Here is a 124,415-nt window from a genome sequence, read left to right as displayed (position 1 = left end):
CTACTGAAACATGACAACCGGCCGAAGGTAGGCTACCTGCTGCCTAGTGGGTTAGGCCTACTGAAACATGACAACCGGCCGAAGGTAGGCTACCTGTTGCCTAGTGGGTTAGGCTTACTGAAACATGACAACCGGCCGAAGGTAGGCTACCTGTTGCCTAGTGGGTTAGGCCTACTGAAACATGACAACCAGCCCAGGGTAGGCTACCTGTTGCCCTAGTGGGTTAGGCTTACTGAAACATGACAACCAGCCCAGGGTAGGCTACCTGTTGCCTAGTGGGTTAGGCTTACTGAAACATGACAACCAGCCCAGGGTAGGCTACCTGTTGCCTAGTGGGTTAGGCCTACTGAAACATGACAACCGGCCGAAGGTAGGCTACCTGTTGCCTAGTGGGTTAGGCCTGCTGAAACATGACAACCAGCCGAAGGTAGGCTACCTGTGGCCTAGTGGGTTAGGCCTACTGAAACATGACAACCGGCCGAAGGTAGGCTACCTGTTGCCTAGTGGGTTAGGCCTACTGAAACATGACAACCAGCCCAGGGTAGGCTACCTGTTGCCTAGTGGGTTAGGCCTACTGAAACATGACAAGCGGCCGAAGGTAGGCTACCTGTTGCCTAGTGGGTTAGGCCTACTGAAACATGACAACCAGCCCAGGGTAGGCTACCTGTTGCCCTAGTGGGTTAGGCTTACTGAAACATGACAACCAGCCCAGGGTAGGCTACCTGTTGCCTAGTGGGTTAGGCTTACTGAAAAATGACAACCGGCCGAAGGTAGGCTACCTGTTGCCTAGTGGGTTAGGCCTACTGAAACATGACAACCAGCCGAAGGTAGGCTACCTGTGGCCTAGTGGGTTAGGCCTACTGAAACATGACAACCAGCCGAAGGTAGGCTACCTGTTGCCTAGTGGGTTAGGCTTACTGAAACATGACAACCAGCCCAGGGTAGGCTACCTGTTGCCCTAGTGGGTTAGGCTTACTGAAACATGACAACCGGCCGAAGGTAGGCTACCTGTTGCCTAGTGGGTTAGGCTTACTGAAACATGACAACCGGCCGAAGGTAGGCTACCTGTTGCCTAGTGGGTTAGGCCTACTGAAACATGACAACCGGCCGAAGGTAGGCTACCTGTTGCCTAGTGGGTTAGGCTTACTGAAACATGACAACCGGCCGAAGGTAGGCTACCTGTTGCCTAGTGGGTTAGGCCTACTGAAACATGACAACCGGCCGAAGGTAGGCTACCTGTTGCCTAGTGGGTTAGGCCTACTGAAACATGACAACCGGCCGAAGGTAGGCTACCTGTTGCCTAATGGGTTAGGCCTACTGAAACATGACAACCGGCGGAAGGTAGGCTACCTGTTGCCTAGTGGGTTAGGCCTACTGAAACATGACAACCGGCCGAAGGTAGGCTACCTGTTGCCTAGTGGGTTAGGCTTACTGAAACATGACAACCGGCCGAAGGTAGGCTACCTGTTGCCTAGTGGGTTAGGCCTACTGAAACATGACAACCAGCCCAGGGTAGGCTACCTGTTGCCCTAGTGGGTTAGGCTTACTGAAACATGACAACCAGCCCAGGGTAGACTACCTGTTGCCTAGTGGGTTAGGCCGACTGAAACATGACAACCGGCCGAAGGTAGGCTACCTGTTGCCTAGTGGGTTAGGCTTACTGAAACATGACAACCGGCCGAAGGTAGGCTACCTGTTGCCTAGTGGGTTAGGCCTACTGAAACATGACAACCAGCCCAGGGTAGGCTACCTGTTGCCCTAGTGGGTTAGGCTTACTGAAACATGACAACCAGCCGAAGGTAGGCTACCTGTGGCCTAGTGGGTTAGGCCTACTGAAACATGACAACCAGCCGAAGGTAGGCTACCTGTTGCCTAGTGGGTTAGGCTTACTGAAACATGACAACCGGCCGAAGGTAGGCTACCTGTTGCCTAGTGGGTTAGGCTTACTGAAACATGACAACCGGCCGAAGGTAGGCTACCTGTTACCTAGTGGGTTAGGCCTACTGAAACATGACAACCAGCCGAAGGTAGGCTACCTTTTGCCTAGTGGGTTAGGCTTTCTGAAACATGACAACCAGCCCAGGGTAGGCTAACTGTTGCCCTAGTGGGTTAGGCTTACTGAAACATGACAACCAGCCGAAGGTAGGCTACCTGTTGCCTAGTGGGTTAGGCCTACTGAAACATGACAACCAGCCCAGGGTAGGCTACCTGTTGCCCTAGTGGGTTAGGCTTACTGAAACATGACAACCAGCCCAGGGTAGGCTACCTGTTGCCTAGTGGGTTAGGCTTACTGAAACATGACAACCGGCCGAAGGTAGGCTACCTGTTGCCTAGTGGGTTAGGCCTACTGAAACATGACAACCAGCCAAAGGTAGGCTACCTGTGGCCTAGTGGGTTAGGCCTACTGAAACATGACAACCAGCCGAAGGTAGGCTACCTGTTGCCTAGTGGGTTAGGCCTACTGAAACATGACAACCGGCCGAAGGTAGGCTACATGTTGCCTAGTGGGTTAGGCCTACTGAAACATGATAACCAGCCCAGGGTAGGCTACCTGTTGCCTAGTGGGTTAGGCCTACTGAAACATGACAACCGGCCGAAGGTAGGCTACCTGTTGCCTAGTGGGTTAGGACTACTGAAACATGACAACCAGCCCAGGGTAGGCTACCTGTTGCCCTAGTGGGTTAGGCTTACTGAAACATGACAACCAGCCCAGGGTAGGCTACCTGTTGCCTAGTGGGTTAGGCTTACTGAAACATGACAACCAGCCCAGGGTAGGCTACCTGTTGCCTAGTGGGTTAGGCCTACTGAAACATGACAACCGGCCGAAGGTAGGCTACCTGTTGCCTAGTGGGTTAGGCCTGCTGAAACATGACAACCAGCCAAAGGTAGGCTACCTGTGGCCTAGTGGGTTAGGCCTACTGAAACATGACAACCAGCCGAAGGTAGGCTACCTGTTGCCTAGTGGGTTAGGCCTACTGAAACATGACAACCGGCCGAAGGTAGGCTACATGTTGCCTAGTGGGTTAGGCCTACTGAAACATGACAACCAGCCGAAGGTAGGCTACCTGTTGCCTAGTGGGTTAGGTCTACTGAAACATGACAACTTGCCGAAGGTAGGCTACCTGTTGCCTAGTGGGTTAGACCTACTGAAACATGACAACCGGCCGAAGGTAGGCTACCTGTTGCCTAGTGGGTTAGGTCTACTGAAACATGACAACCGGCCGAAGGTAGTCTACCTGTTGCCTAGTGGGTTAGGCCTACTGAAACATGACAACCGGCCGAAGGTAGGCTACCTGCTGCCTAGTGGGTTAGGCCTACTGAAACATGACAACCGGCCGAAGGTAGGCTACCTGTTGCCTAGTGGGTTAGGCTTACTGAAACATGACAACCGGCCGAAGGTAGGCTACCTGTTGCCTAGTGGGTTAGGCCTACTGAAACATGACAACCAGCCCAGGGTAGGCTACCTGTTGCCCTAGTGGGTTAGGCTTACTGAAACATGACAACCAGCCCAGGGTAGGCTACCTGTTGCCCTAGTGGTTTAGGCTTACTGAAACATGACAACCAGCCCAGGGTAGGCTACCTGTTGCCTAGTGGGTTAGGCCTACTGAAACATGACAACCGGCCGAAGGTAGGCTACCTGTTGCCTAGTGGGTTAGGCCTGCTGAAACATGACAACCAGCCGAAGGTAGGCTACCTGTGGCCTAGTGGGTTAGGCCTACTGAAACATGACAACCGGCCGAAGGTAGGCTACCTGTTGCCTAGTGGGTTAGGCCTACTGAAACATGACAACCAGCCCAGGGTAGGCTACCTGTTGCCTAGTGGGTTAGGCCTACTGAAACATGACAAGCGGCCGAAGGTAGGCTACCTGTTGCCTAGTGGGTTAGGCCTACTGAAACATGACAACCAGCCCAGGGTAGGCTACCTGTTGCCCTAGTGGGTTAGGCTTACTGAAACATGACAACCAGCCCAGGGTAGGCTACCTGTTGCCTAGTGGGTTAGGCTTACTGAAAAATGACAACCGGCCGAAGGTAGGCTACCTGTTGCCTAGTGGGTTAGGCTTACTGAAAAATGACAACCGGCCGAAGGTAGGCTACCTGTTGCCTAGTGGGTTAGGCCTACTGAAACATGACAACCAGCCGAAGGTAGGCTACCTGTGGCCTAGTGGGTTAGGCCTACTGAAACATGACAACCAGCCGAAGGTAGGCTACCTGTTGCCTAGTGGGTTAGGCTTACTGAAACATGACAACCAGCCCAGGGTAGGCTACCTGTTGCCCTAGTGGGTTAGGCTTACTGAAACATGACAACCGGCCGAAGGTAGGCTACCTGTTGCCTAGTGGGTTAGGCTTACTGAAACATGACAACCGGCCGAAGGTAGGCTACCTGTTGCCTAGTGGGTTAGGCCTACTGAAACATGACAACCGGCCGAAGGTAGGCTACCTGTTATCTAGTGGGTTAGGCCTACTGAAACATGACAACCAGCCCAGGGTAGGCTACCTGTTGCCCTAGTGGGTTAGGCCTACTGAAACATGACAACCGGCCGAAGGTAGGCTACCTGTTGCCTAGTGGGTTAGGCTTACTGAAACATGACAACCAGCCCAGGGTAGGCTACATGTTGCCTAGTGGGTTAGGCCTACTGAAACATGACAACCGGCCGAAGGTAGGCTACCTGTTGCCTAGTGGGTTAGGCTTACTGAAACATGACAACCGGCCGAAGGTAGTCTACCTGTTGCCTAGTGGGTTAGGCCTACTGAAACATGACAACCGGCCGAAGGTAGGCTACCTGTTGCCTAGTGGGTTAGGCTTACTGAAACATGACAACCAGCCGAAGGTAGGCTACCTGTTGCCTAGTGGGTTAGGCCTACTGAAACATGACAACCGGCCGAAGGTAGGCTACCTGTTGCCTAGTGGGTTAGGCTTACTGAAACATGACAACCGGCCGAAGGTAGTCTACCTGTTGCCTAGTGGGTTAGGCCTACTGAAACATGACAACCGGCCGAAGGTAGGCTACCTGTTGCCTAGTGGGTTAGGCCTGCTGAAACATGACAACCGGCCGAAGGTAGGCTACCTGTTACCTAGTGGGTTAGGCCTGCTGAAACATGACAACCGGACGAAGGTAGGCTACCTGTGGCCTAGTGGGTTAGGCTTACTGAAACATGACAACCGGCCGAAGGTAGGCTACCTGTTACCTAGTGGGTTAGGCCTACTGAAACATGACAACCGGCCGAAGGTAGGCTACCTGTTGCCTAGTGGGTTAGGCCTACTGAAACATGACAACCGGCCGAAGGTAGCCTACCTGTTGCCTAGTGGGTTAGTCCTACTGAAACATGACAACCGGCCGAATGTAGGCTACCTGTTGCCTAGTGGGTTAGGCCTACTGAAACATGACAACCGGCCGAAGGTAGGCTACCTGTGGCCTAGTGGGTTAGGCCTACTGAAACATGACAACCAGCCGAAGGTAAGCTACCTGTTGCCTAGTGGGTTAGGCCTACTGAAACATGACAACCAGCAGAAAGTAGGTCCGTAAATTTTTAAAACAAGAATATTAAGCCGTCTGCTTTGCTTAATATAAGGAACTTTAAGTCATTTATAGTTTTACTTTTGATACTTTAACCAAATACTTTTAGACTTTTACTCCAGTACTATTTTACTGGCTGACTTTTACTTGAGTAACTCTCTATCAAGGAATCTATACGTTTACTTAACTTTCACAATTGGGTACTTTTTCCACCACTGCTAGTAGGCCAGTCCGAGGAGTTTTTCTCGGCAGAGACCATGATGTGTTTTCTAAGATGAGACCGTAGCAGCTAGCATTCACACCTTAAGACTGAAGACAGTCAGTAGCCTTCTGAATGTGTACTGTATGTACAAGGTAGACTACTCTCCTTGATTAGGTATTGAGTTAGACAGCTAATGAGTTGTTTTTTTAAACTAACATCCGCTGATCGATCTGTCCCTGCTTTTCATATGTTTCATTCCATGAATGTTTTGATGGTTCTCCGTAATACTAGCCAACTGGCAATTTTATGAAGTTGGCTTTAGCTAGCCAGCTACACACCAACAGTCTCAAACAATCACAATCACACACACACACACACACACACACACACACACACACACACACACACACACACACACACAGACTCAGACTCAGACTCAGACTCAGACTCAGACTCAGACTCACCGACGATCTCACTGGACTCCTTGTTGTATAGCTTCTTGTTCCAGTAGAGCAGACGGAGGAAAGGGAAGGAGGTGAGGAGGACCAGACAGATCCCCAGGAACATGTAGCCTGTGAAACTAGCAAAATCTATCCCCTGGAACACACAGACACACACAGAGGTTAGAATAGGATACTTCATTAGAGTTACTTTATTATATGCATTAAATACTTCATTATATTTATTAGAGCTACTTCATTCTATGTATTAGAGCTACTTCATTCTATGTATTAGAGCTACTTTATTATATGTAATAAATACTTCATTCTATGTATTAGAGCTACTTCATTCTATGTATTAGAGCTACTTCATTCTATGTATTAGAGCCAGACTACTTCATTCTATGTATTAGAGCTACTTCATTCTATGTATCAGAGCTACTTCATTCTATGTATCAGAGCTACTTCATTCTATGTATTAGAGCTACTTTATTATATGTAATAAATACTTCATTCTATGTATCAGAGCTACTTCATTCTATGTATTAGAGCCAGACTACTTCATTCTATGTATTAGAGCTACTTCATTCTATGTATTAGAGCTACTTCATTCTATGTATCAGAGCTACTTCATTCTATGTATCAGAGCTACTTCATTCTATGTATTAGAGCTACTTCATTCTGTGTATTAGAGCTACTTCATTCTGTGTATTAGAGCCAGACTACTTCATTCTATGTATTAGAGCTACTTCATTCTGTGTATTACAGCCAGACTTCTTTATTCTATGTATTAGAGCTAGACTACTTCATTCTATGTATTAGAGCCAGACTACTTCATTCTGTGTATTAGAGCTACTTCATTCTATGTATTAGAGCTACTTCATTCTGTGTATTAGAGCTACTTCATTCTGTGTATTAGAGCCAGACTACTTCATTCTATGTATTAGAGCTACTTCATTCTGTGTATTACAGCCAGACTTCTTTATTCTATGTATTAGAGCTAGACTACTTCATTCTATGTATTAGAGCTACTTCATTCTGTGTATTACAGCCAGACTTCTTTATTCTATATATTAGAGCCAGACTACTTCATTCTGTGTATTAGAGCTACTTCATTCTATGTATTAGAGCTACTTCATTCGGTGTATCAGAGCTACTTCATTCTATGTATTAGAGCTACTTCATTCTATATATTAGAGCTACTTCATTCTATGTATTAGAGCTACTTCATTCGGTGTATCAGAGCTACTTCATTCTATGTATTAGAGCTACTTCATTCTATATATTAGAGCTACTTCATTCTATGTATTAGAGCTACTTCATTCTACTGTGGTCTCGTGTGGCTCAGTTGGTAGAGCATGGTGCTTGCAACGCCAGGGTTGTGGGTTCAATTCCCACGGGGGGACCAGGGTTCAATACCCACGGGGGGACCAGGATGAATATGTATGAACTTTCCAATTTGTAAGTCGCTCTGGATAAGAGCGTCTGCTAAATGACTTAAAATGTAAATGTAAAAAATGTAGGGGATATGATCTCTATGTAGGGGATATGATCTCTATGTAGGGGGTATGATCTCTATGTAGGGGGTATGATCTCTATGTAGGGGATATGATCTCTATGTAGGGGATATGATCTCTATGTAGGGGGTATGATCTCTATGTAGGGGATATGATCTCTATGTAGGGGATATGATCTCTATGTAGGGGATATGATCTCTATGTAGGGGGTATGATCTCTATGTAGGGGATATGATCTCTATGTAGGGGATATGATCTCTATGTAGGGGATAATATCTCTATGTAGGGGGTATGATCTCTATGTAGGGGATATGATCTCTATGTAGGGGATATGATCTCTATGTAGGGGGTATGATCTATATGTAGGGGATATGATCTCTATGTAGGGGGTATGATCTCTATGTAGGGGATATGATCTCTATGTAGGGGGTATGATCTATATGTAGGGGATATGATCTCTATGTAGGGGGTATGATCTCTATGTAGGGGATGTGATCTCTATGTAGAGGATATGATCTCTATGTACGGGGTATGATCTATATGTAGGGGATATGATCTCTATGTAGGGGGTATGATCTCTATGTAGGGGATGTGATCTCTATGTAGAGGATATGATCTCTATGTAGGGGGTATGATCTCTATGTAGGGGATATGATCTCTATTTAGGGGATATGATCTCTATGTAGGGGGTATGATCTCTATGTAGGGGGTATGATCTCTATGTAGGGGGTATGATCTCTATGTAGGGGATATGATCTCTATGTAGGGGATATGATCTCTATGTAGGGGATATGATCTCTATGTAGGGGGTATGATCTCTATGTAGGGGATATGATCTCTATGTAGGGGGTATGATCTCTATGTACGGGGTATGTGCTTCTTCTAGGGGATGTTTGGCTCTATGTAGGGGATGTGAGCTCTATATAGGGGTACGGTCTCTTTATAAGGGATATGGGAATAGGGTTCCATTTGGGACTCATCCACTCTCTCCTTTTATAAAGTCTCCCCTTAAGAGTAGTTCTGACTGTGTGGTATCCTAAAACACATGTTGTGTGTGCGTGTGTGTGTGTGTGTGCGTGCGTGCGTGCGTGCGTGTTTTAGGGTGATGCAGATAACACCCTGTAAATGAGGAGATCTCATTCTCTCATCATTTGTTCATGCCCCACTTTACTGTCAGCAAGACGCTGCAAAACAAGTCACCCAACTAAAAAAACTAAGAGTGCACAGTAGAGAGAATAGATGGCCGTTTGGGACGCACCCTAGGTGTAGGTGGTCTAGTCTGTGCCTGTCTTAAGACTACAAGGTGCTGTTTGTCTGTCTACATTCAGCAGCCTAAGGTGTGATATGCTGTGATTGGTTGCAGGCCAGGTAGAGCCCGGGGCGTGAGGCACTCTGATTGGTTTACAGGGTGTCTGGAAGCCCTATGGCGGTCCAGCAGCTGCTAATGCCAGAGCTGTCACCACGGGTTACCAGCTCCAGGAGATGACACCCAATTACCAGGGAAATCTGTGGATGCCACCTGTAGTGTACACGCACACTCAAGCATGCACATACACACGGGCACACACGGGCACACACTGGCACACATGGGCACACACTGGCACACACACAGTGCATTCGGAAAGTATTCAGACCCCTTGACTTTTCCCACATTTTGTTACGTTACATTCTTATTCTAAATAAAAAATATATATAAAAAATCCTCAGCAATCTACACACAATACCACATACTGAAAAAGCGAAAACAGGTTTATATAACGTTTGTAAATGTTTTAAAAAATAAAAAACTGAAATACCTTACTTACATAAGTATTCAGACCGTTTGCTATGAGACTCAAAATTTAGCTCAGGTGTATCCTGCCTTGTTACCTGGTTTCACATATCTATATCACTGCCTTGTAATCTGGTTTCACATATCTCTACCACTGCCTTGTAATCTGGTTTCACATATCTCTATCACTGCCTTGTAATCTGGTTTCACATATCTATACCACTGCCTTGTAATCTGGTTTCACATATCTCTACCACTGCCTTGTAATCTGGTTTCACATATCTCTACCACTGCCTTGTAATCTGGTTTCACATATCTCTACCACTGCCTTGTAATCTGGTTTCACATATCTCTACCACTGCCTTGTAACCTGGCTTCACATATCTCTAACACTGCCTTGTAATCTGGTTTCACATATCTCTACCACTGCCTTGTAGTCTGGTTTCACATATCTCTACCACTGCCTTGTTACCTGGTTTCACATATCTCTACCACTGCCTTGTAATCTGGTTTCACATATCTCTACCACTGCCTTGTAACCTGGCTTCACATATCTCTACCACTGCCTTGTAATCTGGTTTCACATATCTATACCACTGCCTTGTAATCTGGTTTCACATATCTCTACCACTGCCTTGTAATCTGGTCTCACATATCTATATCACTGCCTTGTAACCTGGCTTCACATATCTATATCACTGCCTTGTAATCTGGTTTCACATATCTCTACCACTGCCTTGTAATCTGGTTTCACATATCTCTACCACTGCCTTGTAATCTGGTTTCACATATCTCTACCACTGCCTTGTAATCTGGTTTCACATATCTCTACCACTGCCTTGTAACCTGGCTTCACATATCTCTACCACTGCCTTGTAATATGGTTTCACATATCTATACCACTGCCTTGTAATCTGGTTTCACATATCTCTACCACTGCCTTGTAATCTGGTTTCACATATCTCTACCACTGCCTTGTAATCTGGTTTCACATATCTCTACCACTGCCTTGTAATCTGGTTTCACATATCTCTACCACTGCCTTGTAATCTGGTTTCACATATCTCTACCACTGCCTTGTAATCTGGTTTCACATATCTCTACCACTGCCTTGTAATCTGGTTTCACATATCTCTACCACTGCCTTGTAATCTGGTTTCACATATCTCTACCACTGCCTTGTAACCTGGTTTCACATATCTCTACCACTGCCTTGTAACCTGGTTTCACATATCTCTACCACTGCCTTGTAATCTGGTTTCACATATCTCTACCACTGCCTTGTAACCTGGCTTCACATATCTCTACCACTGCCTTGTAACCTGGTTTCACATATCTCTACCACTGCCTTGTAATCTGGTTTCACATATCTCTACCACTGCCTTGTAATCTGGTTTCACATATCTCTACCACTGCCTTGTAATCTGGTTTCACATATCTCTACCACTGCCTTGTAATCTGGTTTCACATATCTCTACCACTGCCTTGTAATCTGGTTTCACATATCTCTACCACTGCCTTGTAATCTGGTTTCACATATCTCTACCACTGCCTTGTAATCTGGTTTCACATATCTCTACCACTGCCTTGTAATCTGGTTTCACATATCTCTACCACTGCCTTGTAATCTGGTTTCACATATCTCTACCACTGCCTTGTAATCTGGTTTCACATATCTCTACCACTGCCTTGTAATCTGGTTTCACATATCTCTACCACTGCCTTGTAATCTGGTTTCACATATCTCTACCACTGCCTTGTAACCTGGCTTCACATATCTCTAACACTGCCTTGTAATCTGGTTTCACATATCTCTACCACTGCCTTGTAACCTGGCTTCACATATCTCTACCACTGCCTTGTAACCTGGTTTCACATATCTCTACCACTGCCTTGTAATCTGGTTTCACATATCTCTACCACTGCCTTGTAATCTGGTTTCACATATCTCTACCACTGCCTTGTAATCTGGTTTCACATATCTCTACCACTGCCTTGTAATCTGGTTTCACATATCTCTACCACTGCCTTGTAATCTGGTTTCACATATCTCTACCACTGCCTTGTAATCTGGTTTCACATATCTCTACCACTGCCTTGTAATCTGGTTTCACATATCTCTACCACTGCCTTGTAATCTGGTTTCACATATCTCTACCACTGCCTTGTAATCTGGTTTCACATATCTCTACCACTGCCTTGTAATCTGGTTTCACATATCTCTACCACTGCCTTGTAATCTGGTTTCACATATCTCTACCACTGCCTTGTAATCTGGTTTCACATATCTCTACCACTGCCTTGTAATCTGGTTTCACATATCTCTACCACTGCCTTGTAATCTGGTTTCACATATCTCTACCACTGCCTTGTAATCTGGTTTCACATATCTCTACCACTGCCTTGTAATCTGGTTTCACATATCTCTACCACTGCCTTGTAATCTGGTTTCACATATCTCTACCACTGCCTTGTAATCTGGTTTCACATATCTCTACCACTGCCTTGTAATCTGGTTTCACATATCTCTACCACTGCCTTGTAATCTGGTTTCACATATCTCTACCACTGCCTTGTAATCTGGTTTCACATATCTCTACCACTGCCTTGTAATCTGGTTTCACATATCTCTACCACTGCCTTGTAATCTGGTTTCACATATCTCTACCACTGCCTTGTAATCTGGTTTCACATATCTCTACCACTGCCTTGTAATCTGGTTTCACATATCTCTACCACTGCCTTGTAATCTGGTTTCACATATCTCTACCACTGCCTTGTAATCTGGTTTCACATATCTCTACCACTGCCTTGTAACCTGGTTTCACATATCTCTACCACTGCCTTGTAATCTGGTTTCACATATCTCTACCACTGCCTTGTAATCTGGTTTCACATATCTCTACCACTGCCTTGTAATCTGGTTTCACATATCTATATCACTGCCTTTTAATCTGGTTTCACATATCTATAGTACCAGTCAAATTTTTGGACACACCTACTCATTCAAGGGTTTTTCTTAATTTTTTACTATTTTCTACATTGTAGAATAATAGTGAAGACATCACAACTATGAAATAACACATATGGAATCATGTAGTAACCAAAAAAGTGTTAAACAAAACAAATGCCAAGAATGTGCAAAGCCTCATCATGGTAAAAGGTGGCTACTTTGAAGAATCTCAAATATAAAATATATTTTGATTTGTTTAACACTTTTTTGGTTACTACATGATTCCATATGTGTTATTTCATAGTTTTGATGTCTTTACTATTATTCTACAATGTAGAAAATAGTACAAATAAAGGAAAAACCCTTGAATGAGTAGGTGTGTCATAACTTTTGACTGGTACTGTGTGTTTTTCCAGCAGCAGAATATGATCGATGATGTCAAAAGCTGCACTGAAGTCTAACAAAACAGCTCCCACAATCTTTTTATCATCAATTTCTCTCAGCCAATCATCAGTCATTTGTGTAAGTCCTTCTTGACCGTCCTTCCTTATAAGCGTGCTGAAAGTCTGAGCTGGGCTTGGGTCGTTGATAAGTCAATGTCTCAACACAGCCTTATAATGCTGGGCGGCAGGTAGCCTAGTGGTTAGAGCTTAGGACTTGTAACCGAAAGTTTGCAAGATCGAATCCCCCGATCTGACAAGGTAAACATCTATCATTCTGCCCCTGAACAAGGCAGTTAAGCGACTTTCTTGGCCATCATTGTAAATAAGAATTTGTTCTCAACTTGCCGAGTTAAATGAAGGTCAAATAAATATATATTAAAACGCTGTGAAACGATCCAGGAACCCAAATGACTTAGCTGGTTGCAGCTCTCAAGACAATCCCTTGCTAGATTGCAGTTCCGTGTAATTACAGACCGGTTGTACTGAAGACAATGAGGTGGTATTACAGATACAGATGTACTTGTCTGAGGTAAGAGCCTGGGGAATATAGGACACTTTATAATGAAGTGCTGGTCAGAGAACAGAGGAGAACGTGACATCTATCTTCCTGGGACAACATACGTGTCCATCACTCCAGTCACTCCACTCCAGTCACTCCAGTCACTCCACTCCAGTCACTCCACTCCAGTCACTCCAGTCACTCCACTCCAGTCACTCCAGTCACTCCACTCCAGTCACTCCACTCCAGTCACTCCAGTCACTCCACTACAGTCACTCCAGTCACTCCACTCCAGTCACTCCACTCCAGTCACTCCAGTCACTCCACTCCAGTCACTCCAGTCACTCCACTCCAGTCACTCCAGTCACTCCACTCCAGTCACTCCACTCGTCACTCCAGTCACTCCAGTCACTCCACATGTCACTCGTCACTCCACATGTCACTCCAGTCACTCCAGTCACTCCAGTCACTCCAGTCACTCCAGTCACTCCAGTCACCCAGACCAGAGAAAACTTGCGATTCAAGTCTCTAAACTGTCGATACTGTATATCTTCTATATGTTATGAAGCTCATCATAGTCAAGGTCTCAGACCAATGACTGTACGTCCCCATTCACCAGGTGTCTATCTTATAGTTCACAACCAGTCTGTAGTATTATTGTATGATTACCAGTTCAAGGCCCGACCCAGTGACCCACACCCTGACTTAAACCTTGAGTTCACAGTAAGTCTGTGTCCCGAACATTCCCTATATCAGAATCAGTATATCTACAGACCCTGGTCAACAATAGTGCACTATATAGGGAATAGGGTGCAGGCCCTGGTCAACTATAGTGCTTTACATAGGGAATAGGGTGCAGGCCCTGGTCAACTATAGTGCACTACATCCCTAGGGAATAGGGTGCAGGCCCTGGTCAACTATAGTGCTCTACATAGGGGATAGGGTGCAGGCCCTGGTCAACTATAGTGCTCTATATAGGGAATAGGGTGCAGGCCCTGGTCAACTATAGTGCTCTACATAGGGAATAGGGTGCAGGCCCTGGTCATCTATAGTGCTCTACATAGGGAATAGGGTGCAGGCCCTGGTCAACACTAGTGCTCTACATAGGGAATAGGGTGCAGGCCCTGGTAAACTATAGTGCTCTACATAGGGAATAGGGTGCAGGCCCTGGTCAACTATAGTGCTCTACATAGGGAGGCCCTGGTCAACTATAGTGCTCTACATAGGGAATAGGGTGCAGGCCCTGGTCAACTATAGTGCACTACATAGGGAATAGGGTGCAGGCCCTGGTCAACTATAGTGCTCTACATAGGGAATAGGGTGCAGGCCCTGGTCAACTATAGTGCTCTACATAGGGAATAGGGTGCAGGCCCTGGTCAACACTAGTGCCCTATATAGGGAATAGGGTGCAGGCCCTGGTCAACACTAGTGATCTACATAGGGAATAGGGTGCAGGCCCTGGTCAACTATAGTGCTCTACATAGGGAATAGGGTGCAGGCCCTGGTCAACTATAGTGCTCTACATAGGGAATAGGGTGCAGGCCCTGGTCAACTATAGTGCACTATATAGGGAATAGGGTGCAGGCCCTGGTCAACTATAGTGCTCTACATAGGGAGGCCCTGGTCAACTATAGTGCTCTACATAGGGAATAGGGTGCAGGCCCTGGTCAACTATAGTGCACTACATAGGGAATAGGGTGCAGGCCCTGGTCAACTATAGTGCTCTACATAGGGAATAGGGTGCAGGCCCTGGTCAACTATAGTGCTCTACATAGGGAATAGGGTGCAGGCCCTGGTCAACACTAGTGCCCTATATAGGGAATAGGGTGCAGGCCCTGGTCAACACTAGTGCTCTACATAGGGAATAGGGTGCAGGCCCTGGTCAACTATAGTGCTCTACATAGGGAATAGGGTGCAGGCCCTGGTCAACTATAGTGCTCTACATAGGGAATAGGGTGCAGGCCCTGGTCAACTATAGTGCACTATATAGGGAATAGGGTGCAGACCCTGGTCAACTATAGTGCTCTATATAGGGAATAGGGTGCAGGCCCTGGTCAACTATAGTGCTCTACATAGGGAATAGGGTGCAGGCCCTGGTCAACTATAGTGCACTATATAGGGAATAGGGTGCAGGCCCTGGTCAACTATAGTGCACTACATAGGGAATAGGGTGCAGGCCCTGGTCAACTATAGTGCACTATATAGGGAATAGGGTGCAGACCCTGGTCAACTATAGTGCTCTATATAGGGAATAGGGTGCAGGCCCTGGTCAACACTAGTGCTCTACATAGGGAATAGGGTGCAGGCCCTGGTCAACTATAGTCCTCTACATAGGGAATAGGGTGCAGGCCCTGGTCAACTATAGTGCACTACATAGGGAATAGGGTGCAGGCCCTGGTCAACTATAGTGCTCTACATAGGGAATAGGGTGCAGGCCCTGGTCAACTATAGTGCTATATATAGGGAATAGGGTGCAGGCCCTGGTCAACTATAGTGCTCTACATAGGGAATAGGGTGCAGGCCCTGGTCAACTATAGTGCTCTATATAGGGAATAGGGTGCAGGCCCTGGTCAACTATAGTGCACTATATAGGGAATAGGGTGCAGGCCCTGGTCAACACTAGTGCTCTACATAGGGAATAGGGTGCAGGCCCTGGTCAACACTAGTGCTCTACATAGGGAATAGGGTGCAGGCCCTGGTCAACTATAGTGCTCTATATAGGGAATAGGGTGCAGGCCCTGGTCAACTATAGTGCTCTATATAGGGAATAGGGTGCAGGCCCTGGTCAACTATAGTGCTCTATATAGGGAATAGGGTGCAGGCCCTGGTCAACTATAGTGCACTATATAGGGAATAGGGTGCAGGCCCTGGTCAACTATAGTGCACTATATAGGGAATAGGGTGCAGGCCCTGGTCAACACTAGTGCTCTACATAGGGAATAGGGTGCAGGCCCTGGTCAACACTAGTGCTCTACATAGGGAATAGGGTGCAGGCCCTGGTCAACTATAGTGCTCTATATAGGGAATAGGGTGCAGGCCCTGGTCAACTATAGTGCTCTATATAGGGAATAGGGTGCAGGCCCTGGTCAACTATAGTGCACTACATAGGGAATAGGGTGCAGGCCCTGGTCAACTATAGTGCACTATATAGGGAATAGGGTGCAGGCCCTGGTCAACTATAGTGCTCTATATAGGGAATAGGGTGCAGGCCCTGGTCAACTATAGTGCACTACATAGGGAATAGGGTGCAGGCCCTGGTCAATACTAGTGCTCTACATAGGGAATAGGGTGCAGGCCCTGGTCAACACTAGTGCTCTACATAGGGAATAGGGTGCAGGCCCTGGTCAACACTAGTGCTCTACATAGGGAATAGGGTGCAGGCCCTGGTCAACTATAGTGCACTACATAGGGAATAGGGTGCAGGCCCTGGTCAACACTAGTGCTCTACATAGGGAATAGGGTGCAGGCCCTGGTCAACTATAGTGCTCTATATAGGGAATAGGGTGCAGGCCCTGGTCAACTATAGTGCACTACATAGGGAATAAGGTGCAGGCCCTGGTCAACACTAGTGCTCTACATAGGGAATAGGGTGCAGGCCCTGGTCAACTATAGTGCTCTATATAGGGAATAGGGTGCAGGCCCTGGTCAACTATAGTGCACTATATAGGGAATAGGGTGCAGGCCCTGGTCAACTATAGTGCTCTATATAGGGAATAGGGTGCAGGCCCTGGTCAACTATAGTGCTCTACATAGGGAATAGGGTGCAGGCCCTGGTCAACTATAGTGCACTATATAGGGAATAGGGTGCAGACCCTGGTCAACTATAGTGCTCTATATAGGGAATAGGGTGCAGGCCCTGGTCAACTATAGTGCTCTACATAGGGAATAGGGTGCAGGCCCTGGTCAACTATAGTGCTCTATATAGGGAATAGGGTGCAGGCCCTGGTCAACTATAGTGCACTACATAGGGAATAGGGTGCAGGCCCTGGTCAACTATAGTGCACTATATAGGGAATAGGGTGCAGACCCTGGTCAACTATAGTGCTCTATATAGGGAATAGGGTGCAGGCCCTGGTCAACTATCGTGCACTACATAGGGAATAGGGTGCAGGCCCTGGTCAACTATAGTGCACTATATAGGGAATAGGGTGCAGACCCTGGTCAACTATAGTGCTCTACATAGGGAATAGGGTGCAGGCCCTGGTCAACTATAGTGCTCTATATAGGGAATAGGGTGCAGACCCTGGTCAACTATAGTGCACTATATAGGGAATAGGGTGCAGACCCTGGTCAACTATAGTGCTCTACATAGGGAATAGGGTGCAGGCCCTGGTCAACACTAGTGCTCTATATAGGGAATAGGGTGCAGGCCCTGGTCAACACTAGTGCTCTACATAGGGAATAGGGTGCAGGCCCTGGTCAACTATAGTCCTCTACATAGGGAATAGGGTGCAGGCCCTGGTCAACTATAGTGCACTACATAGGGAATAGGGTGCAGGCCCTGGTCAACTATAGTGCTCTACATAGGGAATAGGGTGCAGGCCCTGGTCAACTATAGTGCTCTACATAGGGAATAGGGTGCAGGCCCTGGTCAACTATAGTGCTATATATAGGGAATAGGGTGCAGGCCCTGGTCAACTATAGTGCTCTACATAGGGAATAGGGTGCAGGCCCTGGTCAACTATAGTGCTCTATATAGGGAATAGGGTGCAGGCCCTGGTCAACTATAGTGCACTATATAGGGAATAGGGTGCAGGCCCTGGTCAACACTAGTGCTCTACATAGGGAATAGGGTGCAGGCCCTGGTCAACTATAGTGCTCTATATAGGGAATAGGGTGCAGGCCCTGGTCAACTATAGTGCTCTATATAGGGAATAGGGTGCAGGCCCTGGTCAACTATAGTGCTCTATATAGGGAATAGGGTGCAGGCCCTGGTCAACTATAGTGCACTATATAGGGAATAGGGTGCAGGCCCTGGTCAACTATAGTGCACTACATAGGGAATAGGGTGCAGGCCCTGGTCAATACTAGTGCTCTACATAGGGAATAGGGTGCAGGCCCTGGTCAACTATAGTGCTCTACATAGGGAATAGGGTGCATGCCCTGGTCAACTATAGTGCACTACATAGGGAATAGGGTGCAGGCCCTGGTCAACACTAGTGCTCTACATAGGGAATAGGGTGCAGGCCCTGGTCAACACTAGTGCTCTATATAGGGAATAGGGTGCAGGCCCTGGTCAACTATAGTGCTCTATATAGGGAATAGGGTGCAGGCCCTGGTCAACTATAGTGCACTACATAGGGAAGAAGGTGCAGGCCCTGGTCAACACTAGTGCTCTACATAGGGAATAGGGTGCAGGCCCTGGTCAACTATAGTGCTCTATATAGGGAATAGGGTGCAGGCCCTGGTCAACTATAGTGCTCTATATAGGGAATAGGGTGCAGGCCCTGGTCAACAATAGTCAACTATAGTGCACTATATAAGGAATAGGTTGCAGGCCCTGGTCAACTATAGTGCTCTATATAGGGAATAGGGTGCAGGCCCTGGTCAACTATAGTGCACTATATAGGGAATAGGGTGCAGGCCCTGGTCAACTATAGTGCACTACATAGGGAATAGGGTGCAGGCCCTGGTCAACTATAGTGCTCTACATAGGGAATAGGGTGCAGGCCCTGGTCAACTATAGTGCACTATATAGGGAATAGGGTGCAGGCCCTGGTCAACTATAGTGCTCTATATAGGGAATAGGGTGCAGGCCCTGGTCAACTATAGTGCTCTATATAGGGAATAGGGTGCAGGCCCTGGTCAACTATAGTGCTCTATATAGGGAATAGGGTGCCATTAGTGACTCAGCCTAAGACGTGATAACAGTGTCCTACACTTTTCCGGAGGTCCTGGTTGGAGACGATGATGACGTTGGGTGGATCCCCGACTGCTGTCGCCGCTCCTCCGATGTTGGTGAAGATCACCTCAGCTATCAGGACGTGTCTGGGGTCAAGGTTCAGGACCTCACATAACCTACAGGAACCAGAGGGAAAGAGAGAGAGAAACATTTAGACAGCACAAACATGGTAATTACAGCCTATATTTACAACCAATTTATTTTCCCCCTTCGTACTTTGTACTGCTGGCAAATTGTTACAACCCTGTACATAATCAATAATATATTACATTTGAAATGTCTATATTCTATTAAAACTTTTGTAAGTGTAATGTTTACTAATGTTTACCTTGTTTATTTCTGAGCAATTAATAAAATGGCCACCGGACTATTTATAATGACCCCCCCCCCCCCCCCTTTTGTACACTGCTGCTACTCTCTGTTTATTATCTATACATAGTCACTTTACCCCTACCTACATGTACACTGCTGCTACTCTCTGTTTATTATCTATACATAGTCACTTTACCCCTACCTACATGTACACTGCTGCTACTCTCTGTTTATTATCTATACATAGTCACTTTACCCCTACCTACATGTACACTGCTGCTACTCTCTGTTTAGTATCTATACATAGTCACTTTACCCCTACCTACATGTACACTGCTGCTACTCGCTGTTTATTATCTATGCATAGTCACTTTACCTACATGTACACTGCTGCTACTCGCTGTTTATTATCTATACATAGTCACTTCACCCCCACCTACATGTACAGATTACCTCAACTAGCCTGTACCCTCACACACTGACTCAGTACCGGTACCTCCTGTATATAGCCTCCACATTGACTCTGTACCGGTACCCCCTGTATATAGCCTCCACATTGACTCTGTACCGGTACCCCCTGTATATAGCCTCCACATTGACTCTGTACCGGTACCCCCTGTATATAGCCTCCACATTGACTCTGTACCGGTACCCCCTGTATATAGCCTCCACACTGACTCTGTACCGGTACACCCTGTATATAGCCTCCACATTGACTCTGTACCGGTACCCCCTGTATATAGCCTCCACATTAACTCTGTATAGGTACCCCCTGTATATAGCCTCCACATTGACTCTGTACAGGTACCCCCTGTATATAGCCTCCACATTGACTCTGTACCGGTACCCCCCTGTATATAGCCTCCACATTGACTCTGTACCGGTACCCCCTGTATATAGCCTCCACATTGACTCTGTACCAGTACTCCCCTGTATATAGCCTCCACATTGACTCTGTACCGGTACCCCCTGTATATAGCCTCCACATTGACTCTGTACCGTAATACCCTGTATATAGCCTCCACATTGACTCTGTACCGTAATACCCTGTATATAGCCTCCACATTGACTCGGTACCGTAACACCCTGTATATAGCCTCCACATTGACTCTGTACCGTAATACCCTGTATATAGCCTCCACATTGACTCGGTACCGTAACACCCTGTATATAGCCTCCACATTGACTCTGTACCGTAACACCCTGTATATAGCCTCCACATTGTCTCTGTATCGGTACCCCCTGTGTATAGCCTCCACATTGACTCTGTACCGTAACACCCTGTATATAGCCTCCACACTGACTCTGTACCGGTACCTCCTGTATATAGCCTCCACATTGACTCTGTACCGGTACCCCCTGTATATAGCCTCCACATTGACTCTGTACCGGTACACCCTGTATATAGCCTCCACACTGACTCTGTACCGGTACCCCCTGTATATAGCCTCCACATTGACTCTGTACCGTAACACCCTGTATATAGCCTCCACATTGTCTCTGTACCGGTACCCCGTGTGTATAGCCTCCACATTGACTCTGTACCGTAAAACACTGTGTATATAGCCTCCACATTGACTCTGTACCGTAATACCCTGTATATAGCCTCCACATTGACTCTGTACCGGTACCCCCTCTATATAGCCTCCACATTGACTCTGTACTGGTACCCCCTGTATATAGCCTCGTTATGTTATTCTTATTGTGTTACTTTTTAGTATTATGTTATATTTTTGTCTATTTGGTAAATATTTTCTTAACTCTTGATGAACTGCACTGTTGGTTAAGGGCTTGTAAGTAAGCGTTTCACTGTAAGGTCACCAATTGTTGTATTCGGTTCACGTGACTAATGAAGTTTGATGTGATTTATTTCCCTTTTGTTTATTGTCTATTCCATTTGCTTTGACAATGAAAACATTTGTTTCCCATCCCAAAAAAATAACTTTGAATTGAATTGAAAAAGAAAGAGAAGAGGGGAAAGGGAGAGAGGGGATGGGGAGAGAGGGGAGGTAGAGAGGGGAAGGGGAGAGAGGGGAGGTAGAGAGGGGAAAGGGAGAGAGGGGAAAGGGAGAGAGGGGAAAGGGAGAGAGGGGAGGTAGAGAGGGGAGGTAGAGAGGGGAAAGGGAGAGAGGGGAGGTAGAGAGGGGAAAGGGAGAGAGGGGAGGGAGAGAGGGGAAAGGGAGAGAGGGGAGGTAGAGAGGGGAAAGGGAGAGAGGGGAAGGGGAGAGAGGGGAGGTAGAGAGGGGAAAGGGAGAGAGGGGAGTTAGAGAGGGGAGGTAGAGAGGGGAAAGGGAGAGAGGGGAGTTAGAGAGGGGAGGTAGAGAGGGGAAAGGGAGAGAGGGGAGTTAGAGAGGGGGGGTAGAGAGGGGAAAGGGAGAGAGGGGAAAGGGAGAGAGGGTAAAGGGAGAGAGGGGAAAGGGAGAGAGGGGAGGTAGAGAGGGGAAGGGAGAGAGGGGAGGTAGAGAGGGGAAAGGGAGAGAGGGGAGGGAGAGAGGGGAAAGGGAGAAAGGGGAGGTAGAGAGGGGAGGTAGAGAGGGGAAAGGGAGAGAGGGGAGGTAGAGAGGGGAGGTAGAGAGGGGAAGGGGAGAGAGGGGAGGTAGAGAGGGGAAAGGGAGAGAGGTGAGGTAGAGAGGGGAAAGGGAGAGAGGGGAGGTAGAGAGGGGAAAGGGAGAGAGGGGAGGTAGAGAGGGGAAAGGGAGAGAGGGGAGGTAGAGAGGGGAGGTAGAGAGGGGAGGGAGAGAGGGGAAAGGGAGAGAGGGGAAAGGGAGAAAGAGGAGTTAGAGAGGGGAGGTAGAGAGGGGAAAGGGAGAGAGGGGAAAGGGAGAGAGGGGAGGTAGAGAGGGGAAAGGGAGAGAGGGGAAGGGGAGAGAGGGGAGGTAGAGAGGGGAAAGGGAGAGAGGGGAGGCAGAGAGGGGGGGTGGAGAGGGGAAAGGGAGAGAGGGGAAAGGGAGAGAGGGTAAAGGGAGAGAGGGGAAAGGGAGAGAGGGGAGGTAGAGAGGGGAAGGGAGAGAGGGGAGGTAGAGAGGGGAAAGGGAGAGAGGGGAGGGAGAGAGGGGAAAGGGAGAAAGGGGAGGTAGAGAGGGGAGGTAGAGAGGGGAAAGGGAGAGAGGGGAGTTAGAGAGGGGGGGGTAGAGAGGGGAAAGGGAGAGAGGGGAAAGGGAGAGAGGGTAAAGGGAGAGAGGGGAAAGGGAGAGAGGGGAGGTAGAGAGGGGAAGGGAGAGAGGGGAGGTAGAGAGGGGAAAGGGAGAGAGGGGAGGGAGAGAGGGAGAAAGGGGAGAGAGAGGGGAGGTAGAGAGGGGAAAGGGAGAGAGGGGAGGTAGAGAGGGGAGGTAGAGAGGGGAAGGGGAGAGAGGGGAGGTAGAGAGGGGAAAGGGAGAGAGGTGAGGTAGAGAGGGGAGGTAGAGAGGGGAAAGGGAGAGAGGGGAGGTAGAGAGGGGAAAGGGAGAGAGGGGAGGTAGAGAGGGGAAAGGGAGAGAGGGGAGGTAGAGAGGGGAAAGGGAGAGAGGGGAGGTAGAGAGGGGAAAGGGAGAGAGGGGAGGGAGAGAGGGGAAAGGGAGAGAGGGGAGGTAGAGAGGGGAAAGGGAGAGAGGGGAGGTAGAGAGGGGAAGTAGAGAGGGGAGGGAGAGAGGGGAAAGGGAGAGAGGGGAGGTAGAGAGGGGAAAGGGAGAGAGGGGAGGTAGAGAGGGGAAAGGGAGAGATGGGAAAGGGAGAGAGGGGAAAGGGAGAGAGGGGAGGTAGAGAGGGGAAAGGGAGAGAGGGAAAGGGAGAGAGGGGAAAGGGAGAGAGGAGGCAGAGAGGGGAAAGGGAGAGAGGGGAAAGGGAGAGAGGGAAAGGGAGAGAGGGGAAAGGGAGAGAGGGGAGGTAGAGAGGAGAAAGGGAGAGAGGGAAAGGGAGAGAGGGGAAGGGGAGAGAGCGGAGGCAGAGAGGGGAAGGGGAGAGAGGGGAGGTAGCGAGGGGAAGGGGAGAGAGGGGAGGCAGAGAGGGGAAGGGGAGAGAGGTGAGGTAGAGAGGGGAGGTAGAGAGGGGAAAGGGAGAGAGGGGAGGTAGAGAGGGGAAAGGGAGAGAGGGGAGGTAGAGAGGGGAAAGGGAGAGAGGGGAGGTAGAGAGGGGAGGGAGAGGGGAAAGGGAGAGAGGGGAAAGGGAGAAAGGGGAGGTAGAGAGGGGAGGTAGAGAGGGGAAAGGGAGAGAGGGGAAAGGGAGAGAGGGGAGGTAGAGAGGGGAAAGGGAGAGAGGGGAAGGGGAGAGAGGGGAAAGGGAGAGAGGGGAGTTAGAGAGGGGAGGTAGAGAGGGGAAAGGGAGAGAGGGGAGTTAGAGAGGGGGGGTAGAGAGGGGAAAGGGAGAGAGGGGAAAGGGAGAGAGGGTAAAGGGAGAGAGGGGAAAGGGAGAGAGGGGAGGTAGAGAGGGGAAGGGAGAGAGGGGAGGTAGAGAGGGGAAAGGGAGAGAGGGGAGGGAGAGAGGGGAAAGGGAGAAAGGGGAGGTAGAGAGGGGAGGTAGAGAGGGGAAAGGGAGAGAGGGGAGGTAGAGAGGGGAGGTAGAGAGGGGAAGGGGAGAGAGGGGAGGTAGAGAGGGGAAAGGGAGAGAGGTGAGGTAGAGAGGGGAGGTAGAGAGGGGAATGGGAGAGAGGGGAGGTAGAGAGGGGAAAGGGAGAGAGGGGAGGTAGAGAGGGGAAAGGGAGAGAGGGGAGGTAGAGAGGGGAAAGGGAGAGAGGGGAGGGAGAGAGGGGAAAGGGAGAGAGGGGAGGTAGAGAGGGGAAAGGGAGAGAGGGGAGGTAGAGAGGGGAGGTAGAGAGGGGAGGGAGAGAGGGGAAAGGGAGAGAGGGGAGGTAGAGAGGGGAAAGGGAGAGAGGGGAGGTAGAGAGGGGAAAGGGAGAGAGGGGAAAGGGAGAGAGGGGAAAGGGAGAGAGGGGAGGTAGAGAGGGGAAAGGGAGAGAGGGAAAGGGAGAGAGGGGAAGGGGAGAGAGCGGAGGCAGAGAGGGGAAGGGGAGAGAGGGGAGGTAGCGAGGGGAAGGGGAGAGAGGGGAGGAAGAGAGAGGAAGGGGAGAGAGGGGAGGCAGAGGGGGGAAAAGGAGAGAGGGGAGGTAGAGAGGGGAAAGGGAGAGAGGGGAAAGGGAGAGAGGGGACCTGGTGGTTATTACACTGTACCTGGTGGTAACAGCTGTACCTGATGGTTATAACACTGTACCTGATGGTTATTACACTGTACCTGATGGTTATTACACTGTACCTGATGGTTATTACACTGTACCTGATGGTAACAGCTGTACCTGGTGGTTATTACACTGTACCTGATGGTTATTACACTGTACCTGATGGTTATTACACTGTACCTGATGGTAACAGCTGTACCTGGTGGTTATTACACTGTACCTGGTGGTTAAAACACTGTACCTGGTGGTTTTTACACTGTACCTGGTGGTTATTACACTGTACCAGGTGGTTATTACACTGTACCTGGTGGTTATAACACTGTACCTGGTGGTTATTACACTGTACCTGGTGGTTATTACACTGTACCTGGTGGTTATAACACTGTACCTGATGGTTATTACACTGTACCTGATGGTTATTACACTGTACCTGGTGGTTATTACACTGTACCTGGTGGTTATTACACTGTACCTGGTGGTTATTACACTGTACCTGGTGGTTATAACACTGTACCTGGTGGTTATAACACTGTACCTGATGGTTATAACACTGTACCTGATGTTATAACACTGTACCTGGTGGTTATTACACTGTACCTGGTGGTTATAACACTGTACCTGGTGGTTATTACACTGTACCTGATGGTTATAACACTGTACCTGATGGTTATTACACGGTACCTGGTGGTTATTACACTGTACCTGGTGGTTATAACACTGTACCTGATGGTTATAACACTGTACCTGATGGTAACAGCTGTACCTGGTGGTTATTACACTGTACCTGGTGGTTATTACACTGTACCTGGTGGTTATAACACTGTACCTGATGGTTATAACACTGTACCTGATGGTAACAGCTGCACCTGGTGGTTATTACACTGTACCTGGTGGTTATAACAGCTGTACCTGATGGTTATAACACTGTACCTGATGGTTATTACACTGTACCTGATGGTTATAACAGCTGTACCTGATGGTTATAACACTGTACCTGGTGGTTATTACACTGTACCTGGTGGTTATTACACTGTACCTGGTGGTTATAACACTGTACCTGATGGTTATAACACTGTACCTGGTGGTTATTACACTGTACCTGGTGGTTATTACACTGTACCTGGTGGTTATTACACTGTACCTGGTGGTTATTACACTGTACCTGGTGGTTATAACAGCTGTACCTGGTGGTTATTACACTGTACCTGGTGGTTATTACACTGTACCTGATGGTTATTACACTGTACCTGGTGGTTATTACACTGATGGTTAATACACTGTACCTGATGGTTATAACACTGTACCTGGTGGTTATAACACTGTACCTGATGGTTATTACACTGTACCTGATGGTTAATACACTGTACCTGATGGTTATAACACTGTACCTGGTGGTTATAACACTGTACCTGGTGGTTATAACACTGTACCTGATGGTTATAACACTGTACCTGATGGTTATAACACTGTACCTGATGGTAACAGCTGTACCTGATGGTTATAACACTGTACCTGGTGGTTATTACACTGTACCTGATGGTTATTACACTGTACCTGATGGTAACAGCTGTACCTGGTGGTTATTACACTGTACCTGATGGTTATTACACTGTACCTGGCGGTTATAACACTGTACCTGGCGGTTATAACACTGTACCTGATGGTTATAACACTGTACCTGATGGTAACAGCTGTACCTGGTGGTTATAACACTGTACCTGGTGGTTATAACACTGTACCTGGTGGTTATTACACTGTACCTGGTGGTTATTACACTGTACCTGGTGGTTATTACACTGTACCTGATGGTAACAGCTGTACCTGGTGGTTATAACACTGTACCTGATGGTTATAACACTGTACCTGATGGTTATAACACTGTACCTGTTGGTTATAACACTGTACCTGGTGGTTATAACACTGTAGCTGGTGGTTATTACACTGTACCTGATGGTAACAGCTGTACCTGGTGGTTATAACACTGTACCTGATGGTTATTACACTGTACCTGATGGTTATTACACTGTACCTGATGGTTATTCCACTGTACCTGGTGGTTATAACACTGTACCTGGTGGTTATTACACTGTACCTGGTGGTTATTACACTGTACCTGATGGTTATTACACTGTACCTGATGGTTATTACACTGTACCTGATGGTTATTACACTGTACCTGATGGTAACAGCTGTACCTGATGGTTATAACACTGTACCTGATGGTAACAGCTGTACCTGGTGGTTATAACACTGTACCTGATGGTTATTACACTGTACCTGATGGTTATTACACTGTACCTGGTGGTTATTACACTGTACCCGATGTTATTACACTGTACCTGGTGGTTATAACACTGTACCTGATGGTTATTACACTGTACCTGGTGGTTATTACACTGTACCTGGTGGTTATTACACTGTACCTGATGGTTATTACACTGTACCTGATGGTTATAACACTGTACCTGATGGTTATTACACTGTACCTGGAGGTTATTACACTGTACCTGATGGTTATAACACTGTACCTGATGGTTATTACACTGTACCTGATGGTTATAACACTGTACCTGGTGGTTATTACACTGTACCTGATAGTTATAACACTGTACCTGATGGTTATTACACTGTACCTGATGGTTATAACAGCTGTACCTGATGGTTATTACACTGTACCTGATGGTTATTACACTGTACCTGATGGTTATAACAGCTGTACCTGATGGTTATAACACTGTACCTGATGGTTATTACACTGTACCTGGTGGTTATTACACTGTACCTGATGGTTATAACAGCTGTACCTGCTGGTTATAACACTGTACCTGATGGTTATAGCACTGTACCTGATGGTTATAGCACTGTACCTGATGGTTATAACACTGTACCTGGTGGTTATAACACTGTACCTGGTGGTTATAACACTGTACCTGATGGTTATAACACTGTACCTGATGGTTATTGCACTGTACCTGGTGGTTATAGCACTGTACCTGGTTGTTATTGCACTGTACCTGGTGGTTATTACACTGTACCTGATGGTAACAGCTGTACCTGGTGGTTATAACACTGTACCTGATGGTTATTACACTGTACCTGATGGTTATTACACTGTACCTTATGGTAACAGCTGTACCTGATGGTTATAACACTGTACCTGATGGTAACAGCTGTACCTGGTGGTTATAACACTGTACCTGATGGTTATTACTCTGTACCTGATGGTTATAACACTGTACCTGATGGTAACAGCTGTACCTGGTGGTTATTACACTGCACCTGATGGTTATTACACTGTACCTGATGGTTATTACACTGTACCTGATTGTAACAGCTGTACCTGATGGTTATAATACTGTACCTGGTGGTTATTACACTGTACCTGATGGTTATAACACTGTACCTGGTGGTTATTACACTGTACCTGATGGTTATTACACTGTACCTGGTGGTTATTACACTGGTGGTTATTACACTGTACCCGATGTTATTACACTGTACCTGGTGGTTATAACACTGTACCTGATGGTTATAACACTGTACCTGGTGGTTATAACACTGTACCTGATGGTTATTACACTGTACCTGATGGTTATAACACTGTACCTGATGGTTATTACACTGTACCTGATGGTTATAACACTGTACCTGGTGGTTATAACACTGTACCTGATGGTTATAACACTGTACCTGATGGTTATTACACTGTACCTGATGGTTATACCAGCTGTACCTGATGGTTATAACAGCTGTACCTGATGGTTATAACACTGTACCTGATGGCAACAGCTGTACCTGGTGGTTATAACACTGTACCTGATGGTTATTACACTGTACCTGATGGTTATTACACTGTACCTGATGGTAACAGCTGTACCTGATGGTTATAACACTGTACCTGATGGTAACAGCTGTACCTGGTGGTTATAACACTGTACCTGATGGTTATTACACTGTACCTGATGGTTATAACACTGTACCTGATGGTAACAGCTGTACCTGGTGGTTATTACACTGTACCTGATGGTTATTACACTGTACCTGGTGGTTATTACACTGGTGGTTATTACACTGTACCCGATGTCATTACACTGTACCTGGTGGTTATAACACTGTACCTGGTGGTTATAACACTGTACCTGGTGGTTATTACACTGTACCTGGTGGTTATTACACTGTACCTGGTGGTTATTACACTGTACCTGATGGTAACAGCTGTACCTGGTGGTTATAACACTGTACCTGATGGTTATAACACTGTACCTGATGGTTATAACACTGTACCTGTTGGTTATAACACTGTACCTGGTGGTTATAACACTGTAGCTGGTGGTTATTACACTGTACCTGATGGTAACAGCTGTACCTGGGGGTTATAACACTGTACCTGATGGTTATTACACTGTACCTGATGGTTATTACACTGTACCTGATGGTTATTCCACTGTACCTGGTGGTTATAACACTGTACCTGGTGGTTATTACACTGTACCTGGTGGTTATTACACTGTACCTGATGGTTATTACACTGTACCTGATGGTTATTACACTGTACCTGATGGTTATTACACTGTACCTGATGGTAACAGCTGTACCTGATGGTTATAACACTGTACCTGATGGTAACAGCTGTACCTGGTGGTTATAACACTGTACCTGATGGTTATTACACTGTACCTGATGGTTATTACACTGTACCTGGTGGTTATTACACTGTACCCGATGTTATTACACTGTACCTGGTGGTTATAACACTGTACCTGATGGTTATTACACTGTACCTGGTGGTTATTACACTGTACCTGGTGGTTATTACACTGTACCTGATGGTTATTACACTGTACCTGATGGTTATAACACTGTACCTGATGGTTATTACACTGTACCTGGAGGTTATTACACTGTACCTGATGGTTATAACACTGTACCTGATGGTTATTACACTGTACCTGATGGTTATAACACTGTACCTGGTGGTTATTACACTGTACCTGATAGTTATAACACTGTACCTGATGGTTATTACACTGTACCTGATGGTTATAACAGCTGTACCTGATGGTTATTACACTGTACCTGATGGTTATTACACTGTACCTGATGGTTATAACAGCTGTACCTGATGGTTATAACACTGTACCTGATGGTTATTACACTGTACCTGGTGGTTATTACACTGTACCTGATGGTTATAACAGCTGTACCTGCTGGTTATAACACTGTACCTGATGGTTATAGCACTGTACCTGATGGTTATAGCACTGTACCTGATGGTTATAACACTGTACCTGGTGGTTATAACACTGTACCTGGTGGTTATAACACTGTACCTGATGGTTATAACACTGTACCTGATGGTTATTGCACTGTACCTGGTGGTTATAGCACTGTACCTGGTTGTTATTGCACTGTACCTGGTGGTTATTACACTGTACCTGATGGTAACAGCTGTACCTGGTGGTTATAACACTGTACCTGATGGTTATTACACTGTACCTGATGGTTATTACACTGTACCTTATGGTAACAGCTGTACCTGATGGTTATAACACTGTACCTGATGGTAACAGCTGTACCTGGTGGTTATAACACTGTACCTGATGGTTATTACACTGTACCTGATGGTTATAACACTGTACCTGATGGTAACAGCTGTACCTGGTGGTTATTACACTGCACCTGATGGTTATTACACTGTACCTGATGGTTATTACACTGTACCTGATTGTAACAGCTGTACCTGATGGTTATAATACTGTACCTGGTGGTTATTACACTGTACCTGATGGTTATAACACTGTACCTGGTGGTTATTACACTGTACCTGATGGTTATTACACTGTACCTGGTGGTTATTACACTGGTGGTTATTACACTGTACCCGATGTTATTACACTGTACCTGGTGGTTATAACACTGTACCTGATGGTTATAACACTGTACCTGGTGGTTATAACACTGTACCTGATGGTTATTACACTGTACCTGATGGTTATAACACTGTACCTGATGGTTATTACACTGTACCTGATGGTTATAACACTGTACCTGGTGGTTATAACACTGTACCTGATGGTTATAACACTGTACCTGATGGTTATTACACTGTACCTGATGGTTATACCAGCTGTACCTGATGGTTATAACAGCTGTACCTGATGGTTATAACACTGTACCTGATGGTAACAGCTGTACCTGGTGGTTATAACACTGTACCTGATGGTTATTACACTGTACCTGATGGTTATTACACTGTACCTGATGGTAACAGCTGTACCTGATGGTTATAACACTGTACCTGATGGTAACAGCTGTACCTGGTGGTTATAACACTGTACCTGATGGTTATTACACTGTACCTGATGGTTATAACACTGTACCTGATGGTAACAGCTGTACCTGGTGGTTATTACACTGTACCTGATGGTTATTACACTGTACCTGGTGGTTATTACACTGGTGGTTATTACACTGTACCCGATGTCATTACACTGTACCTGGTGGTTATAACACTGTACCTGATGGTTATAACACTGTACCTGGTGGTTATTACACTGTACCTGATGGTTATTACACTGTACCTGATGGTTATAACACTGTACCTGAAGGTTATTACACTGTACCTGATGGTAACAGCTGTACCTGATGGTTATAACACTGTACCTGATGGTAACAGCTGTACCTGGTGGTTATAACACTGTACCTGATGGTTATTACACTGTACCTGATGGTTATAACACTGTACCTGATGGTTATAACACTGTACCCGATGTTATTACACTGTACCTGGTGGTTATAACACTGTACCTGATGGTTATTATACTGTACCTGGTGGTAACAGCTGTACCTGATGGTTATAACACTGTACCTGGTGGTTATTACACTGTACCTGATGGTTATAACACTGTACCTGGTGGTTATTACACTGTACCTGGTGGTTATTACACTGGTGGTTATTACACTGTACCCGATGTTATTACACTGTACCTGGTGGTTATAACACTGTACCTGATGGTTATTACACTGTACCTGATGGTTATAACACTGTACCTGATGGTTATTACACTGTACCTGATGGTTATTACACTGTACCTGATGGTTATTACACTGTACCTGATGGTTATAACACTGTACCTGGTGGTTATAACACTGTACCTGATGGTTATAACACTGTACCTGATGGTTATAACAGCTGTACCTGATGGTTATAACACCTGTACCTGATGGTTATTACACTGTACCTGATGGTTATTACACTGTACCTGGTGGTTATAACACTGTACCTGATGGTTATAACAGCTGTACCTGATGGTTATAACACTGTACCTGATGGTTATTACACTGTACCTGATGGTTATAGCACTGTACCTGATGGTTATTACACTGTACCTGATGGTTATAACACTGTACCTGGTGGTTATAACACTGTACCTGATGGTTATAACACTGTACCTGAAGGTTATTACACTGTACCTGATGGTAACAGCTGTACCTGATGGTTATAACACTGTACCTGATGGTAACAGCTGTACCTGGTGGTTATTACACTGTACCTGATGGTTATTACACTGTACCTGGCGGTTATAACACTGTACCTGGCGGTTATAACACTGTACCTGATGGTTATAACACTGTACCTGATGGTAACAGCTGTACCTGGTGGTTATAACACTGTACCTGGTGGTTATTACACTGGTGGTTATTACACTGTACCCGATGTTATTACACTGTACCTGGTGGTTATAACACTGTACCTGATGGTTATAACACTGTACCTGGTGGTTATAACACTGTACCTGATGGTTATTACACTGTACCTGATGGTTATAACACTGTACCTGATGGTTATTACACTGTACCTGATGGTTATAACACTGTACCTGGTGGTTATAACACTGTACCTGATGGTTATAACACTGTACCTGATGGTTATTACACTGTACCTGATGGTTATACCAGCTGTACCTGATGGTTATAACAGCTGTACCTGATGGTTATAACACTGTACCTGATGGTAACAGCTGTACCTGGTGGTTATAACACTGTACCTGATGGTTAATACACTGTACCTGATGGTTATTACACTGTACCTGATGGTAACAGCTGTACCTGATGGTTATAACACTGTACCTGATGGTAACAGCTGTACCTGGTGGTTATAACACTGTACCTGATGGTTATTACACTGTACCTGATGGTTATAACACTGTACCTGATGGTAACAGCTGTACCTGGTGGTTATTACACTGTACCTGATGGTTATTACACTGTACCTGGTGGTTATTACACTGGTGGTTATTACACTGTACCCGATGTCATTACACTGTACCTGGTGGTTATAACACTGTACCTGATGGTTATAACACTGTACCTGGTGGTTATTACACTGTACCTGATGGTTATTACACTGTACCTGATGGTTATAACACTGTACCTGAAGGTTATTACACTGTACCTGATGGTAACAGCTGTACCTGATGGTTATAACACTGTACCTGATGGTAACAGCTGTACCTGGTGGTTATAACACTGTACCTGATGGTTATTACACTGTACCTGATGGTTATAACACTGTACCTGATGGTTATAACACTGTACCTGATGGTTATAACACTGTACCTGATGGTAACAGCTGTACCTGGTGGTTATTACACTGTACCTGGTGGTAACAGCTGTACCTGATGGTTATAACACTGTACCTGGTGGTTATTACACTGTACCTGATGGTTATAACACTGTACCTGATGGTTATAACACTGTACCTGGTGGTTATTACACTGTACCTGGTGGTTATTACACTGGTGGTTATTACACTGTACCCGATGTTATTACACTGTACCTGGTGGTTATAACACTGTACCTGATGGTTATTACACTGTACCTGATGGTTATAACACTGTACCTGATGGTTATTACACTGTACCTGATGGTTATTACACTGTACCTGATGGTTATAACACTGTACCTGGTGGTTATAACACTGTACCTGATGGTTATAACACTGTACCTGATGGTTATTACACTGTACCTGATGGTTATAACAGCTGTACCTGATGGTTATAACAGCTGTACCTGATGGTTATTACACTGTACCTGATGGTTATTACACTGTACCTGGTGGTTATAACACTGTACCTGATGGTTATAACAGCTGTACCTGATGGTTATAACACTGTACCTGATGGTTATTACACTGTACCTGATGGTTATAGCACTGTACCTGATGGTTATTACACTGTACCTGATGGTTATAACACTGTACCTGGTGGTTATAACACTGTACCTGATGGTTATAACACTGTACCTGATGGTTATTGCACTGTACCTGATGGTTATTGCACTGTACCTGGTGGTTATAGCACTGTACCTGATGGTTATTACACTGTACCTGATGGTTATAGCACTGTACCTGATGGTTATTACACTGTACCTGGTGGTTAATACACTGTACCTGATGGTAACAGGAGTAAAGAGCATCATAGTAGTCACATTGTCCAGGAAGGCAGACAGGATGGCTGCTATGAGACACAGGATGATGATCATGGGCCAGACCTTGCCTCTGGACAGCTGGTAGGCCTGGAGGTGGGACAGGAGAGATGTTAAAGATTCACTAAATATCATTTAATCTAAAATATTCACTAAATATGATTTAACCTTAAATATTCCCTAAATATGATTTAACCTTAAATATTCACTAAATATGATTTAACCAAAAATATTTACTAAATATGATTTCATCTAAAATATTCACTAAATATGATTTCATCTAAAATATTCACTAAATATGATTTAACCTAAAATATTTACTAAATATGATTTAATCTTAAATATTCACTAAATATGATTTAACCTTAAATATTCACTAAATATGATTTAACCTTAAATATTCACTAAATATGATTTAACCTTAAATATTCACTAAATATGATTTAACCTTAAATATTCACTACATGAGGGTGGAGAGAGGATGAGGGTTGAGAGAGGATGAGGGTGGGGCGAAGATGAGAGGATGAGGGCGGAGAGAGAATGAGAGGATGAGGGTGGAGAGAGGATGAGAGGATGAGAGTGGAGAGAGGATGAGAGGATGAGAGAGGATGAGAGGATGAGGGTGGAGAGAGGATGAGCGTGGAGAGAGGATGAGAGGATGAGGGTGGAGAGAGGATGAGAGGATGAGGGTGGAGAGAGGATGAGCGTGGAGAGAGGATGAGAGGATGAGAGTGGAGAGAGGATGAGAGTGAAGGGAGGATGAGGGTGGAGAGAGGATGAGCGTGGAGAGAGGATGTGAGTGAAGGGAGGATGAGGGTGGAGAGAGGATGAGAGGATGAGGGTGGAGAGAGGATGAGGGTGGAGAGAGGATGAGAGGATGAGCGTGGAGAGAGAATGAGAGTGGAGAGAGGATGAGAGGATGAGGGTGGAGAGAGGATGAGAGGATGAGGGTGGAGAGAGGATGAGCGTGGAGAGAGGATGAGAGGATGAGCGTGGAGAGAGAATGAGAGTGAAGGGAGGATGAGGGTGGAGAGAGGATGAGAGGATGAGGGTGGAGAGAGGATGTGGCTAGGATAATAGCACAGAGCCTGCTTACCAAATGGCACCTAATTCCCTATATAGAGCATTGACCCACAGGGTTCTGGTCAAAAGCAATGCAATATATAGGAAATAGGAGGTAATTTGTGACAGGAATGTGAGGCCACCAGCTGAAATGGAGGTCTACTGAGTTGAGCCTTTAATTTGAAGCTCCTGCCTTTGCTATTGATCTCAGATCTCTCTACCTCCCCCTGATCTCAGACCTCTCTACCTCCCCCTGATCTCAGACATCTCTACCTCCCCCTGACCTCAGACCTCTCTACCTCCCCCTGATCTCAGACCTCTCTACCTCCCCCTAATCTCAGACCTCTCTACCTCCCCCTAATCTCAGACCTCTCTACCTCCCCCTAATCTCAGACCTCTCTACCTCCCCCTAATCTCAGACCTCTCTACCTCCCCCTAATCTCAGACCTCTCTACCTCCCCCTAATCTCAGACCTCTCTACCTCCCCCTGACCTCAGACCTGTTCTGAAGAGTTCTGTTTAAACACTGTCACTGTGTGTAGGAGTTCACTGTGTACATGAACTGGTCTATTCACTGTGTGTGTAGGAGTTCACTGTGTACATTAACTGGTCTATAGATATGCATAGTATTCTGCTAGACACTATGAGCCAGTTTAATGAATTTCTTTATTAGACACTGCAAAAGAGAGTACGATTACATCTGTTACACCAGGAAAAAAATTCATTGGCTAATTTTATTTCACAGCGTTATAAAGGGGCCTCAGTATCCAACCATACATTCTAGAACAAATCATTTTTACACATCCTGTCTGCCAGTAGGACCTGACTGATGGTAGCCCCCCCTGGTGGAATTCTACCTTCCACCCAAAGCATTAAACTGGACAGGGGTTAGACCTACTGGAAAGCTACATTTAGAGTCACTCAGGACAGGGGTTAGACCTACTGGAAAAGCTACATTTAGAGTCACTCAGGACAGGGGTTTGACCTACTGGAAAAGCTACATTTAGAGTCACTCAGGACAGGGGTTAGACCTATTGGAATGCTACATTTAGAGTCACTCAGGACAGGGGTTAGACCTACTGGAAAGCTACATTTAGAGTCACTCAGGACAGGGGTTAGACCTACTGGAAAAGCTACATTTAGAGTCACTCAGGACAGGGGTTAGACCTACTGGAAAAGCTACATTTAGAGTCACTCAGGACAGGGGTTAAACCTACTGGAAAAGCTACATTTAGAGTCACTCAGGACAGGGGTTAGACCTACTGGAAAAGCTACATTTCGAGTCACTCGGGACAGGGGTTAGACCTACTGGAAAAGCTACATTTAGAGTCACTCGGGACAGGGGTTAGACCTACTGGAAAAGCTACATTTAGAGTCACTCAGGACAGGGGTTAGACCTACTGGTAAAGCTACATTTAGAGTCACTCAGGACAGGGGTTAGACCTACTGGAAAAGCTACATTTAGAGTCACTCAGGACAGGGGTTAGACCTACTGGAAAAGCTACATTTAGAGTCACTCAGGACAGGGGTTAGACCTACTGGTAAAGCTACATTTAGAGTCACTCAGGACAGGGGTTAGACCTACTGGAAAAGCTACATTTAGAGTCACTCAGGACAGGGGTTAGACCTACTGGAAAAGCTACATTTAGAGTCACTCAGGACAGGGGTTAGACCTACTGGAAAAGCTACATTTAGAGTGACTCAGGACAGGGGTTAGACCTACTGGAAAAGCTACATTTAGAGTCACTCAGGACAGGGGTTTGACCTACTGGAAAAGCTACATTTAGAGTCACTCAGGACAGGGGTTAGACCTATTGGAATGCTACATTTAGAGTCACTCAGGACAGGGGTTAGACCTACTGGAAAGCTACATTTAGAGTCACTCAGGACAGGGGTTAGACCTACTGGAAAAGCTACATTTAGAGTCACTCAGGACAGGGGTTAGACCTACTGGAAAAGCTACATTTAGAGTCACTCAGGACAGGGGTTAAACCTACTGGAAAAGCTACATTTAGAGTCACTCAGGACAGGGGTTAGACCTACTGGAAAAGCTACATTTCGAGTCACTCGGGACAGGGGTTAGACCTACTGGAAAAGCTACATTTAGAGTCACTCGGGACAGGGGTTAGACCTACTGGAAAAGCTACATTTAGAGTCACTCAGGACAGGGGTTAGACCTACTGGTAAAGCTACATTTAGAGTCACTCAGGACAGGGGTTAGACCTACTGGAAAAGCTACATTTAGAGTCACTCAGGACAGGGGTTAGACCTACTGGAAAAGCTACATTTAGAGTCACTCAGGACAGGGGTTAGACCTACTGGTAAAGCTACATTTAGAGTCACTCAGGACAGGGGTTAGACCTACTGGAAAAGCTACATTTAGAGTCACTCAGGACAGGGGTTAGACCTACTGGAAAAGCTACATTTAGAGTCACTCAGGACAGGGGTTAGACCTACTGGAAAAGCTACATTTAGAGTGACTCAGGACAGGGGTTAGACCTACTGGAAAAGCTACATTTAGAGTCACTCAGGACAGTGTCACTGTTGACCAACCTTCACAGCACAGTAGTTAAAGAAGCCAGTTGACCAACTCACCTTCACAGCACAGTAGTCAAAGAAGCCAGTCTCTGAGAAGATGGCTACTAGAATCATCTGTAAGGGAAAGAGGAAACCTGTTATAATACAGATAACTAGAACCATCTGTAATCACAATACAGAGAACTAGAACCATCTGTAATCACAATACAGGGAACTAGAACCATCTGTAATCACAATACAGAGAACTAGAACCATCTGTAATCACAATACAGGGAACTAGAACCATCTGTAATCACAATACAGAGAACTAGAACCATCTGTAATCACAATACAGAGAACTAGAACCATCTGTAATCACAATACAGGGAACTAGAACCATCTGTAATCACAATACAGAGAACTAGAACCATCTGTAATCACAGTACAGAGAACTAGAACCATCTGTAATCACAATACAGAGAACTAGAACCATCTGTAATTACAATACAGAGAACTAGAACCATATAGGGTATAGGATGCCATTTGACCAGGGCCCATAGGGTATAGGATGCCATTTGACCAGGGCCCATAGGGTATGGGGTATAGGGTGCCATTTGACCAGGGCCCATAGGGTATGGGGTATAGGGTGCCATTTTACCAGGGCCCATAGGGTATAGGGTACCATTTGACCAGGGCCCATAGGGTATAGGGTGCCATTTGACCAGGGCCCATAGGGTATGGGGTATAGGGTGCCATTTGACCAGGGCCCATAGGGTATGGGGTATAGGGTGCCATTTGACCAGGGCCCATAGGGTATAGGGTGCCATTTGACCAGGGCCCATAGGGTATGGGGTATAGGGTGCCATTTGACCAGGGCCCATAGGGTTTAGGATGCCATTTGACCAGGGCCCATAGGGTATAGGGTGCCATTTGACCAGGGCCCATAGGGTATAGGGTGCCATTTGACCAGGGCCCATAGGGTATGGGGTATAGGGTGCCATTTGACCAGGGCCCATAGGGTATAGGGTGCCATTTGACCAGGGCCCATAGGGTATAGGGTGCCATTTGACCAGGGACCATAGAGTATAGGATGCCATTTGACCAGGGCCCATAGGGTATAGGGTGCCATTTGACCAGGGACCATAGGGTATAGGGTATAGGGTGCCATTTGACCAGGGCCCATAGAGTATAGGGTGCCATTTGACCAGGGACCATAGGGTATAGGATGCCATTTGACCAGGGCCCGTAGGATATAGGGTGCCATTTGACCAGGGCCCATAGGGAATAGGGTGCCATTTGACCAGGGCCCATAGGGTATGGGGTATAGGGTGCCATTTGACCAGGGCCCATAGGGAATAGGGTGCCATTTGACCAGGGCCCATAGGGTATAGGATCCCATTTGACCAGGGCCCATAGGGTATAGGATGCCATTTGACCAGGGCCCATAGGGTATGGGGTATAGGGTGCCATTTGACCAGGGCCCATAGGGTATGGGGTATAGGATGCCATTTGACCAGGGCCCGTAGGATATAGGGTGCCATTTGACCAGGGCCCATAGGGAATAGGGTGCCATTTGACCAGGGTCCATAGGGTATAGGGTACCATTTGACCAGGGCCCATAGGGTATGGGGTATAGGGTGCCATTTGACCAGGGCCCATAGAGTATAGGGTGCCATTTGACCAGGGCCCATAGGGTATAGGGTGCCATTTGACCAGGGTCCATAGGATATAGGGTGCCATTTGACCAGGGCCCATAGGGTATAGGATGCCATTTGACCAGGGCCCATAGGGTATAGGGTGCCATTTGACCGGAGCCCATAGGGTATAGGGTGCCATTTGACCAGGGCCCATAGGGTATGGGGTATAGGGTGCCATTTGACCAGGGTCCATAGGGTATGGGGTATAGGGTGCCATTTGACCAGGGCCCATAGGGTATAGGGTGCCATTTGACCGGAGCCCATAGGGTATAGGGTGCCATTTGGCCAGGGCCCATAGGGTATGGGGTATAGGGTGCCATTTGACCAGGGCCCATAGGGTATGGGGTATAGGGTGCCATTTGACCAGGGCCCATAGGGTATAGGGTACCATTTGACCAGGGCCCATAGGGTATAGGGTATAGGGTGCCATTTGACCAGGGTCCATAGGGTATAGGGTGCCATTTGACCAGGGCCCATAGGGTATAGGATGCCATTTGACCAGGGCCCATAGGGTATGGGGTATAGGGTACCATTTGACCAGGGCCCATAGGGTATAGGGTGCCATTTGACCAGGGTCCATAGGGTATAGGGTATAGGGTGCCATTTGACCAGGACCCATAGGGTATGGGGTATAGGGTGCCATTTGACCAGTGTCCATAGGGTGCCATTTGACCAGGGTCCATAGGGTATAGGGTGCCATTTGACCAGGGCCCATAGGGAATAGGGTGCCATTTGACCAGGACCCATAGGGTATAGGGTGCCATTTGACCGGAGCCCATAGGGTATAGGGTGCCATTTGACCGGAGCCCATAGGGTATAGGTACCACTTGACCAGGGCCCGTAGGATATAGGTACCACTTGACCAGGGCCCGTAGGGTATAGGGTACCATTTGACCAGGGCCCATAGGGAATAGGGTGCCATTTGACCAGGGTCCATAGGGTATGGGGTATAGGGTGCCATTTGACCAGGGCCCATAGGGTATAGGGTGCCATTTGACCAGGGCCCGTAGGGTATAGGGTACCATTTGACCAGGGCCCATAGGGAATAGGGTGCCATTTGACCAGGGCCCATAGGGTATGGGGTATAGGGTGCCATTTGACCAGGGTCCATAGGGAATAGGGTGCCATTTGACCAGGGTCCATAGGGTATGGGGTATAGGGTGCCATTTGACCAGGGCCCATAGGGTATGGGGTATAGGGTGCCATTTGACCAGGGTCCATAGAGTATAGGGTACCATTTGACCAGGGCCCATAGGGAATGGGGTATAGGGTGCCATTTGACCAGGGCCCATAGGGTATAGGGTACCATTTGACCAGGGCCCATAGGGAATGGGGTACCATTTGACCAGGGCCCATAGGGTATAGGGTGCCATTTGACCAGGGCCCATAGGGTATAGGGTGCCATTTGAGACTCAGCCAATGCGTGACTGACTTACCATGCCAAACAGAAGAGCCAGAGTTTCATAGTCGATCCATTCCACCACAGTGCTCAGACTGGGACGCTGGAAGACAGACAGAGAGACACAGAGAGAATGAGGAACTAAATGATACCTAGCCAATAGACAGAGGAACTAAATTATAGCTAGCCGATATACAGAGGAACTAAATGATAGCTAGCCGATATACAGAGGAACTAAATGATAGCTAGCCAATATACAAAGGAACTAAAAGATAGCTAGCCAATATAAGGAGGAACTAAAAGATAGCTAGCCAATATACAGATTAACTAAATGATAGCTAGCCAATAGACAGGGGAACTAAATGATACCACTAGCCAATAGACAGAGGAACTAAATGATAGCTAGCCAATAGGCAGATGAACTAAATGATACTGCTAGCCAATAGACAGAGGAACTAAATGTTAGCTAGCCAATATACAGAGGAACTAAATGATAGCTAGCCGATATACATAGGAACTAAATGATAGCTAGCCAATAGAAAGATGAACTAAATGATATTTAACCAATAGACAGAGGAACTAAATGATAGCTAGCCAATATACCGAGGAACTAAATGATAGCTAGCCAATAGACAGAGGAACTAAATGATACCACTAGCCAATAGGCAGAGGAACTAAATGATAGCTAGCCAATAGACAGAGGAACTAAATGATACTGCTAGCCAATAGACAGAGGAACTAAATGATAGCTAGCCGATAGGCAGAGGAACTAAATGATAGCTAGCCAATAGGCAGAGGTAACTAAATGATTCCGCTAGCAAATAGACAGAGGAACTAAATGATAGCTAGCCAATAGACAGGGGAACTAAATGATACCGCTAGCCAATAGGCAGAGGAACTAAATGATAGCTAGCCAATAGACAGAGGAAGTAAATGCTTTCTCTGTTGATATAAAGTATGTATCATTAGAAAATATACCTCTGTTGACAGTCTGTCACTAACATTGATTATGATGTTAACACAGTAAAAAAGGGAAGGCTTACATCTCCGATCATGGCCAGAGCAGCCAGGGCAGCCAGGGAACCCAACATGGCCGCCAGAGTACGGTGGACAATCTGACAACACAGAGAAAAGTCAATTTGTTAGTTACCAGATAATTCAATATCTGCCAACACAACAGTCCCCATGATTTAATTTCAGATAAAGTTTCAGAGAGAATGTAATGTTAATTTCTGATTGTTTATTGTCTATTATTAGAGAGAGAAAGAAAAAGCAAGAAATAGAGTGAGAAAAAAGCGAGAGAGTGAGAACGAGAGAGAGAGCGAGAAGGAGAGAGAGAGAGCGAGAGAGCGATAGCGATCGAGAGAGAGAGCGAGAGAGCAGGAGAGATAGAGTGAAAGAGAGAGAGAATTTAAGTGAATTGAATTGAGAGAGAGAGAGAGAGCAAGAAATGGAGAGGGTGAGAGAAGAAGTGGCTAAGCTCTGGTGCCCAAACACTAGGCATGGCCTTGAGCTGTTGTCAGAGGACAGACAAGGGTCGACCAGCCACATCATAACTCACATGGGCACAACTGACCTGAGGGCCCAGCAGGAAAGGGTGGCCACAGCACTCAAGGGAGTGATTGAAAAAGCTTATTCCACTTTCCCCAAAGCACAAGGGGTTATCTCTACCCTGCTACCAAGAAAATACTTTCACCCTGCCACCATACAGCAGGTGAATGCAAGCATTTAAACCTAATGTCTACCTGGCCCACCACTCCACCCTGGACTAATGTCTACCTGGCCCACCACTCCACCCTGGACTAATGTCTACCTGGCCCACCACTCCACCCTGGACTAATGTCTACCTGACCCACCACTCCACCCTGGACTAATATCTACCTGGCCCACCACTCCACCCTGGACTAATGTCTACCTGGCCCACCACTTCACCCTGGATTAATGTCTACCTGGCCCACCACTCCACCCTGGTCTAATGTCTACCTGGCCCACCACTCCACCCTGGTCTAATGTCTACCTGGCCCACCACTCCACCCTGAACTTGAACAGCCTTTACGACCAGGTCCACCTCTACAAGGCAGCAGTCCCAACTTTTACCAGGACCCTGAAGAACGTCATCCTCAACCGTAGCCCCAGCACCTTACGCAGGAGCAACAGAGCAACGGACACCCTGCCAGACCTGCAAGACCCCCTCCTGAAGGACCTGCACCGAGAGAACCCACACCAAGAGAGGACCTACACCCAGACCACAGCATCACCAGCCACACCCCAACCAGCTGAGACCACCCCAAACAAACCCAGACCACAACATCCCCAGCCACACCCCAACCAGCTGAGACCACCCCCCAAACAAACCCTGACTACACCCTATAAAGGCCCTCCCATATCAGACCTATGCCCCTTCTGCCCACCCCATGCCCCTCGCCCCTGGTGCAAGGACCTCAACATGACAGCAGGACATATGCCCAGGCTGTGATCAGAGCAACAGACCCAACTCCCACTATTACACCCACCCAAGCCCCATCCTGCAACAGGCCTAACCCCCACTATTACACCCGCCCAAGCTCCATCCCCCACCCTCCACCCAAGGACCTCAACCGCACATATGCCCAGGTCGTGAGCAGAGCAATGGGCCAACCCCCACTAACGCAGAGTGCGGTTAAAATTGGCAAAAAAAACACACGCATTTCTTTTCACCGGGCCGTGGGGTGAGACAGGGCCGTGGGGTGAGACAGGGCCGGGGGGTGAGACAGGGCTGGGGTGAGACAGGGCTGGGGTGTGAGACAGGGCTGGGGTGTGAGACAGGGCCGTGGGGTGAGACAGGGCCGGGGGGTGAGACAGGGCCGGGGGGTGAGACAGGGCCGTGGGGTAAGACAGGGCCATGGGGTGAGACAGGGCCGTGGGGTGAGACAGGGATGCAGCTTAAGCCCCACCCTCTTCAACATATATATCAACGAATTGGCGAGGGCACTAGAACAGTCTGCAACACCCGGCCAGAATCTGAAGTCAAATGTCTGCTGTTTTCTCATGATCTGGTGCTTCTGTCCACAACCAAGGAGGGCCTACAGCCGCACCTAGATCTTCTGCATGCATTCTGACCTGGGCCCTGACTGTAAACCTCAGTAAGACTAAAATAATGGTGTTCCAAAAAAGGTCCAGTTGCCAGGACCACGAATACAAATTCCATCTAGACACCGTTGCCCTAGAGCACACAAAACACTACACATACCTCGGCCTAAACATCAGCGCCACAGGTAACTTCCACAAAGCTGTGAACGATCTGAGAGACAAGGCAAGAAGGGCCTTCTATGCCATCAAAACAAACATAAAATTCAACATACCAATTAGGACACGGCTAAAAATACTTGAATCAGTTATAGAACCCATTGCCCTTTATGGTTGTGAGGTCTGGGGTCTGCTCACCAACCAAGAATTCACAAAATGGGATAAACATCAAATTGAGACTCTGCATGCAGAATTCTGCAAAACATCCTCTGTGTACAACGTGAAACACCAAATTATGCATGCAGAGCAGAATTAGGCCGATACCCGCAAATTGTCAAAATCCAGAAAAGAGCTGTTAAATTCTACAACCACCTAAATGGAAGCAATTCCCAAACCTTCCATAACAAAGCCATCACCTACAGAGAGATGAACCTGGAGAAGAGTCCCCTAAGCAAGCTGGTTCTGGGGCTCTGTTCACAAACACAAACACACCCCACAGAGCCCCAGGACAACAGCACAAGTAGACCCAACCAAATCATGAGAAAACAAAAAGATAATTACTTGACACATTGGAAAGAATTAACAAAAACACAGAGCAAACTAGAATGCTTTTTGGCCCTAAACAGAGAGAACACAGTGGCAGAATACCTGACCACTGTGACTGACCCAAACTTAAGGAAAGCTTTGACTATGTACAGACTCAGTGAGCATAGCCTTGCTATTGAGAAAGGCCTCCGTAGGCAGACATGGCTCTCAAGAGAAGACAGGCTATGTGCTCACTGCCCACAAAATGAGGTGGAAACTGAGCTGCACTTCCTAACCTCCTGCCCAATGTATGACCATATTAGAGAGACATATTTCCCTAAGATTACACAGATCCACAAAGAATTCGAAAACAAATCCAATTTTGATAAACTCCCATATCTACTGGGTGAAATTCCACAGTGTGCATCACAGCAGCAAGATTTGTGACCTGTTGCCACAAGAAAAGGGCAACCAGTGAAGAACAAACACCATTGTAAATACAACCCATATTTATGCTTATTTATTTTAACTTGTGTGCTTTAACCATTTGTACATTGTTACAACACTGTATATATATAATATGACATTTGTAATGTCTTTATTGTTTTGAAACTTCTGTATGTGTAATGTTTACTGTTAATTTGTATTGTTTATTTCACTTTTGTATATTATCTACCTCACTTGCTTTGGCAATGTTAACACATGTTTCCCATGCCAATAAAGCCCCTTGAATTGAATTGAATTGAATTGAGAGAGAGAGAGAGAGAGAGAGAGAGAGACAGAGAGAGAGAGGAGAGAGAGAGAGAGAGAGACAGAGAGAGACAGAGAGAGACAGAGAGAGAGAAACAGAGAGAGAGAGACAGAGAGAGCGAGAGAGAGAGAGAGAGAGAGAGAGAGAGGGAGAGACACAGAGAGAGAGGGAGAGACAGAGAGAGAGACACAGAGAGAGAGAGAGAGAGAGAGAGAGAGAGAGAGAGAGAGAGAGAGAGAGAGAGAGAGAGAGAGAGAGAGAGAGAGAGAGAGAGAGAGAGAGAGAGAGAGAGAGAGAGAGAGAGAGAGAGAGAGAGAGAGAGAGAGAGAGAGAGAGACAGAGAGAGAGAGAGAGAGAGACAGAGAGAGAGAGAGAGAGAGAGAGAGAGAGAGAGAGGTATGGTATAGATCCCCGTTATCATATGGAGTCAGAGAGGTTTTGGAGTGGAACAGGTAGATTTGACAGTATGTGCTGGTACAGCCTACAGGACAGAGGAACCAGCTGGTGTCGCTTGACCTGTCTGCTCAACATTATGCAGCCAGTCACATGTTGTATACATTAAACTGCACTCCGCTAGGCCTCGGACTTGCTAATTAGACCGGGACATTATGCATCATTCTTCCTGGAACTCATGTGTTTCTTCCCAGAACAGTAGTCAACAAAAAGTACTATCTGGCTTTAACAGACTGACGTGAGAAGTTCCCAGAATCCTCTTCTCTCATGGGAGTAGAACCTGAATTCAAAGAAAAATATATGACCTTATCTTCATGAGCCATTTTGGGACATATAAATTAATGATATACACCCATGTAACCCTGTTTGTGTTGGCGCCCCCCCTTGGGTTGTGCCGTGGCGGAGATCTTTGTGGGCTATACTCGGCCTTGTCTCGGGATGGTAAGTTGGTGGTTGAAGACATCCCTCTAGTGGTGTGGGGGCTGTGCTTTGGCAAAGTGGGTGGGGTTATATCCTGCCTGTTTGGCCCTGTCTGGGGGTATTGTCGGATGGGGCCACAGCGTCTCCCGACCCCTCCTGTCTCAGCCTCCAGTATTTACGCTGCAGTAGTTTATGTGTCGGGGGCTAGGTTCAGTCTGTTATATCTGGAGTACTTCTCCTGTCTTATCCGGTGTCCTGTGTGAATTTAAGTATGCTCTCTCTAATTCTCTCTTTCTTTCTCTCTCTCGGAGGACCTGAGCCCTAGGACCATGCCTCAAGACTACCTGGCATGATGACTACTTTCTGTCCCCAGTCCACCTGGTCGTGCTGCTGCTCCAGTTACAACTGTTCTGCCTGTGGCTATGGAACCCTGACCTGTTCACTGGACGTGCTACCTGTCCCAGACCTGCTGTTTTCAACTCTCTAGAGACAGCAGGAGCGATAGAGATACTCTGAATGATCGGCTATGAAAAGCCAACTGACATTTACTCCTGAGGTGCTGACCTGTTGCACCCTCGACAACTACTGTGATTATTATTATTTGACCATGCTGGTCATTTATGAACATTTGAACATCTTGGCCATGTTCTGTTATAATCTCCACCCGGCACAGCCAGAAGAGGACTGGCCACCCCTCATTGCCTGGTTCCTCTCTAGGTTTCTTCCTAGATTTTGGCCTTTCTAGGGAGTTTTTCCTAGCCACCGTGGTTCTAGACCTGCATTGCTTGCTGTTTGGGGTTTTAGGCTGGATTTCTGCACAGCACTTTGAGATATCAGCTGATGTAAGAAGGGCTTTATAAATACATTTGATTTGATTTGATTTAATGATATTCACCCATGTAATGATATTCACCCATGTAATGATATTCACCCATGTAATGATATTCACCCATGTAATGATATTCACCCATGTAATGATATTCACCCATGTAATGATATTCACCCATGTAATGATATTCACCCATGTAATGATATTCACCCATGTAATGATATTCACCCATGTAATGATATTCACCCATGTAATGATATTCACCCATGTAATGATATTCACCCGTGTTTTCTTAAAGAATAACTTAGAAACGCTTCATGAACTTAGTTCAACTGTCGTACCCCATCAGAATCCCATCAGAACCCCATCAGAACCCCATCAGAATCCCATCGTACCCCATCAGAATCCCATCATACCCCATCAGAATCCCATCATACCCCATCAGAATCCCATCGTACCCCATCAGAATCCCATCGTACCCCATCAGAATCCCATCGTACCCCATCAGAATCCCATCGTACCCCATCAGAATCCCATCGTACCCCATCGTACCCCATCAGAATCCCATCATACCCCATCAGAATCCCATCGTACCCCATCAGAATCCCATCGTACCCCATCGTACCCCATCGTACCCCATCGTACCCCATCAGAACCCCATCAGAATCCCATCGTACCCCATCAGAATCCCATCGTACCCCATCGTACCCCATCGTACCCCATCAGAATCCCACATTTAGGCTTGTTACACTCCACTGTTTGTAAACTTTGTAATTGTAAACAAACACTGTATAGCCTGATAACATAGTTAAAACTATAACTTACAGATCATGGATGGTCAGTCCTTGCATCCATAGCTCCGTTTAAGAATTAAAGAGTAGTTACCTTTCTCCAGCCCCATCCCTCAACTTTTTACTGAAACAGTGTTGGGGGAAACGCTTTGTTATTGTTTCAACTACGGATTTCCCCTTTTAAAGATTCATAAACAAATAACAAACCACATGTTTTAACTATTTATAGATGGGAAATGACATTTAAAGCCAGTGTGTTTTTGCCTTGCCGTTACATTGATCTTTGACCTTACCTGGAGAAGAGGGTTAAGAACATATACAGGAATTACAATCTGATTGTATCTCTGTGGTTTAGAGGAGGAGAGGTAGAGCCAAAAGTAGTGCACTACATAGAGAATAGGGTGCATTACATAGGGAATAGGGTGCATTACATAGGGATAAGTGTGCATTACATAGGGAATAGGGTGCATTACATAGGGATAAGTGTGCATTACATAGGGAATAGGGTGCATTACATAGGGAATAGGGTGCATTACATAGGGAATAGGGTGCATTACTTAGGGAATAGGGTGCATTATTTAGGGAATAGGGTGCATTACATAGGGAATAGGGTGCATTACATAGGGAATAGGGTGCATTACTTAGGGGATATGCTGCCATTTGGGACGTAGTCTATAGTGATTTCATTTGGAGGTTAGGATAAGGTAAATGTTTTATTATATTAAACCTTTAATTCATATTTTACAATTCACTAGGTATCCTCCTTTCCCTTTATTTAACTAGGCAAATCAGTTAAGAACAAATTATTATTTACAATCACGGCCTACATAGCAGGTATACGTTTCCCAGTGTCCTCTGCTGTGATCCCTCCATATCATCCATTATTAAACAGGATCAGCATACAGGGGTGATCAGGAAGCACTCTACTCCCACCGCTCAAATGCATCTTTATTTCATTATAATAAATGCCATGGAAACTAGGTCATTGAATACCATTGTCAGTATTGTATAGTACCAGTCAAAAGTTTGGACACACCTACTCATTCAAGGGCTTTTCATTATTTTTTACTATTTTCTACATTGTAGAATAATAGTGAAGACATCAAAACTATGAAATAACACATATGGAATCATGTAGTAACCAAAAAAAGTGTTAAGCAAATCAAAATGTATTTTAGATTTTAGATTCTTCTAAGTAGCCACTTTGCCTTAATGACAGTTTTGCATTCTCTCAAACAACTTCAGTCACATGGAATGCTTTTCCAACAGTCTTGAAGGAGTTCCCTCATATGCTGAGCACTTGTTGGCTGCTTTTCCTTCACTCTGCAGTCCAACTCATCCCAAACCATCTCAATTGGGTTGAGGTCGGGGGATTGTGGAGGCCAGGTCATCTGATGCCACACTCCATCACTCTCCTTCTTGGTGAAATAGTCCTTACACAGCCTGGAGGTGTGTTTTAAGTCATTGTCCTGATGAAAAACATGATGGTCCCACTAAGCGCAAACCAGATGGGATGGCGTATCGCTGCAGAATGCTGTGGTAGCCATGCTGGTTAACATTTACATTACATTTAAGTCATTTAGCAGACGCTCTTATCCAGAGCGACTTACAAATTGGTGCATTCACCTAATGACATCCAGTGGAACAGCCACTTTACAATAGTGCATCTAAATATTTTAAGGGGGGGGGGGGGGAGAAGGATTGCTTTATCCTATCCTAGGTATTCCTTAAAGAGGTGGGGTTTCAGGTGTCTCCGGAAGGTGGTGATTGACTCCGCTGTCCTGGCGTCGTGAGGGAGTTTGTTCCACCATTGGGGTGCCAGAGCAGCGAACAGTTTTGACTGGGCTGAGCGGGAACTGTACTTCCTCAGTGGTAGGGAGGCGAGCAGGCCAGAGGTGGATGAACGCAGTGCCCTTGTTTGGGTGTAGGGCCTGATCAAGGTTAAGTGTGCCTTGAATTCTAAATTAATCACAGTCATCACACCTCCTCCTCCATGCTTCACGGTGGGAACCCCACACCGTCACACCTCCTCCTCCATGCTTCACGGTGGGAACCACACATTCGGAGATCATCCGTTCACCTACTCTGTGTCTCACAAAGACACTGCGGTTGGAACCAAACATCTGAAATTTGGATTCATCAGACCAAATGACAGATTTCCACCGGTCTAATGTCCATTACTCATGTTTCTTGGCCCAAGCAAGTCTCTTATTATTGGTGTCCTTTAGTAGTGGTTTCTTTGTAGCAATCCGAAGGCCTGATTCAAGGAGTTTCCTCTGAACAGTTGATGTTGAGAGGTGTTTGCTACTTGAACTCTGTAAAGCAATTATTTGGGCTGCAATCTGAGGTGCAGTTAACTCTAATGAACTTGTCCTCTGCAGCAGAGGTAACTCTGGGTCTTCCTTTGCTGTGGCGGTCCTCATGAGAGCCAGTTTCATCATAGAGCTTGATGGTTTTAGAAACTGCATTGAATAAACTTTAAAAGTTCTTTAAAATGTTCCGTATTGACTGACCTTCATGTCTTAAAGTAATGATGGACTGACCTTCATGTCTTAAAGTAATGATGGACTGACCTTCATGCCTTAAAGTAATGATGGACTGACCTTCATGTCTTAAAGTAATGATGGACTGACCGTCATGTCTTAAAGTAATGCTGGACTGACCTTCATGCCTTAAAGTAATGATGGACTGACCTTCATGTCTTAAAGTAATGATGGACTGACCTTCATGTCTTAAAGTAATGATGGACTGACCTGCATGTCTTAAAGTAATGATGGACTGACCTTCATGTCTTAAAGTAATGATGGACTGACCTTCATGTCTTAAAGTAATGATGGACTGACCTTCATGTCTTAAAGTAATGATGGACTGACCTTCATGTCTTAAAGTAATGATGGACTGACCTTCATGTCTTAAAGTACTGCTGGACTGTTTCTGTTTGCTTATTGGAGCTGTTCTTGCCATAATATGGACTTGGTATTTTACCAAATAGGGCTATCTTCTGTATAAAACCCCTACCTTGTCACGACACAACTGACAGGCCCCCGTCACTGGGCAGCTCGCGGCCGGGTTTCCCTTTGTAGTCCGTGATAGTTTTCAAGGCCTGCCACATCCGACGACCGTCAGAGCCGGTGTAGTAGGATTCAATCTTAGTCCTGTATTGATGCTTTGCCTGTTTGATGGTTCGTCGGAGGGTGTAGTGGGATTTCTCACCTAGCTATCTTAAGATGAATATACTAACTACTGTGATATGTGGTTGTCCCACCTAGCTATCTGAATATACTAACTACTGTGATATGTGGTTGTCCAGCCTAGCTATCTGAATATACTAACTACTGTGATATGTGGTTGTCTCACCTAGCTATCTGAATATACTAACTACTGTGATATGTGGTTGTCCCACCTAGCTATCTGAATATACTAACTACTGTGATATGTGGTTGTCTCACCTAGCTATCTGAATATACTAACTACTGTGATATGTGGTTGTCCCAGCTAGCTATCTTAATATACTAACTACTGTGATATGTGGTTGTCCCACCTAGCTATCTGAATATACTAACTACTGTGATATGTGGTTGTCCCACCTAGCTATCTGAATATACTAACTACTGTGATATGTGGTTGTCCCACCTAGCTATCTAAATATACTACCTACTGTAATATGTGGTTGTCTCACATAGCTATCTGAATATACTAACTACTGTGATATGTGGTTGTCCCACCTAGCTATCTGAATATACTAACTACTGTGATATGTGGTTGTCTCACCTAGCTATCTGAATATACTAACTACTGTGATATGTGGTTGTCCCACCTAGCTATCTGAATATACTAACTACTGTGATATGTGGTTGTCCCACCTAGCTATCTGAATATACTAACTACTGTGATATGTGGTTGTCCAGCCTAGCTATCTGAATATACTAACTACTGTGATATGTGGTTGTCTCACCTAGCTATCTGAATATACTAACTACTGTGATATGTGGTTGTCCCACCTAGCTATCTGAATATACTAACTACTGTGATATGTGGTTGTCTCACCTAGCTATCTGAATATACTAACTACTGTGATATGTGATTGTCCCACCTAGCTATCTGAATATACTAACTACTGTGATATGTGGTTGTCCCACCTAGCTATCTGAATATGAATATACTAACTACCGTAATACGTGGTTGTCTCACCTAGCTATCTGAATATACTAACTACTGTGATATGTGGTTGTCTCACCTAGCTATCTGAATATACTAACTACTGTGATATGTGGTTGTCCCACCTAGCTATCTGAATATACTAACTACTGTGATATGTGGTTGTCTCACCTAGCTATCTGAATATACTAACTACTGTGATATGTGGTTGTCCCACCTAGCTATCTGAATATACTAACTACTGTGATATGTGGTTGTCTCACCTAGCTATCTAAATATACTACCTACTGTAATATGTGGTTGTCCCACCTAGCTATCTGAATATACTAACTACTGTGATATGGGGTTGTCCCACCTAGCTATCTGAATATACTAACTACTGTGATATGTGGTTGTCCCACCTAGCTATCTGAATATACTAACTACTGTAATATGTGGTTGTCCCACCTAGCTATCTGAATATACTAACTACTGTGATATGTGGTTGTCTCACCTAGCTATCTGAATATACTAACTACTGTGATATGTGGTTGTCCCACCTAGCTATCTGAATATACTAACTACTGTGATATGTGGTTGTCCAGCCTAGCTATCTGAATATACTAACTACTGTGATATGTGGTTGTCCCACCTAGCTATCTGAATATACTAACTACTGTGATATGTGGTTGTCCCACCTAGCTATCTGAATATACTAACTACTGTGATATGTGGTTGTCCCACCTAGCTATCTGAATATACTAACTACTGTGATATGTGGTTGTCTCACCTAGCTATCTGAATATACTAACTACTGTGATATGTGGATGTCCCACCTAGCTATCTGAATATACTAACTACTGTGATATGTGGTTGTCCCACCTAGCTATCTGAATATACTAACTACTGTGATATGTGGTTGTCTCACCTAGCTATCTGAATATACTAACTACTGTGATATGTGGTTGTCCCACCTAGCTATCTGAATATACTAACTACTGTGATATGTGGTTGTCTCACCTAGCTATCTGAATATACTAACTACTGTGATATGTGGATGTCCCACCTAGCTATCTGAATATACTAACTACTGTGATATGTGGTAGTCCCACCTAGCTATCTGAATATACTAACTACTGTAATATGTGGTTGTCCCACCTAGCTATCTGAATATACTAACTACTGTGATATGTGGATGTCCCACCTAGCTATCTGAATATACTAACTACTGTGATATGTGGTTGTCCCACCTAGCTATCTGAATATACTAACTACTGTGATATGTGGTTGTCTCACCTAGCTATCTGAATATACTAACTACTGTGATATGTGGTTGTCCCACCTAGCTATCTGAATATACTAACTACTGTGATATGTGGTTGTCCCACCTAGCTATCTGAATATACTAACTACTGTGATATGTGGTTGTCTCACCTAGCTATCTGAATATACTAACTACTGTGATATGTGGTAGTCCCACCTAGCTATCTGAATATACTAACTACTGTAATATGTGGTTGTCCCAGCTAGCTATCTGAATATACTAACTACTGTGATATGTGGTTGTCTCACCTAGCTATCTGAATATACTAACTACTGTGATATGTGGTTGTCTCACCTAGCTATCTGAATATACTAACTACTGTGATATGTGGTTGTCCCACCTAGCTATCTGAATATACTAACTACTGTAATATGTGGTTGTCCCACCTAGCTATCTGAATATACTAACTACTGTAATATGTGGTTGTCCCACCTAGCTATCTGAATATACTAACTACTGTGATATGTGGTTGTCCCACCTAGCTATCTGAATATACTAACTACTGTGATATGTGGTTGTCCACCTAGCTATCTTAAGATGAATTAACTAACTGTAAGTGGCTCTGGATAAGAATGTCTGCTAAATTATTAACACGTACATAGTATACTACGTTTGAGCAGGGCCCTATGGGGAACAAGATGTCTCCTCTGTCTCTAAATGACTGCTGTGAACCACAGAGAGAATGCCCCGGTACAGTAGTTGTGCTTTTCACTGAGGCATCTGAAATAGCCTCTCCTTAAAAAATAAGACTTGTGTAATTTAATACGAGTCACGATGGATTTAACTGCTAATGAGGCAACCGTATAATTAAAAACAATCTGAGGAGAGAAAAAATATTTTTAAGTTCTGGTGAATCTTTAGTGGACTATACTATACAGTGATTGTCTGTATAGTAATGTTTGACGGCGATTGTCTGTATAGTAATGTTGGACGGTGATTGTCTGTATAGTAATGTTGGACGGTGATTGTCTGTATAGTAATGTTGGACGGTGATTGTCTGTATAGTAATGTTGGACGGTGATTGTCTGTATAGTAATGTTGGACGGTGATTGTCTGTATAGTAATGTTGGACGGTGATTGTCTGTATAGTAATGTTGGACGGTGATTGTCTGTATAGTAATGTTTGACGGTGATTGTCTGTATAGTAATGTTGGACGGTGATTGTCTGTATAGTAATGTTGGACGGCGATTGTCTGTATAGTAATGTTGGACGGTGATTGTCTGTATAGTAATGTTGGACGGTGATTGTCTGTATAGTAATGTTGGACGGCGATTGTCTGTATAGTAATGTTTGACGGCGATTGTCTGTATAGTAATGTTGGACGGTGATTGTCTGTATAGTAATGTTTGACGGTGATTGTCTGTATAGTAATGTTGGACGGTGATTGTCTGTATAGTAATGTTGGACGGTGATTGTCTGTATAGTAATGTTTGACGGTGATTGTCTGTATAGTAATGTTGGACGGCGATTGTCTGTATAGTAATGTTGGACGGTGATTGTCTGTATAGTAATGTTGGACGGTGATTGTCTGTATAGTAATGTTTTAACATGGAGCTATTGTGCTGTTGAGGACACTATCCCTCCCTCAAGGACACTCATCATGGTGGCTGTGGATGCGTCCTAGCGTCCTAGCGTCCTAGTTGGCACACTGTTTCCTACATAGTGCACTATTTTTGACAAGAGTTGTTTTGTACCCTATGGGCTCTGGTCAAAAGTAGTGCACACTACTGCTTTGTTGTCTGAAAGCTGTACTCAGATTATTGCACGGTTTGCTTTTTCCGTAAAGCTTTTTTGAAATCTGACACAGCGGTTGCATTAAGGAGAAGTGTATCTATATTTCCATGTCTAACGATTGTATTTTCATCGACATTTATAATGAGTATTTCTGTAAAATGATGTGGCTTTCTGCAATATCACCGGATGTTTTTGGAACTAGTGAACGTAACGTGCCAATGCATACTGAGATGTTTTGATATAAATATACACTTTATCGAACAAAACATACATGTATTGTGTAACATGAAGTCCTATGAGTGTCATCTAAAGAAGATCATCAAAAGTTAGTGATTCATTTTATCTCTATTTCTGCTTTTTGTGACTCCTCTCTTTGGCTGGAAAAATGGCTGTGTTTTTCTGTGGCTTGGATCTGACCTAACATAATTGTTTGTGGTGCTTTCGCTGTAAAGCCTTTTTGAAATCGGACACTGTGGTGGGATTAAGAACAAGATTACCTTTAAAATGGTATAAGATACATGTATGTTTGAGGAATTTTAATTATGAGATTTCTGTTGTTTGAATTTGGTGCCCTGCACTTTCACTGGCTGTTGTCATATCGATCCCGTTAACGGGATTGCAGCCGTATAAGAAATCCCACGATGCCCTCAGACGAACCATCAAACAGGCAAAGCGTCAATACAGGACCAAGATTGAATCCTACTACACCGGCTCTGATGCTCATCGGATGTGGCAGGGCTTGCAAACTATTACGGACTACAAAGCACAAAGGAAACCCAGCCGCGAGCTGCCCACTGACGCGAGCCCACCAGACGAGCTAAATACCTTATATGCTCGCTTTGAGGCAAGCAACACTGAAGTATGCATAAGAACACCAGCTGTTCCGGACGACTGTGTGATCACACTCTCCGTAGCTGATGTGAGCAAGACCTATAAGCAGGTCAACATTCACAAGGCTGTGGGGCCAGACGGATTACCAGAATGTGTACTCAGAGCATGCATGGAACAACTGGCAAGTGTGGTCGGCGAAACCTCTCCCTGATCTGTAATACCTACATGTTTCTAGCAGACCACCATAGTCCCTGTGACTACGAAAGCAAAGGTACCCTGTCTAAATGACTACCACCCTGTAGCACTCACGTCGGTAGCCATGAAGTGCTTTGTAAGGCTGGTCATGGCTCACATCAACCATATTATCTCGGAAACCCTAGACCCACTCCAATTCACATACCGCCCCAACAGATCCACAGATGATGCAGTCTCTATTGCACTCCACACTGCCCTTTCCCACCTGGAAAAAAGGAACACCTATGTGAAAATGCTGTTCTGTTGGCTACAGTTTGTCATTCAACACCATATTTCCCGCAAAGCTCATCACTAAGCCAAGGACCCTGGGACTAAACACATCCCTCTGCAAGTGGATCCTGGACTTCATGATGGCTCGCCCCAGATGGTAAGGGTAGGTAACAACACATCCGCTACGCTGATCCTCCACACAGGGGCCCTTCAGGGGTGCGTGCTTAGTTCACTCCTGTCCTCCCAACGATGAGACAGCCTATAGAGAGAAGGTCAGAGACCTGGCAGTGTGGTTCCAGAACAACATCTCCCTCAACATGATTTGGCATGGGTTCCCATATCCTCAAAAAGTTCTACACCATCGAGAGCATCCTGACCGGTTGCATCACCACCTAGTATGGCTACTACTCAGCATCCGACCATAAGGCGCTACAGAGGGTAGTGTGTAAGGCCCAGTACATCACTGGGGCCGAACTCCCTGCAATCCAGGACCTATACTAGGCAGTCACACAGAGTTGTGGGACCCACCTGTAGATATACAGGACCAAGAACATCAAGCATTAGTCAAACAGATGTTCAGAGAGGAATCAGCCATTTTTGCCAAAGATGACATGAACAGAGGGTGCATTGAAAATCTCAAAATGGAGAAACATTGACTATTAACATACCAGTGGCAAAGAGATACAATGGTGTGCCACGCCCCTTTTATGCTGAAGTGAAAAGCCACCTTCAGGGGCTCCTGAACAAGTTTATCATACGCATCCCCTCCGGGCTGCGTACGGACAAAGGATGGGAATTTAAGACTTTGCGTTGATTACAGGGGATTGAACAAGACCACTGTTCTAGACAGGCATCCCTTACCCCGTATTCAGGAAATACTTGTTGGTTTTGGAGGAAACTCATGGTTTACAGTTATAGACCAAGGAAAGGCATACCACCAAGGCTTTGTGGCAGAGGAGTCCAGGAAATACACTACCTTCAGCACTCATTGGGCCTTATATGATTGGCTTATCAAACAGTCCCTCTGCCTTCCAACGAAGCATGGAGGAAAGTCTTCCATCGAAGCATGGAGGAAAGTCTTCCAGTGAAGCATGGAGGAAAGTCTTCCAGTGAAACATGGTGGAAAGTCTTCCATCGAAGCATGGAGGAAAGTCTTCCATCGAAGCATGGAGGAAAGTCTTCCAGTGAAGCACGGAGGAAAGTCTTCCATCGAAGCACGGAGGAAAGTCTTCCAGCGAAGCACGGAGGAAAGTCTTCCATCGAAGCATGGAGGAAAGTCTTCCATCGAAGCATGGAGGAAAGTCTTCCATCGAAGCATGGAGGAAAGTCTTCCATCGAAGCATGGAGGAAAGTCTTCCATCGAAGCATGGAGGAAAGTCTTCCATCGAAGCATGGAGGAAAGTCTTCCAGTGAAGCATGGAGGAAAGTCTTCCATCGAAGCATGGAGGAAAGTCTTCCTACGAAGCATGGAGGAAAGTCTTCCATCGAAGCATGGAGGAAAGTCTTCCATCGAAGCATGGAGGAAAGTCTTCCATCGAAGCATGGAGGAAAGTCTTCCATCGAAGCATGGAGGAAAGTCTTCCAGTGAAGCATGGAGGAAAGTCTTCCATCGAAGCATGGAGGAAAGTCTTCCAGTGAAGCATGGAGGAAAGTCTTCCAGTGAAACATGGAGGAAAATCTTCCATCGAAGCATGGAGGAAAGTCTTCCATCGAAGCATGGAGGAAAGTCTTCCAGTGAAACATGGAGGAAAGTCTTCCATCGAAGCATGGAGGAAAGTCTTCCAGTGAAGCATGGAGGAAAGTCTTCCAGTGAAGCATGGAGGAAAGTCTTCCATCGAAGCATGGAGGAAAGTCTTCCATCGAAGCATGGAGGAAAGTCTTCCAGTGAAGCATGGAGGAAAGTCTTCCATCGAAGCATGGAGGAAAGTCTTCCAGTGAAACATGGAGGAAAGTCTTCCAGTGAAACATGGAGGAAAGTCTTCCAGTGAAACATGGAGGAAAGTCTTCCAGTGAAACATGGAGGAAAGTCTTCCATCGAAGCATGGAGGAAAGTCTTCCATCGAAGCATGGAGGAAAGTCTTCCATCGAAGCATGGAGGAAAGTCTAGAGGGTATATTATTTGAACAATATGTGGAAGATGTTTGTCAAGTACTCAGACAGCAAAATAAATGGGTTATTAAACTCAGGGCTGATAAGTGTGACCTTTTCAAGAATGAGGTCCGTTATTTAGGATAAATAATTTTGGCTGAGGGTTACAGAATGGATGTTAAAGAAACTGCAGCAGAGCAAGAACTGGTAAACAGCCCACCAACAAACGTGAGAGAGCTGAGGAAACTACTGGGGTTATAACTAGGGCCAGCGTTATAACTAGGACCTGTGTTATAACTAGGACCAGCGTTATAACTAGGGACAGTGTTATAACTAGGACCAGCGTTATAACTAGGACCAGTGTTATAACTAGGGCCAGCGTTATAACTAGGACCAGCGTTATAACTAGGGACAGTGTTATAACTAGGGACAGTGTTATAACTAGGACCAGTGGTATAACTAGGACCAGTGGTATAACTAGGGAGAGTTATAACTAGGACCAGTGGTATAACTAGGACCAGTGGTATAACTAGTGGTATAACTAGTGTTATAACTAGGACCAGTGGTATAACTAGGACCAGTGGTATAACTAGGACCAGTGGTATAACTAGGACCAGTGGTATAACTAGTGGTATAACTAGTGGTATAACTAGGACCAGTGGTATAACTAGGACCAGTGGTATAACCAGTGGTATAACTAGTGGTATAACTAGTGGTATAACTAGTGGCATAACTAGTGGTATAACTAGTGGTATAACTAGTGGCATAACTAGTGGTATAACTAGTGGTATAACTAGTGGTATAACTAGTGGTATAACTAGTGGCATAACTAGTGGCATAACTAGTGGTATAACTAGTGGTATAACTAGTGGTATAACTAGTGGCATAACTAGTGGTATAACTAGTGGTATAACTAGTGGTATAACTAGTGGTATAACTAGTGTTATAACTAGGACCAGTGTTATAACTAGGACCAGTGGTATAACTAGTGGTATAACTAGTGGTATAACTAGTGGTATAACTAGGACCAGTGTTATAACTAGGACCAGTGGTATAACTAGGACCAGTGGTATAACTAGGACCAGTGGTATAACTAGTGGTATAACTAGTGGTATAACTAGTGGTATAACTAGTGGTATAACTAGTGGTATAACTAGTGTTATAACTAGGACCAGTGTTATAACTAGGGCCAGTGTTATAACTGGTGGTATAACTAGTGGTATAACTAGGGGTATAACTAGTGGCATAACTAGTGGTATAACTAGTGGCATAACTAGTGGTATAACCAGTGGTATAACTAGTGGTATAACTAGTGTTATAACTAGGACCAGTGTTATAACTAGGACCAGTGTTATAACTAGGACCAGTGTTATAACTAGGACCAGTGTTATAACTAGTGGTATAACTAGTGGTATAACTAGTGGTATAACCAGTGGTATAACTAGTGGTATAACTAGTGGTATAACTAGTGTTATAACTAGGACCAGTGGTATAACTAGTGGTATAACTAGTGGTATAACTAGTGGTATAACTAGCTTCCTAATTCAACATGTACATGCAGCTCCTTTTGAGATTAATTTAATTAATTAAGTGCTTTAGAGAAAACCAGGGGCTATGAGTACATTTGAGTTATTTTAGATTACCTAACAACGTGTACACAAGCCTACCCCAGCAGAAACAAGTCAGGGGAAACCCCAGCAGAGTTATTTTAGATTACCTAACAACGTGTACACAAGCCTACCCCAGCAGAAACAAGTCAGGGGGAAACCCCAGCAGAAACAAGTCAGGGAAAACCGCAGCAGAAACAAGTCAGGGAAAACCGCAGCAGAAACAAGTCAGGGGAAACCGCAGCAAAAAATAAGGCTTTGATGAAGACTTCTTCCCAAAGTTCGGCTTTGTGTAAAAAAAAATCCATCACGACCAGGAAAGAGAGTTTTAAAATCATTAAATCAGAGCCGTAGGGGAATAGCCAATTCCAGAACCCCTCCATATCATCCACAGGGGAATAGCCAATTCCAGAACCCCTCCATATCATCCACAGGGGAATAGCCAATTCCAGAACCCCTCCATATCATCCACAGGGGAATAGCCAATTCCAGAACCCCTCCATATCATCCACAGGGGAATAGCCAATTCCAGAACCCCTCCATATCATCCACAGGGGAATAGCCAATTCCAGAACCCCTCCATATCATCCACAGGGGAATCCGGCGGAGAGATTTAACCTTATACTATTGGCAATGTTGCACACTAGATGAAGAGAAAAAGGCCAACAGGGGGTGATTATCTAAACAAGGTCATTCAACAGAGGGTGATTATATTAGCAAGGTCATTCAACAGGGGGTGATTATCTAAACAAGGTCATTCAACAGGGGGTGATTATCTAAACAAGGTCATTCAACAGAGGGTGATTATCTTAACAAGGTCATTCAACTGGGGTGATTATATTAGCAAGGTCATTCAACTGGGGTGATTATCTAAACAAGGTCATTCAATAGAGGGTGATTATCTAAACAAGGTCATTCAACTGGGGTGATTATATTAGCAAGGTCATTCAACAGGGGGTGATTATCTAAACAAGGTCATTCAACAGGGGGTGATTATCTAAACAAGGTCATTCAACAGAGGGTGATTATCTAAACAAGGTCATTCAACAGGGGGTGATTATCTTAACAAGGTCATTCAACAGAGGGTGATTATCTTAACAAGGTCATTCAACAGAGGGTGATTATCTTAACAAGGTCATTCAACAGAGGGTGATTATCTTAACAAGGTCATTCAACAGGGGGTGATTATCTTAACAAGGTCATTCAACGGGGGGTGATTATCTAAACAAGGTCATTCAACAGGGGGTGATTATCTAAACAAGGTCATTCATGTATATTCTATTCATTTTGTTTTATATTTAACTCAATTGCTATATAATATATAATTGCACCACCAGTCATGCTACTGGGTTCTCAATGTATTTTATTATTTTAGCTCCATTGCTACCTGTTGACCTTGTCTTTGGGTTACAGATAAAGACACAGGAGAAATCATACCAGAATTGTGCTAACAAGTGGCAGCAACAGATGGCGGAAGCCTATGACATCGCCATAAGAAACAGCAAAGGACAAAGCCTACCACGAACGGAAGCAATTGAGTTGGGTTCCGGTCCCAGGGGACCCGTGTGCTGGGGAGGAACACGTCAGAGCGTATGTGACCCGGGGAAAGCTAAGATCACACTGGGAGGATTCGAGGAAAGGTGAACCACCCCAGGATAGAGGACTGTGGAGAAGGGAACCACCCCAGGATAGAGGTCTGTGGAGAAGGGAACCACCCCAGGATAGAGGTCTGTGGAGAAGGGAACCACCCCAGGATAGAGGACTGTGGAGAAGGGAACCACCCCAGGATAGAGGACTGTGGAGAAGGGAACCACCCCAGGATAGAGGACTGTGGAGAAGGGAACCACCTCAGGATAGAGGTCTGTGGAGAAGGGAACCACCCCAGGATAGAGGACTGTGGAGAAGGGAACCACCCCAGGATAGAGGACTGTGGAGAAGGGAACCACCCCAGCATAGAGGACTGTGGAGAAGGGAACCACCCCAGCATAGAGGACTGTGGAGAAGGGAACCACCCCAGGATAGAGGACTGTGGAGAAGGGAACCACCCCAGGATAGAGGACTGTGGAGAAGGGAACCACCCCAGGATAGAGGACTGTGGAGAAGGGAACCACCCCAGGATAGAGGACTGTGGAGAAGGGAACCACCTCAGGATAGAGGACTGTGGAGAAGGGAACCACCCCAGGATAGAGGACTGTGGAGAAGGGAACCACCCCAGGATAGAGGACTGTGGAGAAGGGAACCACCCCAGCATAGAGGACTGTGGAGAAGGGAACCACCCCAGCATAGAGGACTGTGGAGAAGGGAACCACCCCAGCATAGAGGACTGTGGAGAAGGGAACCACCCCAGGATAGAGGTCTGTGGAGAAAGGAACCACCCCAGGATAGAGGACTGTGGAGAAGGGGACCACCCCAGCATAGAGGTCTGTGGATAAGGGAACCACCCCAGGATAGAGGTCTGTGGAGAAGGGAACCACCCCAGGATAGAGGACTGTGGAGAAGGGAACCACCCCAGGATAGAGGACTGTGGAGAAGGGAACCACCCCAGGATAGAGGTCTGTGGAGAAGGGAACCACCCCAGGATAGAGGTCTGTGGAGAAGGGAACCACCCCAGCATAGAGGACTGTGGAGAAGGGAACCACCCCAGGATAGAGGACTGTGGAGAAGGGAACCACCCCAGGATAGAGGACTGTGGAGAAGGGAACCACCTCAGGATAGAGGACTGTGGAGAAGGGAACCACCCCAGGATAGATGACTGTGGAGAAGGGAACCACCTCAGGGTAGAGGACTGTGGAGAAGGGAACCACCTCAGGGTAGAGGACTGTGGAGAAGGGAACCACCTCAGGATAGAGGACTGTGGAGAAGGGAACCACCCCAGCATAGAGGACTGTGGAGAAGGGAACCACCCCAGGATAGAGGACTGTGGAGAAGGGAACCACCCCAGGATAGAGGACTGTGGAGAAGGGAACCACCCCAGGATAGAGGACTGTGGAGAAGGGAACCACCCCAGGATAGAGGTCTGTGGAGAAGGGAACCACCCCAGGATAGAGGTCTGTGGAGAAGGGAACCACCCCAGGATAGAGGACTGTGGAGAAGGGAACCACCTCAGGATAGAGGACTGTGGAGAAGGGAACCACCACAGGATAGAGGTCTGTGGAGAAGGGAACCACCCCAGGATAGAGGTCTGTGGAGAAGGGAACCACCCCAGCATAGAGGACTGTGGAGAAGGGAACCACCCCAGGATAGAGGACTGTGGAGAAGGGAACCACCCCAGGATAGAGGACTGGTGAAAGAAGGCTCAGAGACCCAGTCATCCCATGGTCAAAGAAAGCTCAGAGACTCAGTCATCCCATGGTGAAAGAAGGCTCAGAGACACAGTCATCCCATGGTGAAAGAAGGCTCAGAGACACAGTCATCCCATGGTGAAAGAAGGCTCAGAGACTCAGTCATCCCATGGTGAAAGAAGGCTCAGAGACTCAGTCATAAAATGAAGAAGTGGCCACTGATTCATTGGGGTCACCAATGGCCTGACCATGGGTGTATCACATCTGTCCGTGATTGGGGCGGCGCACAATTGGCCCAGCGTCGTCCGGGTTTGACTGTCCACGGGACGGTTGAGCTAACGTAGGCTAACGTGATTAGCATGAGGTTGTAAGAAACAAAACAAAAGTCCCAGGACATAGACATATCTGATATGGGCAGAAAGCTTAAATTCTTGTTAATCTAACTGCACTGTCCAATTTACAGTAGCTATTACAGTGAAAAAATACCATGCTATTGTTTGAGGAGAATGCACAATTATGAACTTGAAAATGTATGAATAAAACAATTAGGTACATTTGAGCAGTCTTGACACAACATTTTGAATCCATATACAAGATTTCACTGGATCACTCTAAAACATTTCACATACAGTGCTGCCATCTAGTGGCCAGAATCTAAATTGTGCATGGGCTAAAATAATTAATTATGCCATTTCTCTTGGATTTTATTTCAATGATGGTACATTGTCGATATTATCATTTACCAGATCTAATGTGTTATATTCTCCTACATTCCTTTCACATTTCCACAAACTTCAAAGTGTTTCCTTTCAAATGGTAGCAATAATATGCATATCCTTGCTTCAGGTCCTGAGCTACAGGCAGTTAGATTTGGGTATGTCATTTTAGGCAACAATTGAAAAAAAAAAAAAGGCTGGATCCTTAAGAGGTTTTAATTGACTTGCATAGTTAAATAAAGGTTAAATAAAAAATTTATAAAAATCTTTGTAGTAACTGGGTGTATTGATACACCATCCAAAGTGTAATTAATAACTTCACCACGCTCAAAGGGATATTCAATGTCTGCTTTTTTGTTTTTTACCCATCTACCAATAGGTGCCTGCCTTTGCGAGGAGTTGGAAAACATCCCTGGTCTTTGTGGTTGAATCTGTGTGAAATTCACTGCTGGACTGAGGGACCTTACAGATAATTGTATGTGGGGGTTACAGAGATGAGGTAGTCATTCAACAATCATATGAAACACTATCATTTGTCCATGCAACTTTTTATGTGACTTGTTGAGCACATTTTTACTCCTGAACTTATTTAGGCTTGTCATAACAAAGGGGTAATTGAGTCAAGAGATTTCAGCTTTTCATTTTTGTATATTTTGTTGAAAATTCCACATTGAAATTATGAGGTGAAACAAAATCTCAATTTAATCCATTTCTAATTCAAGCTGTAATAACAAACTGTGTTAAAAGCCCAGGAGTGTGACGCGTGACGTCTGTCTGTCTCTCTGTCTCTCTCTCTCTGTCTCTCTCTCTCTGTCTCTCTCTCTGTCTCTCTCTCTCTGTCTCTCTCTCTCTGTCTCTCTCTCTCTGTCTCTCTCTCTGTCTCTCTCTCTCTCTCTGTCTGTCTCTCTTTCTCAATTCAATTCAAGGGGCTTTATTGGCATGGGAAACATATGTTAACATTGCCAAAGCAAGTGAAGGTAGATAATATACAAAAGTGAAATAAACAATAAAAATGAACAGCTCTCTCGCACTCTCTTTACCTCGAAGATGATGAGGACGTAAACTCCCCCCAGGATGACCGCAGCAATGACCACCTGCCTTTCCGCGGTTACGTAGAGCGACTGGTGGGTCATGGAGAGAGGGACGATGGATTCGTCCTGGACGAACGCCTGCACCGTAATGACGATGGGGTCACTATGGAGACAGACAGGGAGTCATGGAGACAATGTCGTTGCTGGTGGTTGATTGTTGCTAGACAGACATTTTCAAGTCTTGCCATAGATTTTCAAGCCGATTCAGTAAAACTTGTAACTAGGCCACTCAGAACATGTAAATGTCGTCTTGGTCAGCAACTCCAGTTGGAAAACAAACAACCCGGTTTTCCTCTAGGATTTTGCGTGTACTATTCTATTCCTAAAAATTCCCTAGTCTTTGCCAATGACAAGCATACCCATAACATGATGCAGACACCACAATGTTTGAAAATATGAAGAGTGGTACTCAGTGATGTGAGACTGAACTACTGTCCCCATACAGGACAGTCAGACTGAACTACTGTCCCCATACAGGACAGTCAGACTGAACTACTGTCCCCATACAGGACAATCAGACTGAACTACTGTCCCCATACAGGACAGTCAGACTGAACTACTGTCCCCATACAGGACAGTCAGACTGAACTACTGTCCCCATACAGGACAGTCAGACTGAACTACTGTCCCCAAACAGGACAATCAGACTGAACTACTGTCCCCATACAGGACAGTCAGACTGAATTACTGTCCCCATACAGGACAGTCAGACTGAACTACTGTCCCCATACAGGATAGTCAGACTGAACTACTGTCCCCATACAGGACAATCAGACTGAACTACTGTCCCCATACAGGATAGTCAGACTGAACTACTGTCCCCATACAGGACAGTCAGACTGAACTACTGTCCCCATACAGGACAATCAGACTGAACTACTGTCCCCATACAGGACAATCAGACTGAACTACTGTCCCCATACAGGATAGTCAGACTGAACTACTGTCCCCATACAGGAGAATCAGACTGAACTACTGTCCCCATACAGGACAATCAGACTAAACTACTGTCCCCATACAGGACAATCAGACTGAACTACTGTCCCCATACAGGACAATCAGACTGAACTACTGTCCCCATACAGGACAATCAGACTGAACTACTGTCCCCATACAGGACAATCAGACTGAACTACTGTCCCCATACAGGACAATCAGACTGAACTACTGTCCCCATACAGGACAGTCAGACTGAACTACTGTCCCCATACAGGACAGTCAGACTGAACTACTGTCCCCATACAGGACAATCAGACTGAACTACTGTCCCCATACAGGACAATCCGACTGAACTACTGTCCCCATACAGGACAATCCGACTGAACTACTGTCCCCATACAGGACAGTCAGACTGAACTACTGTCCCCATACAGGACAGTCAGACTGAACTACTGTCCCCATACAGGACAGTCAGACTGAACTACTGTCCCCATACAGGACAATCAGACTGAACTACTGTCCCCATACAGGTCAATCAGACTGAACTACTGTCCCCATACAGGACAATCAGACTGAACTACTGTCCCCATACAGGACAATCAGACTGAACAACTGTCCCCATACAGGACAATCAGACTGAACTACTGTCCCCATACAGGACAGTCAGACTGAACTACTGTCCCCATACAGGACAGTCAGACTGAACTACTGTCCCCATACAGGACAGTCAGACTGAACTACTGTCCCCATACAGGACAATCAGACTGAACTACTGTCCCCATACAGGACAATCAGACTGAACTACTGTCCCCATACAGGACAGTCAGACTGAACTACTGTCCCCATACAGGACAATCAGACTGAACTACTGTCCCCATACAGGACAATCAGACTGAACAACTGTCCCCATACAGGACAATCAGACTGAACTACTGTCCCCATACAGGACAGTCAGACTGAACTACTGTCCCCATACAGGACAGTCAGACTGAACTACTGTCCCCATACAGGACAGTCAGACTGAACTACTGTCCCCATACAGGACAATCAGACTGAACTACTGTCCCCATACAGGACAATCAGACTGAACTACTGTCCCCATACAGGACAGTCAGACTGAACTACTGTCCCCATACAGGACAATCAGACTGAACTACTGTCCCCATACAGGACAGTCAGACTGAACTACTGTCCCCATACAGGACAATCAGACTGAACTACTGTCCCCATACAGGACAATCAGACTGAAAAACTGTCCCCATACAGGACAATCAGACTGAACTTCTGTCCCCACACAGGACAATCAGACTGAACTACTGTCCCCATACAGGACAATCAGACTGAACTACTGTCCCCATACAGGACAATCAGACTGAACTACTGTCCCCATACAGGACAATCAGACTGAACTTCTGTCCCCATACAGGACAATCAGACTGAACTACTGTCCCCATACAGGACAATCAGACTGAACTACTCTCCCCATACAGGACAATCAGACTGAACTACTGTCCCCATACAGGACAATCAGACTGAACTACTGTCCCCATACAGGACAGTCAGACCTAACTACTGTCCCCATACAGGACAATCAGACTGAACTACTGTCCCCATACAGGACAGTCAGACTGAACTACTGTCCCCATACAGGACAGTCAGACTGAACTACTGTCCCCATACAGGACAGTCAGACTGAACTACTGTCCCCAAACAGGACAATCAGACTGAACTACTGTCCCCATACAGGACAGTCAGACTGAATTACTGTCCCCATACAGGACAGTCAGACTGAACTACTGTCCCCATACAGGATAGTCAGACTGAACTACTGTCCCCAAACAGGACAATCAGACTGAACTACTGTCCCCATACAGGACAGTCAGACTGAATTACTGTCCCCATACAGGACAGTCAGACTGAACTACTGTCCCCATACAGGATAGTCAGACTGAACTACTGTCCCCATACAGGACAATCAGACTGAACTACTGTCCCCATACAGGATAGTCAGACTGAACTACTGTCCCCATACAGGACAGTCAGACTGAACTACTGTCCCCATACAGGACAATCAGACTGAACTACTGTCCCCATACAGGACAATCAGACTGAACTACTGTCCCCATACAGGATAGTCAGACTGAACTACTGTCCCCATACAGGAGAATCAGACTGAACTACTGTCCCCATACAGGACAATCAGACTAAACTACTGTCCCCATACAGGACAATCAGACTGAACTACTGTCCCCATACAGGACAATCAGACTGAACTACTGTCCCCATACAGGACAATCAGACTGAACTACTGTCCCCATACAGGACAATCAGACTGAACTACTGTCCCCATACAGGACAATCAGACTGAACTACTGTCCCCATACAGGACAGTCAGACTGAACTACTGTCCCCATACAGGACAGTCAGACTGAACTACTGTCCCCATACAGGACAATCAGACTGAACTACTGTCCCCATACAGGACAATCCGACTGAACTACTGTCCCCATACAGGACAATCCGACTGAACTACTGTCCCCATACAGGACAGTCAGACTGAACTACTGTCCCCATACAGGACAGTCAGACTGAACTACTGTCCCCATACAGGACAGTCAGACTGAACTACTGTCCCCATACAGGACAATCAGACTGAACTACTGTCCCCATACAGGTCAATCAGACTGAACTACTGTCCCCATACAGGACAATCAGACTGAACTACTGTCCCCATACAGGACAATCAGACTGAACAACTGTCCCCATACAGGACAATCAGACTGAACTACTGTCCCCATACAGGACAGTCAGACTGAACTACTGTCCCCATACAGGACAGTCAGACTGAACTACTGTCCCCATACAGGACAGTCAGACTGAACTACTGTCCCCATACAGGACAATCAGACTGAACTACTGTCCCCATACAGGACAATCAGACTGAACTACTGTCCCCATACAGGACAGTCAGACTGAACTACTGTCCCCATACAGGACAATCAGACTGAACTACTGTCCCCATACAGGACAATCAGACTGAACAACTGTCCCCATACAGGACAATCAGACTGAACTACTGTCCCCATACAGGACAGTCAGACTGAACTACTGTCCCCATACAGGACAGTCAGACTGAACTACTGTCCCCATACAGGACAGTCAGACTGAACTACTGTCCCCATACAGGACAATCAGACTGAACTACTGTCCCCATACAGGACAATCAGACTGAACTACTGTCCCCATACAGGACAGTCAGACTGAACTACTGTCCCCATACAGGACAATCAGACTGAACTACTGTCCCCATACAGGACAGTCAGACTGAACTACTGTCCCCATACAGGACAATCAGACTGAACTACTGTCCCCATACAGGACAATCAGACTGAAAAACTGTCCCCATACAGGACAATCAGACTGAACTTCTGTCCCCACACAGGACAATCAGACTGAACTACTGTCCCCATACAGGACAATCAGACTGAACTACTGTCCCCATACAGGACAATCAGACTGAACTACTGTCCCCATACAGGACAATCAGACTGAACTTCTGTCCCCATACAGGACAATCAGACTGAACTACTGTCCCCATACAGGACAATCAGACTGAACTACTCTCCCCATACAGGACAATCAGACTGAACTACTGTCCCCATACAGGACAATCAGACTGAACTACTGTCCCCATACAGGACAGTCAGACCTAACTACTGTCCCCATACAGGACAATCAGACTGAACTACTGTCCCCATACAGGACAATCAGACTGAACTACTGTCCCCATACAGGACAGTCAGACTGAACTACTGTCCCCATACAGGACAATCAGACTGAACTACTGTCCCCATACAGGACAATCAGACTGAACTACTGTCCCCATACAGGACAATCAGACTGAACTACTGTCCCCATACAGGACAATCAGACTGAACTACTGTCCCCATACAGGACAATCAGACTGAACTACTGTCCCCATACAGGACAATCAGACTGAACTACTGTCCCCATACAGGACAATCAGACTGAACTACTGTCCCCATACAGGACAGTCAGACTGAACTACTGTCCCCATACAGGACAATCAGACTGAACTACTGTCCCCATACAGGACAGTCAGACTGAACTACTGTCCCCATACAGGACAATCAGACTGAACTACTGTCCCCATACAGGACAATCAGACTGAAAAACTGTCCCCATACAGGACAATCAGACTGAACTTCTGTCCCCACACAGGACAATCAGACTGAACTACTGTCCCCATACAGGACAATCAGACTGAACTACTGTCCCCATACAGGACAATCAGACTGAACTACTGTCCCCATACAGGACAATCAGACTGAACTTCTGTCCCCATACAGGACAATCAGACTGAACTACTGTCCCCATACAGGACAATCAGACTGAACTACTCTCCCCATACAGGACAATCAGACTGAACTACTGTCCCCATACAGGACAATCAGACTGAACTACTGTCCCCATACAGGACAGTCAGACCTAACTACTGTCCCCATACAGGACAATCAGACTGAACTACTGTCCCCATACAGGACAATCAGACTGAACTACTGTCCCCATACAGGACAGTCAGACTGAACTACTGTCCCCATACAGGACAATCAGACTGAACTACTGTCCCCATACAGGACAATCAGACTGAACTACTGTCCCCATACAGGACAATCAGACTGAACTACTGTCCCCATACAGGACAATCAGACTGAACTACTGTCCCCATACAGGACAATCAGACTGAACTACTGTCCCCATACAGGACAATCAGACTGAACTACTGTCCCCATACAGGACAATCAGACTGAACTACTGTCCCCATACAGGACAATCAGACTGAACTTCTGTCCCCATACAGGACAGTCAGACTGAACTACTGTCCCCATACAGGACAATCAGACTGAACTACTGTCCCCATACAGGACAATCAGACTGAACTACTGTCCCCATACAGGATAGTCAGACTGAACTACTGTCCCCATACAGGAGAATCAGACTGAACTACTGTCCCCATACAGGACAATCAGACTAAACTACTGTCCCCATACAGGACAATCAGACTGAACTACTGTCCCCATACAGGACAATCAGACTGAACTACTGTCCCCATACAGGACAATCAGACTGAACTACTGTCCCCATACAGGACAATCAGACTGAACTACTGTCCCCATACAGGACAATCAGACTGAACTACTGTCCCCATACAGGACAGTCAGACTGAACTACTGTCCCCATACAGGACAGTCAGACTGAACTACTGTCCCCATACAGGACAATCAGACTGAACTACTGTCCCCATACAGGACAATCCGACTGAACTACTGTCCCCATACAGGACAATCCGACTGAACTACTGTCCCCATACAGGACAGTCAGACTGAACTACTGTCCCCATACAGGACAGTCAGACTGAACTACTGTCCCCATACAGGACAGTCAGACTGAACTACTGTCCCCATACAGGACAATCAGACTGAACTACTGTCCCCATACAGGTCAATCAGACTGAACTACTGTCCCCATACAGGACAATCAGACTGAACTACTGTCCCCATACAGGTCAATCAGACTGAACTACTGTCCCCATACAGGACAATCAGACTGAACTACTGTCCCCATACAGGACAATCAGACTGAACAACTGGTACTATAACTGGACTGGACATTCAGGACATGCAGGAATTTGCATGTTAACTAGTAGAGAGCAGGAATAGTGCATGTTAACTAGTAGAGAGCAGGAATAGTGCATGTTAACTAGTAGAGAGCAGGAATAGTGCATGTTAACTAGTAGAGAGCAGGAATAGTGCATCTTAACTAGTAGAGAGCAGGAATAGTGCATGTTAACTAGTAGAGAGCAGGAATAGTGCATGTTAACTAGTAGAGAGCAGGAATAGTGCATGTTAACTAGTAGAGAGCAGGAATAGTGCATGTTAACTAGTAGAGAGCAGGAATAGTGCATGTTAACTAGTAGAGAGCAGGAATAGTGCATGTTAACTAGTAGAGAGCAGGAATAGTGCATGTTAACTAGTAGAGAGCAGGAATAGTGCATGTTAACTAGTAGAGAGCAGGAATAGTGCATGTTAACTAGTAGAGAGCAGGAATAGTGCATGTTAACTAGTAGAGAGCAGGAATAGTGCATGTTAACTAGTAGAGAGCAGGAATAGTGCATGTTAACTAGTAGAGAGCAGGAATAGTGCATGTTAACTAGTAGAGAGCAGGAATAGTGCATGTTAACTAGTAGAGAGCAGGAATAGTGCATGTTAACTAGTAGAGAGCAGGAATAGTGCATGTTAACTAGTAGAGAGCAGGAATAGTGCATGTTAACTAGTAGAGAGCAGGAATAGTGCATGTTAACTAGTAGAGAGCAGGAATAGTGCATGTTAACTAGTAGAGAGCAGGAATAGTGCATGTTAACTAGTAGAGAGCAGGAATAGTGCATGTTAACTAGTAGAGAGCAGGAATAGTGCATGTTAACTAGTAGAGAGCAGGAATAGTGCATGTTAACTAGTAGAGAGCAGGAATAGTGCATGTTAACTAGTAGAGAGCAGGAATAGTGCATGTTAACTAGTAGAGAGCAGGAATAGTGCATGTTAACTAGTAGAGAGCAGGAATAGTGCATGTTAACTAGTAGAGAGCAGGAATAGTGCATGTTAACTAGTAGAGAGCAGGAATAGTGCATGTTAACTAGTAGAGAGCAGGAATAGTGCATGTTAACTAGTAGAGAGCAGGAATAGTGCATGTTAACTAGTAGAGAGCAGGAATAGTGCATGTTAACTAGTAGAGAGCAGGAATAGTGCATGTTAACTAGTAGAGAGCAGGAATAGTGCATGTTAACTAGTAGAGAGCAGGAATAGTGCATGTTAACTAGTAGAGAGCAGGAATAGTGCATGTTAACTAGTAGAGAGCAGGAATAGTGCATGTTAACTAGTAGAGAGCAGGAATAGTGCATGTTAACTAGTAGAGAGCAGGAATAGTGCATGTTAACTAGTAGAGAGCAGGAATAGTGCATGTTAACTAGTAGTGAGCAGGAATAGTGCATGTTAACTAGTAGTGAGCAGGAAGTGCAGTACAGGAATGATTTGGGGACGTACCTGCTCAACATGGAAAATGTTTTAGTCGTTATAATCTGGTCGCTTCGTTCAGAATGCAGAGGTATGGTCCAGTTATACAGCACCTGTTGAGAAGGAGACAGAAACCCATACGGTGTTACAATCAAATTGGTACCGCCGCAAAACACAGGCTAGATCCCAAATAGCAACCTATTCCCTTTGAAGTGCACTACCCATAGGGCTCTGGTCTAAAGTGGTACACTATGTAGGGAATAGGGCTCTGGTCTAAAGTGGTACACTATGTAGGGAATAGGGTGCCATAGGGCTCTGGTCTAAAGTAGTGCACTATATAGGGAATAAAGTGCCATAGGGCCCTGGTCTAAAGTAGCTCACTATATAGGGAATAGGGCTCTGGTCTAAAGTAGTGCACTATATAGGGAATAGGGTGCCATAGGGCTCTGGTCTAAAGTAGTGCACTATATAGGGAATAGGGCTCTGGTCTAAAGTAGTGCACTATATAGGGAGTAGGGTGCCATAGGGCTCTGGTCTAAAGTAGCTCACTATATAGGGAATAGGGTTCCATAGGGCTCTGGTCTAAAGTAGTGCACTATATAGGGAATAAAGTGCCATAGGGCCCTGGTCTAAAGTAGCTCACTATATAGGGAATAGGGCTCTGGTCTAAAGTAGTGCACTATATAGGGAATAGGGCCCTGGTCTAAAGTAGGGTACTATATAGGGAATAGGGTGCCATTTGGGACTTCAAACTGCATTCAGAAACAGAGGTGGAACGTGGGTGGAGACTCTTACTGTCTGGACCCGCCTTCTCCGTGGACCCGCCTCTTCAGTCTGCTCCACCTGAATAAGGATGTACTCCTCATTGGTCAGATCCACCATGCCACTCACGAAAGGCCCGCCCACCTGCAGCTTCAGCAAGGCGTTGTCATGGAAATCGGTCAGGTTCAAGGCTATTGCAGAGCAGGCGGTCAAGGAAAATGACTAGGATTTTTTCTTTTATCCAATCTTTATTTAACCAGGAAGTCTTCCATACGGGGAAACCTGACATATCAATAGATTGTCCTTTAAAAGCTTGATGTGGATGCCTGGTTTAGTTGACTAGCTGTGAAGCTTTGTGATTTAAAGTATTTCTGCCGTCTCCTTTTAAAGGCGTTTATACTGAACATTTCATGGTCCTCATCAGAGCATTCTATTAACATATTCTACTGCCCTGGTCCCTACATCATTCTACCTGACAACTGAACGGTACCCATCACTAAAGACTACAGTATAGGTCACAGTGTCCAGCAAGTCATGACCTCCACTACAGTATAGGTCACAGTGTCATGACCTCTACACTACAGTATAGGTCACAGTGTCCAGCCAGTCATGACCTCCACTACAGTATAGGTCACAGTGTCATGACCTCTACACTACAGTATAGGTCACAGTGTCATGACCTCTACACTACATTATAGGTCACAGTGTCATGACCTCTACACTACAGTATAGGTCACAGTGTCATGACCTCTACACTACAGTATAGGTCACAGTGTCATGACCTCTACACTACAGTATAGGTCACAGTGTCATGACCTCTACACTACAGTATAGGTCACAGTGTCATGACCTCTACACTACAGTATAGGTCACAGTGTCATGACCTCTACACTACAGTATAGGTCACAGTGTCATGACCTCTACACTACACTACAGGTCACAGTGTCCAGCCAGTCATGACCTCTACACTACAGTATAGGTCACAGTGTCATGACCTCCACTACAGTATAGGTCACAGTGTCATGACCTCTACACTACAGTATAGGTCACAGTGTCCAGCCAGTCATGACCTCTACACTACAGTATAGGTCACAGTGTCATGACCTCTACACTACAGTATAGGTCACAGTGTCATGACCTCTACACTACAGTATAGGTCACAGTGTCATGACCTCTACACTACAGTATAGGTCACAGTGTCATGACCTCTACACTACACTACAGGTCACAGTGTCCAGCCAGTCATGACCTCTACACTACAGTATAGGTCACAGTGTCATGACCTCTACACTACAGTATAGGTCACAGTGTCATGACCTCTACACTACAGTATAGGTCACAGTGTCATGACCTCTACACTACAGTATAGGTCACAGTGTCATGACCTCTACACTACAGTATATTTCACAGTGTCATGACCTCTACACTACAGTATAGGTCACAGTGTCATGACCTCTACACTACAGTATAGGTCACAGTGTCATGACCTCTACTACAGTATAGGTCACAGTGTCCAGCCAGTCATGACCTCTACACTACAGTATAGGTCACAGTGTCATGACCTCTACACTACAGTATAGGTCACAGTGTAATGACCTCTACACTACAGTATAGGTCACAGTGTCCAGCCAGTCATGACCTCTACACTACAGTATAGGTCACAGTGTCATGACCTCTACACTACAGTATAGGTCACAGTGTCCAGCCAGTCATGACCTCTACACTACAGTATAGGTCACAGTGTCATGACCTCTCCACTACACTACAGGTCACAGTGTCATGACCTCTACACTACAGTATAGGTCACAGTGTCCAGCCAGTCATGACCTCTACACTACAGTATAGGTCACAGTGTCATGACCTCTACACTACAGTATAGGTCACAGTGTCATGACCTCCACTACAGTATAGGTCACAGTGTCATGACCTCTACACTACAGTATAGGTCACAGTGTCATGACCTCTACACTACAGTATAGGTCACAGTGTCATGACCTCTACACTACAGTATAGGTCACAGTGTCATGACCTCTACACTACAGTATAGGTCACAGTGTCATGACCTCTACACTACAGTATAGGTCACAGTGTCATGACCTCTACACTACAGTATAGGTCACAGTGTCATGACCTCTACACTACAGTATAGGTCACAGTGTCCATTTAACCAGAGGTCAGCATCGGGTCACCAACATGGAGCATCAGGTCACCAACATGCAGCATCAGGTCTCCAACATGGAGCATCAGGTCTCCAACATGGAGCATCAGGTCTCCAACATGGAGCATCAGGTCACCAACATGCAGCATCAGGTCTCCAACATGGAGCATCGTGCAGCATCAGGTCTCCAACATGGAGCATCAGGTCACCAACATGGAGCATCAGGTCTCCAACATGGAGCATCAGGTCTCCAACATGGAGCATCGTGCAGCATCAGGTCTCCAACATGGAGCATCGTGCAGCATCAGGTCACCAACATGGAGCATCAGGTCACCAACAAGGAGCATCAGGTCACCAACATGGAGCATCAGGTCACCAGCATCAGGTCACCAACATGGAGCATCGGGTCACCAACATGGAGCATCGGGTCACCAGCATCAGGTCACCAACATGGAGCATCGGGTCACCAACATGGAGCATCGGGTCACCAACATGGAGCATCAGGTCACCAACATGGAGCATCAGGTCACCAGCATCGGGTCACCAACATGGAGCATCGTACAGCATCAGGTCTCCAACATGGAGCATCAGGTCTCCAACATGGAGCATCGTACAGCATCAGGTCACCAACATGGAGCATCAGGTCACCAGCATCAGGTCACCAACATGGAGCATCGGGTCACCAACATGGAGCATCGGGTCACCAACATGGAGCATCGAGTCACCAACATGGAGCATCAGGTCACCAACATGGAGCATCAGGTCACCAACATGGAGCATCAGGTCTCCAACATGGAGCATCGTACAGCATCGAGTCACCAACATGGAGCATCAGGTCACCAACATGGAGCATCAGGTCTCCAACATGGAGCATCAGGTCTCCAACATGGAGCATCAGGTCACCAACATGGAGCATCAGGTCTCCAACATGGAGCATCAGGTCACCAACATGGAGCATCAGGTCACCAACAAGGACCCTGGTGACCCTAGTGAATTCTGTCTGCTCTGCTTGCTCTGTTCATGTCTATAACAGTTCTGTTCATGTCTATAACAGTTCTGTTCATGTCTATAACAGTTCTGTTGTACGGGACTGATGTAGTAGACTCAACAGTACTATAGCTACAGTACTGTGTTGTATGGGACTGATGTAGTAGACTCAACAGTACTGTGTTGTACGGGACTGATGTAGTAGACTCAACAGTACTATAGTAACAGTACTGTGTTGTATGGGACTGATGTAGTAGACTCAACAGTACTATAGTAACAGTACTGTGTTGTACGGGACTGATGTAGTAGACTCAACAGTACTATAGTAACAGTACTGTGTTGTATGGGACTGATGTAGTAGACTCAACAGTACTGTGTTGTATGGGACTGATGTAGTAGACTCAACAGTACTATAGTAACAGTACTGTGTTGTATGGGACTGATGTAGTAGACTCAACAGTACTGTGTTGTATGGGACTGATGTAGTAGACTCAACAGTACTATAGTAACAGTACTGTGTTGTATGGGACTGATGTAGTAGACTCAACAGTACTGTGTTGTATGGGACTGATGTAGTAGACTCAACAGTACTATAGTAACAGTACTGTGTTGTATGGGACTGATGTAGTAGACTCAACAGTACTGTGTTGTATGGGACTGATGTAGTAGACTCAACAGTACTGTGTTGTACGGGACTGATGTAGTAGACTCAACAGTACTATAGTAACAGTACTGTGTTGTATGGGACTGATGTAGTAGACTCAACAGTACTGTGTTGTACGGGACTGATGTAGTAGACTCAACAGTACTATAGTAACAGTACTGTGTTGTATGGGACTGATGTAGTAGACTCAACAGTACTGTGTTGTATGGGACTGATGTAGTAGACTCAACAGTACTATAGTAACAGTACTGTGTTGTACGGGACTGATGCAGTAGACTCAACAGTACTATAGTAACAGTACTGTGTTGTATGGGACTGATGTAGTAGACTCAACAGTACTGTAGTAACGGTACTGTGTTGTATGGGACTGATGTAGTAGACTCAACAGTACTATAGTAACAGTACTGTGTTGTATGGGACTGATGTAGTAGACTCAACAGTACTATAGTAACGGTACTTTGTTGTATGGGACTGATGTAGTAGACTCAACAGTACTGTAGTAACAGTACTGTGTTGTATGGGACTGATGTAGTAGACTCAACAGTACTATAGTAACGGTACTTTGTTGTATGGGACTGATGTAGTAGACTCAACAGTACTGTAGTAACAGTACTGTGTTGTATGGGACTGATGTAGTAGACTCAACAGTACTATAGTAACAGTACTGTGTTGTACGGGACTGATGCAGTAAACTCAACAGTACTATAGTAACAGTACTGTGTTGTATGGGACTGATGTAGTAGACTCAACAGTACTATAGTAACAGTACTGTGTTGTATGGGACTGATGTAGTAGACTCAACAGTACTATAGTAACGGTACTTTGTTGTATGGGACTGATGTAGTAGAAGGATACAGAAGCTCTCTGTAGGGGAGACAGCCAGCATCCTCCACGGGTTGTCTCTGTCTGGATACATACTGAAGAACAACTGGAGAAATGACAGACACACACACACACACACACACACACACACACACACACACACACACACACACACACACACACACACACACACACACACACACACACACACACACACACACACACACACACACACACACACACACACACACACACACACACACACACACACACACACACACACACACACACGGCATTCTGAAACTGTTACCTTCTCTAGAAATCAAGGATGAACTGATATTGACACATGTTAATCAATATGACTGCGTTATCTGTCACAAGACAATCCACTTACAGACATGAGGACGACAAAGGTGAAGATACAGGTGATTTTAAAGATGGAGAGGCAAGATCTGTAAAGAAAAATAACCCGTATTAGATGTAGTTTACTGGGTGATGTAGCCTTTTGGAGACCCAGGTGGTGAGTATAATGTGGTACAGCCTCTGAACATGGAGGCACAGAAATAGGCAGAGAGAGACAGACAGTGAGCCAGTGAGACAGTGACAGAGAGAGACAGACAGTGAGACAGTGAGAGACAGACAGTGAGACAGTGAGAGACAGACAGTGAGACAGTGAGAGACAGACAGTCAGACAGTGAGACAGTGAGAGACAGACAGTGAGACAGTGAGAGACAGACAGTGAGACAGTGAGAGACAGACAGTCAGACAGTGAGACAGTGAGAGACAGACAGTGAGACAGTGAGAGACAGACAGTCAGACAGTGAGACAGTGAGAGACAGACAGTGAGACAGTGAGAGACAGACAGTCAGACAGTGAGACAGTGAGAGACAGACAGTGAGACAGTGAGAGACAGTGAGACAGTGAGAGACAGACAGTCAGACAGTGAGAGGCAGACAGTCAGACAGTGAGACAGTGAGAGACAGACAGTGAGACAGAGTGAGACAGACAGTGAGAGAGTGAGACAGTGAGAGACATACAGTGAGACAGTGAGAGACATACAGTGAGACAGTGAGAGATAGACAGTGAGACAGTGAGACAGAGACAGAGAGAGAGACAGACAGTGAGACAGTGACAGAGAGAGACAGTGAGAGACAGACAGTGAGACAGTGAGACAGAGACAGAGAGAGAGACAGACAGTGAGACAGTGACAGAGAGAGACAGTGAGAGACAGACAGTGAGACAGTGAGACAGAGACAGAGAGAGACAGACAGTGAGACAGTGACAGAGAGAGACATACAGTGAGACAGTGAGAGATAGACAGTGAGACAGAGACAGAGAGAGAGACAGACAGTGAGATAGTGACAGAGGGAGACAGTGAGAGACAGACAGTGAGACAGTGAGAGTGAGACAGTGAGAGTGAGACAGTGAGAGACATACAGTGAGACAGTGAGACAGAGACAGAGAGAGAGACAGACAGTGAGACAGTGACAGAGAGAGACAGTGAGAGACAGACAGTGAGACAGTGAGACAGAGAGACAGAGAGAGACAGACAGTGAGACAGTGAGAGACAGACAGTGAGACAGTGAGACAGTGAGACAGAGAGACAGAGAGAGACAGACAGTGAGGCAGTGAGACAGAGAGACAGAGAGAGACAGACAGTGAGACAGTGAGACAGTGAGACAGAGAGACAGACAGTCTACTGGAACAGAGCATGACTCAACCGTGAGGCATCAAAGCCAAAGGAACGTGACACTGCATTCGGAAACTATTCAGACCCCTTCACTTTTCAACATTTTGTTACGTTAGAGCCTTATTCTCAAAGGGATAACTTTTTTTTTTTCAATCAATCTACACACAATAACCCATAATGACAAAGCGAAAACAGGTTTTTAGACATTTTTGCAAATGATTGATTGAGATGATTGAGAGGGCCCTAGTGGAGACAGCTGCTGAGAGGGCCCTAGTGGAGACAGCTGCCTAGAGGGCCCTAGTGGAGACAGCTGCTGAGAGGGCCCTAGTGAAGACAGCTGCCGAGAGGGCCCTAGTGGAGACAGCTGCCTAGAGGGCCCTAGTGGAGACAGCTGCTGAGAGGGCCCTAGTGGAGACAGCTGCTGAGAGGGCCCTAGTGGAGACAGCTGCTGAGAGGGCCCTAGTGGAGACAGCTGCCTAGAGGGCCCTAGTGGAGACAGCTGCCTAGAGAGCCCTAGTGGAGACAGCTGCCTAGAGGGCCCTAGTGGAGACAGCTGCTGAGAGGGCCCTAGTGAAGACAGCTGCCGAGAGGGCCCTAGTGGAGACAGCTGCCTAGAGGGCCCTAGTGGAGACAGCTGATGAGAGGGCCCTAGAGGAGACAGCTGCCTAGAGGGCCCTAGTGGAGACAGCTGCTGAGAGGGCCCTAGTGGAGACAGCTGCTGAGAGGGCCCTAGTGGAGACAGCTGCTGAGAGGGCCCTAGAGGAGACAGCTGCCTAGAGGGCCCTAGTGGAGACAGCTGCTGAGAGGGTCCTAGTGGAGACAGCTGCCTAGAGGGCCCTAGTGGAGACAGCTGCTGAGAGGGCCCTAGAGGAGACAGCAACTTCTGTACAGTGTAAGTACTGTAGCTGAATTAGTCTGTAAGCTATTTTCTCTTCATTTATAGACATATTTTATTTAGTTAGGTGTCTAGACTGACAGCCTGACAGCCTGTACAGGTTCAGACCAATACACTCGTTTCTGTGTTGGTTTTTGTACGTAGTTAATCATTTAACATTTCAAACGGCTTTCTCGTTTGAAACCTTTGTGTGTTTAATGTTAACTGTTAATTTGTGATTGTTTTTATCACTTGCTTTGGGAATGTTAACATTTTTTCCCCATGCCAATAAAGCCTATTATTTTAATTGAATTGAACTAACAGAGAGACAGAGACAGCAACAGAGACAGAGAGATGAGCTTTACCTCATGCTGTTGGAGAGTTTGAAGTTCAGGTGTAGGAGACAGCAACAGAGACAGAGAGATGAGCTTTACCTCATGCTGTTGGACAGTTTGAAGTTCAGGTGTAGGAGACAGCAACAGAGACAGAGAGATGAGATTTACCTCATGCTGTTGGACAGTTTGAAGTTCAGGTGTAGGAGACAGCAACAGAGACAGAGAGATGAGCTTTACCTCATGCTGTTGGAGAGTTTGAAGTTCAGGTGTAGGAGACAGCAACAGAGACAGAGAGATGAGCTTTACCTCATGCTGTTGGAGAGTTTGAAGTTCAGGTGTAGGAGACAGCAACAGAGACAGAGAGATGAGCTTTACCTCATGCTGTTGGACAGTTTGAAGTTCAGGTGTAGGAGACAGCAACAGAGACAGAGAGATGAGATTTACCTCATGCTGTTGGACAGTTTGAAGTTTAGGTGTAGGAGACAGCAACAAAGACAGAGAGATGAGATTTACCTCATGCTGTTGGACAGTTTGAAGTTCAGGTGTAGGAGACAGCAACAGAGACAGAGAGATGAGCTTTACCTCATGCTGTTGGACAGTTTGAAGTTCAGGTGTAGGAGACAGCAACAAAGACAGAGAGATGAGCTTTACCTCATGCTGTTGGAGAGTTTGAAGTTCAGGTGTAGGAGACAGCAACAGAGACAGAGAGATGAGCTTTACCTCATGCTGTTGGACAGTTTGAAGTTCAGGTGTAGGAGACAGCAACAGAGACAGAGAGATGAGATTTACCTCATGCTGTTGGACAGTTTGAAGTTTAGGTGTAGGAGACAGCAACAAAAACAGAGAGATGAGATTTACCTCATGCTGTTGGACAGTTTGAAGTTCAGGTGTAGGAGACAGCAACAGAGACAGAGAGATGAGATTTACCTCATGCTGTTGGACAGTTTGAAGTTTAGGTGTAGGAGACAGCAACAAAGACAGAGAGATGAGCTTTACCTCATGCTGTTGGACAGTTTGAAGTTCAGGTGTAGGAGACAGCAACAGAGACAGAGAGATGAGCTTTACCTCATGCTGTTGGACAGTTTGAAGTTCAGGTGTAGGAGACAGCAACAGAGACAGAGAGATGAGATTTACCTCATGCTGTTGGACAGTTTGAAGTTCAGGTGTAGGAGACAGCAACAGAGACAGAGAGATGAGCTTTACCTCATGCTGTTGGACAGTTTGAAGTTCAGGTGTAGGAGACAGCAACAAAGACAGAGAGATGAGCTTTACCTCATGCTGTTGGACAGTTTGAAGTTCAGGTGTAGGAGACAGCAACAGAGACAGAGAGATGAGCTTTACCTCATGCTGTTGGACAGTTTGAAGTTCAGGTGTAGGAGACAGCAACAGAGACAGAGAGATGAGCTTTACCTCATGCTGTTGGACAGTTTGAAGTTCAGGTGTAGGAGACAGCAACAGAGACAGAGAGATGAGCTTTACCTCATGCTGTTGGAGAGTTTGAAGTTCAGGTGTAGGAGACAGCAACAGAGACAGAGAGATGAGATTTACCTCATGCTGTTGGACAGTTTGAAGTTCAGGTGTAGGAGACAGCAACAGAGACAGAGAGATGAGCTTTACCTCATGCTGTTGGACAGTTTGAAGTTCAGGTGTAGGAGACAGCAACAAAGACAGAGAGATGAGCTTTACCTCATGCTGTTGGACAGTTTGAAGTTCAGCTGTACGTCCAGAGGGTCTTTCTCTGTGGAGGAGGATCGTGACAGGGACAGGCTAGTGACCTCACTCCCCAGACGACACCTCCTATCCAGCTCCAAACTGCTGTTGTCCCACGTCTCCTCGCCCTCATACAGGGTCATGTACGTTATACTGGAACATATAGGTAATACTACAGGTTATTAACAGTTGTCCCATGTCTCCTCGCCCTCATACAGGGTCATGTACGTTATACTGGAACATATAGGTAATACTACAGGTTATTAACAGTTGTCCCATGTCTCCTCGCCCTCATGCAGTGTCATGTACGTTATACTGGAACATTTTGATAATGCTAACGATAATGCTAAAGGTTATTAGCTGTTGTCCCATACAGCAACATGTACGTTATACTGGAAACATAATACAAATTAATGAATTAATCAATACTGGAAATCGTTTTGTCACATTATGTGACGTTTTGTCACATTACAGCCTTATTCTAAAATGGATTAAATAGTTTTTTCCCCTCATCAATCTACACACAGTACTTTGTACTTAGTACTTAGTTGAAGCACCTTTGGCAGCGATTACAGCCTAGAAAATGATTGGGTATGACGCTACAAGCTTGGCACACTTGCATTTGGGGACTTTCTCCCATTCTTCTCTGCAGACCCTCTCAAGCTCTGCTCAAGGTTGGATGGGAAGTGTTGCTGCACAGCTATTTAAATCCAGGCTGGGCCACTCAAGGACATTCAGAGACTTAATCCCGAAGCCACTCCTGCGTTTTCTTGGCTGTGTGCTTAGGGTCGTTGTCCTGTTTGAAGATTAACCTTTGCCCCAGTCTGAGGTCCTGAGCGCTCTGGAGCAGGTTTTCATCAAGGATCTCTCTCTGTACTTTGCTCCGTTCATCTTTCCCTCAACCCTGACTAGTCCCACCACATCATGTTGCTAACACAACCAAGCTTCACCGTAGGGATGGTGCCAGGTTTCCTCCAGACGTGATGCTTGGCGTTCAGGCCAAATAGTTAAGTGTTGGTTTCATCAGACCAGAGAATCTTGTTTCTCATGGTCTGAGAGTACTTTAGGTGCCTCTTGGCAAACTCCAAGCGGGTGGTCATGTGCCTTTTACTGAGGAATGGCTTCCATCTGGCCACTCTACCATAAGGCCCGATTGGTGGAGTTCTGCAGAGATGGTTGTCCTTCTGGAAGGTTCTCCCATCTCCACAGAGGAACTCTGGAGCTGTCAGAGTGGCCATCGGGTTCTTGGTCACCTCCCTGACCAAGACCCCTCTCCCCCGATTGCTCAGTTTGGCCGGGCGGCCAGCTCTAGGAATAGTCTTGGTGGTTCCAAACTTCTTCCATTTAAGAATGATGGAGGCCTGGGTTCAAGCCCAGGCTCTATCGCAGCCGGCCACGACCGGGAGGCTCATGGGGCGGCGCACAATTGGCCCAGCGTCGTCTGGGTTAGGGGAGGGTTTGGCCGGCAGGGATATCCTTGTCTCATCGCGCACTAGCGACTCCTGTGGCGGGCCGGGCGCAGTGCACGCTGACACGGTCGCCAGTTGTATGGTGTTTCCTCCGACACATTGGTGCGGTTGGCTTCCGGGTTGGATGGGCAGTGCGGTTGGCTTCCGGGTTGGATGGGCAGTGCGGTTGGGTTGTGTTTCAGAGGACGCATGGCTCTCGACCTTTCGTCTCTCCCGAGTCCGTACGGGAGTTGCAGCGATGAGACAAGACTGTAACCACTACCAATTGAATACCACGAAATTGGGGCGAAAAAAGGGGTGAAAAACACAAAAAAATATATACATTTAAGAATGATGGAGGCCATTGTGTTCTTGGGGGACGTTCAACGCTGCAGAAATGTTTTGGTACCCTTCCCCAGATCTGTGCCTCGACACAATCCTGTCTCGGAGCTCTACGGACAATTCCTTCGACCTCATGGCTTGGTTTTTGCTCTGACATGCACTGTCAACTGTGGGACCTCATATAGACAGGTGTGTGCCTTTGCAAATCATGTCCAATCAATTGAATTTACCACAGGTGGACTCCAAGTTGTAGAAACATCTCATGGATGCTCAATTTCGAGTCTCATAGCAAAGGGTCTGAATACTTATCTAAATAAAGGTATTTCTGCTTTTAATATTAATACATTTGCAAAAATGTCTAAAAACCTGTTTTCGCCTTGTCATTAAGGGGTAGTGTGTCTAGATTGATGAGGAAAATGTTTTATTTAATCAATTTTAGAATAAGGATAAATGTGGAAAAAGTCAAGGGGTCTGAATTCTTTCCCAATGCACTGCACATGTACTGTATAACATTTAACATTTAAGTCATTTAGCAGACGCTCTTATCCAGAGCGACTTACAAATTGGAAAGTTCATACATTATTCATCCTGGTCCCCCCGTGGGAATTGAACCCTGGTCCCCCCGTGGGAATTGAACCCACAACCCTGGCGTTGCAAGCGCCATGCTCTACCAACTGAGCCACACGAGACCACAGTATAAGCTCAGTATAAGCTCATCTGCACTGTATCTAGCCACCATGACATGAGTAGTCCTCTGCAATCACAAAGAGGAACATTTTACACATATCACCTAGAAGTTGAATAGAAGCTGGGTCGTTTAGGAGAAGAATATTAGGTATTTATCTCCATTTGTTAAAATGTATGCATGTGCACCTAAATTGTATACAATTCAACATACGTAGCTCGCTACATAACTGCTGTGATATCAAAGGCTCTTTCTGAGAACCAACAAAACCCCCAAAACGTACCTGTCATCTTGGGAGAATCTGATGAGGGGAGATCTCTCTGTGTGGTTGGAGTTGGTCCGGTCGGTGTTTCCCTTCAGAAAGTTGACCATACTGAAGGTCTGTCTGGAGAACAAATACAAAAAAACGCAGTGTCAACTGAAGTGAAGAAAACAAGTTGAAAGTTTAACCCGTCAGTTTGATGCTCAGACTTTCATCAGAAAAGTGAAAATAGTGTAGCCTTTTCTGGTGAACTTTAACCTGTCTGTTACATGGGAGGTCCGGGGGTTGGCCCCATATAGCACATGTCATTAGCACATGGCAAAATGTATAGACAGGAAATTAGCATTAAAACTGCAACATTTTCTGTCATAAAAACAGCATGGTGAGCTATGAAAAAAATCATTCTCTGCCCCAAGGAAAAGCTGTAGAAATGCGGGAAATTAACTTTAAAATGAAAAATATCAGTGTGTAGAGTCCTGTCAGTGTGTAGAGTCCTGTCAGAGTCCTGTCAGTGTGTAGAGGCCTGTCAGTGTGTAGAGGCCTGTCAGTGTGTAGAGGCCTGTCAGTGTGTAGAGGCCTGTCAGTGTGTAGAGGCCTGTCAGTGTGTAGAGGCCTGTCAGTGTGTAGAGGCCTGTCAGTGTGTAGAGGCCTGTCAGTGTGTAGAGGCCTGTCAGTGTGTAGAGTCCTGTCAGTGTGTAGAGTCCTGTCAGAGTCCTGTCAGAGTGTAGAGTCCTGTCAGAGTGTAGAGTCCTGTCAGAGTGTAGAGTCCTGTCAGTGTGTAGAGTCCTGTCAGAGTGTAGAGTCCTGTCAGTGTGTAGAGTCCTGTCAGAGTGTAGAGTCCTGTCAGTGTGTAGAGTCCTGTCAGAGTGTAGAGTCCTGTCAGTGTGTAGAGTCCTGTCAGAGTGTAGAGTCCTGTCAGAGTGTAGAGTCCTGTCAGAGTCCTGTCAGAGTGTAGAGTCCTGTCAGAGTCCTGTCAGAGTGTAGAGTCCTGTCAGTGTGTAGAGTCCTGTCAGAGTGTAGAGTCCTGTCAGATTGTAGAGTCCTGTCAGATTGTAGAGTCCTGTCAGTGTGTAGAGTCCGGTCAGTGTGTAGAGTCCGGTCAGAGTGTAGAGTCCTGTCAGAGTGTAGAGTCCTGCCAGTGTGTAGAGTCCTGTCAGTGTGTAGAGTCCTGTCAGAGTGTAGAGTCCTGTCAGTGTGTAGAGTCCTGTCAGTGTGCAAAACATTTCAAATTTAAGAATAATATATAACGGTCAACTCAGATAGTCAGTTTAGCCATTATGTTAGCTATTTAGTAGTCTCATGCCTGATATAGAGGTCCTGGATGGCAGGGAGCTCGGCCCCAGTGATGTACTGGGCTGTCTGCACCACCACCTGGTATAGAGGTCCTAGATGTCAGGGAGCTCGGTCCCAGTGATGTACTGGGCTGTCTGCACCGCCCTCTGGTATAGAGGTCCTGGATGGCAGGGAGCTCGGCTCCAGTGATGTACTGGGCTGTCCTCACCACCACCTGGTATAGAGGTCCTGGATGGCAGGGAGCTCGGCCCCAGTGATGTACTGGGCTGTCCACACCACCCTCTGATATAGAGGTCCTGGATCGCAGGGAGCTCGGCCTCAGTGATGTACTGGGCTGTCCCCACCACCACCTGGTATAGAGGTCCTAGATGGCAGGGAGCTCGGCCCCAGTGATGTACTGGGCTGTCCCCACCACCACCTGGTATAGAGGTCCTGGATGGCAGGGAGCTCGGTCCCAGTGATGTACTGGGCTGTCCTCACCACCACCTGATATAGAGGTCCTGGATGGCAGGGAGCTCGGTCCCAGTGATGTACTGGGCTGTCCTCACCACCCTCTGGTATAGAGGTCCTGGATGGCAGGGAGCTCGGCCCCAGTGATGTACTGGGCTGTCTGCACCACCACCTGGTATAGAGGTCCTGGATGGCAGGGAGCTCGGCCCCAGTGATGTACTGGGCTGTCTGCACCACCACCTGGTATAGAGGTCCTGGATGGCAGGGAGCTCGGTCCCAGTGATGTACTGGGCTGTCTGCACCACCACCTGGTATAGAGGTCCTAGATGGCAGGGAGCTTGGCCCCAGTGATGTACTGGGCTGTCCGTATCACCCTCTGGTATAGAGGTCCTGGATGGCAGGGAGCTCGGCCCCAGTGATGTACTGGGCTGTCCTCACCACCACCTGGTATAGAGGTCCTAGATGGCAGGGAGCTCGGCCCCAGTGATGTACTGGGCTGTCCGTATCACCCTCTGGTATAGAGGTCCTGGATGGCAGGGAGCTTGGCCCCAGTGATGTACTGGGCTGTCCGTATCACCCTCTGGTATAGAGGTCCTGGATAGCAGGGAGCTCGGCCCCAGTGATGTACTGGGCTGTCCACACCACCACCTGATATAGAGGTCCTGGATGGCAGGTAGCTCGGCCCCAGTGATGTACTGGGCTGTCCTCACCACCACCTGGTATAGAGGTCCTAGATGGCAGGGAGCTCGGCCCCAGTGATGTACTGGGCTGTCCCCACCACCACCTGATATAGAGGTCCTGGATGGCAGGGAGCTCGGCCCCAGTGATGTACTGGGCTGTCTGCACCACCTGATATAGAGGTCCTGGATGGCAGGGAGCTCGGTCCCAGTGATGTACTGGGCTGTCCTCACCACCCTCTGATATAGAGGTCCTGGATGGCAGGGAGCTCGGCTCCAGGGATGTACTGGGCTGTCCTCACCACCCTCTGGTATAGAGGTCCTGGATGGCAGGGAGCTCGGCCCCAGTGATGTACTGGGCTGTCCTCACCACCCTCTGGTATAGAGGTCCTGGATGGCAGGGAGCTCATCCCCAGTGATGTACTGGGCTGTCCTCACCACCACCTGGTATAGAGGTCCTAGATGGCAGGGAGCTCGGCCCCAGTGATGTACTGGGCTGTCCTCACCACCCTCTGATATAGAGGTCCTGGATCGCAGGGAGCTCGGCCTCAGTGATGTACTGGGCTGTCCCCACCACCACCTGGTATAGAGGTCCTAGATGGCAGGGAGCTCGGCCCCAGTGATGTACTGGGCTGTCCCCACCACCACCTGGTATAGAGGTCCTGGATGGCAGGGAGCTCGGTCCCAGTGATGTACTGGGCTGTCCTCACCACCACCTGATATAGAGGTCCTGGATGGCAGGGAGCTCGGTCCCAGTGATGTACTGGGCTGTCCTCACCACCCTCTGGTATAGAGGTCCTGGATGGCAGGGAGCTCGGCCCCAGTGATGTACTGGGCTGTCTGCACCACCACCTGGTATAGAGGTCCTGGATGGCAGGGAGCTCGGCCCCAGTGATGTACTGGGCTGTCTGCACCACCACCTGGTATAGAGGTCCTGGATGGCAGGGAGCTCGGTCCCAGTGATGTACTGGGCTGTCTGCACCACCACCTGGTATAGAGGTCCTAGATGGCAGGGAGCTTGGCCCCAGTGATGTACTGGGCTGTCCGTATCACCCTCTGGTATAGAGGTCCTGGATGGCAGGGAGCTCGGCCCCAGTGATGTACTGGGCTGTCCTCACCACCACCTGGTATAGAGGTCCTAGATGGCAGGGAGCTCGGCCCCAGTGATGTACTGGGCTGTCCGTATCACCCTCTGGTATAGAGGTCCTGGATGGCAGGGAGCTTGGCCCCAGTGATGTACTGGGCTGTCCGTATCACCCTCTGGTATAGAGGTCCTGGATAGCAGGGAGCTCGGCCCCAGTGATGTACTGGGCTGTCCACACCACCACCTGATATAGAGGTCCTGGATGGCAGGTAGCTCGGCCCCAGTGATGTACTGGGCTGTCCTCACCACCACCTGGTATAGAGGTCCTAGATGGCAGGGAGCTCGGCCCCAGTGATGTACTGGGCTGTCCCCACCACCACCTGATATAGAGGTCCTGGATGGCAGGGAGCTCGGCCCCAGTGATGTACTGGGCTGTCTGCACCACCTGATATAGAGGTCCTGGATGGCAGGGAGCTCGGTCCCAGTGATGTACTGGGCTGTCCTCACCACCCTCTGATATAGAGGTCCTGGATGGCAGGGAGCTCGGCTCCAGGGATGTACTGGGCTGTCCTCACCACCCTCTGGTATAGAGGTCCTGGATGGCAGGGAGCTCGGCCCCAGTGATGTACTGGGCTGTCCTCACCACCCTCTGGTATAGAGGTCCTGGATGGCAGGGAGCTCATCCCCAGTGATGTACTGGGCTGTCCTCACCACCACCTGGTATAGAGGTCCTAGATGGCAGGGAGCTCGGCCCCAGTGATGTACTGGGCTGTCCTCACCACCCTCTGATATAGAGGTCCTGGATGGCAGGGAGCTCGGCCCCAGTGATGTACTGGGCTGTCTGCACCACCACCTGATATAGAGGTCCTGGATGGCAGGGAGCTTGGCCCCAGTGATGTACTGGGCTGTCCTCACCACCACCTGATATAGAGGTCCTGGATGGCAGGGAGCTCGGTCCCAGTGATGTACTGGGCTGTCCTCACCACCACCTGATATAGAGGTCCTGGATGGCAGGGAGCTTGGCCCCAGTGATGTACTGGGCTGTCCGTATCACCCTCTGGTATAGAGGTCCTGGATGGCAGGGAGCTTGGCCCCAGTGATGTACTGGGCTGTCCGTATCACCCTCTGGTATAGAGGTCCTGGATGGCAGGGAGCTCGGCCCCAGTGATGTACTGGGCTGTCTGCACCACCACCTGGTATAGAGGTCCTGGATGGCAGGGAGCTTGGCCCCAGTGATGTACTGGGCTGTCTGCACCACCACCTGGTATAGAGGTCCTAGATGTCAGGGAGCTCGGTCCCAGTGATGTACTGGGCTGTCTGCACCACCACCTGGTATAGAGGTCCTGGATGGCAGGGAGCTCGGTCCCAGTGATGTACTGGGCTGTCTGCACCACCACCTGGTATAGAGGTCCTAGATGGCAGGGAGCTTGGCCCCAGTGATGTACTGGGCTGTCCGTATCACCCTCTGGTATAGAGGTCCTGGATGGCAGGGAGCTCGGCCCCAGTGATGTACTGGGCTGTCCTCACCACCACCTGGTATAGAGGTCCTAGATGGCAGGGAGCTCGGCCCCATTGATGTACTGGGCTGTCCGTATCACCCTCTGGTATAGAGGTCCTGGATGGCAGGGAGCTTGGCCCCAGTGATGTACTGGGCTGTCCGTATCACCCTCTGGTATAGAGGTCCTGGATAGCAGGGAGCTCGGCCCCAGTGATGTACTGGGCTGTCCACACCACCACCTGATATAGAGGTCCTGGATGGCAGGTAGCTCGGCCCCAGTGATGTACTGGGCTGTCCTCACCACCACCTGGTATAGAGGTCCTAGATGGCAGGGAGCTCGGCCCCAGTGATGTACTGGGCTGTCCCCACCACCACCTGATATAGAGGTCCTGGATGGCAGGGAGCTCGGCCCCAGTGATGTACTGGGCTGTCTGCACCACCACCTGATATAGAGGTCCTGGATGGCAGGGAGCTCGGCCCCAGTGATGTACTGGGCTGTCTGCACCACCTGATATAGAGGTCCTGGATGGCAGGGAGCTCGGTCCCAGTGATGTACTGGGCTGTCCTCACCACCACCTGGTATAGAGGTCCAAGATGGCAGGGAGCTCGGCCCCAGTGATGTACTGGGCTGTCCGTATCACCCTCTGGTATAGAGGTCCTGGATGGCAGGGAGCTTGGCCCCAGTGATGTACTGGGCTGTCCGTATCACCCTCTGGTATAGAGGTCCTGGATGGCAGGGAGCTCGGCCCCAGTGATGTACTGGGCTGTCTGCACCGCCTGGTATAGAGGTCCTGGATGGCAGGGAGCTCGGCCCCAGTGATGTACTGGGCTGTCCTCACCACCACCTGATATAGAGGTCCTAGATGGCAGGGAGCTTGGCCCCAGTGATGTAGCAGGAGCAGGAGTACGGAGTAATGATCTGATTTGCCGAATGGCGGACGAGGGAGGGCCTTGTACGCAGAGTAACAGTGGTCTAGGATTTTATCTCCCCTAGTGACGAAGAAGACGTGCTGACGGAAGTTGGGCATCACATGTCTTAAACGACACGGAATTAAAAATCGCCGGCGACAAGGCAGTATTCCTTTTTGTTTATAGCGTTGTACAGTTGGTACAAGTTGTACAGTGCCAGCTTGTTAAATTCCTCGGTGAAACGTATACAACGGGCATGATAACAGCTGAAAACGGGAGGTAGAAGGGTCGGCACTTGCCCATCAGTTAGTCCAAGATGGGTGAACAATAGGTCGAGAAGTGGCCGGTTTTTCTCTCACCTTAACGTCGGCATGAATCTCATCCTTAATCCTCTCGGATATCCCAATAATTGGGTCGGAATTAAAGACAAAAGCAGATGAGTCGAAGTTGAAGTCGGAATTGGGGGTAAGTAACCGCCAAACTGACGTTTAAAAGTTCTTGTCGGTTTATCTTTTAATGGGCAGGACGGTAGCGTCCCCCCTCGACAACATCCGGTGAAATTGCAGAGCGCAAAATTCAAAATATAGAAATACTCATAATAAACATTCATAAAACATACAAGTGTTACACATCGGTTTAAAGATGAACTTCTTGTTAATCCAGCAGCTGTGTCAGATTTCAAAAAGACTTTACGGCGAAAGGAGACTTCTCAGAAAATCGGCTATGTACTGTATAGGGAATAGGGCTCTGGTCTATAGTAGTGTACTATATAGGGAATAGGGCTCTGGTCTATAGTAGTGCACTATATAGGGAATAGGGCTCTGGTCTATAGTAGTGCACTATAATAGGGAATAGGGCTCTGGTCTATAGTAGTACACTACATAGGGAATAGTGTGCCATTCGGAATGTAAACAGCGTCACACTCAGAGATCAAATATCTCCTGACACATTTCATCATGTGCAGGTCTGCCTCCGTCTGGCTCTGATCGTAAAAACCTAAATTCCAGAGTTAAATCCCAACAATGTGAAAACAACCACAGGCCTGAGATTAGCCCCCCCCCCCAACACGCACCCTCCCTCTCTCTCTCTCTCTCTCTCTCTCTGAATACTGTGAATACTTCCTGCCTGATCTCCATCACTTTACACAGAGATCACACTAGGAATCTCTGACTCGATGGTTCAACAACTATCTAGTGTAATGTGAGATCTACAATAGTCCAAATTTAACTCCTTAACCCTAAAAACTACAGACTGGGGTTATTATTGGGGAATATTTGTGACCATAGCCCCAAAGGTGATTTATTCCATTCTTTAAAATCCTGAATTTGACATAAACCTTGTTCTTAATAAATGTAAATCATTATTTAGTGTTTCTGTATCAACATGGACTTTTAAACACATTGCAAAAAAACACTGAATTCTGCCTGGTAATTTGAGAGACAGGAACTTGAATCTAGGTTTCCCTGGAGACATAATAACAAGTGATCCATAACCCAACAGGGTGGAGGAGGACCTGTATCAGGGATCTATAACAGGGTGGAGGGGGACCTGTATCAGGGATCTATAACAGGGTGGAGGAGGACCTGTATCAGGGATCTATAACAGGGTGGAGGAGGACCTGTATCAGGGATCTATAACAGGGTGGAGGAGGACCTGTATCAGGGATCTATAACAGGGTGGAGGAGGACCTGTATCAGGGATCTATAACAGGGTGGAGGAGGACCTGTATCAGGGATCTATAACAGGGTGGAGGAGGACCTGTATCAGGGATCTATAACAGGGTGGAGGAGGACCTGTATCAGGGATCTATAACAGGGTGGAGGACCTGTATCAGGGATCTATAACCCAACAGGGTGGAGGAGGACCTGTATCAGGGATCTATAACAGGGTGGAGGAGGACCTGTATCAGGGATCTATAACCCAACAGGTTGGAGGAGGACCTGTATCAGGGATCTATAACAGGGTGGAGGAGGACCTGTATCAGGGATCTAGAACAGGGTGGAGGAGGACCTGTATCAGGGATCTAGAACAGGGTGGAGGAGGACCTGTATCAGGGATCTATAACAGGGTGGAGGGGGACCTGTATCAGGGATCTATAACAGGGTGGAGGAGGACCTGTATCAGGGATCTACAACAGGGTGGAAGGGGACCTGTATCAGGGATCTATAACAGGGTGGAGGAGGACCTGTATCAGGGATCTATAACAGGGTGGAGGGGGACCTGTATCAGGGATCTATATCAGGGTGGAGGAGGACCTGTATCAGGGATCTATAACAGGGTGGAGGGGGACCTGTATCAGGGATCTATAACAGGGTGGAGGAGGACCTGTATCAGGGATCTATAACCCAACAGGGTGGAGGAGGACCTGTATCAGGGATCCATAACCCAACAGGGTGGAGGAGGACCTGTATCAGGGATCTATAACAGGGTGGAGGAGGACCTGTATCAGGGATCTATAACAGGGTGGAGGAGGACCTGTATCAGGGATCTATAGCAGGGTGGAGGAGGACCTGTATCAGGGATCCATAACAGGGTGGAGGAGGACCTGTATCAGGGATCTATAACCCAACAGGGTGGAGGAGGACCTGTATCAGGGATCTATAACAGGGTGGAGGAGGACCTGTATCAGGGATCTATAACCCAAAAGGGTGGAGGAGGACCTGTATCAGGGATCCATAACAAGGTGGAGGAGGACCTGTATCAGGGATCTATAACCCAACAGGGTGGAGGAGGACCTGTATCAGGGATCTATAACAGGGTGGAGGAGGACCTGTATCAGGGATCTATAACAGGGTGGAGGAGGACCTGTATCAGGGATCTATAACAGGGTGGAGGAGGACCTGTATCAGGGATCTATAACAGGGTGGAGGAGGACCTGTATCAGGGATCTATAACAGGGTGGAGGAGGACCTGTATCAGGGATCTATAACCCAACAGGGTGGAGGAGGACCTGTATCAGGGATCTATAACAGGGTGGAGGAGGACCTGTATCAGGGATCTATAACAGGGTGGAGGGGGACCTGTATCAGGGATCTATAACCCAACAGGGTGGAGGAGGACCTGTATCAGGGATCCATAACAGGGTGGAGGAGGACCTGTATCAGGGATCTATAACAGGGTGGAGGAGGACCTGTATCAGGGATCTATAACCCAACAGGGTGGAGGAGGACCTGTATCAGGGATCTATACCAGGGTGGAGGAGGACCTGTATCAGGGATCCATAACAGGGTGGAGGAGGACCTGTATCAGGGATCTATACCAGGGTGGAGGAGGACCTGTATCAGGGATCTATAACAGGGTGGAGGAGAACCTGTATCAGGGATCTATAACAGGGTGGAGGGGGACCTGTATCAGGGATCTATAACAGGGTGGAGGAGGACCTGTATCAGGGATCCATAACAGGGTGGAGGAGGACCTGTATCAGGGATCTATAACAGGGTGGAGGAGGACCTGTATCAGGGATCTATAACAGGGTGGAGGAGGACCTGTATCAGGGATCTATAACAGGGTGGAGGAGGACCTGTATCAGGGATCTATAACAGGGTGGAGGAGGACCTGTATCAGGGATCCATAACCCAACAGGGTGGAGGAGGACCTGTATCAGGGATCTATAACAGGGTGGAGGAGGACCTGTATCAGGGATCTATAACAGGGTGGAGGGGGACCTGTATCAGGGATCTATAACAGGGTGGAGGAGGACCTGTATCAGGGATCTATAACCCAACAGGGTGGAGGAGGACCTGTATCAGGGATCTATAACAGGGTGGAGGAGGACCTGTATCAGGGATCTATAACCCAACAGGGTGGAGGAGGACCTGTATCAGGGATCTATAACAGGGTGGAGGAGGACCTGTATCAGGGATCTAGAATAGGGTGGAGGAGGACCTGTATCAGGGATCTATAACAGGGTGGAGGAGGACCTGTATCAGGGATCTATAACCCAACAGGGTGGAGGAGGACCTGTATCAGGGATCTATAACAGGGTGGAGGAGGACCTGTATCAGGGATCTATAACCCAACAGGGTGGAGGAGGACCTGTATCAGGGATCTATAACAGGGTGGAGGAGAACCTGTATCAGGGATCTATAACCCAACAGGGTGGAGGAGGACCTGTATCAGGGATCTATAACCCAACAGGGTGGAGGAGGACCTGTATCAGGGATCTATAACAGGGTGGAGGAGGACCTGTATCAGGGATCTATAACACGGTGGAGGAGGACCTGTATCAGGGATCTAGAACAGGGTGGAGGAGGACCTGTATCAGGGATCTACAACAGGGTGGAAGGGGACCTGTATCAGGGATCTATAACAGGGTGGAGGGGGACCTGTATCAGGGATCTATAACAGGGTGGAGGAGGACCTGTATCAGGGATCTATAACAGGGTGGAGGAGGACCTGTATCAGGGATCTATAACAGGGTGGAGGGGGACCTGTATCAGGGATCTATAACAGGGTGGAGGAGGACCTGTATCAGGGATCTATAACAGGGTGGAGGAGGACCTGTATCAGGGATCTATAACAGGGTGGAGGAGGACCTGTATCAGGGATCTATAACAGGGTGGAGGAGGACCTGTATCAGGGATCCATAACCCAACAGGGTGGAGGAGGACCTGTATCAGGGATCTATAACAGGGTGGAGGAGGACCTGTATCAGGGATCTATAACAGGGTGGAGGGGGACCTGTATCAGGGATCTATAACAGGGTGGAGGAGGACCTGTATCAGGGATCTATAACCCAACAGGGTGGAGGAGGACCTGTATCAGGGATCTATAACAGGGTGGAGGAGGACCTGTATCAGGGATCTATAACCCAACAGGGTGGAGGAGGACCTGTATCAGGGATCTATAACAGGGTGGAGGAGGACCTGTATCAGGGATCTATAACCCAACAGGGTGGAGGAGGACCTGTATCAGGGATCTATAACAGGGTGGAGGAGGACCTGTATCAGGGATCTAGAACAGGGTGGAGGAGGACCTGTATCAGGGATCTATAACAGGGTGGAGGAGGACCTGTATCAGGGATCTATAACCCAACAGGGTGGAGGAGGACCTGTATCAGGGATCTATAACAGGGTGGAGGAGGACCTGTATCAGGGATCTATAACCCAACAGGGTGGAGGAGGACCTGTATCAGGGATCTATAACAGGGTGGAGGAGGACCTGTATCAGGGATCTATAACCCAACAGGGTGGAGGAGGACCTGTATCAGGGATCTATAACCCAACAGGGTGGAGGAGGACCTGTATCAGGGATCTATAACAGGGTGGAGGAGGACCTGTATCAGGGATCTATAACACGGGGGAGGAGGACCTGTATCAGGGATCTAGAACAGGGTGGAGGAGGACCTGTATCAGGGATCTATAACAGGGTGGAGGGGGACCTGTATCAGGGATCTATAACAGGGTGGAGGAGGACCTGTATCAGGGATCTACAACAGGGTGGAAGGGGACCTGTATCAGGGATCTATAACAGGGTGGAGGAGGACCTGTATCAGGGATCTATAACAGGGTGGAGGAGGACCTGTATCAGGGATCTATAACAGGGTGGAGGAGGACCTGTATCAGGGATCTATAACAGGGTGGAGGGGGACCTGTATCAGGGATCTATAACAGGGTGGAGGAGGACCTGTATCAGGGTTCTATAACAGGGTGGAGGAGGACCTGTATCAGGGATCTATAACAGGGTGGAGGAGGACCTGTATCAGGGATCTATAACAGGGTGGAGGAGGACCTGTATCAGGGATCCATAACCCAACAGGGTGGAGGAGGACCTGTATCAGGGATCTATAACAGGGTGGAGGAGGACCTGTATCAGGGATCTATAACAGGGTGGAGGGGGACCTGTATCAGGGATCTATAACAGGGTGGAGGAGGACCTGTATCAGGGATCTATAACCCAACAGGGTGGAGGAGGACCTGTATCAGGGATCTATAACAGGGTGGAGGAGGACCTGTATCAGGGATCTATAACCCAACAGGGTGGAGGAGGACCTGTATCAGGGATCTATAACAGGGTGGAGGAGGACCTGTATCAGGGATCTAGAACAGGGTGGAGGAGGACCTGTATCAGGGATCTATAACAGGGTGGAGGAGGACCTGTATCAGGGATCTATAACCCAACAGGGTGGAGGAGGACCTGTATCAGGGATCTATAACAGGGTGGAGGAGGACCTGTATCAGGGATCTATAACCCAACAGGGTGGAGGAGGACCTGTATCAGGGATCTATAACAGGGTGGAGGAGGACCTGTATCAGGGATCTATAACCCAACAGGGTGGAGGAGGACCTGTATCAGGGATCTATAACCCAACAGGGTGGAGGAGGACCTGTATCAGGGATCTATAACAGGGTGGAGGAGGACCTGTATCAGGGATCTATAACACGGTGGAGGAGGACCTGTATCAGGGATCTAGAACAGGGTGGAGGAGGACCTGTATCAGGGATCTATAACAGGGTGGAGGGGGACCTGTATCAGGGATCTATAACAGGGTGGAGGAGGACCTGTATCAGGGATCTACAACAGGGTGGAAGGGGACCTGTATCAGGGATCTATAACAGGGTGGAGGAGGACCTGTATCAGGGATCTATAACAGGGTGGAGGAGGACCTGTATCAGGGATCTATAACAGGGTGGAGGAGGACCTGTATCAGGGATCTATAACAGGGTGGAGGGGGACCTGTATCAGGGATCTATAACAGGGTGGAGGAGGACCTGTATCAGGGATCTATAACCCAACAGGGTGGAGGAGGACCTGTATCAGGGATCTATAACAGGGTGGAGGAGGACCTGTATCAGGGATCTATAACCCAACAGGGTGGAGGAGGACCTGTATCAGGGATCTATAACCCAACAGGGTGGAGGAGGACCTGTATCAGGGATCTAGAACAGGGTGGAGGATGACCTGTATCAGGGATCTATAACAGGGTGGAGGGGGACCTGTATCAGGGATCTATAACAGGGTGGAGGAGGACCTGTATCAGGGATCTATAACAGGGTGGAGGAGGACCTGTATCAGGGATCTATAACAGGGTGGAGGAGGACCTGTATCAGGGATCTATAACAGGGTGGAGGAGGACCTGTATCAGGGATCTATAACAGGGTGGAGGAGGACCTGTATCAGGGATCTATAACAGGGTGGAGGATGACCTGTATCAGGGATCTATAACAGGGTGGAGGACGACCTGTATCAGGGATCTATAACCCAACAGGGTGGAGGGGGACCTGTATCAGGGATCAATAACCCAACAGGGTGGAGGGGGACCTGTATCAGGGATCTATAACAGGGTGGAGGAGGACCTGTATCAGGGATTTATAACAGGGTGGAGGAGGACCTGTATCAGGGATCTATAACAGGGTGGAGGAGGACCTGTATCAGGGATCTATAACAGGGTGGAGGAGGACCTGTATCAGGGATCTATAACCCAACAGGGTGGAGGAGGACCTGTATCAGGGATCTATAACAGGGTGGAGGAGGACCTGTATCAGGGATCTATAACAGGGTGGAGGAGGACCTGTATCAGGGATCTATAACAGGATGGAGGAGGACCTGTATCAGGGATCTATAACAGGGTGGAGGAGGACCTGTATCAGGGATCTATAACAGGGTGGAGGAGGACCTGTATCAGGGATCCATAACAGGGTGGAGGGGGACCTGTATCAGGGATCTATAACAGGGTGGAGGAGGACCTGTATCAGGGGTCTATAACCCAACAGGGTGGAGGGGGACCTGTATCAGGGATCCATAACAGGGTGGAGGAGGACCTGTATCAGGGATCTATAACAGGGTGGAGGAGGACCTGTATCAGGGATCTATAACAGGGTGGAGGAGGACCTGTATCAGGGATCTATAACCCAACAGGGTGGAGGGGGACCTGTATCAGGGATCTATAACAGGGTGGAGGAGGACCTGTATCAGGGATCTATAACAGGGTGGAGGAGGACCTGTATCAGGGATCTATAACAGGGTGGAGGAGGACCTGTATCAGGGATCCATAACCCAACAGGGTGGAGGAGGACCTGTATCAGGGATCTATAACAGGGTGGAGGAGGACCTGTATCAGGGATTTATAACAGGGTGGAGGAGGACCTGTATCAGGGATCTATAACAGGGTGGAGGAGGACCTGTATCAGGGATCTATAACAGGGTGGAGGAGGACCTGTATCAGGGATCTATAACAGGGTGGAGGAGGACCTGTATCAGGGATCTATAACAGGGTGGAGGAGGACCTGTATCAGGGATCTATAACAGGGTGGAGGAGGACCTGTATCAGGGATCTATAACAGGGTGGAGGAGGACCTGTATCAGGGATCTATAACAGGGTGGAGGATGACCTGTATCAAGGATCTATAACAGGGTGGAGGACGACCTGTATCAGGGATCTATAACCCAACAGGGTGGAGGGGGACCTGTATCAGGGATCCATAACCCAACAGGGTGGAGGGGGACCTGTATCAGGGATCTATAACAGGGTGGAGGAGGACCTGTATCAGGGATTTATAACAGGGTGGAGGAGGACCTGTATCAGGGATCTATAACAGGGTGGAGGAGAACCTGTATCAGGGATCTATAACAGGGTGGAGGAGGACCTGTATCAGGGATCTATAACCCAACAGGGTGGAGGAGGACCTGTATCAGGGATCTATAACAGGGTGGAGGAGGACCTGTATCAGGGATCTATAACAGGGTGGAGGAGGACCTGTATCAGGGATCTATAACAGGATGGAGGAGGACCTGTATCAGGGATCTATAACAGGGTGGAGGAGGACCTGTATCAGGGATCTATAACAGGGTGGAGGAGGACCTGTATCAGGGATCCATAACAGGGTGGAGGGGGACCTGTATCAGGGATCTATAACAGGGTGGAGGAGGACCTGTATCAGGGGTCTATAACCCAACAGGGTGGAGGGGGACCTGTATCAGGGATCCATAACAGGGTGGAGGAGGACCTGTATCAGGGATCTATAACAGGGTGGAGGAGGACCTGTATCAGGGATCTATAACAGGGTGGAGGAGGACCTGTATCAGGGATCTATAACAGGGTGGAGGAGGACCTGTATCAGGGATCTATAACCCAACAGGGTGGAGGGGGACCTGTATCAGGGATCTATAACAGGGTGGAGGAGGACCTGTATCAGGGATCTATAACAGGGTGGAGGAGGACCTGTATCAGGGATCTATAACAGGGTGGAGGAGGACCTGTATCAGGGATCCATAACCCAACAGGGTGGAGGAGGACCTGTATCAGGGATCTATAACAGGGTGGAGGAGGACCTGTATCAGGGATCTATAACAGGGTGGAGGAGGACCTGTATCAGGGATCCATAACAGGGTGGAGGAGGACCTGTATCAGGGATCTATAACAGGGTGGAGGAGGACCTGTATCAGGGATCCATAACAGGGTGGAGGAGGACCTGTATCAGGGATCTATAACAGGGTGGAGGAGGCCCTGTATCAGGGATCTATAACAGGGTGGAGGAGGACCTGTATCAGGGATCTATAACCCAACAGGGTGGAGGAGGACCTGTATTAGGGATCCATAACAGGGTGGAGGAGGACCTGTATCAGGGATCTATAACAGGGTGGAGGAGGACCTGCATCAGGGATCTATAACTCAACAGGGTGGAGGAGGACCTGTATCAGGGATCTATAACAGGGTGGAAGAGGACCTGTATCAGGGATCTATACCAGGGTGGAAGAGGACCTGTATCAGGGATCTATAACAGGGTGGAGGAGGACCTGTATCAGGGATCTATAACAGGGTGGAGGAGGACCTGTATCAGGGATCTATAACCCAACAGGGTGGAGGAGGACCTGTATCAGGGATCTATAACAGGGTGGAGGAGGACCTGTATCAGGGATCTATAACAGGGTGGAGGAGGACCTGTATTAGGGATCTATAACAGGGTGGAGGAGGACCTGTATCAGGGATCCATAACCCAACAGGGTGGAGGAGGACCTGTATCAGGGATCTATAACAGGGTGGAGGAGGACCTGTATCAGGGATCTATAACAGGGTGGAGGAAGACCTGTATTAGGGATCTATAACAGGGTGGAGGAGGACCTGTATCAGGGATCTATAACAGGGTGGAGGAGGACCTGTATCAGGGATCTATAACAGGGTCGAGGTGGACCTGTATCAGGGATCTATAACCCAACAGGGTGGAGGAGGACCTGTATCAGGGATCTATAACAGGGTGGAGGGGGACCTGTATCAGGGATCTATAACAGGGTGGAGGAGGACCTGTATCAGGGATCTATAACCCAACAGGGTGGAGGAGGACCTGTATCAGGGATCTATAACAGGGTGGAGGAGGACCTGTATCAGGGATCTATAACCCAACAGGGTGGAGGAGGACCTGTATCAGGGATCTATAACAGGGTGGAGGAGGACCTGTATCAGGGATCTATAACAGGGTGGAGGAGGACCTGTATCAGGGATCTATAACAGGGTGGAGGAGGACCTGTATCAGGGATCCATAACAGGGTGGAGGGGGACCTGTATCAGGGATCCATAACAGGGTGGAGGAGGACCTGTATCAGGGATCTATAACAGGGTGGAGGAGGACCTGTATCAAGGATCTATAACAGGGTGGAGGAGGATCTGTATCAGGGATCTATAACAGGGTGGAGGAGGACCTGCATCAGGGATCTATAACAGGGTGGAGGAGGACCTGTATCAGGGATCTATAACAGGGTGGAGGAGGACCTGTATCAGGGATCTATAACAGGGTGGAGGGGGACCTGTATCAGGGATCTATAACAGGGTGGAGGAGGACCTGTATCAGGGATCTATAACAGGGTGGAGGAGGACCTGTATCAGGGATCTATAACAGGGTGGAGGGGGACCTGTATCAGGGATCTATAACAGGGTGGAGGGGGACCTGTATCAGGGATCTATAACAGGGTGGAGGGGGACCTGTATCAGGGATCTATAACAGGGTGGAGGAGGACCTGTATCAGGGATCTATAACAGGGTGGAGGAGGACCTCAGAAATCAGAACCTTCTGAGTCAAAATGCAAGCCGAGATCTGTCACGCCGTGATCTGTTTCACCTGTCTTTGTGCTTGTCTCAACTCCCCTCCAGGTGATGCCCATCTTACTCATTATCCCCAGTGTATTTATACCTGTGTTCTCTGTTTGTCTGTTGCCAGTTTGTCTCGTCAGGTCTTACCAGCGTGTTTTCCCATCTCCCTGCTTTCTCAAGTTCTGTTTCCTAGTTTCCCCGATTCTGACCATTCTGCTGCCCTGACCCCGAGCCTGCATGCTGTTCGGTACCTTATTGACTCTGTCCTGGATTACGGACCTCTGCCTGCCTTTGACCTGTCTTTTGCCTGCCTCCTGTATTGGGTCAATAAACATCCGTGACTCTCTGTGACTCTGTCTGCATCTGGGTCTCATCCTGAGTTTTGATAGTACGAACTGGCCATGACTAACCCAGCAAACTCAGACCAGCTCCACTGGTCTGTCTCCCTGCAAGGGGCCACCATTGGAAGACACACGGAGTTACTGCAATGTCTTATAGAGGGACTCTATACCCTGGCTGAACGCCACGACCAGGCATCCGCAGATTCCCCACTGGGCAGCTGGTCACACACGTAATCTCTCAGCCTACCCTAGTGTTCCCGAGAACCCCAGATAACCAGATGTTTGTGCCTGCCGCTGTCCGCTCCTTGGTCCTGGAGTGGGCCCACTACTCCACGATTGCCTGCCACCTGGGCTCCCATTGGACCCTGGCCTATGTGCGAAAAACGCTTTTGGTGGCCTACCATGGTCGCGGACTTCTCTGCGTTCGCCGCCACCTGCCGCCACGGTTTGTGCGCAGAACAAGGCACCTCCGGCTGGTCTTCTTCAACCACTGCCTGTCCCTCACCGTCCCTGGTCTCACATATCCCTGGACTTCGTCACGGGTCTTCTCCCATCTGATGGCAACAACGCCATTCTGACAGTAGTGGACTGGTTTTCCAAAGCCGCCCACTTCATTCCTCTCCCCAAGCGTTACCCTCTGCCAAAGAGACGGCCCAGCTCATGGTGCAGCACGTCTTCCGGAACCACGGACTCCCGGTGGACATGGTCTCCGACTGGGGCCCTCAGTTCTCGTCCCGGTTCTGGAAGGCGTTCTGCACGCTCATTGGGTGGTCGGCCAGCCTGTCCTCCGGGTTCCACCCGCAGTCCAACGGCCAGTCGGAGCGAGCCAACCAAGACCTGGAGATGACTCTTCGCTGCCTTGGCTCCACCAACCCCACCACCTGGAGTCAGCAACTCATGTGGGTTGAATATGCCAGCAACACCCTCCCCTGCTCTGCCACTGGGCTCTCGCGTTTCGAGTGTTCCCTGGGGTTTCAGCCCCTGCTCTTCCCGGAGAAAGTGGTCGGCATAGCCTCGGCCCAGATGTTTGTCTGCCGCTGTCGCCGTACCTGGAAAAGACCCTGGTCGGCTCTTCCCAACACCATCTCCAGGTATCGACGACAAGCGGACCACCACCGGACCCCGGCCTTCCGGTATTGGCTCGGGCAGAGGGCATGGCTGTCTACTCGTGATCTGCCCCTCGAGTAGAATCCCGCAAACATTCTCCCCACTTCATAGGCCCTTTCCCATCTCCAAGATCATTAACTTGGCACCCCCCCCCCCCCACTTGGTTTGTGCTGTGGTGGAGATCTTTGTGGGCTATACTCGGCCTTGTCTCAGGATGGTAAGTTGGTGGTTGAAGATATCCCTCTAGTGGTGTGGGGGCTGTGCTTTGGCAAAGTGGGTGGGGTTATATCCTTCCTGTTTGGCCCTGTCCGGGGGTATCATCGGATGGGGCCACAGTGTCTCCTGACCCCTCCTGTCTCAGCCTCCAGTATTTATGCTGCAGTAGTTTATGTGTCGGGGGGCTAGGGTCAGTTGGTTATATCTGGAGTACTTCTCCTGTCTTATCCGGTGTCCTGTGTGAATTTAAGTATGCTCTCTCTAATTCTCTCCTTCTCTCTTTCTTTCTCTCGCTCTGAGGACCTGAGCCCTAGGACCATGCGTCAGGACTACCGGGCATGATGACTCCTTGCTGTCCCCAGTCCACCTGGCCTTGCTGCTGTTCCAGTTTCAACTGTTCTGCCCGCGGCTATGGAACCCTGACCTGTCCACCGGACGTGCTACCTTTCCCAGACCTGCTGTTTTTTACTCTCTAGAGACCGCAGGAGCGGTAGAGATACTCTTAATGATCGGCTATGAAAAGCCAACTGACATTTATTCCTGATTATTATTTGACCATGCTGGTCATTTATGAACATTTGAACATCTTGGCCATGTTCTGTTATAATCTCCACCCGGCACAGCCAGAAGAGGACTAGCCACCCCTCATAGCCTGGTTCCTCTCTAGGTTTCTTCCTAGGTTTTGGCCTTTCTAGGGAGTTTTTCCTAGCCGCCATGCTTCTACACCTGCATTGCTTGCTGTTTGGGGTTTTAGGCTGGGTTTCTGTACAGCACTTCGAGATATTAGCTGATGTACAAAGGGCTATATAAAATAAACTTGATTAGCCCCTCTGCTGTTCGTCTGCTGTTTCGTCTTCTGTTGCCCCGTACCCTCCGTATTCATCCCACTTTTCACGTGTCTAGGATTAAACAAATGTCTCACAGCCCTTTGTCTCCTGTTTCCTTGTTTGGGTCAATAAACATCTGTGATTCTATCCTGAGTTCTAATAAGATCTACCATTCAGATTTATTTTAAACACGACTTATAAAAGAAAAAGCTTATGCAACATTCTCAGACCATTTTGAAATGATATATTTTTTTTAAATGGTATATGATCACACTGATCATAGATCATATGTTGCATTACTTGTGAGCATAATCATTTGCTTAATTTTATTTTATTTTACTGGACTGATGACCTGCATCTGATTGTCAGTCTGAGTGGAGGGAGGGAGCAGAGGTGAGGCTGCCTCTCACCTGACTCACCGGTCCTCCGCTCACTCTCCCTCCGCTCACCCTCCCTCCACGGAGAAAAGGGGGACAGACTTCTTTTCTGTATTCATTGAGTCGTTCTAATCATGGTTTAAAAAGTTTTGAAAGCTCACAGAATCAACTTTGCTGTGGGTTCGAGATTTCCTTTTACAGTCTATGAGGAAACGGGTACACCTGCTCATCGAATGTTTCATTCCCAAATCCTGGGTATTCATATGAAGTTGGTCCTCCCCCTTGCTGTTATAACAGCCTCCATTCTTCTGGGAAGGCTTTCCACTGTATTTTGGAACATTGCTACGGGGACTTGCTTCCATTCAGCAAACAAGAGCATTAGGGAGGTCGAGGACTGATGTTAGGCCTGGCTCGCAGTCCAAAGGTGTTCAATGGGGTTGATACTGTTGAGGTCAGGGCTCTGTACAGGCCAGACAAGTTCTTCCACACCGATCTCAACAAACCATTTCTGTATAGACCACACTTTGTGCATGGGAACATTGTCATTCTGAAACAGGAAAGGGGCCTTCCCCCAAACTGTTGCCACAAAGTTGGAAAGCGCAGAATCGTCTAGAACAGGGGTGGGCGATTACTGTTCTCGAGGGCCTTGATCGGTGGCACAGTTTTGCGAACACACCTGACTCCAATAATCACCTAATCATGATCTTCAGTTTAGAATGCAATTGGATTAATCAGATGTGTTTGCTAGGGACACCAATCTCTGGAGGACTGGAGTTGCCCTGCTCTAGAATGTCACTGTATGCTGCAGTATTAAGATTTCACTTCACTGGAAGGGGCTTAGCCCTAGACCCAGACCATTAATCCTCCTCCACCAAACTTTACAGTTGGCACTATGCATTGGGGCAGGTAGTGTTCTCCTGGGCATCCGCCAAACCCAGATTCGTATCTCGGACTGCCAGTCGGTGAAGTTTTCATCACTCCAGAGAAGGCGTTTCCACTGCTCCAGAGTCCAATGGCAGTGAATTTATCACCACTCCAGCTGATGGTTAGCATTGCGCATGGTGTTCTTTGGCTTGCAAGCCTCCCCCTTTTTCTTCCAAACATAACGATGGTCATTATGGCCAAACAGTTCTATTTATGTTTCATCAGACCAGAGGACATTTCTCCAAAAAGTACGATCTTTGTCCACATGTGCAGTTGCAAACCGTAGTCTGGCTTTTGTATGGCGGTTTTGGAGCAGTGGCTTCCTCCTTGCTGAGCGGCATTTCAGGTTATGTCAATATAGGACTCGTTTTACTGTGGATATAGATACTTTTGTACCTATTTCCTCCAGCATCTTCACAAGGTCCTTTGCTGTTGTTCTGGGATTGATTTGCACTTTTCGCACCAAAGTACGTTCATCTCTAGGAGACAGAACGCGTCTCCTTCCTGAGTGGTATGACGGCTGCATGGTCCCATGGTGTTTATACTTGTGTACTATTGTTTGTATAGATGAACGTGGTACCTTCAGGCGTTTGGAATTTGCTCCCAAGGATGAACCAGACTTGTGGAGGTCTACAATTTCTTTTCTGAGGCCTTTTTTTTTTTAATTTTCCCATGATGTCAAGCAAAGAGGCACTTAGTTTGAAGGTAGGCCTTGAAATACATCCACATGTACACCTCTAATTGACTCAAATGATGTCAATTAGCCTATCAGAAGCTTCTAAAGCCATGACATCCCTTTCTGGAATTTTCCAAGCTGTTTAAAGGCACAGTCAATTTAGTGTATGTAAACTTCTGACCCACTGGAATTGTGATACAGTGAATTATAAGTGAAATAATCTGTCTGTAAACAATTGATGGAAAAATTACTTGTGTTATGCACAAAGTAGATGCCAAAACTATAGTTTGTTAACAAGAAAAATGTCGAGTGGTTGAAAAAAATAAAAAAGTACACCTAAGTGTACATAAACTTCCGACTTCAATTGTACATGTCAAATGTAAATCAACATGCCATTTTGGACGCAGACTACAGCTAGGGTCGTTCCTACCTGTCTTCAGCGTGCATACCACAGTTCCCCGGGGATCTGGCGGAGGCCTGCTGTAGTTTCTGGGACTCTATCCTTCCTGAGAACCCCTCCAGCAGACGCAGGTCTCCAAAGTTCCCCGCCACCTCACCGTAGCCCCCTGCCACCGCCTCTGCTGTCCTCAGACTGGACCTTCCCTGGAGGCCAGGGGCTGCTGCTGGGGACTTCAGGTCCAGGTCGCTCTTATTCTCCAGATACATGTTGAGACTGGAGAGTAGTCTCACACAGTGTCTAGACAGAGAGAGATGGAGAGACAGAGAGACCAATACAAATAAATGGTATTTGTTAAGGCCACACTACAGATTAGGTTTATAGGTCAAAACTACACTACAAAATATGCCTACAGATCAAAACTACACTACAGATTAGGCCTATAGGTCAAAGCTACACTACGGAATAGGACAATAGGTCAAAGCTATACTACAGATTAGGCCTATAGGTCAAATCTGCACTACAGATTAGGCCTATAGGTCAAATCTACACTACAGATTAGGCCTATAGATCAAAACTACACTACATATTAGGCATATAGGTCAAAGCTACTCTACGGATTAGGCCTACAGGTCAAAGCTACAAAACAGATTAGGCCCATAAATCAAAGCTACACTACAGATTAGGCCAAAAGGTCAAATATACACTACGGATTAGGCCTATATGTCAAAGCTACACCACAGAATAGGCCTATAGGTCAAAGCTACACTACAGATTAGGCCTATAGGTTAGGCTACAGATTCAAACTGTAGGTTAAGGATACAGATTAGGCCTATAGGTTAAGGATACAGATTAGGCCTATAGGTTAAGGCTACAGAGAAGGTCAAAAGGCATTACAGCATTTTCTTTCCTTCTTTGGCCGTTGTCACTAGACTAGCGTTAACACAAACAGATAGAGGCCTGCATTAGACTAGAGTTAACAGAGAGAGAAGCCTGCCGTAGAGTTAACAGAGAGAGAGGCCTGCCCTAGAGTTAACAGAGAGAGAGGCCTGCCCTAGAGTTCACAGAGAGAGGCCTGCCCTAGAGTTAACAGAGAGAGAGGCCTGCCCAAGACTACAGTTTACAGAGAGAGAGGCCTGCCCTAGACTAGAGTTAACAGAGAGAGAGGCTTGCCCTAGAGTTCACAGAGAGAGGCCTGCCCTAGAGTTAACAGAGAGAGAGGCCTGCCCTAGACTATAGTTAATAGAGCGGCATGCCTAGACTAGAGTTAACAGAGAGAGGCCTACCCTAGCCTAGAGTTTACAGAGAGGCCTGCCCTAGACTACAGTTAATAGAGAGGCCTGCCCTAGACTAAAGTTTACAGAGAGAGAGGCCTGCCTAGACTAGTTAACAGAGAGAGTCCAGCCCTAGACTAGAGTTCACAGAGAGAGGCCTACCCTAACCTAGAGTTTACAGAGAGAGGCCTGCCCTAGACTACAGCTAATAGAGAGGCCTGCCCTAGACTACAGTTAATAGAGAGGCCTGCCCTAGACTACAGTTAACAGAGAGGCCTGCCCGAGACTACAGTTAACAGAGAGGCCTGCCCTAGACTACAGTTAACAGAGAGGCCTGCCCTAGACTACAGTTAACAGAGAGGCCTGCCCTAGACTACAGTTAACAGAGAGGCCTGCCCTAGACTACAGTTAACAGAGAGGCCTGCCCTAGACTACAGTTAACAGAGAGGCCTGCCCTAGACTAGAGTTCACAGAGAGAGAGGCCTGCCCTAGACTACAGATAATAGAGAGGCCTGCCCTAGACTACAGTTAATAGAGAGGCCTGCCCTAGACTACAGTTAACAGAGAGGCCTGCCCTAGACTACAGTTAACAGAGAGGCCTGCCCTAGACTAGAGTTTACAGAGAGAGACGCATGACCTAGACTACAGTTAACAGAGAGGCCTGCCCTAGACTACAGTTAACAGAGAGGCCTGCCCTAGACTACAGTTAACAGAGAGGCCTGCCCTAGACTACAGTTAACAGAGAGGCCTGCCCTAGACTACAGTTAACAGAGAGGCCTGCCCTAGACAAGAGGTTACAGAGAGGCCTGCCCTAGACTACAGTTAACAGAGAGAGACGCCTGCCCTAGACTACAGTTAACAGAGAGGCCTGCCCTAGACTACAGTTAACAGAGAGGCCTGCCCTAGACTACAGTTAACAGAGAGGCCTGCCCTAGACTAAAGTTAATAGAGGCCTGCCCGAGACTACAGTTAACAGAGAGGCCTGCCCTAGACTACAGTTAACAGAGAGGCCTGCCCTAGACTACAGTTAACAGAGAGGCCTGCCCTAGACTAGAGTTAACAGAGAGGCCTGCCCTAGACTACAGTTAACAGAGAGGCCTGCCCTAGACTAGAGTTAACAGAGAGGCCTGCCCTAGACTACAGTTAATAGAGAGGCCTGCCCTAGACGAGAGGTTACAGAGAGGCCTGCCCTAGACGAGAGTTTACAGAGAGAGACGCCTGCCCTAGACTACAGTCAACAGAGAGGCCTGCCCTAGACTAGAGGTTACAGAGAGGCCTGCCCGAGACTAGAGTTTACAGAGAGAGAGGCCTGCCCTAGACTACAGTTAACAGAGAGGCCTGCCTGTGTGAGATTGCCAATGAAGTGTTAGAGTATTATGGGCTGGCAGGTATAATGAGCCTGGAAGTCTGACTGTGTGAGATCCCCAGGGAAATCAAAGCTGATCCATGTGTTCTAGACATGCCCCGTCATGTGATCACAACAATCAGCTACTACCATTGTGTGTCTGCATGCACACTCGGTCCTCATTCAGGAACCCCGCCCTCTAAACTGAGGCCCGCTGAGGCAGAGAGACGCCACGTCACATGACCCCCTGGCTGGGCCTCAGCCTCTAGTAACGTGACATCCGTGTGGACGCGCCACACTACCACACCATACTACCACACCATACTACCACCCCATACTACCACACCATACTACCACCCCATACTACCACACCACACTACCACACCATACTACCACCCCATACTACCACACCATACTACCACCCCATACTACCACACCATACTACCACACCACACTACCACACCATACTACCACACCATACCGATCTAGAACTACCACACCATACTACCACACCATACTACCACACCATACTACCACACCATACTACCACCCCATACTACCACACCACACTACCACACCATACTACCACACCATACTGATCTACTACTACCACACCATACTACCACACCATACTACCACACCATACTACCACACCATACTACCACACCATACTACCACACCATACTACCACCCCATACTGATCTACTACTACCACACCATACTACCACACCATACTGATCTACTACTACCACACCATACTACCACACCATACTGATCTACTACTACCACACCATACTACCACACCATACTGATCTACTACTACCACCCCATACTACCACACCATACTGATCTACTACTACCACCCCATACTACCACCCCATACTACCACGCCACACTACCACCCCATACTACTACACCATACTACCACCCCATACTACCACACTGATCTACTACTACCAACCCACACTACCACACAATACTACCACCCCATACTACCACACCATACTACCACCCCATACTACCACACCATAGTACCACCCCATACTACCACACCATACTGATTTACTACTACCACCCCATACTACCACACCATACTACCACACCATACTACCACCCCATACTGATCTACTACTACCACACCATACTACCACCCCATACTGATCTACTACTACCACACCATACTACCACACCATACTACCACACCATACTACCACCCCATACTACCACCCCATACTACCACGCCACACTACCACCCCATACTACTACACCATACTACCACCCCATACTACCACACTGATCTACTACTACCAACCCACACTACCACACAATACTACCACCCCATACTACCACACCATACTACCACACCATACTACCACCCCATACTGATCTACTACTACCACACCATACTACCACCCCATACTGATCTACTACTACCACACCATACTACCACACCATACTACCACACCATACTACCACCCCATACTACCACCCCATACTACCACGCCACACTACCACCCCATACTACTACACCATACTACCACCCCATACTACCACACTGATCTACTACTACCAACCCACACTACCACACAATACTACCACCCCATACTACCACACCATACTACCACACCATACTACCACCCCATACTACCACACCATACTACCACACCATACTTATCTACTACTACCACACCATACTACCACACCATACTGATCTACTACTACCACACCATACTACCACCCCATACTACCACACCATACTACCACACCATACCGATCTACTACTACCACCCCATACTACCACCCCATTCTACCACACCATACTACCACACCATACAACCACACCATACTACCACCCCATACTACTACACCATACTACCACACCATACTACCACACCATACTACCACCCCATACTACCACCCCATACTACCACACCATACTGATCTACTACTACCACACCATACTACCACCCCATACTACCACCCCATACTTCTACACCATACTACCACACCATACTACCACCCCATACTACCACCCCATACCACCACCCCATACTACCACACCATACTACCACACTATACCGATCTACTACTACCACCCCATACTACCACACCATACTACCACACCACACTACCACCCCATACTGATCTACTACTACCACACCATACTACTACACCATACTACCATACCATACTACCACACCATACTACCACACCATACTACCACACCATACTACCACACCATACTACCACACCATACTACCACACCATACTGATCTACTACTACCACACCATACTACCACCCCATACTACCACCCCACACTACCACCCCATACTGATCTACTACTACCACACCATACTACCACCCCATACTGATCTACTACTACCACACCATACTACCACACCACACTGATCTACTACTACCACACCATACTACCACACCATACTACCACACCATACGACCACCCCATACTACCACACCATACCGATCTACTACTACCACCCCACACTACCACCCCATACTGATCTACTACCACCACACCATACTACCACACCATACTACCACACCATACTGATCTACTACTACCACACCATACTACCACACCATACTGATCTACTACTACCACCCCATACTACCACCCCATACTACCACCCCATAGTACCACACCATACTGATCTACTGCTACCACACCATACTGATCTACTACTACCACACCATACTACCACACCATACTACCACACCATACTGATCTACTACTACCACACCATACTACCACACCATACTGATCTACTACTACCACACCATACTACCACACCATACTACCACCCCATACTACTACACCATACTACCACGCCATACTACCACCCCATACTACCACACCATACTACCACACCATACTACCACACCATACCGATCTACTACTACCACCCCAAACTACCACCCCATACTACCACACCATACTACTACACCATACTACCACACCATACTACCACACCATACTACCACCCCAAACTACTACACCATACTACCACACCATACTACCACCCCATACTACCACACCATACTGATCTACTACTACCACACAATACTACCACCCCATACTACCACCCCATACTACCACCCCATACTACCACCCCATACTACCACACCATACCACCACCCCATACTACCACACCATACTACCACACTCTACCAATCTACTACTACCACCCCATACTACCACACCATACTACCACCCCATACTACCACCCCATACTACCACACCATACCACCACCCCATACTACCACACCATACTACCACACTCTACCAATCTACTACTACCACCCCATACTACCACACCATACTACCACCCCATACTACCACCCCATACTACCACCCCATACTACCACACCATACTGATCTACTACTACCACACCATACTACCACACCATACTACTACACCATACTACCACACCATACTACCACACCATACTACCACCCCAAACTACTACACCATACTACCACACCATACTACCACACCATACTACCACCCCATACTACCACACCATACTACCACACCATACTGATCTACTACTACCACACCATACTACCACCCCATACTACCACACCATACTACCACCCCATACTACCACCCCATACTACCACCCCATACTACCACACCATACTGATCTACTACTACCACCCCATACTACCACCCCATACTACCACACCATACCACCACCCCATACTACCACACCATACTACCACACTCTACCAATCTACTACTACCACCCCATACTACCACACCATACTACCACCCCATACTACCACCCCATACTACCACCCCATACTACCACACCATACTACCACACCATACTACCACAACATACTACCACACCATACTACCACACCATACTACCACACCATACTGATCTACTACTACCACACCATACTACTACACCATACTACCACACCATACTACCACCCCATACTACCACCCCATACTACCACCCCATACTACTACACCATACTACTACACCATACTACCACACTATACTACCACACCATACTACCACACCATACTACCACACCATACTACCACCCCATACTACCACCCCATACTACCACACCATACTACCACACCATACTGATCTACTACTACCACCCCATACTAACACCCCATACTACCACACCATACCGATCTACTACTACCACCCCACACTACCACCCCATACTGATCTACTACCACCACACCATACTACAACACCATACTACCACACCACACTGATCTACTACTACCACACCATACTACCACACCATACTGATCTACTACTACCACACCATACTACTACACCATACTACCACACCATACTACCACACCATACTACCACCCCATGCCGATCTACTACTACCACCCCACACTACCACCCCATACTGATCTACTACCACCACACCATACTACCACACCATACTACCACACCACACTGATCTACTACTACCACACCATACTACCACCCCATACTGATCTACTACTACCACACCATACTACCACACCATACTACCACACCACACTGATCTACTACTACCACACCATACTACCACACCATACCGATCTACTACTACCACACCATACTACCACACCATACTGATCTACTGCTACCACCCCATACTACCACCCCATACTACCACCCCATACTACCACACCATACTACCACACCATACTACCACACCATACTACCACACCATATTACCACACCATACTACCACACCATACTGATCTACTACTACCACCCCATACTACCACACCATACTACCACCCCATACTACCACCCCATACTACCACCCCATACTACCACACCATACTACCACCCCACACTACCACACCATACTGATCTACTACTACCACCCCATACTACCACACCATACTGATCTACTACTACCACACCATACTACCACACCATACTACCACACCATACTACCACACCATACTGATCTACTGCTACCACACCATACTACCACACCATACTACCACACCATACTACCACCCCATACTACCACCCCATACTACCACACCACCCTACCACAACATACTACCACACCATACTACCACCCCATACTACCACACCATACTACCACACCATACTACCACACCACCCTACCACAACATACTACCACACCATACTACCACCCCATACTACCACACCATGCTCACCACACCATACTACCACACCATACTGATCTACTACTACCACACCATACTACCACACCACCCTACCACACCATACTACCACCCCATACTACCACACCATACTGATCTACTACTACCACCCCATACTACCACACCATACTGATCTACTGCTACCACACCATACTACCACCCCATACTACCACCCCATACTACCACACCACCCTACCACACCATGCTACCACACCATACTACCACCCCATACTACCACACCATACTGATCTACTACTACCACCCCATACTACCACCCCATACTACCACCCCATACTACCACACCATACTACCACCCCATACTACCACACCACCCTACCACACCATACTGATCTACTGCTACCACACCATACTACCACCCCATACTACCACCCCACCCTACCACACCACCCTACCACACCATGCTACCACACCATACTACCACCCCATGCTACCACCCCATACTACCACCCCATACTACCACCCCATGCTACCACCCCATGCTACCACACCATACTACCACCCCATGCTACCACACCATGCTACCACACCATACTACCACCCCATGCTACCACCCCATACTACCACCCCATACTACCACCCCATACTACCACACCATACTAACACCCCATGATACCACCCCATACTACCACCCCATACTACCACACCATACTTCCACACCATACTACCACACCATACTGATCTGCTACTACCACACCATACTACCACACCATACTACCACCCCAAACTACCACCCCATAATACCACACCATACTACCACCCCATACTACCACACCATACTACCACCCCATACTACCACACCATACTACCACACCATACTACAACATAATAATACCACACCATACTATCACACCATACTGATCTACTACTACCACACCATACTACCACACCATACTACCACCCCATACTACCACACTATACTACCACGCCATACTACCACACTATACTACCACACCATACTACCACCCCATACTACCACCCCATACTACCACACCATACTACAACACCATACTACCACCCCATACTACCACCCCATACTGATCTACTACTACCACCCCATACTACCACACTATACTACCACACCATACTACAACATCATACTACCACCCCATACTACCACACCATACTACCACCCCATACTGATCTACTACTACCACCCCATACTACCACACTATACTACCACACTATACTACCACACCATACTACCACACCATATTACCACACCATACTGATCTACTACTACCACCCCATACTACCACCCCATACTACCACCCCATACTACCACACCATACTACCACACCATACTACCACGCCATACTACCACACTATACTACCACACTATACTACCACACTATACTACCACACCATACTACCACACCATACTACCACACCATACTACCACACCATACTGATCTACTACTACCACCCCATACTACCACACCATACTACCACACCATACTACCACACCATACTACCACACCATACTACCACACCATACTGATCTACTACTACCACCCCATACTACCACACCATACTACCACCCCATACTACCACACTATACTACCACACCATACTACCACACCATACTGATCTACTACTACCACCCCATACTACCACACCATACTACCACCCCACACTACCACACCACACTACCACACTATACTACCACACCATACTACCACCCCATACTACCACCCCATACTACCACCCCATACTACCACACCATACTATCACCCCATACTGATCTACAACTACCACACCATTCTACCACACCATACTACCACCCCATACTACCACCCCATACTGATCTACTACTACCACCCCATACTGATCTACTACTACCACACCATACTACCACCCCATACTACCACCCCATACTACCACACCATACTGATCTACTACTACCACACCATACTACCACCCCATACTACCACACCATACTACCTCACCCTACTACCACCCAATACTACCACCCCATACTGATCTACTACTACCACACCATACTACCACACCGTACTACCACCCCATACTACCACCCCATACTACCACCCCATACTGATCTACTACTACCACGCAATACTACCACACCATACTGATCTACTACTACCACCCCATACTACCACACCATACTGATCTACTGCTACCACACCATACTACCACACCATACTACCACCCCATACTACCACACCATACTGATCTACTGCTACCACACCATACTACCACACCATACTACCACCCCATACTACCACACCATACTACCACCCCATACTACCACATAATACTACCACACCATACTACCACACCATACTGATCTACTACTACCACACCATACTACCACCCCATACTACCACACTATACTACCACACCATACTACCACACTATACTACCACACCATACTACCACCCCATACTACCACACTATACTACCACACCATACTACAACACCATACTACCACCCCATACTACCACACCATACTACCACCCCATACTGATCTACTACTACCACCCCATACTACCACCCCATACTACCACACTATACTACCACACCATACTACCACACCATACTGATCTACTACTACCACCCCATACTACCACCCCATACTACCACACCATACTACCACCCCATACTACCACCCCATACTACCACACCATACTACCACACTATACTACCACACCATACTACCACACCATACTGATCTACTACTACCACCCCATACTACCACACCATACTACCACCCCACACTACCACACCACACTACCACACTATACTACCACACCATACTACCACCCCATACTACCACCCCATACTACCACCCCATACTACCACACCATACTACCACCCCATACTGATCTACTACTACCACACCATACTACCACCCCATACTACCACCCCATACTGATCTACTACTACCACCCCATACTACCACACCATACTACCACGCCATACTACCACCCCATACTGATCTACTACTACCACACCATACTACCACCCCATACTACCACCCCATACTACCATCCCATACTGATCTACTACTACCACCCCATACTACCACACCATACTACCACCCCATACTACCACCCCATACTGATCTACTACTACCACAACATACTACCACCCCATACTGATCTACTACTACCACACCATACTACCACACCATACTATCACCCCATACTACCACCCCATACTACCACCCCATACTGATCTACTACTACCACGCCATACTACCACACCATACTGATCTACTACTACCACACCATACTACCACCCCATACTACCACACCATACTACCACCCCATACTACCACACCATACTACCACACCATACTGATCTACTGCTACCACACCATACTACCACACCATACTACCACACCATACTACCACCCCATACTACCACCCCATACTACCACACCATACTACCACACCATACTGATCTACTACTACCACACCATACTACCACCCTATACTACCACCCCATACTACCACACCATACTGATCTACTACTACCCCATACTACCACCCCATACTACCACCCCATACTACCACACCATACTACCTCCCCATACTACCACCCCATACTACCACACCATACTACCACACCATACTACCACCCCATACTACCACCCCATACTACCACCCCATACTCCCTCCCCATACTACCTCCCCATACTACCACCCCATACTACCTCCCCATACTACCACACCATACTGATCTACTACTACCACCCCATACTACCACCCCATACTACCACACCATACTACCACCCCATACTACCACACCATACTACCACCCCATACTACCACCCCATACTACCACACCATACTACCACCCCATACTACCACACCATACTGATCTACTACTACCACCCCATATTACCTCCCCATACTACCACCCCATACTACCACCCCATATTACCACCCCATACTACCACCCCATACTACCTCCCCATACTACCACCCCATACTACCACACCATACTGATCTACTACTACCACCCCATACTACCACACCATACTACCACCCCATACTACCACACCATACTACCACCCCATACTACCACCCCATACTACCACACCATACTACCACACCATACTGATCTACTACTACCACCCCATACTACCACCCCATACTACCACCCCATACTACCACCCCATACTACCACACCATACTACCACACCATACTACCACACCATACTACCACACCATACTACCACACCATACTACCACGCCAAATGATCGCAAACTGTCTAGCAATGATCGCAAACTGTCTAGCAATGGAATTGTATTAAATTAAAATAGAAAAATCAGTTGTGCAGACAGTGGATTAATCAACCATACATAATGTGTGAATTGCCTGCTGTCTGTCAATGAACGTCACTTTCTCCATTGTAAGAGATTAGTAAAAGGTTCCCTAGCTGAGCTTAAAGTGGCACGGTGCTATACTGTAGTTACACTCACTACAACACAACTCGGTGATGACTGTGTTCATTGACAATAACTACAATTACAAAAACCTAGTAAGCCGTGTTAACGTTTCCAAACACAATATATTAAAGATTTCATTCATCGTAATGTTCTGTTGATTATGTAACAGAACAAGTATAAGCAGTGCTTTTGAAGGGATTAGAACGCATTTAAACATGTAAACATGTAAACATGTAAACATGTAAACATGTAAACATTTAAACATTTAAACATTTAAACATGTAAACATTAAAACATTTAAACATGTAAACATTTAAACATTTAAACATTTAAACATGTAAACATGTAAACATGTAAACATGTAAACATTTAAACATTTAAACATGTAAACATGTAAACATGTAAACATTAAAACATTTAAACATGTAAACATTTAACCATGTAAACATTAAAACATTTAAACATTTAAACATTTAAACATGTAAACATGTAAACATTAAAACATTTAAACCTCATCAAAACGGTTTGATAATGGTCACCTGGTACAGGACATGCATTACAAATATGGAATGACTGACCAAAAAAGATATATTTAAAAAAAAAAAATCTTACCTTTAAAAGTGTATACTGTGAAGCGCAATTCTGTTGATAGCGATGGTGTTGATGATAGGCAGGATGAAGGTGCCAGGATAACACTAACAAATGTGTACTGTCCCACAAAAGCCCCAGTTCAGTGATGTTGTTTCTGTCTTCGTGCGTGAGGTACGGCAGTCCAGCTCTGTTCCTTATCCCCTGGGAGGGTTGGGTGGAATGAGAGGGAAAGGTGGAGGTGCTGTCTCTCCTAGTCCAGGAGGAGGAGGAGGAGGTACTATCTCTCCTAGTCCAGGAGGAAAAGAGGAGGAGGTACTATCTCTCCTAGTCCAGGAGGAGAAGAGGTGGAGGTGCTATCTCTCCTAGTCCAGGAGGAGAAGAGGTGGAGGTGCTATCTCTCCTAGTCCAGGAGAAGAGGAGGAGGAGGTGCTATCTCTCCTAGTCCAGGAGGAGAAGAGGTGGAGGTGCTATCTCTCCTAGTCCAGGAGGAGAAGAGGAGGAGGTACTATCTCTCCTAGTCCAGGAGGAGAAGAGGTGGAGGTGCTATCTCTCCTAGTCCAGGAGGAGAAAAGGTGGAGGTACTATCTCTCCTAGTCCAGGAGGAGAAGGAGGAGGTGCTATCTCTCCTAGTCCAGGAGGAGAAGAGGTGGAGGTGCTATCTCTCCTAGTCCAGGAGGAGAAGAGGAGGAGGTGCTATCTCTCCTAGTCCAGGAGGAGAAGAGGTGGAGGTGCTATCTCTCCTAGTCCAGGAGGAGAAGAGGAGGAGGTACTATCTCTCCTAGTCCAGGAGGAGAAGAGGAGGAGGAGGTGCTATCTCTCCTAGTCCAGGAGGAGAAGAGGAGGAGGAGGTGCTATCTCTCCTAGTCCAGGAGGAGAAGAGGAGGAAAGTAGAAGGGAAAGGAAACTCTGAAGGCAGGGTTGAGATGACTGACAGAGGTCCCTCCCTCCATCCTCACCCCACCCCTCATTGGTTACTCCCTCCATTCCCCCCCCCCCCTCCATCCTCACCACATCACTATTCTATTTCTCAGAGTAATACCGTACGTGTATTAGTTACAACCCTATGTAGACGTCACCCACACCTCTCCTCATTCCTCCCCTCCTCTCGTTCGTTACTCCCTACCCACACCCCTCCTCATTCCTCCCCTCCTCTCGTTCGTTACCCCCTACCCACACCCCTCCTCATTCCTCCCCTCCTCTCGTTCGTTACTCCCTACCCACACCCCTCCTCATTCCTCCCCTCCTCTCGTTCGTTACTCCCTACCCACACCCCTCCTCATTCCTCCCCTCCTCTCGTTCGTTACTCCCTACCCACACCCCTCCTCATTCCTCCCCTCCTCTCGTTCGTTACTCCCTACCCACACCCCTCCTCATTCCTCCCCTCCTCTCGTCCGTTACTCCCTACCCACACCCCTCCTCATTCCTCCCCTCCTCTCGTTCGTTACTCCCTACCCACACCCCTCCCCTCTAGTAGATATATCAGAACTAAGTCCCCTAATACTAAGAAATGCATTGCCAAACCACATAGTTCAAATGTTTGTCTAATATCAATTATAATCCATTTCCATGAAGTGTAATCTACATACAGTTAATATGCAAGTTACAAGTTCAGTACCTTGACGGTTCAGTATTGGGAGGGAGGCATTTTGCAGGCCTGAATGTGGCTGTGTACTGGCTTAAACAGACAACCATCAACTGCCTGGCAGTAACCCTTTGTTACTATTTGTGTGGAAATACTGTATATTAATGAGAACAACAAATTAAAAGTTAAACACTCTCTCTGTGTCCTTCTCTCTGTCCTTGCAGTGAGCATTTAATTTCCAGATATCCAGAGATACCCATCATAATTCTCTTTCCTAGACGGGTGTTTGGACCTTTAACCAACATGTGGCTTTGACTTTTACCTCGCCTCATAATTTTACCTCATCTAACATCGTCTCATCATTTTACCTCATCTAACCTCGTCTCAACCCAGCCAGTAGGTGCATCCAAAATGGCACCCTATCCCCTATATAGTGCACTACTTTATAGAACCCTATCCCCTATATAGTGCACTACTTTAGAGAACCCTATCCCCTATATAGTGCACTACTTTAGAGAACCCTATCCCCTATATAGTGCACTACTTTATAGAACCCTATCCCCTATATAGTGCACTACCTTTGATCAGAGCTCATAGGGCTCTATAGGGTTCCATTAAGAACCCGCCCTATGACCAACCCAGCCTAACTAACCCAAACCTCCTCAAAGCACACAGGTCAGAGACTAAAAAGCTGCTAGATAAGTTTTCACAAAAAAAACATATACCTGGACAGAAGGCTAAGTAAGAGATGGATTGGGGAAGTTCCTGCAGAGCTGAGACATGACATCAGCCCAGCATATAAACCCCCTGTGTGTGTGTTGCTCAGAACTACAAGGTCAGACAAGGGGTTGTGCATGTCCTGACATCCGTGACTAAAGACTCAGTCAACCAGACTAACAGAGCTCGAGGCATAAAGAAAATGTGTTAAACCTTCCCACAGCTAATTACTTTTGGCTTCTCAGGCAATAAGTTTTGGTCAAATCTAATTCACCCTCCGTATGAAACAGAGACATCATCTATCTATTACCAAACATCTGTTGTCTAGTTGTAATGTTAGGGTTGTACAGTTCTGGAAACCTTTCTAAAAATCCACAGGTTTTTGAATAAATCTCAGAAAGAGGATTACTGGATTTAAATCCCTCATTTATTCCAGGAATATTCCAACCCGGGATTTCTGAAAAAACCCTTTGAATTTTGGAAAAAAGTTAGCAGAATTGTTCAACCATAGAAGTATCTCTATGTGGTGAAGCATCTCTTTTCTTTCTCATCTTTCATACCACAGAGTTGTCAGAGCTGCAGAAACAAAGGCTCCCACTGAGTTGCTGCAGTCACCTGCTCTGCACAACTACAGCTCTGACATCACAGACCCAGGCATGCAGGGAGGATGTCCAGCAGGCACAGGGACTACATTCCTAATGGCACCCTATACCTTATTATAGTGCACTACAAATTGACTAGAGCCCATAGGGCTCTATATAGGAAATAGGGTGCCTTTTTGGGCCACACCCAGGGTCTCTGGTCTAATGGCTGCTGCCTGCATGTCAGGCTGTAGAGGAGAACATCACATGGACTCCCGAGTGGCACAGCGGTCAAAGGCACTGCATCTCAGGGCTAGAGGCGTCACTACAGACACCCTAGTTCGAGTTCGGGCTGTTTCACAACCGACCGTGATTGGGAGTCCCGTAAGGCGGCGCACAATTGGCCCAACGTCGTCCGGGTTTGGCCGGGGGTAGGCCGTCATTGTAAAATAAGAATTTGTTCTTTTAACTGAGTTGCCTAGTTAAATAAAAGGTTACGTTTTTTTTGTTACTGGGACAGAGCACAGCGACCTGGAGGGTTCAACTGAAATATTGCGACTCCTAAAGTCGACTTTCCAGGATATGGCTGGTCAAAGATGCTCTTAGTCATTCCCTGATCACACACACACACACACACACACACACACACACACACACACACACACACACACACACACACACACACACACACACACACACGAGCGTGTACACGGACGGATGTACGCACACACGCCACACACGCAGGCAACTCTTTAATGCCGTATCCGATGTTTTAAATACAGGGAAATCAAATTCTGCGGCTGATAATACTTCATCTCGGTGCACTTTAAGAAGAGGAAACTCCTTACAGTGCTGGAGCCTGGGGGCTGGGTTACTGTGGAGGGGGCTGGAGCCTGGGGGCTGGGTTACTGTACTGGGGGCTGGGTTACTGTACCGGGGGCTGGGTTACTGTACAGGGGGCTGGGTTACTGTGGAGGGGGCTGGAGCCTGGGGCCT

At 47.2% G+C, this 124,415-nt stretch overlaps 1 protein-coding gene across 1 annotated transcript; it reads right to left on the bottom strand.

Annotated features, from left to right (window-relative positions):
* Positions 1-5,733: 5,733 nt before the first annotated feature.
* oca2 (oculocutaneous albinism II) lies at positions 5,734-108,857 on the bottom strand. The gene is made up of 15 exons (XM_055862346.1): positions 107,728-108,857; positions 85,917-86,018; positions 83,135-83,311; positions 78,944-79,001; positions 78,583-78,655; positions 73,952-74,109; positions 73,187-73,269; positions 65,079-65,232; positions 41,904-41,975; positions 40,898-40,963; positions 37,843-37,899; positions 34,152-34,276; positions 19,220-19,358; positions 6,182-6,314; positions 5,734-5,759 (listed from the first exon to the last, which is right to left on the bottom strand). Exons 1-15 carry the CDS (start codon positions 107,961-107,963, stop codon positions 5,734-5,736), a joined length of 1,659 nt encoding a protein of 552 aa, XP_055718321.1. The 5' UTR covers positions 107,964-108,857.
* Between the last annotated feature and the right edge of the window lie 15,558 nt (positions 108,858-124,415).

Source organism: Salvelinus fontinalis, chromosome 14, assembly GCF_029448725.1.
Source record: "Salvelinus fontinalis isolate EN_2023a chromosome 14, ASM2944872v1, whole genome shotgun sequence".
Lineage (NCBI taxonomy): Eukaryota > Metazoa > Chordata > Actinopteri > Salmoniformes > Salmonidae > Salvelinus > Salvelinus fontinalis.
This window is presented reverse-complemented; position numbering and strand designations above follow the sequence as displayed.

Excerpts from the sequence above, each read along its gene's own strand:
- oca2 (XM_055862346.1), bottom strand. The coding sequence starts at position 107,963 with ATGTATCTGGAGAATAAGAGCGACCTGGACCTGAAGTCCCCAGCAGCA. Across the intron at positions 83,312-85,916 it reads AGATTCTCCCAAGATGACAG|TATAACGTACATGACCCTGT; the intron begins GTACGTTTTGGG and ends TATATGTTCCAG. Across the intron at positions 65,233-73,186 it reads ACATTTTCCATGTTGAGCAG|TGACCCCATCGTCATTACGG; the intron begins GTACGTCCCCAA and ends CTGTCTCCATAG.